Source organism: Gymnogyps californianus, chromosome 1 (genome assembly GCF_018139145.2).
Source record: "Gymnogyps californianus isolate 813 chromosome 1, ASM1813914v2, whole genome shotgun sequence".
NCBI classification, from domain to species: domain Eukaryota; kingdom Metazoa; phylum Chordata; class Aves; order Accipitriformes; family Cathartidae; genus Gymnogyps; species Gymnogyps californianus.
Window position 1 is genome coordinate 215,395,493 of NC_059471.1, and position 144,179 is coordinate 215,539,671.

A 144,179-nucleotide genomic window follows, 5' to 3' on the forward strand; every position below is an offset into this window, starting at 1 on the left:
AATAAATGTCTGACAAGGCTGTCTCCTCATTTCTCTACTATAGATTTAATATATCTTTAAGTACTACAGATTAATAACTCTAAGCCAATTTCTACCTCCTCCTCCAGTTAAATTTACTAAAATCAATTAAGGCTGAGAGAGAAAATTTCAGCCTTTGCCGTTAATAACTAAGGCCTTATTCTTCCACTGCAAAATGACCTTCCTCCTCCCTTTCACCAGTCTCGTGAGCCATGTGGCATAAGACCAAAGTTCCCTGCACACAGAGCTTGTAAGACAGAGAAAAAGCCGCTGGATTAATCCAATTTTTATTAAGGATGCTAAGAATATGAGTCAGACCTCAAAGTAACATCTAAAATGGGACTAACTCAGAAATAAAAAATTACCTTTTCCATTTTGGAGGAGGTTTTAATGCAGATCCCGTCTGCCTATTTCTAAAGCATCTGTCCTGCACCTGACTTCAAACACAGACTTGGTTTTTACACCCAAACACGGTGTTCTTCTTATCCGCCTTTCCATTTTGCAGCCTTTAGTGTGTACTCCTGACCCACCACCAAGAAGTTCTTCCAAATCCTGAAACCCACATTTTTTTTATGTTTTTAAGCAAACACAGATACTGTTATGCAACATAAGGGTTTCCAGGGGCAGATCCTGGACATTTTTTGTGTGACATCAGACCCTGTTGGGGAGCATGGATGGAGACAAGCATCTCTAGAGGCCAAATCATCCCAAGACACACCTGAATCGCCTTCAGAAGATGCCCCTCTCTCTCTCCACTAACAGCAGCTGGATTGAAGGACAACTCAGCTCCAACCTTAAACACCTTGGTTAAGTATCTGAACCTACATGGCATTACCTAGGGTCCTTCAGTGGGAGGAAAAAGCTCTTCTGCCCGCAACTGCAGAAGACCTGGCAACACCAGGACTCCCAATTTTCCCTTCCTCCGCAAGGCAGCTCATCCCAGATTGCCCAAACCGGGGCCCATTCCCTTTCTGCTGTCACCCAGCCCCAGCACTACTCCGAGACGCGGGACCTTGGACGTTACGCACAAGTCGAGCCATCCTGAAAGCCAACTCTTAACCTGGCATGTTGCCTTCCCGCAGCTGGTTTACTGCGGATGCACATCTAAAAGCAGGTGCTTCAGCAGCGCTGAATTCCCCTCGCCCAAAATAAAGGCTCATTCCCCTTCGTTACCCCTTCTGCTCCACGCTGGGCGTTGAGGCATTACACTGAGTTAATTTTAATGATGTCGTGCGCATTCTCCCTCTCTCCTTACAATATTTTGTCACCAAACTGTCACTGGCGTCTGCTGAGCGCTCCTGGCCTGCAGCCAAGCAAGCTGTGAGACGTACGTTAATTTACGGGACAGAAAAGGTGCCTGCAACATGCAGAGCAGTGTGCGCTGCAAAGATTTGCAAAGCAGCCGCATTTAGTGATGAGAAAAACTTCAGTGAGAAGACCTGGGACCCAATAAGCAAATGACCAATGGAGGATATTGGTGCCTTTGGGGTTTGGAGCAACTTCACTCCGTCTCTTGAAGGAGAGAGGGTTTTTTTCTCTTTAGCGTTGATGGGACATCCTGGCATTTGCCGGTTCCCAATGGCTTTCAGCAGTACTTCGTACCGAAGGCTGACTCTGAGACACACTATGGCTCAAGTCAAGTGAGTATGGGCATGCAATCCCCAAGAAGGTCACCCCAAATAACCCACCACAGAGCTTTGCACTCCCAGAAGGCAGTAACATTACTATTGGCATTTTCCAAGACTCCCCCAGGCACTCACTATTTCTAGCGCTATTTGCAATTCAAAGCCAGCAGCTAACTTGAAGCAGGCTCAGTCATCCTCGAAGGAACCTTTCCCTCTCCCTTGGCTGTGGAAGGAGGTGAGGGCACTGATACCCATCACCTGGAAGTTTAGCTAGAAGAAAAATACCACTGCATCAGCATGGCCCCAGGTGGCCACATTGTGAAGGGGTAGAAACGAGCAGTGCAAAGTCAGCAACTCCTCCTGAATCACAGCACAGAGTCGAGCTCCAAATTTACTAGGTGTCATGATAAAAGCCCTCTAAATGTGACTTGTGACTTCTCCCCTTGCAGCTTTCCTTAGGGAAAGCTGTTGTTGCATTGCAGCCCCCTGCTCACCAGACCTTCGTTGATGCTATTTGTACTGCAGCAGCCCCGGAGACCCCAACGGAGAGGATCTCCCCATCCCCGAACGCTCACCGCATGGTCTCTCCACCAAACAGCACATAGTCTAAGCAGACACATGCAAAATAGAGAGAGAAACTGTGGCACAGCCAGTCCTTTAAACAGCATTTCAGCTCTTCAGTTCATAGCATATCATATATGATTTTTCTACAATAGCAAGGAAGGTCATCTTTTTCTCCCCAGCTCTGTCTACCTTCTCGGACAGGGCTGTTTAGCTCAAAAGTAACATGTTTTTGGATATAGGCTAGTCCCAGTGCTTAGGCACCTCGAAACTGGAGCTGTGATATGGGCAGAGCACATCCCTCCTGCCTCCACCCAGTTTTAAGTGGATCTACATACGCCTCAAGGACCTCCAGAGCAAAACACGGGGAGGCTTCAGCCCAGGCTACAACAGAGAAATATGCAATTAGAGCCGTTAAAACCTGACAAAGCTCAGACGAACTGTCCCTGTCCCTCCCAAATAACAAAGAAGCAACAGAAGAAAGCACCTCGCCCTGGGGTGTGGGACACCATCACACCAGGCAGTTTGGGGAAAAAGACAGGGATTTTTTTTTGGCTAAGCCCCAATGGCACACGGAAAGGGTTTTGGGGAGATGGGTGGTGCATCCCCAAACCCCACCATGCAATAGGACCTGCAAGACCCCCGTGCAGAATCAGGCTCGAGCGTGGTTGTCTCACAAGCTGCAAGAGAAAGACTCTGTGGATTTGCTTGGCAATCCCAAGACAAAGGCACTACTCTCTGCAACGTGGACTATTCGGCGAAGCCCTGGGGGTTGCGGTGAACTGAGCGCGGGTGGCTGGAGAACAGCAAATGCCAGATGACTGTGTGTATCGTTTAGAATTAAACAAAAAGCAAGGTTTGGTCAGGAGCTCTCTGTGAAAGAAAGGGCAGGCATTGCAAGAATTCAGAAACAACATCCTTAGGTGGAGATTGGCCAGCAATGGAAGAAGCTGTGCACGTAAATAGGCTTTCGACAAGGAAGTTGGCAGAAGCATGTGAAAACGCTTCAGAGGGTTTGAGAGATTTCACATGCCTGCACACAGGGAATGGACCAAACCGGGCCGCCCGGATTCCTGCAAAGTTCAAACCCTCTTGTGACGTTTGGCTCTTGGCAGAGCTGAGGGTGGCCGTCTGTCACACAAGCGTGCTGTTGGGCTGGGAGCAAGACTGAAGGTGAGGTGGATACTCAGGCTCACAACCTGCACGTTTCTGCCTATGTGCCGCTCCCCATCAGCTCAGCAGCTGGGAGGAAGGAATTTCTCCGCACCCATGGGTGGGTTGTTTGCTACGCGCTTGGTCCTGCTACCGCTTGGACCACTGGAGATGTAGCTGCTGAAGGCACCTGGGCTTGGGGCTTGAGCCCCCTGTAGCACAGAGCAGCTCAGCTGGGTGTTATGGTGAGATCTCACCTCCCCAGAGCATCACCCTGTAAGGATGAAGCTCCACTTGCCGCATCCTCCCTGGCCCCGCAGAGCATCAAAGGGCTCTGGGTGCTGCGGTGGGTCCTTGGGGACAAGGCAAAGGGGCCACCCAGTCCAGCATCATGGAGAAGGGGGCAAAATTCGGGCAAATTCAGGGCAAATGCGAGCAGGTGGGATGGATGCGGTCCTGCACCTAAACCCCAACAGCTCCTCTCTGCTCTCGTATAGCAACGTAACGCCCAGAATAACATGGGGGCTATTGCACAGCCTGAGGGATCCTCGCTGACTATAATTAACCTCCATCAGTCCCCATGGCCTGAGCCCCAAAACACCCCAGAGCTCGTGTCGGCAGGCTTAGGTCTTTTAGAAGGTGCAGATGGGGAGAGAAAATGCATGATTTATAGGGCAAATAATAACCAAAATGCAACCCCAGCCTCCCTGCAAATGCTGAGAGCAGGTATTTCCAGCCAGTCTCCCGTCACCGCCAACATGAATGATCACCAGCCTCCTCGTCATAAGCCTTTAAAGCAACTCTCTGGAATTAAATCAGCATATTGCATGGTTCCAGCTCTTTTCATCCAAGGATCTTCAAGTGCTTTACAAACAATTCTTTAATTAAGCCTCCTAAACAGACCCACGGGGTATCGTTACTGTATCTGCTTTGCCACTGGGGAAGCAAAGGCATTGCGCTGCTAAAACGGCTTGCAAAAAGGTTGCAAAAATCTTATCGAAGTTCCTCCAACAAAAAATATGTAAGAAGACACGCTCCGCTTCAATGCTGATTTTAAATCTTTCTGGTTAACATTTTTTTTCTCCTCCTGTAGACATGGCCCCAATTGCCTGCTCCTGCCCATGTCAAGATTAGTATTCAATGGATAAAACGGACTTTAAAAAATGCACATCTTTGACAGCCTGTCTTGGACAAACACGAACTCCCAGTACCAGGAAGGCAGCACCAGGGAGCCAGTGCAGCTTTGGGAATGAAAAGGGGTGTTTTGGCAACAAGGATTTAAAACCCATCTATCTGTGGTTTGCTTTGAGCTGGGCAAAGGGTTGATCTCTGGTAAAACCCCTTCCTGCTTTTTTTGCCCCCAGGACAGGTTTGAGCAGTGGCTTTTTCTAATCATCTGAGGATAAAAAGTATTGTTTTTCTCTTCCTGATGCAGTTTTGCTATCATACTCCCTGTGGGACAGAAGATCTAATATGGGCAAAGAATAAATAAAATAAAATGTCCTGTGAACACGCTGTAATGGGTAACCCTGAGCCCCTCACAGGCTGGTTGAATTTAAAGACATTATTTGCCCGATATCACATTCGCTGCATCTCTTGTACACACTGGCTGTGCCTCGTCTGAGGCTGATTTTATTCTGATTTACAGCAGGGGAAATGAGGGGGGATCTCTGCAGAATCAGGGGGTTGGGATGATACAAACCTGGCAGCCAGTATTTCTAGTGAAATAGCCGTACCCAAAATAGCTGCTTTTAAAAACTTCAGCAACCTTGGGCTGATTCTGCTCTGCCCCATGCACGATGTTGTCACCTTCTTCCTCATGACACCCAAAAACATGCTCTGAAATCCCAACTCCCTGCTCGCCCACCCATTTCTCATCCAATTTACACAGAGCAAATCATGCGGGCTCCATCCCAATTACTACTTTTTAAGATACCAAAAATCTTACAGTTTCACTTACAAACCCAACTTCTTCCCATTTTAGGGGGGGAAAAAAGATGAATTTTAGGCTTTGAGTAACTCAGATGATTGCAGCAGATACCAGCCTTAGAGATAAGCAGTGCTGGGACTCCAAGCCCAAACACCCAGCAAAGACAGATGCCTATTTTGGCCCTAAGGAAGAAAATCCTGGTGCCAATACCCGGTGAGCAACATAAAAGCGCCTCTAAGGAGCTTATTTCAAAACTTAAGAGCAGCAACGAATAGCAGAAAACACTGTTTTGAAGGATTTAATCAAATAATTTCTGAGAAAAATGTAATAGGATCACTTGAAAGTGCTACAGAAACAGGTTCCCCCACCATCCTACCGCTAAAAGCCTGTTTTGTACCGATCCCAGCCTATTTATCACTCCGTTTTGAAAAACAACAAAAACTTCTGAGAAGGCAAAGTCAGCTAAACTCAGATAAATTCTGGCCGGCACAAGAAAAATTGCATTAACAGCTCCTACTTCATGCCAATATTAATGAGGCTAAGGCTTCTTGAGTTTTAACGGGAAGAGAAATCTTCTCTTTTAAAGCCCACGTTGGCATGAGGGGGAGATGGGGGCTTCACACCTGCTCGCCCACCAAGTGCCGGTGCTGCGAGTCCCGAGAGGAGCAGGAAAAAACCAGGCAGGCGGAGATTTCAGCCAGACCTCTGTGAATTCACCCCACAGTTAAACATCCAGGGCCCTGCCTCCACTTGTGCTTTTACCTCCGGAGCATCCCCAAGCTTTTGTTACCTTGAATAAAAGCACGTTCAGCTCAGCAGAGGCTCTGCTGGGAGACATGACCCAGAGGAAGATTTCACTTTCTCCTATTTTATTTATTTTATTTCATTTCATTTCACTTCTTTTTACTTTCCCCCTCCCTCATCTTCCCTGAATACAGGGAAGAAATACCCCGCTCCTCCCTACCTTTATTCACTTTTGAAATAATCAGTGCATTTCCTTTCCCCGCTACTTTTCGGTGCAGTTTATGACCATCTCGCCAACGAAACACCCCGCCAAAGAACGAGACCTCCCGCCGCGTCACCCACAGCCGTTTCCACAGCACCCTTAACCCCAGCACTATCGCAGGACCTGAGGCACTGTTTCCACTCCCACTCCCAAACCTCCCGGCGTGATGCATCCCGCACGGGTCCACGGATGCCCCACACAGCGAAGGGTCTCCAGAAGTTTATCCTTTTTCCAACTCCTCCATCGACTTCCATCAGGGAATTGCTGTCTCCCACCAGCTTTTTCCCCCCTCTTTTCCCAGGCCACCTGCACGAACCAGGGGCGAGGGCTCACGTTCAATACGTGCAGCACCTGGTGTGCTGGACCATTACAAGAGTGGCCGTACCAAACTGAACCAAAGGTCCCCCCTTGTTCGATGGGACCCCAAAAGAGGGGCGTAAGGCTCAGTGCTTTGCACATCGGTCTCGCAAGAGCCCAAAGCCCTGACCAGGGGCTTTGTGAAGCCGGATGAGGGAGTGAAGAAGCGGCGTGTTTACCTCATACCGTTGCATAAAGAAACAAGCGCTGCGGCTCTTGCACCCCAAGTTGAGCTGCTGCGGACGGTTTGATGTGCTTAGTTTCTAAATAAGAGGGTTAATCAGCCTGGATTCAGAAAGCGGGTGGGCCCTCAGCATCCCCTAGGTTTTTTTTTTTTCAGCCTTTCAGCCCAATTTGCTTCAAACTAGTAAAGAGAAAAAAAGGGGGGGAGGCGAAAAGGCGAGGGATGCTTGAAAGGGGGGAAAAAAGCAAGGCGAGGGCAAAAAGCGGGGCAGCTGAGGAGGTGGGGGGGGGAAGAGGCGTGCGGGGCCCCGGGAGGTGCCACTTACCGAGCAGCAGCAGCAGCAGCAGCGGGAGCAGCGGCAGCAGCAGCGGTGCCCGCATGGTGCCTCGGCGCTGCCGTCCCCGCCGCGGCTCCCGGCGCTCTCTCCCCGGCGGGGCGGGAGGGCGGCCGCTGCCCTCCCCGGTCCCGGCCCCGGCCCCGGCCCCGGTTCTTCCCCCCCCCCCCCCCCGCCCCGCTTCTCCCGCCGCCGGGGGAGGTGCACCACCGCCCCGGTCCGCCCCCGCCTCCGCCCCCTGGTTCGGAGGGGGGGAGACCCGCGGGGGGGGGGGGGGGGGGGGGATGCTGCGGATGGAGGGTGGCTACAAGGAAGGGCGGGGGAGGGGGTTTCCACCTGCGTGGGGGGATTTGGGGGTTTCGTCGGGATGGGGACGTGGGGGGGGGGGTTGGGGTTCCCGTCTGCATGGGGGGATTTGGGGTTTTTGTTGGGATGGGGGTTTGGAGGGGGGGTTGGGGTTCTCAACTGCATGGGGGGATATGGGGGTTTTCATTGGAGTGGGTTTTTTTTGGGGGGGGGGATTTGGGGTTCCCATCTGCATGGGGGGGATTTGGGGTTTTTGTTGGGATGGGGGTTTGGAGGGGGGGGTTGGAGTTCTCAACTGCATGGGGGGATATGGGGTTTTCATTGGAGTGGGTTTTTTTGGTGGGGGGATTTGGGGTTCTCAACTGCATGGGGGGATATGGGGGTTTTCACTGGAGTGGTTTTTTTGGGGGGGGGGATTTGGGGTTCTCAACTGCATGGGGGGATTTGGGGTTTTTGTTGGGATAGGGGTTTGGAGGGGGGGTTGGGGTTCTCAACTGCATGGGGGGATATGGGGGTTTTCATTGGAGTGGTGTTTTTGCGGGGGGGGATTTGGGGTTCTCAACTGCATGGGGGGATTTGGAGGTTTTGTTGGGTTTGGGGGTTGGGTTTGGGGTTTTCATCGGGATGGGGGCTTGAGGGGTGGTGGGATTCCTCCCTGCATGGAGGGAATTTGGGGTATTCATCAGGATGAAGGCTTGGGAGGGATTGGGGTTTTCTTCAGGATGGGGACTTGAGGGGGGATTTGGGACTCCTGCCTGGGTGGGGAGGATTTGGGGGTTTTGTCAGGGTGGGAGGTTTGGGGGGGATTTGGCATTCCCACCTACATGGGGGGATTTGGGGCTTTCATTGGAATTGGGAGGTTGGGGAGGATTTGGGGTTTTTGTTGGGATGGGGGTTTGGGGGGGATTTGGGGTTCTCACCTGCATGGGGGATTTGGGGTGTTCATTGGGATGGGGGCTTGGGGGGATTTGAGGCTTTTGTTGGGATGGGGGTTTGAGGGGCGATCTGGGACTCCCACCTGCATGGAGGGATTTGGGGTCATCATTGGAATGGGGGAGCAGGGATGATTTGGGATTCCCCCCTGCATGGGGGGGATTTGGGGGTTTCATTGGAGTTGGTGGTGGATTTCGAGTTTTCATCGGGGTGAGGGCTTGGGGGCAGTTGGGATTCCCACCTGCAAGTGGAGGGTTTTGGGGTGTTTATCGGGATGGCTGCTTGCAGGGGATTTGGGTTTTTCATCAGGGTGGGAGCTTGGGAGGGATTGGGAGTTTTCGTCTGGATGGGGATTTGTAGATTGATTTCAGATTCCCACCCACATGAGTAAGGATTTGGGATTGTCATCTGGATGGGGACTTGGGAACCCATCTGGGATTCCCACCTGCATGGGGGAAATCTGGGATTTTTATCAGGATGGGCACTTGCGGGTGGATTTGGGATTTTCATCTGGATGGGGGCTTGGGTTTTGATTTTGGATTCCCATCTGGGTGGGGGTTACTTGGGGATTTTCATCTAGATAGGGTTTGATTTGGGATTCTCACCATGGCTGGGCGTTGATTTGGGTTTCTGATCTGGAGGGGGGGGGGTTAATTTGAGATTGCTCTCTGCAGGTACACCCCCTCCACTGTCTGTGCTCCGATGGTACAAAATTCCCCAGATCCCTCCTCTTCCCCTCTAATGACACGGGAAGTCCCTGGAGCAGAAGATGGCGAAGACCCGGGGGTGCACATTGGGGGGGCTTGCTGGGGTGTCATTGCCCTGGTTGGGAGCAGCACCCCACCACTGCGGCAGCTACAGGCTCTCCTAGATCTAGAAACTGGGCACGGTGCTCACATCCAGGCTTCGGTCCCACACATTACCCCAGCACCCCCTCCGAAACTACGCTGCGCTTTCAAATATTATTTAAATAAATTAATGTACATTTGCATGAGAGGTTTTCTAAGAAAGGTTTGCGCCAGTTTGAGAATGTCTCGAAGGAAGCAACATGCCCAAAATACGAAGGACAAAATTATTATCAAATCTTTGCTTTTTTTGTGGCGAGAGGGAAGGGCGCTGAAAGTTTTTTATCTAGCGTTCAGGCAAGGAGCGTTCACTGCAGCTAGGAGGAGACTAAAAATAAGCTCAGAGCTTTGCACTGAATCCTCCCCCTTGCACTGGCAGATCCAACTAAACCGTGAACCTTCCCAGCGTGGACCCAGAGGTGGTAAAAATAACCTTCCCTCCAAAGATGACTCTTCAAATTTGGTTTTCTTGATGCCTTCAGTTAAAGGTGGACTTTCTTCTTGTTGCAAGGTCACCTTGAGAAGACTTGAGGAGAGGCTTGGGTTAGCTCATTCAGCCCTCCATACCTGCTTTGCATTTTGTCCCCAGAAAAGGCTCCTTGTCCTGATTTTAGCTTCTGGGCCAGTGCTGGAGCGAGACTTTCTGCGTCCCTCAGCCCAGCCTCACCGCCTCTTGCTACGACTCCGCATTACACAGTACCTAAAAGCCATGAAACGTGAGTTGCAATAAATGAATGAATGTGTTGATGCACATCATTAATCTTGCCAGTATTAGAGAGGCAATTCCTTCTTTCCCTGCAGAATTAGATTCCCCGGCCTCCTGAACACACACTCTCCCAGTCAGCGTATTTCGGTGTTAACTGCCGAGTCAAGACAGCCTAGGGAAAAACCTGAGCTGTATCAGTGTAACAGTGTCCCTGGGATGGAGAGGAGGGAAGTGATGCTGAGCTCCTCGAACTCTCTCTTTACCGCACCAGCACCCGTAATTAATACACTGCAAAAATATCCCGCGGCACATTGCTCTTGGGGTAACAGTGCCTGGGAGACTGGGGCTCCCCTGAGGTCTCTTGGGTCTCCACGGTGGGTGAGGGCTGTGGCAAGAACAGACGAGAGCAGAGCTCCCTTGGCAGCAACTAAAATATAGACCTAAGGAAAATAGAATGGCCTGAAATCCACTTGAAAATCAGGCTGGCTTCGACGGCCATTGGGTTTACGCTGCGATGATTGCATTGAGAGGTAGGAGGAGAAGAAATTCATGTGGCTGGTCTCACCAGCAGATCTGGGCTGTGCTGGTCCTTTGGCCTTGTGTAGGGGGGGAGGGAACCTCACCCCCTGAGCATTTGATGCCTAAGCCTTTCTAGATTGCTGGTCTGGGCTGTAGGTTTTCGCTTAAATTATCGGAACAGCCACCCTGCCACTTACGCAGGGAGTTTTGTCAGTTCTCAGCAGGGGCCTGCTCTCAGCATGCCTGTTGGACCTCCTTTTGCCTTAAGAGACAAGGAGAAGAGCGCAGCCACCGCAGGGGGAGGGTGGATGCTGTGCAGAAAGCTTCCTTTGGGGGTTTTGTGGTTATCGCTGGATACTCATATAATCGCTCTGCCATCTGTGCTGGATATTGCTTCTCACTCAGCAGGGCTGTCTCCAGAGGGTCTCCAGCCTCCCCTCCGGCTGCTCCCCACCGTATGGTCGTGCAGCTCCTCCCTTGCTGCGAGCCTTGGCTGCTGGCAATTGCCGTGGTGGCTGAAATAATGGCACGGTCTCCGCTTCTTGGGAAAACTGGTTCATCCAGAAACACGGTGCTAAAGTTCCTTTTCCAAGGGGGTAGCAGAAAGGACTCGCGTTATTTCTGCTGCTTCGCAGGGTACAGGCGCCTGCCTACTTGCGTCGGCTCAGAACCTGCCTCTCGTCTCTGCCGCAAAGGGGATAATTACTAAGAGGGTGTCAGATCAAGACTATGAATCATGAGCAGCTGAAGGAAAAAAGAAAGGAATATTTAGCATGACTGCTTCAAAAGCTGGATGTCTGTTAAAGCGTATCCCGCCCCGATGCCTAACCGTCAGCTGGGGGAAAAGGTCGGAAAAAGCCCTAACTTGGGAAACTGGGCGCTTCTAGGGGTTTCAAAAAGGCATCGGCGTTTCATAGAAAGAGGTAAACAGTCTTTTAGACCCAAAGACATGCAGCATTGCTAACTGGGAGCTTCCTCACGAGTGTCCCAGCTCTGGAGGTTTTCCTAAATACCAGCATCACGGGGTCAGGAAATTATGTAAAGGCTTTTGCTTTCAACTCCAAACATGAAAAGGCATGCCTTAGAGGTGCAGAGAAAGCCTTTGGAGAATGGTCAGCACATCTGCCTGAGAAAAGTGAGTAAAAAGATAAGAATTAACTCTAAAATTTACTATTAACATTATTATTATTTAAAATCTCATGGGCTTAAGTCAGTCAGGTGTCTTTTTTAAGCTTGATATTGATGTGATAACGCACACAGACTCACATATACCTGGTTCCTTGTGTCCCAGCTAAATATTTATCTAAGATTGTGAAAGAGCAAACAGGGAGCCAGTGGTTTTAAGGTAAAAATCCCAGGTACTCAGCTGGGATGAAACTATCCCAGGAGGCGGAAGACTTCACATGACGCAAGATTTCTTTGTTGGCGAAACCATAAGAGGCTTTCGTGGTTCCCCAAAGGCTATGGAAACCCCATTTCTTCTGCCATTTACAGGTAAACTGGACAAAGGAGAAGAAAATGTAACATAGGAGATGCTCTTGTGCCTCACAGCACTGGGATAAATTCCCAAAGAAAGCTTTTTCTTCTCTGTACCATCTAATTCCTTCTCAGCTGTGTTCAGATCCATCATAACATTTGACTGACGTCTCCAGTCATCCTTGCAATATTTACCTCTTTTCACAGAAAATGACCGAGGAAAGCCTATGTAGCATGAAAATCCTCAGGCTGAGATCCAGCTTAGGATCATTTAACTTGCCGGTAATCCGATTTTATTGAATGTCATCACCTATCTTCCTTGTGCGACGGGGCACAAAGTAATAATGTTTGGAATTCAAATTTGGGGTTAAGATAGGAAGATGAACGGCAGCGCACGGGGCTGATACCTCTGGCGTGAGTAACAGCATGAACAACAGCACGTGGGCTCCTGGGCTGAAGATCACCAGCGGCTATTTCAGGAAGGAAAGCAAAAAAAACCCCTCCCAAACTACCCTCCCTTCAGCAAGAGACAAAAATACCTATGGTCTGATGTCTGCCTGACAGATAGCCTCAAGGAAATGGGACCATTGATGGAGTGAAGCTTGGCAGCTAGATCTGAAGTGAGGAAAAGAGGCGGTTCGTGAGAAAAAAACAGGGAAAAAGTTTGTGGTGTGCACAGGATGGGGAATGAAGAAAATTTACATGTATTTCAAGAGGTGGTGAGTCAGAAGTGTCATGGGGGGGGTGTCTGTTCCTTAGGCTGGACCTGACCCAGCAGGAGGAACTGAAATGCAGCTTTCCTTGGGAGCAGGAATTGTCTCGAGAAAGCTAAGAACAGTCCAGGATACTGCTCACAAGGCTAGCTGTGGTTTCCCAAACTCCTGCGAGTGAAGAGTCAAAAACCCTTCTGGAGATGACATATTAGACAAAGACTTCTAAAATCTAGGTTCAGCCCTCAGCTCCGAAATAAGCTCCTGATCTCACCTGTGATCCTATTTTGAAGGACTTCTGTCCCTCCACTCTGCTTTGGACTTGGCCACTCAGACAACTACAATTTCTGATTCTCTCGGGTTTAATTTTTTAAGAGAAGGAAGTGAGGAATTTTGTTTTCAGTGAGCTGCTGACCCACCTGCAACACACGCGCTCCAGGAATCTCGGTCACCACCTTGACCACACACAGATGCACACATGTACCTGTCTGTGGGTGGATTCAGGTCCGGACCAAAACACCTACATTTGTGTGTCAGTGTCTCCGGGGTAGTTGTAAGTATCTCCATTTGAGGTGGTGTTGGAGCTGCCATTATTATCACTGGAAAAGGAGGACACTGTGCAGTTGCTTAAACATAGGTGCCTGGAGGCATCTCAGGTGCTAGAGGTGTCTTCACGGGGATGCACAAGGCTTCTGTGAAACCCAGGCCCTCCGGGGCAGCAGCTCTGGTCCAGCTGGCATTACACCAGTGTGCAAAATCACACCCCACAGCTTCTGTTTAAGCAACCAAATCCTGTCCCTACTCTGAAGAGCCTGGAGAGAAATTATCAGCCTGAAGGACACAAAGACATCACGTCAGCTGAATCGCTTTCTAAACCCCACTCACTGCCTTGACTCTGGGTTCAATTCAGTTGTCTAAAAATAGGCATCCTGCTTGGTAGGGGTCCTGCCCAACCTCCACCTGCCCATCCAGGGGTGCATAGTTGTCTCACGTGTCCATGTCACATCCACCAGCCCCAGGGGGATGTCTCAGACCACCTGGGGCACCTCAGGTGGCTGCAGAAGGTTTTGTCAGGCACCTGAATCTGTGCACCATACAGTGCACAGAGAAGCGTTGCTTTCAGATGGCTCGAGAACCAACCTAATCTCAGCAGAAGCCTGTGTTGCACACCAGATCACGTAACTGCATTGGCTGAGTGCCTCTTCCTTGAATCCTTTCCAAACCCTTCAATGAGCCCTGCACAAAAAGATCAAACCCATCCGCCTCCCCGGGCAGGGCCCCCTCTGCACTTGGAAGGCACCGAGCCCTGCCCGCACATCACCGCATCTTGTGGGGGAAGAGAAACGATTTTGACGAGCTCTCATCAAATGATCTCCTTTCTCCTCTGCTCTGCAGGCTGCACGGCAGCCCTGGTTAGACTATTGATGGGATGGGCTTGGAATGGATTAGACATAGGTGCCTGGAGGCATCTCAGGTACTGGAGGTGTCTTCATGGCAAGAAGCGTACCCCCAGAGAGATGTGGAGCTGCAGCACAGGATGTTAATGGCTGTTGTATGGCAGGTGCATCGGAAAGGGCAATGTGGAGAGGCTAAACTCTCCCCATTGGGGCTAAGGAGCGTTCATAAATACATCTAGAAATTTCATATTGTCTTGCATTGTCCTTCATACAGAGCTCGCCTAATGGTTTGTATTAAAAGGGAAGGCAGAGGGATGCAGGAAAGAAAAACAAACAGCCCTTTAGGAGGGACAGGCAAGCAGCTAGACACATTTTCCGCTGCTAGAAATAGGCACTGGTGGAAACCTGTCGCTCTGCATGTCTCCAGCTAAACAGAATAGAATAGACTATTTCAGTTGGAAGGGACCTACAATGATCATCTAGTTCAACTGCCTGACCAATTCAGGGCTGACCAAAAGCTAAAGCATGTTGTTAAGGGCATTGTCGAAATGCTTCTTAAACACTGACAGCCTTGGGGCATCGACCACATCTCTGGGAAGCCTGTTCCAGTGTTTGACCACCCTCTCGGTAAAGAAATGCTTCCTAATGTTCAGTCTAAACCCCCCCGGCGCAGCTTTGAACCATTCCCACATGTCCTGTCACTGGATACCAGGGAGAAGAGATCAGCACCTCCCTCTCCGCTTCCCCTCCTTGGGAAACTGTAGAGAGCAATATAGGGATCTCCTTTTTCAAGCCCAGAGTAAGGGGAGAATTGTATCACTCCTGCCCCAAAGTCCCTTCTGTTCATCCTCCCCACAAACTCCTGCAGAGGTCGGTGGGCTGGAAAGGACCAGTAAGAGACCTCTAAAATAGATTTGGGGTGGATTGCTCCCTTTTGCTAGACAATGGACCAGCATTATTTCCTTCTGGATGGAGCAGGGGAACTCCTTGGGGTCCCGACCTCCTGGATTCAGTGGGAATTTCCCAAGATGATCCTTTGGGCCTTGGCATTGGGTGCAGCGTGTCGCTCCAACCCAAATATCTTCCGTGCCTCCCACTTGGGTGCACACTGCTCTCCAAATACCAACTCCGCATCTCTTCCCATAGGCTTTGCCGCCTTCTCTTCCCTCTTTGACAAGGATTTGCCCCGAAACAGCCTGGGAGTTACCAAGGCAACCTGCAAAGGTCCAGCAGCCTGGATCATTGTTCGGGGCTGCAGCCACCCCGAGGAATTCTCTATTTGTTTTAGAGATAAAAGCTGCAACTTCCACACATTCTTCTTCAATTTCACTCTCCATTAACTGCATTGCCCTGTCATAACAAAGCTCATTGAATTATTAGAGATGAGGCAAATCATTCAAAGCCTGGACTGGGGAAAGGGATGGGGGAGAGCTGGTTGTACGTGATTTTTCTTTGTAGGCCCCCTCCATGAAGCATCCATTGGTAGCACAGTGGATTTAGAATGCGGTTAGGGCTGCGTTGGGGTGCATGGGGGACAGTGAGGGTTGCTGAGCGTTGCAGTGAGCTGGGAGTCAGGATGGGAGGGTTAATGGTCGGGTTGAGTCAGGTGGCCTTGGGCAAGTCCTGTTTGCTTGTCTCTCTGGTCCTGTCCTGGATTGCAAGCATTTCAGTTCACGTCCTCCTGCTTTCCCTTGTGCTTTTTTAGACATGGTGGAAAAATAAAGGGTAAAGAAGGGGTCAAATGGAAACCTCATGTCCCAGAATAGTGGTTGACCCCTCCATCTCCTTCAGTACCATCAAAAAACATACTCTCTCCCCTGCTCCAATGTTGACTATGGGGTTGATGCTCCCAGCTCATCTTGTGAGCTGTTTCGCTTATGTCTGGTGCAAACTGTGGGTTGCTGAGATATGAATCACTACAGCTGGCTGCTTTCCTCCCCCAAAACTCCTCTCTGGGATACCAGCATGGCAGAGCTGGTGTAAATCCTGTGTCACCCCAGCACTTCCGATCCTTACGCTGGCATTTGCTTGCAGTAGACTAAGGGGAGAAATATGCTTTGTGTAAGGGGAATTCGCTTCTTCAGTGGGAACCCAGGCTAGGCCAGATGAGTCACTTATTGCAGCCAGATGAGCTGAACCCCACTCCTAAGTCTCAGTTCTAATACTGATGCTGGGTTAGTTTTTAACAAGTGTTTTTCTCTTCCAGTGCCTCAGTTTCCCAATGGAAGCTGTAAATTGCATCCTGCATCTCAACCAGTTTAACAAGACAGTAGAGGACTGGGTCTATGAAAGGTTTTGAGATCTACAGAAAGAACATACAGTAGATATAATAAATGTTATTATTGCCAAGAACTAAAGCTTTTTACAGCTAAACTCATTTGCTCTTCTTCCTTAATAGTGGGGGGTTTTTTATATTTTATATGGAGCTCTCCTGTATGTAAAGACAAGACTAAAAACAAACTGGAAGCTAATTGAAACACTGCCTCGCTTTTATTTCCCTACTCCCATGTTTTCGTGAAGATTAATTTAAGGGACATTCATCCAGTTAGTGGAAATGCGTCATTCTCATCAGCAGTAATGGGAATTACAGAAGGACATCGGTTGCACAAAGAACCCCCTTAAATCCCTGTAGCCTAAGAAAGATAAGTACAAATCACAGCACGTTTCAGTTTTGTTTGGCATGTTTGATGGACAACAGAGCTAAACTGCATCAGTAAAACATGCTGGCTCACTCCTTGCCATGGATCTTAACAGTAGCTGGTGACTTCTGGCTGGGGCAGTGTCTTTCTGAGGAAAGAGAAGAAATTAAGTCTGTCTTAGATGAATGCAGCATCGCCAAAAGATTGATAAGGATGGAGATACAAGTCCTGCATTTCCCTGCTGGACAAGTGCAGAGGAGACAGGAAAATTCCTGCTTGCATCACAACATCTGGCCAAAATACTTACCTCTGCAGCAGAAGAGAGCTGAAGCTCTCTAGCTCTCTAGTTGCAAAAGAATCTACTGCAATAAACAGCTAGAGGTTCACTGAATTTAGCTTGCTTATGAGAATGGAGAAAATAGGAACTGATTGTACCTTGATACTGGTGTAGTCAGGAGTCCTTCTGCTGAGACCAGACCCTGTGTGACAGGCAAAGTCCTTCAAAGACCACTTGCACCAAGACACCCCATATATCGTCTTCTGGAAGCAACTTCTTCAGGTGCACTGTCTTCCAGACATGTGACACCGCTGAACATCCAGGTACTCAGCACCTCTCCCAGGGGCTGCCCAGCCCTGCTCAGGAGAGGAAGACTAACACAGTTAACATCACTTTTTTGGCCTGCTCCCCTTCTCCTGTAATGCAACCCAACCTAACTCTGTACCTCCCTGTGTCCCTGTCCCTTTGCTAGTGACAAATACAGGCAGAGTGGAACTACAGGCAGCACAGCCTCGCTCCCCTCCCTCCCCTCCTCTCTGATGGTTGCCCTGCACAGAGCAGAGCAGCTACGTACTTTGCCAAGTGCATTTGCAAGAAGGTGTGTGGTGGGGAAAAGGGGAAACAAGGTGAGGATAACAGGGGAAATCTCAATCCAGCCAGTCCCTCACCATACCTGCGGGTCCGTGCAGGTGCCCACATCGGCAATACCCCCAGCACGACAATTTTGCATGGTGTTTGCAAAACAAAAGACATCTCAGAGCCTTCCAAGCAGCTGGGAAAGAAAAGACCTTGAGGATGTGAGACCCTGTCATCATCTCTCCTCTGCGTGGTGCCAGGACACCCAGCAAAATGCTGACCTTGGTGCGCCTCGGGAAAGGTTTATGGTACGTTTCCCTGCTGCAGATATGTACTGGCAATCTGTGTTGGGTTTAACTGTCTCTCTGGTGCTCAGGTCTAGGACAGGTTAGGCAGCAGTTATTAACCCAGATCACCCCAAATGTGGAGTCACTGTTGATTCAGCTTAAGCCACTTCCAAATCTACTGCCCAGACACTGGGAACCTGTTGCCAGGAGACCTTGTGCAAACACTTCACCAGTCAGCCTGGCAGAGATCAAGCTAGCCTGGAGGGAGTCTGCCTACAGCCTTGTACCAATAAAAAGAAATTCTTCTTTTAGCCTGAGACATTGGCAATGAAATTGGACTTACCAGAGCTAAGGAATATTACTATTCATTCTTGCGTTTTGGATTGATCTAAGAAAGCTCAAATGGATTCAAAGCTGTCTTTTGCTAGATGCTGTGCAAACAAGCGTTGGAGAGCATCCCTCTCTCAGCACAGGATAAAGCCACATCCTCTTGGCTGGGTTAAGGATATTTTACATCAGATATCACCTTGTTATTTTACATCAGATACAACCCTGCTTTTCACAGCAGGTACCTCCGCCTCTGCTACCTGCAAGAGGAGAGATTCAGCTTGCAGATGCAGGCTGCGGTGTTGGGGGAGTTGCTTTGTCCTAAAAATGTCAGTTGTGCCTCTGAGGTTGAGAAGCCTGAAGGAGGGAGCTCTGCAAGTGCACCCTACACTTGCACCAGCCACATGCACGCACCCACTTACCCCCTGCTCTGCAGCGTGATGGACTGTAGCTGTACTAAGGTAAAGGGAGGAGAGTTAAAACCCAGGGTGGAGAGAAAAAAAAGAAAATTAACAAATAAGGCAATAAATGCCCAGTAATCTGTGGCATGTGGCCTGGTCTCCTCTCTCTGGGAGTCCTCGCAGCAGAGTCCTTGCAGTCCTTGAGGATTACAATATGGATCTAGCAACCTGGAAGGGTGCCCATCACATCCAACAGCCCCCCTTTGCCCTTTGTTGAAACGCAACCACTTCTGGGGCACAAGTTAGAGGGTGGAGTGTGATTCAAGTCGCCAGTTTTTTGGACATTCACCCACAGTGGCAGATGTCTCCCAGTAACCACAGGAGGAATGTGTCCTTTTGGAGCAGTAGCTGGAAGCCAAGGGGGATTCTCTGGGGCATCTCAAATGGACACTCTGTTTATTGAGGGGACCAGAGAGACATCCTGTGCTCCTGGAGGTAAAAGACGTGGCTGCTTTGTTGGTGTTTCTGCATTTGAGAGATATATTTATGCAAAGCAACCTGTGCAATGGTGCATGCACGCAGGAGGGCAGAAGATCTGAAGACACTGCAGAGAGACATGGAGGGTTTTGCAGGATTCAGCTCTGTGCCAAGTGCAAAGTAGGGCACAGCAAAGCAGAACTATTCTTCCTGAGTCCGTTAAAATAACAGTTAACCAAGGAGGCGGTTTGAATCTCTCCTTCCAAAGAAGGGAATAAACATCACAAAAAAGGGTTGCTGGTTAGAAGTCGAACGTCCAGAACACTCCAGCTGAGGTCTGTTTCACACTGTTGAGACGATTAACAATAAAAGGAAATTCTGGGAAGAACAGGGGGCTGGGCTGGACCTGCTCCAGCATACTCACTAGCTCTGCAACGAACATGGTGGGAATGCCTCCATTGTGGGGAGAGCTTTGTTGAAATTTATGGGACCAAAGGAAGCTGTCGTTATGTCGCTACATCCTGTCTCTGAGCGAGCTACAGTCCACTTAAGAGAACATCTGCAAAAGATGCAAAAGGACACGCAAGACTTTGGCCTCTCTGTAGCTGGTTGAGCATGATTGATTCCCCTGCTAACAAATGACATCTCCACCCAGAGAAAACCTGCAATTCCTTCCCAACAGGCTTGCAAACAGCCAGAGCTAAACCCACCACCGGCAGTGACCATGCCAGAGAGATTCCATGGCTCTGATGATTGATTAAGCTTATGGGTTTGGCAAATCAGGCAGCAGGGGAGGAAGAGGGGATGTTTTCTATGCTTTGGCTGATTGACCTACTCCGTGATTAGAACTAGATCCCAAATTTACCAAGAGCAGGGTGGAGCTGGAATCTATATTGCAGTCTCTTGGTCTCAATCAAAGGGAAAGCTTAGTCTCGGTCAACACCCAACTAGTAAGTGCTGCGCGTCCTACTGTAAAGTTCCTATAGGTCCTGGTTCACCAGCAGCTGGCCATTTTCAGGTGGGTATCTCCATTCAGGGTCTCTCCAGTTAGTGGAGATGGAGATGTTCCCCTGTATATGACTCACACCACCAGTCTTAGAAGTCTACATTGCGCTGGTGGGATGAACAGAGAGAGATTAGCATATATGTTTATTTTTTTGTGTGGCTTATGTTAGATAAGGCATAGTTATCCTCTCATGCCCCAGAAGGTAGTGGCATACTTTCTTGGTATTTGGAGATATTTGGGATCCTAAGTCAACAAAGAAAATGTAAGTCTGCTCTATTTCTATATTTCTAATCCCATGGACAATGGACTCAAGCATTGAGACGACCATGAATCTCTTTGGTGAAGGCAGGGTTGCCCATCCAACCTGTGTAGTGGCCACGCTGATGATATCGATACTCTGGAGCACCCAGTAGGAAGGGTGGAAGGAACAGGATGGGTTCACAAGGGTGAGAAGGGTGCTGCAGCACTGGGAAGAGTCAGGTAATGTTGCAAGAGCTTCCAGCCCTTTTGGCTCAAAGATCTTGAGAACAAAATTAATTTCTACCTAGACTCCAGGAACCCCTTTAGTTAATGTATAAAGCTTCATATGGACCAATGCAAACTGCCTGCTATGTAACGGGGAAAAACCTCTGTGAAACAAGGAATTTGAAAACAACTGCTGTCCCGTGAGAATCTTCCCTGGAGGAAGAGCCTCAGCTCCTTTAAAGCAACTGAAGTCACAGAGTAGATGACAAACCTAGATGTTGACTCTTAATGTTGTTTTTCAAGATGCTGGATTAAAGAAGAGGTTGATCCTGTAACATTATAGTTCACATGCTGAATCACAAAAAAACGTTTTCTCTGAAAAGAGTCTGCTTGTCCTCTTCAAACTCTGCTTTCTTTGCCTCTTTAATGTGTCTGCATGTGATGGCATTACAGAACAGCATTTAGTCCTGCAAAGTGCCCAGCCTGCACGTAGTCCTGGAAGGCAAACATGGAAAACAGGCTAGAAAACATTATTGCCCTTTTTCTACAGATGGCAAAACCAAATATGGGAGGCCTGATCTCACCCTCAAACTTGGGTGAGTGGGTTCCCAACTTAGTTGTCTTTTTTGAGTGCTTAACCTCAGATGAGTGAGAACCAGAGAACCAAGCCGCAGTAATGACTAGACCGAGCTGCGATCTCTTTACCTATTTTGATGTGACATCGCTGAGTCTGAATCATCTGCTTCCCTGGCTTCTACAGCACCAGGCAGGGTAGGACCAACAGTTCCTCATTAAATAGCACAGGGAATAATCACAGGAAATAATGAGAAAGAAAATGGAAGCCTGAAACCTCCTCTGGTGTATTAGCCACAGAGTTTCTCCTCTCCAGTGAGCTCTGATTTTGATATGAGACATTCATTTGTCAATGAATGAGAGAGACTCTCTGTGGATCTCACTACGCAGCACTTGTGCATCTTCTGAGCATGGCCAACAGAGAGACCAGCTGGCCCTTGCAAACCAGTCAAAAGCAGAAAGAGGAGTAGGGAAGGAGAGGTGCAGGAGGTGGTGAGGAGCTCCCTGTCTCCTTGAGATCACTCTTGGCAGGAGACAGAAGCACAAGACAGCACGTATTCAGGGATAAATGAAGTTCTTCCTGCCTCAGTTCCTTGGCTGTTGTCATCTCTTATTTACTAGCCAAAAGCCGAGCTATTGGCACGGCACATATTCCACTCCACCTAGCCGTGCTTAAGAGCAGCTCTCTCTATATTTAGCATTCACCATTTTCCATTGTGTTGCTGCAAACACATGTCCTGCCGGGTGCTCCATGGGCGCGCCGAGGTGGGGCTTGGCGATTTCAGATGGATGGTCCCTATTTTTAGCTATCAGATGGTGTGTGGATGCGTCAGCTCATCGTAATTCTTTCCATGCGACAGATCTGGACACAGTTTACTCCTCTCCATGATGCAAAATCCCGCACATTTTTCCCTCCTGGTGCCAGGTACATGAAGGAGGGGAGAAGGACTGGGAGCTGTGTCCTTCAGGTAGGCTGGGTGGGATAAGGCAAGATGACTCCTCCAAAGAGAATCAAACCAGGCAGAGCTCAGGGGACTATCTCAATGCTCGGGTCTTATGCTGTTAGGCACGTTCATCTTCTCATGGGATCAGGTGGATTACAGGAAGGCCTCTTGTGGGAACGCTCCCTCATGGCCACCAGAAAGATGTAGGTTGAACATCAAGAGTGAGGCCATCCTGCCACTGTGGGCTTTCTGGCCTCTTTTGCTGGGCTCTGTCAAAAATATGGGTGAGACGTCACATGGGTCAGATCCAATCTGACTGGACTGATCTAATTCCTGGGAAGACTATCCTATCATCGTTATTCACAAGCTGCAGTGAATTAATTAAATGTTCAAAGCTGGGGAACAAAGAACAGGAATGCATGGCTGATTTTCCCAGTAGAGACGTGATGCTGGTAGGCCCAGCCTCTTCTGGTCTTGTTCTGCTCAATCTTTTCAGGGGTGATCTGGCAAAGGAGGGTGAATAATGAAACCAGTAGAGATTTATGCAACTGAAAGCTCAGCATGAAAAACTGCAGAAGGATTTTCTAGTCTGCAGGAAGTGAGCAGGAAAAGGCACAGTCCACATTTGATGCTGAAAATTGTAAAAGACTGCATGTGGAAAAAAACCAGCCTAACCATACATGGGCCCCAAATTAGCCATTCCCAGGGCAACATCTTTGTGCCCCTGGAAAGAGCTGAGTGAAATGTCATCACTGCACTCAGCCAGAGTCAAAAAGGTCAAATAGAAGTTTAGAGTTTTTAAGAAAAGAATAATGCTAAAAAAAAAACCCCATGGCATTGAGTAAATCTCTGGGGCATTGACCTCTTGCATGGTGTATACAATGCTGATCCCCCCACCTCAACAAGATACAATAGGACTGGAAAAGGTAAAAGCACCAGGAACAATTATAGGCCCTGAACGACTTCTGTGTAAGCACTACCTAGGGAATAGACTGGGACTCCATTGTCTGCAGAAGAGAAAGCGGAGCAGGAGAACGGCCCCTGGGTCACAACATCCGGAGCGATATGGCGGCGAGCGGGAGGAGGCAGGAGCATTCGCTCCTTCCCGTAACTCCGGCAGCTGGGCGGCATCCCTCAGCCAAACAAAAGCCGGGCAGAGCTCAGGTGTGGCTCTCGCTGCCTCAGGATGCTGAGGACACCAGAAGCATAAATAAAGCTGAAAAAGGATTAGAAAAATTTGTGGAGGACAGGTATATCAGTGGTTGATGAACATGATGCTCTAGATAGACGTCCTCGTGCCAGCGCTCCCGGGGAGGTCACCTATCGCTGCAATTCTCATACTCCTCCCTAGGAACATTCTTCCATGCCCACTCTCCCTCTTTATCCTCCTCTAGTTATTCTGGGGACATGGTGGTGGCTTAGACCAGGCTTTGCTCTAACCCACAGTGGTTGCCATTATGCCCTGAGGAATGTGACCCGCTGGGATCTGACAGCGAAAGAAGCAGTGTAGCATCACGTCAAAAGAGGAGCCAGGGGAGCCCCATCAAACAGCAATTATAAAGCAAAACCAGACAAAAACCTGAAGGGATTGAGCCCCCAGGGATATAGGGAGAAGATCTGAACAGGGCTTTCCCGTGGGGATCAAAAGGAGTCAGTGTTATCAAGGGAGACGGCAGGGAGACCTCAGAGTTCCCTTGAGAGCTGTGTCTCCCTCAAAAAACCACCAAATTTGTAGGTTTTTTTTCTTGGAGGCTGACTAAGGAAAGGGATCAAAAGGCTCTCAGTTCTGCGAGCGCAATCCCTTCTCTGCTGGAGGGGGCAGGAGGCTTAATGCAGCTCTGCATCCCTCCCTTTCAGTTCAGCCCCCAGACACAAAGGCAGAAAAATGCCAGGAATTTCCCAGCGCCCTCCCCAAACCCGCTCCCATCTCATTTCCCCCCCCTTCGCCACCTCCTCCGGCTGGGAAGAAGGAATACTAATAAGAAAATAGGGAACTTTAATAGGCCCCTTGCCCAGTCACTTTGAGATTGAATGCTGAAAGGGATGGACGTGACCAACCATAAGGAATGAGGCTTCTTCCAGTCCTTGCATTTCTTGTTTTTGCTGCTTTGTTTTGTTTTCCCTTCCCCAATTTCTCCCCCCTTGCTACTCAGCGCTGAAAAAATTCCTCTCGGCCCCTCGCTTCTGTTTCTTTCTCTTGGAGTCAGGCTGCAACTCTAATCGCTGCTGGGTGATTAGCATGTGAAGGGAGAGGGGGAAAACAAAATCTTTATTAGTCGCTGGTGGAGCAGGAGCAGCTGTCTGGATGGATGCTGGCTCCCGTGTTATCCTCCCACCACCACTGATCTCTTTCATTGTGAATGTTTTCCTGTAAGAAGAGGCAATACACCAAGGAAAGGCAGAAAATGGGGTGGGGATGAAAAGTCAGAGCAGGTGGACTGGTTTTTGTGGGGGAAAAAAAAAAAAAAAAATTTTTCGGCGTTGAACTTGGAGAGCGTAGGGGGGGACAGGGACTTCTGCGCTGTGCTGAGGGGACGACAGCAGGAATGAAAGGATAATTTGTAGTGCCGACCTCAATAGGAGCAGGAGGCACAACACAGAGCCCTTTGATGAGATGAGGCTGGGGATGGAGGAGGTGGCTTGAGCTGGAGGCTGGGAGGGGAGAAAAGGCAAACGCCATGCGTTGGGTGGTGGTGGGGACAGTGGCGGGGATGACCATCCTTTGCAAGCCATCACTGTCCCCTGCGAGAGAAATCTTGGCCAGCAAAGATGAAGGGCTGGCAGGTAGATGGCATCTTTTTTGCTCATCCTCTCCAAGTCCCTCGACGACAGACGGCATCTGCAGAGCCTGGTGTGATAAGCGGCGTAAGGAGTCTGCAGGCAGCCTGGTGCTGGCGGATGGGCCGGCTCTTGCAGCAGTAATTACAGCTCGAGGCTGGACAGTGACTCCAAAGGGATGTGCTACTGGAATGGAAAACACTATCTATTTGTTATTTGTTATGAGACTGTGATGGGAACACCAGTGCCTCTGGGGCGGGTATTCCCTGCAAGCACCGGAGCTGGCTGTGCTCAACCCCTCCTCCCCTTACTCCAGGTGTTTCCTTTTCTGAGCTCAATAATGAAATCCGTGAGCCTGAGCCAGTTTATATTTAGTTTCCATCGCTGCTGGCAGGGGTCTGCTGCTGCCTAACAAACAGCAGCAAAACACCACTGGTGGGTACCCAGACCTTAAGGTTTAGGAGCTGCCTACATGGTGGGAGGAGGTGGGGTATGAGGGATGGGGACAGTGGCAGGATGGGGCTCAGCATACAGCTCGTCATGCCACTAGCCACTGCTTTGGACTAGCCCCCCACAAAGCTATGAGATCCAGATCAGTTTTGTTTTGGGAGCTGTCTCTGGCTATGCAAACTAATCCCATATAATGTCTGGTATTCCTGACCTGTCTCTGCTCCCTCTGTGAAGAAGCTCTTAGCCAGTGCAGGTAATCCTCCATCTTCCATGCCACTTGTTCCTCAAGCTGATCTTTATTTTGGACTACTGCCCATGCCACCCACAGTAGGTGGGATTCAGCTGCCTAATCATAGATTTATTGGGCCATCTGAGTTGTCTCTGTAAGGTATATGTGATACATCTGTAAGCTATCTATATCTCACATATCCGAGAGCATCTCAGCTGGTACTTGGTACAAATTTATACCCACTTATACGCCCCCTCTTTGCAAGGGGAACCTCTTGAGAAACTCAGAGGCAAGGACACAAAACCAGAATGAACTTTACATAGTCAATACGGCTGAAAAGTGGACCAAGGAGTGGAGTTTTGGGGTAGGCTGATGAAACAATAATCACAACAGCATGGCAAATAAAGCCAAGTGAGTTCAAAGTTCAGAGGAATCAAGGTATAACATTTTCTACACATATATAATATCCCCATGATTCAACACTCTGCATAAATGGTTGAGGAAAATATCCAGAAGGAACCACAAAGAGCTCTTCATGCTGCCAGAGAGCTGAGATCTTTCTACATGGGTTCCCTTTTCTCGTGTTGGCCACACAACCAAGGAGGGCCACAAAAAGGTGATGCATGGAGGTAGGCCACCATACGTTTCTGGGAAGGGGCATGTAAACTTCTGGGTTAACATCATATAAATGGCATGGGAATTAAAAATAGTGTGATCAGGCTGTGCCCAGGAGATGGGTGTGTATTTAGAATATCTAATGGTGAAGGTCTTGCAAAGGATGGCTGTGGTTTCACACGGAGCCAAGAAGATAGATAAGCTGGGCTCTCCTGTTGCGGGATCTGGTTGAGGCACATGTCCACCCTGGACTTCCCTTGTATGTAAATTAGGAACAGTGACGTTTAGTCTTGAGGTGACCAGAATGCTATCCAGTTTGCTGACCTGGAGTTGGAGAAGCACAGCAGACCTGCTACGTGTGGTTGTTATCTGTCCTCATTCATCAGATGACCGGAAAGGCCTCATGGAAGCAACCTGGAAAATGGGAGATGCCCATGTCTCTCAAACTGCCCTTTTAAGAGATGTGGGATCTGACAGACCTGTTGGATGGAGAAGTTCTGGGGAGGGGGACAAAGCCTGGGTAACCAGAAGAGCAAAGCATTGAGCAAGGGAGTGGACGTTGTGCAGCCAACTCACCAACATAAATGCATCCTCTCTTGCCTTTTCCCATAAGGATGTCCCATGCTGGGGGGCAGCAGGCAAACCCTTCTGCTGCTTCACACCTAAGGGTCTCCCCAGGAGTGGGAGAAACGGAGGATTTGAGGGCAAAAATTCAAGCCTGGCTAAAGGAGCTGCTGTGCTGCCCTGGCATGGGGGAGCTAGCTTTGTGCCAGTGGCTGCAGGAAGCTAAGAGGGTGTGATCCTGCATCGCCTTGCTCTGCCAAGCATCGTCGCCAAGCACTGCGGTGACCTGCCTGTTTACTGGAACGGGCTGTCAACTACCAGATGGGGAAAGCTGAGCCCAAGGGCCTTGGTACTTCTTTGTGACTAGTCATAAAGCACGTCCCACCTCATTATCTCTTTGCTAATGCGTGAGGCAGGCATTGGGTCTACACTGAGTGCAAGGTGGATGCTAAAAGCGACCAGGAGTCAGATTCAGAGCAAGAATCTGCACTTTGTTTGCACAAAGGTAAAGCAAATAGTCACTGATGTTATGCTTCTTCCAGGCAAATAGCACGCTGCCTCCGTGTCTCTCCCTGAGAGCCCTCCATCAGTCTAAGCAGGGAGTGAAAGTGGTAACAGACACTATCTTTTCCCAAACAGTTGACCATATCTTCTCCAGCAGTGCTGCAGACTCAGTTTTTCCTCCACAAGGGATTCATATTTTAAAACAGCTCAAACACTAAGTATGTATTCAGACTATTCGGTTTTCAAAACACACGGAGGAAGACTTGCCAGTGGTTTCTCGTGGCGATTCAAGGGTTGGGGACACGGATTGGTGGCACCAGCATGACATTCCTGCTCTCCAGATGGACTTGTGATGTAAAATTTGAACACAGATTTGTGAGTTTGATCCCAGAGCTCAGGCTTAGTTGCTTAAAAGTGTGTGTGGAGGTAACTAGGCCAGACACAAACTCTTTTAGGTGCACCTGGCTTTCTTCCTGAAGCGTTACCTGAAAATCACTTCATCTTTGCAGCTGGACCTGAGTCAGTTGGGATGTGAGAACTGGTCTAAGGTCCCTCTTGGAATACAGAGCAGACACGGCCAACAGCTCTTAAGCACTTGCACAATTTCCAGTGCATCTTAAGTGCGTGAAGGGAGTCAGCCCATGAGATTTGCTGGTTAGAAATAAAATCAGTAAGTAGAGTCAAATGGGAAATAAATTTGAAAGAAAGCAAGATATCTGCTGCTTGGGAGTTCAGTCAGTCTCTCCAGTTGGATCAAAGGCTCATCTTCATTTTCAAGGTCCTTCCCTGGAAGACCTTGGGGGTACCCTACGTGCAAGTGTGTCCATAGAGGGTCATCCACAGCAGACTGAGCACAGGGGTATGTCCCAGGAACTGAGGAGGAATTTCTGATTTCGCTGTTGATGCAGGGAAATGAGGTTGCCCATTTTCATAGATATTTGCCAAAAATACCTACCTAAATGTAGATGATTTCCATAACGACAGAGAAACAGTGGCCAATGGTTATCAGCTGGCAGTCTGCGTTGAATGGCAGAAAACCACAGTGTCAAAATGGGTGTTGTATCTTCATCTGGGGAGATTTTTTGGCCCAGAAGCTATACTCAGAAAATATAGTCAGTCAAAATCAAAACACTGATACTGGTTGAACCAAAATGAAATGCTTTCTTTTTTCTTTTTTTCCTTCACAGAAATAGAAAAGCAAGCAAAAATCATGTCAGGCTGAGTCATCACTTTGGTTTTGTCTTAAAATTAAACACTTCATATTAGAATCAGGTGGCTTTTTTGCTTATCCCTGCAAACTCTTAAGAAAGGTCAACTTAAATCACAGCCAGTTTTGCAATTTAACACCAAACTTTCAATTTGGAAATGAATAAAACAAATACTTTTTTAAACACCTCCACATTATTTATTTATTTATTTATTTTTAATTTATTTTTTGTCCTCTTTGAGAGTGTTTCTCTGAGCAATTCACAGCCAGATCTGTGGTACCCTCCAGTAGTACCCTCACCAGTACAACTCAGTCTGGAGGAGGATGTGTCTCTATGGTTAGATTGGACCATCTAGATCTGCCAGTCTTCAGATAAACCTATAACAAGAGCAGATTTTTGAGTCCTCTCCACATACAGGGTGACTTAGGCAACTGGAAAAAGGGAACCTGTCAGCATTCAAAGCCCAGACTCCAGGAGTCATGCCAATGAGCTGCCATTGCAATTTCAAATTAAAAAAAAGAAAAAAAAAAAAAGAAAAACAAAAAAGAAAAAAAGAAAAAAAGAAAAAAGACACATTTTTCGACATTGTGATAGCAGAGGAAAAAAGGACAAGGAAAATGGACAATTAGGTCTCCTATCAGTTGTGGGTGAACCCCAAAGTATTCTCTTTGGAAGCAAAAAAGGTTACTTTAGCCCATCTAACAGTTTTTTTGGGATGGGGAAGTGACCAGCTGAGAAATGCTGACCTTTATGGCCAGTCCTACTGCAATGAGAGGCCAAGAGAGCGAGAGGAGGTGGAGGGATGGCTTCCCGGGGGCTGCATCGTTCTGCTGCAAAGCAGAAACAAACCCGGGATGGGGATCCCACCTCAGAAGTGTGACCTGGCTCAGTGAAGTTCTCAAGGAGGTATGAAGACCCTGTTCAGCTGATAAGGCTCACACACTTTGCCAGGCAGAGGACTCAGTGTACGGATCTGAACAGAGCACTAAGCGTACTTATTTCTTTTGCACTGTCAGCCTACCTAGCTGCAAGGAAAGTGATCCTCCTCCCTCTTTCTTTTTATCAGTGCGCTGTTACTCTGTAGATTTGTAACTGTCTTGGATTTGCTTTCGTAATCCTGACGCAAGCCCATGAGATCTGTGGAGTGAATTATTACTTTAATTGGGACACTCTCCTTGGCTCTCCTTCCACAAGCTGATTCCAGTTATGGGAACAAGAGGAACACAAGTTTTGGGGGAAAAAAGCTACAGTTCTCTCTGTAGTGATGTCTATCTGTGTTGGCAGTGTCCTTCATGGTGTTATTCCAACCCATCTCAACCACTCACTTGAGGGCTGAGACAGCTCAAAAACAGCCACAGAGAAATCTTCAAAATTCGTCAGCATAAATGAATGTGTAGATAGTTATGGGACAGAGATGAAGGAATAGCCAGGACCTAGCTCTCTGCTAGCAGAAGCCAGCAGTTAGGTCTACACCATTTGCTGGACATCCAGCCCAGCCTTGTCTATCACACAATCTTTGATGATCCACGTGTGGTAGCCAGTGTTTGGCATGGCCAAAGAGGGGCTCTGCGAGGCAGTTGTGTGGGATGGAGATGGGTCACACCGTGTGCACATCTTACGTTCAGAGCAGCACCGATACGGACCTGCTGGCAGGTGTTTGGTCCCTGTTGGGCAATACTTTTCTGAACACTGAGCCTCTTTCTTCTAATGAAGGCAATAAGAGATTTTCAAGACAGATCTGCCATGAAGACTTCTGTTAAATCTGTAAATTACATCTTTGTAGGTTAAGTGCACTGCAAATAGACTATCCAGCCATCTAAGACACACATAGACATCGAATTGCTTGCACTGGGAATCTCTCAGATGCAGGCACTGGGGAGGAACGCCATGGGAGGGAGCTGGAGAAATTACCTGCATGCCAAGGAGCTGAGTCAATCTGGGACTGAGTTTACTTATCAGGGGGAACTGGTACATGGTGGAACATTGTTTAACTGTAAAATCCCATCTGTGTCAATGAAGCAGAAAGTAAATTATGGGGAATAGAGGGAGGGGAGGGAGACTGGCATGTGGGAAGGCAGAGAAATGAAAGGCAGATTTCACTTTGAATTTAGACCAGAGCCCCAAGAGGAGAGGGCTGAATTTAAGGCAGAAGCACTGGGGCTGGGTGAAAGGAGGGAGCTCAGCACTGTGGAAAGAGGAACAGACTAAAAATGTACCTATGTTCTTCTTAGTATTGGCCCACAATAGTAGTGGAGCCCAAGAGCTCCAGATGTGGTTCTCTGAGCAAACATGGGTCAGTCCCAACCTTCCGACCCAACCCTGTGCAGACACAGAGCCAGGTTCTGCTTTGGGGTAAAAGATATGTCAGGAGGAAAGGCTGAGTTACACCAAAGTAAGAATCTGATCCTGCACAAAGGACAGACAGGACGGACTGCAGCAACACTCCTTCCTCTGCTCTTCCAGCTCAGCTTTCCAGGCAGTGTATGGTTGTTATACACTGGGTTTTAATCCTGAAGCATGGGGTAAATGGTAACTGATGGATGAGACTGTTTGACCTGCAGCAGTGAAGAAGAGATTGCTCTTCCCCTTGCCCCCCACTCAGCAATATCAACGCTGGCTGGCCTGTTGGTAGGGCTCTCAATAAACACAGCTCTGCTAACTCTCTGACATCTGTGGGAAAGGTTAGTATTTACTGAGTGTGCAGCCTTGCACAATATGTTGAGAAAAACAGCTTTAGCTCCAAAACAAGCAGCTGATATCGTCATCAGATATTCCTTCACTCTGTTCTAATGATGATGATATTGCACAGAAAAGCTAAAAGTGAGTGTCTCTGATTGAAACTGCTCCAGGAAAAGGACATAGAGGCAGCTGCTTTCTCCATTGCACAAAACTGTGTAGGACTATTTGTATGGAAATAACTGAGGTAGGTAGTGCTTTCTTTGCCTCAGTATTTACTGGCAAGTTCTTCTCTCAGACTTCCCAGATCTACCTGCCTTGTAGCAGGGAAAAAGAGATACTACCCAGAGTAGAGGAGGATTAAGTTAGGGACTATGACAGTAAGCTAGGCATGTACAAGTCCATGAGACAGAAGAGAACACGTTCAAGGGGGATGAGGGAGCTGGCCAAGGTCATTGTGAGGTTTTTTGAATGTCTCTGGCAACTCCAGGAGTTTCCTGGTGGAAAAAGGCGAACATCACACTCAGCTTCAAAGGGACAAGTAAAAGGGTCCAAGGAACTTAAATCTGATCAACTTTTCTTCAGTCTTCGGGAAAATAATGGAGCAAGTCCCCCTGCAAGCCATTTCCAGGCATGTGAAGGACAAGAAGGTGACTGTGAACATTCAGCATGATTTACTGAGAACAGACTGTGCTTGGACAACTTCTTTCTTTGACTTCTGTGATGATCTGATTGGCTCTACAGACAGGCAAGAGCAGCTGACATCATTTACCTCTACTTAAGCAAGACTTTTGACATGGTCTCACATAGTGTCTTTATATCCAAATTGGAGAGATGTGGACTGGATGAGTAGACTATGAGGCTTATGCAGAAGATGGAGATGGACTTTGCTCAGAGAAGACAATTCTCAAAGGTGAGCAGTGAGATGGCAAGAGACAAGTAAAAAGTTGCAGAAAAGGAAATTCTGGCTGGATTTAACGTGCAATTCTTCACCATGAACATGACTGACTATTGCAACAGCTGCAGAATCTCCTTCTTACAAATGTTCAAAGTTTGACTAGATGAGATCTTGCACAACCGAATCTAACTTTGAAATTAACCCTGCTTGCAGCAGAAAGTTGGACCAGAGACCTTCAGAGCTTCTTTCCAGGCTATGATTGAATGATGGTCTGTAGATATGCCTCAGTGTACTCTTATCAATGACTGTCAGAGACCAGTGCTTTTTCTGCTCCCTACTAGAGGTATAAAAATGGTTAAAAAAAAGCTATGCAAAGAATGGCGTGATATAGGAGGAATCACAGGATTTTATTTCCTTGTTCCTGAAGTCTGTGAATTCCAGCAGCTTCCAAAGGCAACCTACACTGTACTGTGATAGTGAATATAATGTACATAAGCTCAAATACTTGCAAGAGAGAAAAAGATAAAAGAGCCCACTAATGAAACTTTATGTCCAAAAGGGGTTTATCTTAGTCAAAACGGGGAAGCTTTCAAAAAGAAAACAATAAGAAATGGCAAAAGGTGCAAAATGCCTATAGACAGCACAGCAAATACTTTGAAGGCAACAAACTGGAGACTCAGAGGATAAACGTATACCATGTATTAAAAAGATTTTGAAAAAGACTAGACCTAGATAAATAAGTCAAGTGGTTAGTAAAAGACTAAAAGTGATTGAAGCAAAAAGACAATCTTTAGAAATATTTAAATGAGAAATGAGGAATAGAAAAGAGCTTAATGTCTGGAAGTTTAACATAAAATATCAATAAAGCATGCTGAAAAGATTTTGAGAACCATTTTACTAAAGGAATGAAATAGTAATAAAACCTTTCTCCAACTTATTGGTGCAAGAATCTGCCAGGGACTCTATGGGACTTAGACATAACTGGAGTAAAAGAGATGTGCAAGGAAGACATGCCCACTATGTACAGCAGAAAGGCTTGATAAATTCTTCCAACCACGTTAACTATGGAGTAGTTTAAGATGATTCCTACATCAGCATTTGTCTTGGGGAGGAAGAGAGAGCAGGTCAATCAAAGGAATGATTCCTAACAGAAGGGTTAGTAAAATAAGTTTTAAAAAATCAATGGAAAAATTTAAAATTTAATTTTGATTTAACAAATCAAAAAGGAAACATGATTCAAGAGTTCTAGGGGAACAGAGATACAAAACTACTGTATTATTAATTGTGGTATGCAACTTGTCACTTCAATCAGACTGAGCTGCAAGGGAATATAAAATAGCAATTGTATTGTGAATTTTTGAGAAGGGCACCATGACGGATCTGGGAAACTGTGGTTCAGTAATGCTGACGTCTGTGTTAAACTCACTGGTAGGGTCTACAAGGAGGAACAGCATCCATAGTCTTAGGGCTAAATGCAACGTATTGAGGAAGAGGCAACACTGCTTTTAGAGAAATTATTCCCCACAAATCAAACTGTTTTGAAGGACTTTGTGAACATGCGGTAGAATGATCCAGCTGCTGTAGTGGAAATGGAAGAGTTCTCAGCAAGGTCTTTCAACAGAGGATTAAAAAAATGAAATTGTTGTGGGATAGATTACTCTTGTGGATTATTAATTGATTAAAAGGTAAGAAACAACGAATTGCTTGGTTTTGATAAGGTAAAGCATTGCCAGGAGAGTCCTGCAGGGTTTTCCACTGGGAGCTGTGTTCTTGAACACACTTGTAAATGATTTGGAAAAGATTGACAGTAAAGAAGTGATAAAATTTGCTGATGACACAGAATTATTCATGATAATTGAAACTAATATTCCCATCAGGAGTTGTAGGAGTGTCTCAAACTCTTGAGACACCAGGCAACAAAGAGACAGGTGAAACTGAGTGTTAGTAAATGCAAAGTAATGCACATGTGGGAAATGCAGCCTGAACCATTTATACACAGTGATGGTCTCTAGAGTAGCTATTTCCACTCAGAAAAGAGATCTTAGCATCAGAGCTCAGGGGAACTGAATGTTAGGAATTACTGGAAGGGAATAATGAACAAAACAGAAAGTAACAGCATGGAGCTGCTTAAATCTGCAGTCTATCTGCATTTTTTGTATGCCATTATTCTAGTTTCTTTTCTAAAACCACATTTTAAAACTATGAACAGTGGATGCAGAACGGAGGTGAGTAGGAAATGATTACTCACTATTATTCATAACACAGGAATAAGGAAGCGTCAAATAAAATGACCAGGAGTCAGACTGGAAGACAAATGAAAGGAAATACTTCATCACACATGCCCATATTAATGCAATTCCTTCTCTCTGAGTCACTAGGGTGGGATTCATCTGACCTCACTTTAAGAGTGGATTCGCTCCACTTGAACTGGGCATCTTTTGTGCTGGAGGCCACTTCTCAGCTGGGGACTGAGGCTCCAGTTATAGTCAACAGATAGTCAGGAATGGTAGGCATGTGATTCACCTCACCCACTACAGACATTTGTATTAGCAGAGGATGCATCATACCTCGCTGTCCACTGACTGTATTGGCCAGCTCCCTAGTGTGTACATAGAACCGTGGAATCATAGAAAGATTTGGGTTGGAAGGGACCTTTAAAGACCATCTAGTTCAACCCCACTGCCACTTGCAAGGACATCTTTCACTAGGTCAGGTTGCTTAAAGCCCCGTCCAACCTGACCTTGAACACTTCTAGGGATGGGGCATCCACAGCTTCTCTGGGCAACCTGTTCCAGTGTCTCACCACCTTCATTGTAAAAAATTTCTTCCTTTTATTCAATCTAAATCTACCCTTTTTCAGTTTAAAACCGTTGTCCCCTGTCCTGTCACTACAGGCCTTGGTAAAAAGTCTTTCTCCATCTTTCTTAAAAGCTCCCTTTATATACTGAAAAACTGGAGCCTTCTTTTCTCCAGGCTGAACAAACCCAATGCTCTTAGCTTTCCTTCATAGGAGAGGTGTTCCAGACCTCTGATCACTTTTGTGGCCCTCTGGGCTTACTTTAACATGTCCATGTCTTTCTGGTGCTGGGGACCCCAGAGCTGGATGCAGTACTCCAGGTGGGGTCTCATGAGAGTGGAGTAGAGGGAGAGAATCACCTTCCTTGACCTGCTGGCCACGCTTCTTTTGATGTAGCCCAGGGCTGCAAGTGCACATTGGTCATGTCCAGTTTTTCTTCCACCAGTATCCTCAAGTCCTTCTCTTCAGGGCACAAAAGGACCCTAGTGTGGCTAGTTCAGCTGTACACTCATTATGGACATCAGCTTTTAGACAGCTGAACCCCAGCAAGTGTTGCACTGGCACAGCAGCTGAGTGGGTTTGCCTGCAAACGGAGCTCAAACGCTTGGGATAGGTGCTCCAAGAGGAGGATAAAAGGCAGGCAGAAGTCCCATTCCCCAGTGATTGCCATGATGACAGGCATGTCCAACACCCCTAAGCTGCTAGGAAAAAACCCAAGCTTAAAAATGCTGCTGCTTCTCCTTTTTTTTCAGCAGGTTGACCTTAAAGGGCAACATGCTCCACTCTGTCTGGTTTACAGGCAGATAAGAGCCACATCCTGACTCTGGGTGGATGAAGGGGAAGATAAGTTGCTTTCATGGATGTGTCTGGGAAAAGGATAAATTATCTCCTTTATGGGCTCTTTGTTGCTCCTTGCCCAATTCAGGGCTGTATCTCTGGCAGAGCAAACGCATACTTGTAACAGAATGAAACGCTGTACATCACAGCGGGCCATTGCTCTTCTGACTGGACTGCACACTCTGTACTCACGGCAAATGTCAAGAGAAAATGGATGGAGCTGGGAAACACAGAAAAAGAGGGTCAGTGGTTTTGTGCTGCTTTTGATATTGGTGGTAGAAGGGGAGGTAAATAATTATGCTCATAGAACAGAAGCGTCAATGAGATAAGGAAACCTGGTACTCGTGCAAACAGGTGTCCTTCCTAAAAATCACATCTGTCTATTTTTGCATTGTGCTAGTCCTTCCTTTCCTCCAGCTTTTCATTCTGTCAGCCAGAGCAGGCAAGAGAACAAAGCAACAGGCTGCCAGGAAACTTGGGTTCATCTCCTACCTCTACCAATTGTCTACTGTCTACGCCTGGGTGTGTCATTGTTTTCTTTTTAATCCTTCTTCTGTCTTCTCAATATGAACAATAATTTTTCTAAGTCTCTAAAGCTTTCTGGGAGCAAGCTTTGCTTTTATTATGCTTTCACATACAATGAAAACATACTCTCTTTTGCGCTACTATGCACTCCAGCCTTATGAATAGTATTAGTTAGACAAGAAAGGCACAATAAAGTAGCAAAGCCCAGTTCAAATGGCTCCCAGAGCTTCCTTCTTCAGACTTGCTCAGCCTGCAACCTAAATCTTCTTTTCCTAGAGCCTCTCTTTCACCTCCCATGTATCTGGGTCACGCAGAGGATCATGAGTTTCTGTAAGTCACAGCTCAGCAGTCTTTTACCAATGCAGCAGTGACAGAAGGCATGCTAGCCTTGTACTCTTCACTATCTCAATTTCTTCTATGCCCACATACCCACAGCGGTGAGAGGTCACTGATGAAGCTCAGCAGTTACGGTTTTGTATGTGCAGCTATGTTGGCACTGGTTGTATCTCAAGTAGCTGAGCCCTCAGCAGTCTGTTGTGATGCCTCAACACAGACCATTCCTCTGTGCATATTAGTAATGGTATTAACCCAGGAAGTGCAGATTGCAGTTAAAATTGAGAGTGCCTTCATGCCTGGTACAGTATATCCATACTGATCAGGTGTGGGTAGTGCATATGACTGCACATCCCTGATGAGCTTTCTCGCTCAAAGGAATTCTCCAGATGTCTTAGGTTGACAGGTACACACAGGGTCTAAAGTGACTGAGGAACCATGGCTTAGAAAGCTATAACCCATCAGCTGAGCCCCCAGTAACTGCTCATATGAGTGGTCTGAGCCAGCGCTGCCACAGATATAGTACAGGCTGATGCACTTTGGCAATCCGTATGTGTTAAGGCCACAAATACGGGTAGTTAGTTACTTCAGATCACATGACGGGTTAATGAAAAAGGTTTTACTCATTTATAACATCAGAGCTTGTAATAGTGACCCCACCCTTCCTAGTATTTTTGGGGGGGAAATGACTTCCTCCAAGAATAAAGCATTCCTGAACACAGGTCCTCCCAGTAGCTCTGGGAAGGATGTGTCCCTATTAAAGCAGATGATGATTCACCCTAGTGAAGGCTCTTTGTCCTCTACATAGATCTTTCTGAGCCTTAAGAGTGCTTTTAACCAGCTCCTGACAAAACGTCAGCTGAGAGTGAGGGCAATTTATGCCAATGGGCTTGTGGCTTGACCTCCCCATCCAATCTGCTGAACAAGTGCTTTTATAATACCAACTGGGATAAACTTTTTTTTAATGGAAAATATTTAAAACTGAAGAAATATTCTGCCTTGTTCTCCCTGACAGGTATCTCCAAGGGTTGCACTACAACAGACTTGAAAGTTCTTCTTAGGAGGCAAATGAGCTTTTAGTCTTGGCAGGACAATGGCAAGGGGTTTGCTTTCACTAACTTCAGGCTCCTCCATCTGATCTGGTCATCTGTGCTGCCTTAATATTTAAAGGAGAGGAACAGACACTTTTAGGGATGAGTTCACCCACCCAGGTTTGGCTATCTGTTGTAGTGTGAGATGAATTGCACTCTGGAGTTGCCCATTTTGCTCTGTGCAGGGAGCCTAGCTGATTGCCTTGTTGGCCAGGTAAAATCCCATTTTAGGTTATAAGCAGTTTTAGGGACAGTATTGGGAGAAGCAGATCTGTGAAGTGCAAGACAGTTTGCTCTTGGCTCGAGCTTTGCTGGGAGTCAGCTCACAGGACCACAGACTAAAAGCTGAGAGGGACCTCATGGTGTCTCTCTGTTCCTTGTGGCACGATTATCTCTAGAGGTCGCTTAGAAAATAGAAGCACTGACAATGGGCTGAGCTTCCTGAAAAAGGGACATCTTGAATTAGTCTATTAAGTACAAAGGCAGCAAAGACTGGCATGCAAGGTCACCACTTTTTTTTGAAGGTGATCTTCATGTTTACCAACGGCCAGCAGGAGAAACACTCACACCACCAGGAGCTAATGACTTTAGAAGAAAGGACAACACATCACCTACTAAGAATACAAAGTGGAGGTCCACTGGCATGTTTTAGCCAGCACTTTCTGAGGCTTATTCTTACTGCAGCCAATGGGAACTAAAAGCCTGATGTTGTCTCTGGGAAGAGATTGGGAAATTTCTGTCAGCTTTCTCTCTGGCTAGCCTAGCACGGATACTTTTCAAGAGTAGATGCTGACAGCTTTGTCTACATTGAGAGGAATAGACTTTGTCTATACAGCCATGGAAATAGGCTTAAACATGTCAACCCCCATGGTCTCTTTGCTTTCCACCAGCAACAGCTATTGTTGGCCTGGTGGCAGTTCAGATTCAAATGTTCTCTTAGGAACAGAGTGGAGGAGTGGAGGTCACTCAGCTCAGTCCAGGTTGGGTCTAGCGAGAGCGCACACACCCTGAACAGAATGATGTGCTCATTACAGCAAGTGGTAATATCTCTGCTGAGCTTCCTATACTCCTATGAGCCACAGAGAGGTATTTAGGAGGGTATCTATCCAGCCCAGAAGTAATTTTATCTGCCAGTTAAACTGTTTTGCAGGGGTACCATCCTCCAGGAGGAGAAAAATGTGGTGTCCTGGCAATGACACCTGGGTCAGCACTGAGTTGTGAGCAGGGGCAGAAGAAGCTGAGATATTCAGGCTGTGTTTGCTGCCCAGACAGCTGCCTGCTTGCCCCAGGAAAAGATGCCAAGACAGGTTTGAATATCCGTGCATTTGCACGCATGGGTTCAGTTTGCATGTGTATGTGTGTGTGTATGTAGACCACTCTGAATGACCTTAAGGTTTTCTACAACTTGGGAACTGCTGAGCTAAGCCCTTTCAGTGGCCCCAGTCCCTGGAATATCCGTGCAGCTGCCAAGGAAAATCAATGGAAATAAATAGCCAAGTGATGGAGCCAGACTTCTGCTTGAAATGGGTTTTTGCCACCGGGACTTGAGGCTGAAAAAGGCTTTAAGTATTGAATGTGTCATGCTCATGATAAAAGGTCTGTCTTCAGAAGGGGCCACTTTCTTGGAGCCTGACTCCATTTCCTCTGGGTATTTGTTCTTTAACCAGTCCCCTTGATCAGAAACACTCTGCTTGGGAGCTCTCAGGCATCTTCTGATCTGCTTTGTCCCACCGGAGGAGGAGCTGTGATCCATAAGATGGAGTTTGGTCTTTATGTAGCAGGGATGGAAACCATTATTTCCTTTGAAAATGATGACTCTGCCTTTCAATTGGCATTGGAAATGGACTGTCCCTGACTTCAAAAGACTCAGAAGATCTCTTATCAAATATCTTCAAAAGCTGTGAAAGGAAGACTGGGAAATGCCAGCCAGTTTCCTCTGTTTTTATAGTAACTTGTTTATGTTTTTCGAGTTCTACTCTGGAAAAGTAGTTGGCTTGAATTAATATGCAGCGCGTTTGGTTTTTGCTGTTCATGTGTATGTGCACTTTATTTGATTCCCGGAGGTTGCCTCAGACTTGTTTTCTCAGAAAGGATTGAATTGTTTATTGATCTTTGCTATTGTTCTGCATTAGTGTGCTCGTCTGATGCAAGTTCTCATTTCTCGCTTTGCTGCAAATGAGAGCTCAATTAAAAAAAAAAGAAAAGCAAACCCACCCCTTGTATTACCCATTTTGAAGAAAAGCAACAGCACTGAGTCAGAACTGAAGAGAAAACTGAGGATGGTTGTGATATAACAAGGTAGGGTTTACCTGGAGGTGTGATGGAGGAAGGGATCTGTGTACCTCGACTCATGCCTATGTTGCGTTGGGTTGCAGGAATATTGCCCCCACAAACACCCTTACATCATGTCAGCCTTCAGTTCAAACTGGTTGGCTCATTGTACTTGCAGAGAGGGGAGGATGAGGCTGGTAGAGGATGAGACTCTGCGCATCCATCTTGCCTACATCTGCACCTCAGCGTGACAGTGGAGATGTCTCTAACTTGGTGGCCCCAATCCCTTTTCTTGGTGGTACAACTCTTCTCTGGAGAGGGTCATCAAGGGTGGGCTAAGGATGGGCAGGATCAGGTTTTCCAAGGGAAGGAAGGAAGGAACAGATAGCCACAATCCTCCTGTCCTCTGTTAATAGCACACACTTCTTGCCAAGTCTTGGGGAAGAGGTTGTGTCACTGACATGTCCCTTCTGACCCAAGGACCAGCTGCACCCAGGGGAAGGGTGAGGGGTGGGAGGCCAGATCTCCTTGCTGGGCTAACTAAAGGGGAGTTACAAAGGAAAAGAGAAATGCAGCTGGTAGGTGTGGGTACATGGCTCTTCACCGCCTCATGGCTGAGAAGCAAGCCCTGAAGAATGCAGGTGTTGGAGGCTGGGCTCGTCCTCTAGGAGACATTGGTGGGACACCAAAATATTGGTGTGAGTCTCTGCACAGCAAGACCTGCCAACCAGATCAGGCTGTTTAGGCACTAAAAGAGATGAATAATAAATGAGACAACAAACTAGAGAAATGGGAATAATGAAGGAGTGAAGAGAAAGGAGGGAACAGGGAATAAAGAGAGAGGTGCTAGAAATACCTCTGACAAAAAAACTGCTTTTCAGCATCTATGAGTACTCGAGGTCTTCCACTTCCTGATGAGGGTGTAGAGGGCTTCTTTCTTCTCTTATCACTGCCCTTCCCCCATGTTTTTAGTTCCCAAAAGGATAACTTTTGTAGCTTTTCACCTTTTATCCTAATTCAGGTTGCTATGTATGGAGACTTCATCAATCACAACCGACCCAGAACGGTTACTGCCTCTTAGCCTCTGCCTTAGCTTTCTGGGCCAACCAGCCCTGCGAATGGCACTGTAGTGGTATCAGGCCTTCAGAGTGGTGCAACAAAGTGACATAGAAAGAAGTGTTTCCCACTCCTTATCACCAGCCTCATCCCACAGCCTTTCCCAATAGTTTCTTCATCCAGGATCAAGTGTCCCTGTGAAGCTGTTAGGGTGGGCTGCTCTCCTTCTTTGGATTTTGTGCTATCCTCCATTTAGGGGATGAAAGAGAGGACCCAACCACAGAACTGAGGCTCAGAAACCCCATGTGGAAGTCCTCAGTCCAGTTTGATGAGCCAAACAGGCCGAGGTGATGGAGAAGGGAATCCTCCAAGAACATTCCTTGAGTTTTATTGTTGGACAAGTGGGTCATCCTTGCCCCCCAAAAGGGCATATGAACAATCCTTGTGAAGCCACACATCTGAAGACAGCACTGCTTCACCTGGCTGGACACTGTGCACACATTCAGACCAATTCTTTCCTCCTCATGACCCAGGACAGCTTAATCACACTTGGTAAAAGTATTTGCACTAGTCTGAATTGCGTGCTGTATAAACAACAGTATTTCTTCTCTCGGTGAGGCAAGAAAAGAAGAAAATGCCTCCAAATTAAGGTATTCCACCTAGCACATGGTTCACCCTGTGTGTCAGAGGGCAGTGCTGGATCTGTGGTCACCTGCCATGTACTGTGAGGACCAAGATCTCCAGGAGCATGGCTGGGATAGGCTTTGAGGCTGCTGTTTCTAAAACACTGAATTGCCACCCAAATTTCCACTGGCTGTTGGGACATTAAGATTCGTGAGGATACGTGTGGTAACCTACTTCACAGGCTGTGTCTGCAGTAGCCTGTTAAACTGGCAGGTCACGGGCCTAGCATGGGAAATTAAAAAGTTGGATAGTGCCTCACCCTGTCTGCTGGCCACCAAACAGCCTTGTGAAATGTTTGGTTTGGTTTAGTTGTAGTTATGGGGGTGTGGTTGGTAGCTCACTCATACACACACATGCTCACACATATACACACACTCACATCAGTATATGTATTGCATAGAATCACAGAATCATAGAATCAATCACAGAATCATTGAATCATAGAACCATAGAATCATAGAACAGTTTGGGTTGGAAGGGACCTTTAAAGGTCATCTAGTACAACCCCCCTCCCATGAGCAGGGACATCTTCAACTAGGTCAGGTTGCTCAAAGCCCCGTCCAGCCTGACCTTGAATGTTTCCGGGGATGGGGCATCTACAACTTCTCTGGGCAACCTGTGCCAGTGTTTCATCACCCTCATTGTAAAAAATTTCTTCCTCATATCTAGTCTGAATCTACCCTCTTTTAGTTTAAAACCATTACCCCTTGTCCTATTGCTACAGGCCCTACTAAAAAGTCTGTCCCCAACTTTGCACACAAACACTTCACCACAACCACAGCTTTCCATTTTTTATTTTTTTTTACTTTTTAATTTTTTTTTCCCTCCAGAAATTTTCTCCCTAAACCTTTCAGTTAGAGAATTCAGCTTTTTTGGTGAAAAACATCTTTTTTTTTTTTCCCTTCTGGGGCTTTTGTAAAGCAAGCAAACAACCAAAAACATACAGAACACATAGAAAAACCTGTAACCTACACTATAACAAAACACTTTCACCAACAGAACAAACAAACAAACAAAAATTTGGTCACTTGAAAAAACATCCACGCATATTCCAAGGAAAACATCACTTAAAACACTGGTTTGCTTTTGACAAAATTTTAGGAAGAAGAAAAAAATCAACTCCCTGACTAGTGCTGTCCAAGCTCAAAATACAAGAGGCTGAAAGCCCACAGGAAACCTTCAGAGGTAAAGGTCACCCAGACCCCCCATGAAGGGAATCAAATTTCAAGTAGGTATAAGATTTATGGTGCTCTGCAGTCTTGCAAGGATTTAGTAAATGTCTTTCTCAGTCTGCTCCATAGCTTACACCGTTCTCTGCAGACTACCCATGTTTTTGTACCATACATTCCCACGCAATTTTCGAACTCCAAACTTAAACTGCATTTCTTGAGATTGGTAACGAAGGAACCATTTAATTTTATTGGGAAAAAAAACCTCTGCAGAAGATGAGCACAGGATCTGCTTATGGACATCCCGGGGCCTGTGAACCAGCACCAACTGGTACCTACTAACCTTGTGGGAATGCATGTGTAAGGGCTGGTTTATTTGCTTTCCTCGCAGCCATTTCAAGGACAGCTTTCTGATCTCCAACAGAGCAGCAGTGGCCTTCTGGTACCTCAGACTGAGCAATGCTGCTTTGATATATCACTGTTAACACAGCGGCCTTTTGGCGTGGTGAAGCGTGGCAGAAGGGCAAGTTCAGTAAGAGCTGCATGGAAGAAAATATGGGTGAGGGTAGATCCTAGGGCCCTGATGAGACACAAGGTTTGTGAGGAGCAAAGAAGTTCAGGATAGGGGTTGAGAGAAGGAATTACCAGCAAAATAGGGGAGAGTGCTGCATCTTTCTAAAACACTTTAGAGGGTGCCCTGCCTAACTCACAGCCAGGGATATTTTAGCTATCACTGAGCTGTATAAGTGGACTCAAAGTTATATTTAATCACCTAGGTGTATTAGACCACAGCCAGCCAGAAAGCACTCTAGAGGGTGCTTATATTGGGAAAAAAGCTCCTGCCGGGCATACGGGCATTTTCACAAGATAGTTTGCAGCATCCTCTGACCCATGTCCTTTCTGCAGTGCATCAAATGAGCCAGGCTGCAACCGCTCTTCCAGAGCTTCTTCTTGAGGTCCTGATTGCTCTTTTCCTTCACCTTTTTATTTATACCTTCCTCCTCCAAGGCCTCAGCAAATCACAGGATCTCCTTGTCAGCCTCAGCCTTGGCAAGGGAGCAAACCAAGGTGGGAGATCCCAGCAATGACAGGGACAGTTTCTGTTCCCTTGTCCTGGCAGGATTCCACCCAGAGGACGATTTGGCAGCCTACCAGCTCCTTGGACACCTTCAGGAACATCTGGGCTTTAAACATTCATTTTTTTTCAGATTTTTCCCCTCTTCTTCTAGCTTTTCCCCATCTTAGAGAGGTCTGTTTGGCTTTGGTAGGGCAGCCTGATGCTGTCTGTAAGAGGAAAGCCAACAGAAGAGTGGCTGCAAGCAGACCCCAAGGGAAGGTTCCAAGCAGGGCGAGCACATGTAATACCCCCCTCCAGATATTCTCCGGCTTCCAGTTATTTTCAGCGGTTTGTCTAGCTAGTAGTCCCCAAGGGTTCTCTCTTTTCAATACTTGTCTTCTAAGGTATGAGACCAGACGTCTCAAGCGGAGACACAACCTCTTAAGCGTTCATATTTAATAACACTTATTTTTTAACTCCATTAAAGTATGCTGGAAGGTGGATTCTCTTTACCAAACAGGGGGGAAGAGGTTTAATTGGGGCAGACTCCAGGAGGATGACCGTTAGGCAGAGATCTGAGCTGTGTTGACATGTTTATGTTACAGCTTCATCTTTAACCTCTGTCCTCACGGAGCCAGCTGGGAGATGAGGCTGGAATTAACCTTTCCCCACTGCAGGACGCCCACAGCTATCTGCTTACTGGAAAGTTTTCTTTTTCTTTTTCTTTTTTTTTTTTTTTTAATTATAGTGATTTTGTGCAGCTGTTGGCATCTTCCTGCTCCTCCTGTTAACACAAGATTCGTAAGGAGGGTCTCTTTTCAGGAAGGCAGCTATTTTTCCTCATTCCTTTACTTAATTAAGATGTGAGCTTCTACTACAAAAGATGTCAGAAGTCACACTGGGCTCTCCACGTTGAGGAGTCATCTGAATTAGAGGTCTACAAGGCAAAAAAGTGATGCTTAGATCCTGCTCAACAGCCAGGATTTGCATGGTGCAGCCAGCTAGTGTTGTTGGATATTGCAGCAGTTTATTACACACAGAGAGAGGTGTTATTTGCCATTTTATCTGCATTCACAGAGGTGGCTGTGACATTGGCTTGGGCACTTACGATCCCTGGAGGTAAGCACTCAAAGCAAAAGCTGAATCTAATCATCCCCATAGACATGCAGTCGATATCTGAGCGTGAACCTGGAGCAATGGACAATAAAACCAGACAAATAAAGCTATGAGATGAGATTCTTCTTCCATTTTAAAATCATGTAAACTCTTCCTATTGTCTTCTGCATTAGTGCCTGTGAGGCTGCAGCTCTTCAGATCTTGCTGGACCCCTTAGGACCCCATTTGTAAGAGAACAGCGACAGCAGCAACAAGGAAAGCTACCCCTTCAAGGCTGTATCCCCTTTTACAGACAGCTGAAAAATACAAGCACAGGACTGATGCAGAGGCAATGTCTGGACCATATTTTAAACTCAAAATGTACCCTGAGCTTAAGGAAAAATTCATGTTGTGGTGCCCATTGGGGCAAGCGGGAGCAGAACATGCTCCATGCCACCGGACAGTTGCAGGTCAGAAACTTTAGATGGTGTATCATGAAAGCTGAGAAAGGGGGACCTGAGGTAGCAATCCCAGGGGAGATGTTTCCAGCAAATTCTGATGCACTTTGTTAGTGTTTGTTGTTCATCCTCAGCCACTGGGACTGCTGTATGAGGTTCTTGGGTTTTGTTTGTAAAGAATTGAGAATTTCTAGGAAAAAAACCCATTGAAACGAATGTAACATTAGCTTCTAAACCCCAGTGAAGTCAAAGTTTTACTTATTTTAAATGCTGACTATTCTGAGCAGAAAACACTCCTGAATTTTCAACATTCAATGGTTTCAGAACCAGCCCGTACTTTTACCTGTTATCTCCTAATTGTGCTGAGAACTGAGATGGAGGACGTGTGGGAAAAGAGGAGAAAAACTGGTCTTCACTGAGCTTCTTTGACATGGCCCGCACCCCACCTTTCTTTTGGACATACTTGCGTTCCTGGTGCTCTTTTTCATCTGGGGCTTCACTGTCCTTCAGGGCATTTGCTGCTGGGGTCCATATTTACCCTGGAGTCGTGGTGCTCCACCAGCTCCAATACAGGAGGTGTATTCCCAGTCGTGTGACACAGCCATAGCCCCAGTTCATGTTGCTGTGCTCTTTCCCATGCGCACATGGCCTTTGGAAACAGTCTTGTTGACACATTTTAGCTGTACTTTTAGTGACTGTGCTTCTGAAAATTGTTCCCATCATGAAAGAAGAGGTTAGTTTTAGAAACATGGAGCCCATTATTGTCATTGTGTGAAGAAGCACCTGACCGCTTCTGAAAAGTGGTCAGTGGGAGCTGTGCTTTGAAGCTGAAAACAGACTGTGAAGGTCTGGATTTCCATGCAAGCAAACAAAGTGCTACATCGAGCAGCTTTTCTCTGTAAAGACCCGGGCAGGAAGGTGATAGCTCTCTGCAGTCAGCTCTGCACCTCTCAATTTGCCAGTGCTCCATCTCTGTCAGTGGAAAAGGCTTTGCTGGGAAGGAAAGCACATTTCCTTAGGGAACAATCTCAAAGGATGATTAGATAATGCCTACAGGCAGGCGGGCAAGCTCAGGGTCATGATTTGTGGAGGTCCTTGGGGTGGATCCAGACTGCAAATAGCCTGATGTCAGAGAGTCACAGCAGGGAGTCACTCATATGACAGCATTCCCTGGGGAGCAATGTGGAGTGTCAAGCTCAGGATCTCTGTCATGGTCTACTAGGTGCAAAGGCTTGGACTTGCGAGGCTTGCAGGATGTCGCTGCAATGGCAATTAACGGGGATTTTTCCTTGCAGGCCATTTTGCCAGAACCAGACCTGCTGTGCAGGGCACTGTGGGTCCTGTGGGGCTGTTACACCTGACATGTCTGGTGTGCAGAAGGACAGGAGCTGGATAACCATCTAGCAGGGACTTCCTTGGATGGTGGGACAGAGGCCACCTCTAGGACAGTTATTGCCCCTTTTTGCTCACTAGAAGCTCATGGCCTCGTTCCTCTACAGATCCCCAGCCAAACTTCCCAAACTGCCAAAATCAAGGAACAAATGCATGTGCCATGTCCTCCAGGGGAGAAGTGTGGGAATGATTCACACCACTTAATAAATGACAGGAAGATCTCTGACACTATGCAATGGAGATAACACCCAGTGGAGCTAAGGCGGACAGATACACTGGTTTCCTTCTGTGCATGGCTTCTGGCACCTTTATTTTCTTTAAGGCTGATACAAGTATGAGTACCCACAAAGGATGGTTTGGAAGCTGGGATCATCCCTTTAACAGAGGACTTGCTCAGGAGGAAATGACTGCAAACTCCTCCAGATCTCCCCTTTTAATGCAATTGGTTTTCAAAAGCTCTCCTCCTCCTCACACAGTCTGATGGGGTTAAACACCTCCGAGGAAGCTGAAGGGAGGAATGTTTTTAATCCCATTGATTTATTAAAATCGTCTAAAGATAGCCAGCTGCAACAGATAAAACTGCTGCCCTCTGCACTTCAGAAAGGTCCTCCCTGAGCCAGCTCTGCACGGAAAACATTGGCAATGGCTTAGCAACCTCCGGGACATGGTGGTACCTGCCTGACAATTGCTGGCCAAATCCATCCCTGGCCAGCTTTCCAGCTGGGCTGCCTTCTGCCAGCTCTTGCATCTCCACTGGATTTTAGGGTTCATGGAAGGAGGTGTCATGGGGGCAGTGGAGGTAGGCACCGAGCTCGCTGGGAAAACTGCTCCCAAAAGGATTTCAAGCCTTGGCTGATAGCAGCAAGAGGAAGAAACAAAAAAAGGTCCTGGCAAAGTGAGACAGAGAGATTTTTGTTCTTCCCTGAAGGGATTTATTTTGGGTATTTCTCTGTGTGTGTGTGTGTGTGTGTGTGTGTGTGTGTGTGTGTGCGTGCATGTACACACTCTTTTGGGGTCTCTACCTGAGATTTGATGATCTGGAAGACAAAAAGGATATTCACGAAGATTTTTCTGTCCTTCAAATCCCTGCTATGATCGGATCTTAATCATGCTTTGCTCTTCCCCTCCCAGCAGTGCTCCCTGGACCACCAGAAGAGCTTTGGCCAATGCAGTGCTGCAAAACCTCATCCTTCAAGATTAGTGTTCGAGGCTGGGGGATGAGGCAAAAGAGGCATCTGAATTTCTACCCCACACCTCTCCTGCCCATAACAAATGGTTGCAACAAGGCAGAGTTCAGAGATCTCTGCACTCCAGGCCAAACCAGGGCTCTGCAGGACGTGACAGCTTTGATTTGTGCTTGTCCAGGGCCCACCAGAGACAAAAGACAGTGTCAAGAGTAATTGAATGAGCGTGGCAGGCAGACCCAGCAGTGCTCTTATCAGCTGGGGGAGGCAGAGCAGATTCAAGGAGCAGAGCAGACCAGGTACCAGGAACCAGATCTTAAGGTTACATTCCTCACATACGTGGGATTTCCTGTGGTCTCCCCTAAGCTTTCTTTGTAAATTGAAAATCTAAAATCTGCAAGGAAAAAAAGAAGTCGTACTGAAAAAAAGGTAATTAATTTCCTGCGCTGTATTAATCTATAAAGTAATATAGTATAAAGAAACCCTTAGCCCAGGCTAGAGGGAGTGTATTGTTTAAACCCCAAGAGAAGCAATATTTAATTTAATTTCACAGGTAGCTATTTTGCAAAGTCTCTGAGGGAGGAAACTCTTCCAATACCATCACTCCAAGAATTTGACACAATATAATTTATATTGCCATTGTACTGAGAGACCTCGGTATGTTGCACACACATGCGGGCACCCACGCACGCCCACAGAGAAACCCTCCTGTAAACTTCCAATGTAATGACACAAAAGGCAGCGGGAAAAATGGAGAAGAGCAGTGGAGTTAGCCAAAGTCTCAACACAAGTCTGTGGTGAGCCAAGAGCAGGATTCCTCGCATCCCATGACCCTGTCCTGGCTGTTCCCTTGGGATCGCAGTGCCCTGCTGCCTGCCTTTATTTTTACAAGGGTTAGGAGACAAACAGTGTCTACAGGAATGCTGTTTTTTAATATCTTTTCAGTGAGAGTAAGCCTACACAGAAAGCATATACTTGCTCTTGGTGGCCTGACTGAATGGCACAATCATGCCAAGACTGCACAACCTCTTCCCAGTGCTAATGCCACGAAAAGGTGCTGCTCTGCAGGGTAAGCGAGGGGACCTCCAGGTACCATTTGCTCTCATTTTGGCTTCTTATCCATTCCAAACTTGATGGAGGTTGCAGTGAATAGCAAGAGTTTGCATGGACAGAAAGTACTGATAACCTCACAGGCAGCCTAAAACTATAATCCAAGCCCCAAGGGCTGTAGTGGTTCAGTGGTTTCTGGCAGCAGTTTAATTTCATTAACTCCCCTGGGGTCTGATCTAGCCTTATCCTAAAGCGAGAAGAGCCTTTTTCCCATGTTATTCCCATCAGTCATTGATCAGACCTGCCATCTCTCATGCATGGAGTGATGGACTTACAGAACTGACTCCCTCCTTCTCTCCTGCTGTTATTGCATGCCTTTCCCTCCAACAGCCCACCAGCTCGACTCAGCAGGCTGGGGTGAGCCATGATTTCCAGCCCATTTGCATGTTATGATGACGATGACTGAGAAGGGGCGAGACTATAGCACGCCATCAGCTAGCATGCCATCTAACTACATCCCAGTCTCAGGTAGCCCCAGGAAAAGACACACTTCTCAGGCACAATCTGGTCCTGCAGCCTGGGGTCAAGAGACCAGCCACTGCCCTCCGCTGTTACATAGCCCCGTGACGTGCTTTTCAGCTTTCACAGGAGCTTCTTGCCAAGATCCGTGCTATGATCCTGCTGGCTAATTTGGATCAGGGTGGGACAGCCTAGCCCACATCAGTCACTCCTCTGGAGAAGAGATACCCAAGGGACCAGGGGTTTATGGCTCAAGGACATCCACTTAGCTCCGCTAATCCCTTTTCAGTTCAACAGCTGTCCCATGGCACTTTGCCACCCATGAGCTTTTTGAGTGTGAAAGTCTCTTGCTTCACAGCTAGCTTTGCAAAATCTATGTTATTAGAATTTCAAAAAGTTGTTCCTGGTCCAAGATAAACAGAGAAACCCAAGCAGCCTGTGAGACCAATCTCCTGAAGGGACAGACTTGAGAGGGCAGATTAGAACATAAAAGGAGAAAGAAATGTATAAGTCTTGGCCAAACTATGACTAAGGCGAAGATAGGATAACGACTTTCAGTTCTTTGAAGAACATAAACACCACAATGTGAGAGCAGATACAGTTCAACGGGACGGATGAGGCTGAGCAGAGAAAAATATTTGCTGTGGGTCAGGAGATGATTTGAGGCCACTGTGGAGGTTATGAATTATTCAGAGGGAGGAGCAGAAGCCCTGTGGCTGTTGTCCATTTAACATGGACAAGCCTACGTATAGGGGGCATGCCTGGATGGCGTGGCGGTGGCAGGCTGACCTGAAATCAGATGGCAGCAGCCTGTGAAAGGAGAGAGTTGTTCCTCTGTTTTTTGTGTGGTTTCTGAGAGCAGGGCTTCGTTTGCTTATTACACCCACGTAACCCCATATCCTGGGCTGCATCAAAAGAAGCGTGGCCAGCAGATCGAGGGAGGTGATTCTGCCCCTCTACTCCACTCTGGTGAGACCCCCCCTGCAGTCCTGCGTTCAGCTCTGGGGCCCCCAACATAAGAAGGACATGGACCTGTTGGAGTGAGTCCAGAGGAGGGCCACGAAGATGATCAGAGGGCTGGAGCATCTCTCCTGTGAGGACAGGCTGAGAGAGTTGGGGTTGTTCAGCCTGGAGAAGCGAAAGCTCCGGGGAGACCTTATTGCAGCCTTTCAGTACTTAAAGGGGGCTTATAAGAAAGATGGGGACTGACTTTAGTAGGGCCTGTAGGGATAGGACAAGGGGTAATGGTTTTAAACTAAAGGACTGTAGATTCAGACTAGATATAAGGAAGAAATTTTTTACAATGAGTGAGGTGAGACACTGGCACAGGTTGCCCAGAGAGGTGGTAGGTGCCCCATCCCTGGAAACATTGAAGGTCAGGTTGGACGGGGCTTTGAGCAACCTGATCTAGTTGAAGATGTCCCTGCTCATGGGAGGGGGGTTGGACTAGATGACCTTTAAAGATCCCTTCCAACCCAAACTATTCTATGATTCTATGATTCTATGATTTAACCCTTCTGCAAGCACAGCTTGCAGCTTGCCTAGCACACCTGAGATGCAAACAGTGCCACAGGGCTGAGAGATGAAGAAGGGGTACGAAACCCCTTCTGCAAATGAAATACATCTACATTTAAAAGAACCTGGTCCCAAATGCCTGCGGTCTCTGAATGCCCAGGGTGTAACCGGTGCAGCCAGCCCTGCAAAACAGTGATTATGTTACAAAACAATCCCCAAACTTTAATTAGTTCTTAATTAAGAGGTGCCTCAGAACTAAAAGAACACATTGCATTTAAATCCTTTGGGGCATTGCACCAAGAAATCATCCTCCTGTCTGCAGTCCCTGGAAACCACATCTTTCCAAGGGGGCAGATGTGTATTTCTCAAGCAGTACCAAGGCCAACGTGACACTACATTTAAATAACATGGTTAAAATAGAGCCACAGAGAGATCTAGTTTTTGCTTTTCAGCCTACCAAATCAAATAAAGTGAACTTGACACAGAAAAAAAACCCCAGGATTTCCAAGCTCTAAAGAAAATCACCTGGGAGCATTCGTGAAACCTGGCTTCACAGCCAAATCTGTATTCTAAGCTCAGGCATCTGGGAGCAGTTTCACTGGTAGAATATTGCGGTGAAAATTGTTTCAGCAAGAAAGTCAATGTAATACTGTAGGAAATAGAAGAAATGGTATTGCTAAGTCTTTCAATTTGATCATGAGTATGCGTTTTTGAGGTAAAGTCCCAGCTGCTGCAATAATGGTGTGTTGCGGGATTCCCAGAATTACATTGCAGTTGTAGCACACTTGATTGCAAAGAAAAACAGCAAAATATGACAGCTTCACCATCAGAAGGCAAATAAATGTCTTGGGCATGGTCTCAGCAGGCTCCTTAAAATAGGCAGTGGCAAAACTTAAACTGGGGTAGAGGAGATGCTGTCCCTGAGGAGGGAAACACTGCAGATGGGGATCAACACCAAGATAACAAAGTGTCATCTCAAACCCTGGCCAGAGGGTTTTCCACCAGCCATCAGTCTGGGCATAAAGATTTGCTTGCCAATTGCCAACCTCTTTAATCTTAGAGGAAAACCAGAGTAAATTATCCATGGTGGAAGGAGAGAGGATGGAGAACTCCAAGGTATTTGGGAAGCTGGACTTTCTCTGTGCAGTGTCCACCTTCACCTGAGGGCTATTCCTTTTAGGAGCACGAAGCAGAGCTATTAGTAACCTTTCAGCAAGGCATGCAGAGAGAGGTGGAAGCAAAGTTTATTGAAACAGAAGATTTGGGGAGACCATAGTAGGGCAAAGTGTGTGGGACAAGGCAACTGAATAAGGGACATCCCAGATTAGCCTCGGATAGGGACACAAAAGAAGTAACATTTTATTTTCACTTCTCACCATCAGATTGCAGGGAACAGGGCTCTGCGCCTTGAGAGAGCAAGAGCTGGGACCACTTCTGCTGCCAGACAGATCCTGGCAGAGCCATATCCTCTCCTAGATGCTGACAGGGTTGTGAATTAGGGACTGTGTGTTGATGTGAGGCAAAGACAGCCTAGAATACATTTTTTCCTCACTGCAAAGGTATTAGCAAATTGTTTCTGCTTGCTCAGTCTGGGAAAAGAGCTGCAGCAAATGCCCTGCCTGAAAGCAGAGCAGTTCTCTGTAGCTTGGGGTAATGCAATGTGATTCAGACAGCGTGGGAAAATCCTCTGAGTTACCCCAGAGAGACGAGAAGTAGATAGCTGGGGGAGGATGTGGGCCTTCCTTTACGGGAGGTCTTTAAGGGCAGGTTACACAAACATCTGTTAGTGGGGCCATAGGAGAGCTGATCCTGCCTTGTGGGGATGTAATGGACTACATGACCTTTTCAGGTCTCTTCCCACCCTCTGAGGCTGCGGGCAGAGGGGGGTGTGTGGAATAAATCCTTTCTGGCTATAGGGAGCGATATGGGGTGTGCGTACGGCTGTACTTGCCCACGTACAGGCAGCACCATCACAGATGCTACAGAGCGGGCTGAGACCTGATTTGGGTGCAGTTCTTTGGGACTCATCGGTGCCTGCAGCCCTGTTTAGCTGCCTTTTGTGCTTGCCCATCTCTTCTTTGCTGCATTAACCATGGATTTAGATTTGGAGAGGGTGGGCTGAGACGTTCACAGAGGGAGAATTGAGGCAAGGAGATCTTAATCTGCAGACAGGCAACTGGAGACCACTGCAGCTTTCCTGGGGGCTGTGCTGTCTGCTACCTTCCCGTGATGGGCTGGGGATCACTTGTGGGTGCCTTCATCTGAACAGAGAGCCAGAGCAGGACCAGAACAAAATGCAGAGCAGGAAATTGGGAAAAGCTTCCTACAGTTTAGGTGCTGCCACCAAGACTTGACCAAGGTCATGCACAGGGTCTCTTTAGCAGAGTCGTGATGCGAACCCAAGTGTCTTGTGACCAAGGCTCTTTCCCTAACCACCAGATCTTTTTAAAAGGCTCCGCAAATGCTACAGAAGCATTGATCAAAAATTGCCAAGGGTCTTAGAAACCCTTGGGACACGTGGCTGGGATGTGTTATGTCTCTAGGAGCACCTGTAGCAACTACAGGAGAAACTTCTGCTGATTTCATGAAACAAAGATTTCCTTTCATTACAGAGAATGATGATAGCTGTGAGCGGCAGCCTTTCCTCTATGATGTGAGCTGGGAGCAGCTCTCACGCAGGCTCCACGCAGGAGTTAGCTGAGGATGTCCCCTCAGATGGACGGCATCTGGGCTGTGCATGTGCCCTCATGGGGAAGGAATTCGGGGTGGAGCCCAGGGAAACAATCCCATCTTCGTAGCGGTGATTAAAATGGCCGTTAGATTACAGCACCAGATCAGGTCAGATTAAACAATGAGGTCAGATGACGGAAAGGAGCCATCTGTGCACTGCAGAGGGCTGGGATCGCTCCAGGGACAGAGTGTGACCCGACATCCCACAGCCTGTCGTTGTCGCCTAGGCCATCGCTTCCTTCTCGCTGCATCAGCTATCACTGCAACCTCCAGCAACCCCCTCCCCACCGTGGCTGCAAGGAGTGCTCTGGAAAGAAGCACTCTGCCCCAATCTAATCAGCTTCAGATAGGAAAATACCCCCCACTGTGGAAGGGGAGGTCCTGTCCCCGGTCCCCTTCCTTGTTTCTGCTTCACCTTTCCCCTATGGGAGTCAGGGATGTGAGGACTGATGGGATGAAGGTCTGGCTTTCTCAGGCCACTGGGCTGTAGGGGTGGGAATTTCACCATGGCCAAGGCATTTGGGGATGGACAGGAGGGGCTTTGGGAGGGTCCATCCTCCCGTGTTCACAGTGAGAGTGGGAAGCACAAAGAGTTGCAGAGGTGGGAGAAGCGTCTTCTCCAGAAACTCCTGCTGCAGTTCCAGCTGCACTTCTCACCTTTTATCTCCACTGTTTCTATGAGATGCTCCCTGGAGTCATGAAGTCTTTTCATTGCCATCTCCCAGCCCTGAGCACGCATCCTGGAGAAAGATGCTTGATTTTAGAGGATTCTTGCTGCCTCCAGGGCTCTCGCTTGGCCTCCCGCATCCCCAGGCTCAGCTCTAGTGGACAGTGGGAAGACGTTTCAGGGAGCGGGAGGACTCTTTGCTCTGTATCTCCTTCCACTTCCCTCAGCTTGAATTTATGGCTGTGTTTATCCATCATCCCTGGCCCTTTTCATTTGTTCTCCCTCATTTGGTTCTCCAGTTTCTGTGCCCCAGGAAGAGCTGCAAGGACTTGACCAAGCTACCTGAACACAGCTGTCTGATGCCACTGGAGGTGTCCCAGGGTACCTGCGATGTTCACACAGGGCTAGCAGATGTGACTCAAGACCCATGGGAGACCTGCATCCTTTGGGGTAGCAGTTGGGTACCTGGCAGGACCCTGGGCATCTCCAGGGGCGCGAGGCATGTCTTTCTTAGAAAGTTAATTATTTAATTCCTTTTGATATTAAAATTATTAATTTTTTTAAATTATTTTTGTTATTTCTTTTTCATTTCTTTTCAGGATGGATTTAGGCCACCCCAGGAGGAACTGTGGAGAGCGTCAGAACCTGCAGATGCAGATATTGTACAACCGTCATCTTCCTCCCCCATCCCTCCCATGGTCTAACGTTGATTTCTAAATGTTAGTGACAGCTTAATTCTTCATGTCTACAATTGGCAGTTTTCTTCTGTCATTAATCATAACGACTCTCGGCTGCTGGCAAGAGCTGATAGAGTGAGGCTGGAGTTTCCCAAGAAGCATCACAGGGGTCCCAAAAGCTTTGAATTAGCAAAGACAGCAAAAACACTTCTCTAGAGGACAGCCCGGCTTGCAGAAGGTGGGTGGAGGGGATCAGTCAGGACTTTCCCTTAGTGACGGCCACGATTATCTCTGCAGTAGCAAAGACTTTGTTTCCTGAAGAAATAACAAGTAAACAGAGTTAAACACAAACCGTCCCCTGCCCCATCCCCCTGCCCCACTGGTCTTTCCCATTTTCTGCACGGGGAACACGTGCGGCTGTTTGTAACCCAGAGTTCTGTTGCTGTGGGGATTATCGACTGCGAGGTGGACTGGAAAAAGCCCTAATCTCTTTCCTGCCAAACTTTGTGCTTATCTGCAAACCAAAAAGGCCATGTTGGGTTGTTGGTGTTTGTTTTTTTTTTTTTTCTCTTTCAGGACTTTGGTGATTTATGAGTTCACAGAGTTACAGCTTTTTTCTTTCTTCATTTGCCACCTCCTTTGGCATGGAGTGTGAGCCAGCTTCTCCTAAAAGGAGGATATCTCACTTGAGGTCTGTTTAGCTTCAAGGTGTCTTTGGGTCTATCAAAATGATATAGAGGTGTTTTAGATGCTTCCAAAAGCAGTACAGAGCCAGGGGCCTTCTCCTTCCAGCCTGCATCTGGCCAAGGTGCCAGTATGGGGAAGAGAAGGATGTTGGCTATAGGAGAAGAAGAATGAACAACTTCTCTTCTTTGGTGTCAGGAGACGAGGGACAAGGGAGACCTTGGCTTGCTTGAAATAAAACCATGGAAATGTTTGAGTCTCCATCCTTCAGCACGCACAGGCATGAGAAGGCAGAGCTGGGAATGGCTTCAGTCCACCAGAGAACAGAAACGGGCCCTTCCTGACCCTGTCCCACCATGCCAACATCAGCAGCATCCTCCAGTTATCCCTTCCCAGGTGGTGGAAGGTGTTGGGGGAATGCCCATGCCACCCAAGTCCTGTAGCTTCCTGGTGAAACTGCCTCCTTGCAAGTATCTCCCCACTTCCATAGTGCAGGTATCATGGTGGATTTTGGCTGGAGGTTAACCCATCCCTGACAGCAATTCCTTGGGCACCAGAGGTATGGAGAACATGACACAAGACCGTGTTTGCCTTCATTGCTGTTCCCTCACTGCCCTGATACCTTGCAAAATGCACTCTTTCTTTTTCCTCCGTCTCTCAACTTTTGACACATCACCTGTGAATAAAACCTTACGGCCATTTTACAGGCTGCTTCTTGCTCCAGTGCTTGGACGCTTGGGGATTGAAAGGCTAAGAGCTTAAAATGCTGCAGATTCTCTCCCCTGTGTCAAAACAGGTTTGTCCTGGCTGTTTGTTGATCAAATGCTAAACTTTTGCTCTGCCTTAGCCTACATTTCTCTGAACATCAATGTTTATTTAGTTTTTCTTCACTTTTGAGTGAAGCAGTGCTTTGCCCTGGTGAACGTGACACCGTGATTAATTGTGCTAGGCAGAAATGTGAACTGAGCTGATCTCGGCTGCTGGGAACTACCTGCTGGAAGAAAAAGAGGCTGAACGCATCTCGCTCTGGCCAGCAGGCACCATAGGATGTGCCTTAGACGCGCCTTTCATCACAAAACGAAAAGGCACTCCAAGGGGATGTGCTCTGCTCGCTGCTGCGAGGTAGCCACCTTTGCACGGAGGACAGCTTTTGAACTGCATCAGCCAATGTCACCCTCTCGTGCAAGGGATTTAGTGCTCTTGTGAGAGCACCTTCAAGGTGCTACATGTGTATATGTAGTATACGTAGTGACCCCAAAGCTTTCAATTAGACAGTCATGTCAGACAAAGCATGGAGGAAGGGAAATGGCTGGAGAAAGGTGGACAGAATTTGTTCAAGATCATTGTTCAGAGCTGGAAAAAGAAAACAGCTGGTTGCCAATCCTCTCTGGTCATGCCCTCTGCTTTCCAAGGCATCACATCTCAGCAGTTGCTCTATACTCGGCTGTCCCTGCCTCCCCCTTATATACATCTTACAAGCACTGAATGCAGGAGAAAACCCCTGGTGAAGCAGGAGTAGCTCAGACCTTTCAGATCACCGTGAGTTGAGAGGAAGGTCTAAAGCACAGGGCAGCTTGGTTTGAACTTGCTGGTGTCTTGTCCAACTCAACTGTGCTCCTTCAAAGCAGCTGATATTGCAAAGGCTTTGAGACACCTTTCATCGAGGCCCTCATGCTGCTTGACATCCCCCCCCGTAAAGAATATTAACCTCTGAGCAAGCTTTAGGTTATTTTGTCCCCTAAATCGAGAGTAGCACAGAGAGCTGCTATGAAGGACTCCTGCGTCCTTTTTGGCAGAGGACGCTTCTGCATCGACTCTCAGAGCACTACAAGAAATTTCCCATCATGACACTGTAGGCTGAAAGCAGTCCCCAGCAGTGTCTCAGACTTGAAGGGACAGCATAAAGAAAAGGGCAGAAGATTAAAGAAGACATCTAGAAGCTGCTCTGTTGGGCAGGTTGATGAATTGTCCTCTATGTCCTTCATGCTGGTGATAGAGCAACCCATGACTTCGCTTTTTTTCCCTGTGACTCTAAATTTGCCTGCTCGCTGGAGGGGTAGATCTATCCCAACTTCATAATCTAGTCAACATGGTGCAGCTTCTGTGAACACAGCTAAGTCTCAAGTGAGCTTCAGAAAAGAGAGACAACAAAGACTTTTGAAATGCTGGCTGTGTCCAGAAAACCCCCAGATATTTCCTCTGGTGTCCCTCCACCACTGCACACGTTCTGTTTTTGTATTGCACTGAGATTTTCTTTTTTCTCCTCAAAGAAAAATCATTATGGTCATATTATCAGACTGATTTTCTATAGGATCAATAGTAATGCTTCTACACAAAAGCTAATACACACCTGCTGTGTGTTTGCAGGAGAGCTCATATAACATGAGTGGCCATTTCCCAGCCTAAAAGGAGGCACCCATAGGGAGAAATTTACTTCCATAATGCTGAAACAAAGGTGCAGCGCTTACCTCAGACTGATAAATGTCCTCCCATACAGACAATGGGTAGGTAAGGTGAGAGCCAGGGTGTCATCCCTCTCATTTTAGGGCACAGACTGGATCAAAGGAAATGCCAATAATCAACTCTCCATCGCTCAGCCTTCACTCCCACCCTGGAGATCTCTCCATGTTGTGGGCTCCTCCGGTTTTAACCTGGCTAAGCCCTGAAGATGGCAGGTAGGAGAGACTTTCACAGCTATTCTTTCAGTCTGCACAAACCATTCCTGGGGTGGCCTGACGCTGATCTGCTTTCAGCCCATGCACCATTTTCCCTCAGTGTGGTGCCAGGATGAGATGACGAATCTCTCTGCAATAAACTGCCAATTCTTCTTTTGCATGTTTATCTATCTGTGGGAGTTGCCTGATGATTTCTTTCTTATTTGGACGGATCAGCACCACAATAAACCACACCCAGTTATCTTTGGGTTTGCAGCGACTGGATGCACCCCTTTTCCCCCTCCTTCTTGCCAACGAATTAAAACCACACCATCTCCTGATCCACAAATTGCTCTGTCAGATATAATGATTTTTATTCCAGCTCTTAATTTGCTTAACATGTTAAGGCTGGTGCCAGATTCACTACTGCTCTGATACTCAGCCAACTGCTCATGCTCAAGCAAAGTGGGTGTAAATTGATAATCTTCCTGATTAACTTGCTGGGACAGTCTGCAGATCTGAGGCACTGGGGAATCGGGCTCAAGGCTTGATTTTCTGCACCTATTCAGCTCCTACACACTGTCAAATGACGCAGCCAGGACCGTGATGATAGTTCATCAGGTTGGGCTCTGGTCTTTTTGGCAAATCTGCTGTGTATGGGTTGCGGCAAGCACGGGAAGATGCTGTGCGCTTTGGTAGATGAAGGCTCAGTTCATGGGAAAAAAACCTTTCTCTCTCGAGAGGTGAAGGAAGATTTCTTCCAGAGGCTAATCGTATACACAGAGCTTAAGCATAACACTTCATCAAATTCTTTAAAGGCACCCTAGGGAGAAATCTGGGACCAGTCTTTGAGGAGCGTTCATAGAAACCAGTTTACTTAATGATATTCACTGCTATTCCTTCTCTCTCCAGCGATTTTGACTGCAAGGCTGGCATCCTCGCTCAAGGCTGCCAGCTGGGACACATCAGGGTTGTAGCAGTGCTATGACCACTGAAAGAAACCACTCTGGCTCTTTCTGCTGATCTCTGCTCCATGAAGGCAGGTCTTTTACTTCCGCTGGGATGAGAATGCACAAATCAAGGGTCCAGGGAACAGCAGAGAAGGACACTAGCCAGGGCAAATATTTAACCCATGTGTGTAATTCAACCCCTTTGGCGAGATGTTGTCTCCCCATCCAGTGGTGACTCCATCAAACAGCAGCTGATAAATCTGCTGCAACTTCTGGGCAGCAAAATCGGCTTTTATTTATCTGCTGTAGGTAGTGGCTCTTGGTGTAAGAGCCGGAAGAATCTGGTTTGTGCCTGTTGGAGATGACTTGCTCAGGAACACAGCATTACACACACTATTACTTAGCAGTCATAACATTAATTCTGTTTGTATTAGCCAGACACTTTCAGTGTTCACAATTTGAGATGTGGGAATACTGTTAACACCATCCTTAAGCAATATTCCTATAGCTCCAGGCATCCTTTTTGAAGACCTGTGACAACATTTTTTATAATGGGGCCATATTTGTACATCTCTTGTTAAAAATCAGCCAGCAGTCAGTACCACTAGAGCAATATTATGACCAAAGGACTTCAAACAAACTAAAGAGCCTTTTATCCTGGATTTGGGAGGTCGAAGGGGGATTTTTAACATGGGAAGGTGGAAGAGGCTGCCCTCGCGTGGTAGTTTTAACGAAACATCCCTTTCTAACATCTGGCTTTCCCAAGCTTAGGGAATTCCCAGGGAAAGATAAACTCTGGAGGGGGGTGCCCTGGGTCACATTTGCATTCAGACCAGAGGCACTGGGGATTGAAGAGATGAATGAAGGGATATCCGTTTCCCAAACTTCACACAGTTGCTTTCTAGGAAAGAAACACATCTCCAAGTTAGCGTTAGTCAAATAAAAAAACCCAAACCAACAAACCACAAAACAAAACATTGGAGGAGTTTCACAAAGCAAAGCAAGATCGCGTCTCAGCAGGTGCCTCAGATGGGGAAACTTGTTCAGGTCACAGATACCACCTCGTCTTCCCAAAGATAGTGAACCTTCTGTGCAACCTCTGCCTTTGCTGTTATCTTGTTATGTCCTGGTGTACCAGGTGTCCAGCCTGGCTCAGGTTTGTCAGCAGGCTGTTGTAGGAACTGTCAGGGCTCTGGTACCGTTTCATCCTCTCTCCCTGGAACGACTCTCCAGCTGTAGGACTTGCTTTCAGGAGTTATTCTTTCTTCCTGCATCCCCTAAGAAATGTTAAACTGCATTTCCGTCCATTCCAATAGCAGGTGCAACATGGAGCAGGGCTGCGTGAAGGCATTGCCTTCCTTTGCTCTCTAATTCTATCCGTCGGTGCCTGTGCTCTCTGCATTTGACCACATCTGGGTGGGTGGTGGGGGAGGACTCCCCATGGTGCTGATGGAGTTTGCTGGTGTCAGCTTCTCCCCGCTTGCATTGCTGAGGGCAGACTGCAGTCTTGAAAATAGACACGGGAAAAACCTCCAGAAATGCTCCCACAGAGCCCTGGTTTGGAGAAAGCTTAGCTGTGATTCCCCTCTGCAGAAGCCCAGGCCAGAGAGAGAGCTGAGGCTTGGGCTGGTCCCAAATGGACCATCCAGGTGGCTGCAATGTTGGCTTTCAGGCATCTTTAGCTGCCTCCATGTCTGATAATACCTCCTGGGAGCATGACCAAGCAGTTTGGACAGCAGAGAAGCCAGGCCAGATTCCCTCTCCACATCCACAGTGACCCTCTCCCCACCCACCTCCAGTGGCAAACATCTGGCCACCGCAGGTGCTGCTGACAGTATGACTGAGAAGCTCTCTCGCCCCACCATGAAGATGCTCGCGGCATCCCCAAGCAGCACTTTGACAGCTTGCTTATCGAAGTGGAGCACCTTTTGTTCCCCTCCTTAGCAGCCCCCTCCTGCCACGCTTTCCCTGGGGACATCTACTTTAAATCTTCTCCTTCACCTCCAGCTCTGAGATCTCCAGAACAGCAGTTCGTTACCACTGGTGGTGGTGTCAGAGGAGCTGTTGGCACCAGGGACATGGTTGCAGGCAAACCGATGGCAGCCATTCCTGCCTATAACCCACAGCTCCTTGCATACTGATACATTGTTCTCTCCACGGTTACAGTGCCGGATTGAGAAGATGTAAGGAGGGATCTCAGCTACTTCTTACGCAGCAACATACCTGCTTTCCTTAGCAGAGATGCCTGGTGGAGGGGTAGACAGGATGAACCGGCAACACAGCTAAATGCATGGACCCCCTGAGACTTGGTTGCACTGACTAGGCTGCTGTTACTAGCTCAGTAGCAGGACTCTTCTGTGGCTGAACTAGCTGAGGTCTATGTAGGAGGTAAAAGTTCTCCTCTGCAGAAATGGGGAATCAGCCTGGGCATGAGCCTCTATCCATCGCACATCTGGAGAAGGCGAAGGCGTGAGAGTTCTTAGAAATGACAGACATTCAGGAACAGACCCTTCTGTTCTTCCTGAGACACCTCTTTTGGGACAAGAAGAGCTGTGCCCTACAGCCACCTCTCTTGGACTATGAAGAGAGCCTCAAGTGCAACACAGTTGCCCTTACATTGGTGTTTTTGAGATGCCATAAACTGTCTTTTTTAAATCTCCAGCTTACATTTCAGAAGCATGCAAGGCTCCTGTAGGTCCTGCGTTACATCCACTAGACCCAAGGAAATGCTTTGGATATACTAGGGCATCTCAAAGGATACCAGAGAGTTGATTCAGTTGCCTAAACAATGTTTAGAGCCTGTGGTTGAGATTCAGCTCAACCTCAGCAAGAGGGCAGCCAGCAGGTTGAGGAAAGTGATTCTTCCTTTCTCTTTAGCGTTTGTGAAACTGCATCTGGATACCGTGGCCAGTTTGGGCTCCCCAGTGCAAGAAAAGCACTGATGACCTGGAGTAAGTAAGTCCAGCAGGAGCCACCAAGATATTCAGGGACCTGGAACACATGACATATGAGGAGAGGCTGAAAGCGGGGTCTGCTAATCCTGCAGAGGAGAAGGCACAGGGGAGACCTTATTGCCATCTGCAGATACCTAATGGGACCCTGTAGAGAAGATGAAGGAGGATTTTCCTTCAGGACGCACAGCTACAGGACAAGAGGGAATGAAGACAAGTTGGAACATGGGAAATTCTGATGAGGTATTAGGAAAAATAAATTCAAAATAAGGGTGCTCAGACCCTGGCTTGGGGGCCCAGGTTGCTTATGGAAACTCCATTCTTGAAGATATTCAAAACTTGACTGTAAGTCAAGCACTGAGCAAGCCAGTGTACCTTTTAAAGCTGTCCCTGCTTTGAGCCAGAGACCTTGAGAGGTTCTTTCCAACCTATATTGTCCTAGGAATACATTATTTTATGCATGTCCCAAATTCTAGGAGCCCTTACCAAGTAGTGGCTTCAGCACAACTGGGGTGTAGTGTGACTGTTTTCTCAGCCAGTATGACCCGAGGCAGGCAGAGGAATGCCCACACCAACACACCTGAAGGTCTGATGGGAGCTTCTCATGACCCAGAACACCAGGAGCAGCAGCCAGAGGCTGTAACTTTGAGCAACCATTTGTAATTTCATCTCTGTATCCCAAAAGTCTTTCCTGCAACCCCTCCCAGGCAAACATGGAGACTTGTGCTGTGCTTCTCCAGCTAATGAAGGGGTCTGGTCTCTACTGGTTACCCAGGTACGCTGATAAGAGCAACATAATAACGTCTTCATTTCACAGGTGAGGGAAACTGAGGCATGGGGGAAAGGCTTGCCCCAAGAGCTGGGAGGAAAACAAATGAACCCGGAGGTGGTTGTTTGAAGATGTTGTAATTATTGATATTGATTCTTGACTTTGTTGAGTTTATTGGGTTCCTTTCACTAAACAATCCATGCAAAGCTTTATTGGGAAAAGCTAAGTTAGCAAGTTTTCTAAACAACCCAGCATGGCAGAACCCACATGAAAGATACCTCCATTTTCGTGGGGAACTGCTCCAAAAAGCCTACCTTTAAGACACTTTTTAATCACTAAACTAATTTACATGTGGACCCACAACCAGCCTGGGGGGACCATGTCCTCTCAGTTCCGTGTCATCATAGTGACACTAAATCAGAGCATTGCTGTAAATGTATTCATGTCTGAGTAATATTGTAATGCCAGAGTAACTCACCTCATTAAATATTATGTTTTGTGGAAGGACTTTTCCCCTTCCACTTGCCCATGAGTTAACCCCACACAGTTTAGTACCCCATGTTCTGGGAGCCCACACTACACAACCACCCTCGTCAAGGGTAAAACACTCTTTCTTCTCTGTCTACCATCAAAGTTTTACAGATCAGACCTCTGTCTTGTAAGTTCTTTCCATGTTTCCAATGCTTTCCCTGCTAACTGTAAAACTGCAATTAAGAGTTAACACAGATCATCATGGAGAGCCCCTCGCTGAGCCCCAGCTCAGCCTTTCTGCAGTCTCATGCTCCCAGCACTAGCTGCGTCTCCGTTAATCAAGGTCAGAGAGCGGGACTGCATCAAACGGTCCTCGAGCGTTGCTGAGGTGAAGGCTCCTCTTCCATTCAAACGGAGCTGACTTTGAGACTCGGTGTGATTTTGCAAACTGGGCACTTTGCATTGCGGTGTGCAGCCGGCTGAGGGCAGGAGAAGCCCGTGCATTAGGCGAATGTGTGTGCATGTATTAGTGACTGTGAAGGAGGAGGGGGAGATGGGGGAAGGAAGAAAGCAGGACTGCCTTGAGCATGCCTCCCGCAGCAATTCCTCCTATTTTAAAGCTCCACGACTGAGACCGGTCCCAAAAGAGGGGCCTCAGGGGCTGGGATGGGAGGTGGTGGTGTTGGACACCCCAGAGCAAGAATGATAGAAGAGAAGGGGTGCTGAGATTTTGCACTACACCAGTCCCAGGCATGAAGAGCAGTCCCCATGAGCCTCAAGAGTCACTCTCCAAAGACCAGCATTCATCCTCTCTGATTTTACTCACCTAAAAGTTAAGCAGCTAAATTTTAACTGACTACAAAATTTGCTTCAGAGGTGTGAATTGAATTTTTGGGTAGATTGGTACACACCAGCCCTCCTATTACCTAGTAAGGTTGAAGTGATGTTTGTTATTGGCTAGAAAAAACAGTTGTGATATCTTCATGTTAGAACACTTGGTTATGTATGATGAATTGGTTTTGGGTTTGAATCAAATGCAAAGGCAAACTGCAATACTAATATAACCATAGCAACGCAATAATATGCGCTTGAAATGATCTGTGTGGTCAAAAAGAGCAGAATAACTGAATGTCTTAGCCAGCAGAGCTAAGAAATGACTATGACAAAATAAGATATGAAGAACCACGTTTAAGAAGAGGTGGCTGTTGAGAGCTGTCTGGGATGATGTTTCTGGATGCCCGGAGGATAAAACCTCAATGGAAAAAACCTCCACATATTCTAATCCTTGACCTCAACAGAGGCAACCCCATGGTTTTCTGTGATGAATTGTAGCATGACTGGCCCAAGCCACAGCTGGAACAAGATGTGCTGATCAGATCCTTTTAACACTTCCCTGTGTCTGATGGACAGCATCCCACCCAACAGCCAAGCTGCTGAACACTGGAGTACTTCTGAGCTCTCCTCATCAGTCAGGCTTGGAAATCTCCCCGCATTCTGCAACAGAGATTTTTTTCCCCAAATCTCTTTGTCTTTGCCTGCACCAAGACCCGGTGTTTCAGGGTATGTCCCACCAGGCTGCCGGCAGCCCTGGGAGGTCACAGGGCTCTGCCCAAGTGACCTCAGCCCCGTTCCATCTTATGATGCCCAATGGACAAACCTGGTGCCAGAACTTTCCGTGTAAAATGATCCTGCAAAACTCAAGTGGTGGCTGCCTCCTGCTGACCCAGCAGATCAGCACAGCCCAGTGTCCAGAGCCATCTCCTCAAAACCCCTCTGCCAGCCAGCACCCAGGGCTGTCCGTCCACAGGAACAGCGTGTGCACGTGCAATCCAGTGCAACAGGTAGCACTTGTAACACAGACCCAAATACCTATGAAGAGCAGCCAAACCATGGCTCCAGAGCTGCTTGCCACCATTTCAAGCATGGCTTGCACCAAGCCTGAATCCTGGGTGGTGTACAGGCAGGGGGAAGGACATGTGCATAATCTGAATGTGCTTGATTAGTTAAATCACCTCTAGGAAATAATTTGCCTTCTCTGCTAGTACAACACAGCTAACTCTCCCCTCCTTGCTCCAGGGAGTCAGCCAGCAGTGTCTGTTAGTGATACAAGACTGGTCCCCAGTCCTGGAAATTGCGCACTTCAATAAAGAATTCAGTCTAATCACTGCAGAATGGGTTAAAAAGCGACTTCATTCCTCTCTGCAAGTCTCTTTGAGAATGCAGGGAAGTGATTTCTTAGAGCAGAGAGCTCGGTCATTCAGCAAGCAAAAGTGTAATAAGATCCGTGCAGCTGGCATCCACAGCAAAAGGAGAAACACGTGTAAGTGTTTAAAATAGGGGCAATTACTCTTTCAAACAATTTACCGATGGAGGGCAGAGGAGAAAGGAAAGAATAGGGACCAGGTGGATTCTACTCTTGGGAAAGAAAGCCTGGATATCTTTCTTACACAGATCCTCTTGTCCCAACCCGGGCTCTGGGCTTAACATGGGATGCTCAAGGTGAAGCCATCGGGACATGCAAAGTGGGAGGTCAGAGAGCATGGTCTGAATACGGGCAGGGGTTTGAGGGCTGAGCCTGCAGGCAAAGGGCAAACTGCTCAGATTAGAAACAAAGGACAAATATTTTTTCTTTTTTGGATTCACTTTAAAAAATTGAATTAAAAAGAAAAAAGTAGAAGAACAAAAGAGCAAGGAAAGAATGCCTGAAATACAACATACAAGTCTGCCTCTGTTTAGGGCCTGGCTGGAGATGAAACCCAAATGTTTCTGAATTAGAATAAAACCAACAAACTGAAGGACATTGTGTTTTGATGGGTTTCATTTTATCCTTTGATAATTTTTCATTTGTATCCCGCAATGGCATTTCATTCAAGTCTCTGCCTGACTGCACATTTTATTCTGGAGCTTGATTTCACGTTATTACTGCATACATCAGTGGCTCCCGAGATTCAGTAACTTGGTCCTGCTCCTTAGCAAATAGACATGTCTGTGGTGCGCTTTGCTGTAGATACTTTTACAAGCCATTTCCCCATTGTGCAGGCTCATAAGTATTCCTCCGGCATGGCCTTTTCTTCTATAGGAAAAAACAACAGCAGTTAAACTGAGAGTCAGTAACAACTAACCAATTTGTCAGTGGCATCTTTGGACAATTAAAAAATGCTGCATCTCTCCCTGTTTTTTCTAACCTCAAGAAGAATAGAGAAAACCAAAGACGAGAGGAAAAGTACCTACTGCTCATCTAACTTAATTAAAATCCAGGAACAGGGGAAAAAAATGCAGAAGAATTGAGGGCTTTAAACACTGGGGCTTTTTAAAAAGAAAAAAACAATGGATACTGATGTTAGCTGGGAACACCAGGAGTATAGAGGGTCTTGGCTTTGAGTAGAGGGAACGGTTTAGGTGATCTTGCCAAGTCCCTTTAAGCTCTGTTGTTTGCTGATCCTATTTGTTGCTGAGGTTTGGATAGAGGGTGAAGCTGTCTCAGACCATGAATTAAGTGCTCTGTGTCTCAGTTAACCCACCAGAAAAATGAAGATGCTCCTTCTTTGTGACACAAGGAGTCAGTCAGGGTTCAAAAACCCATGCCCTTTTTCCAAGAGGAGATGCTGAAAAGGGTGTGTTTGATGCACAGCACCGGTTGTACAGTGAGTGTACACAAGAAGAGGCAAAGATTCGCAGGAGATGCTTTCTGTTCTCGCAGCTTTCCCTTTCTACAGCGGCCCAGGAGCTCTCTTACATTATTATCAGGATGCCATTCAGAGGAAGCTATTTCTTCAGCTTCTCTGGCCTGTTCTACGGTATGGAGAACTTCTAAGGTTGTAGATCCAACAGCAACCTCCATGGCCCAGCCCAAGAGTTATACTGTCCTGAGGCTCAGCATACTGCCTCAGCTCTGGAAACATCACTTCTGAGGGATGTAGAGGGTTGCGAAACACATCTCCTTGGGGAGATTTCTCTACACAGCAGGCTATCTGCTGTGTTACGGCATTCAGAGCCAAGAAGGGGAGAAAATGTTAGTGGGAGAGGAGCAAAGCAGATAAATAACACATGGGAAAGAGCTGTCCCTCCCCGCTAATGCAAATGTTTCCTTCAGCGTGTCCCATAGTGTTTGGCCTCCCTGAAGTTGAAAATATCTCCAGGAACAGCTGCTTCCAGCATTTCCCTTTGAAAACAGTCATGTATCCCAGAGACTGTTTAGGGAGCTTTTCCCAGCCGCCTAATATTTTCACTCCACACTGTTGCCCATTAACCTATTAACCCCTTTCGTGTTTTCCTAAGTAGTCCCCATTCCTCCATCCAGCTCACACCCATCTCATGCTCAGCTGCCATCGTGATGTTCCCTTGGTCATCACCATTTGGCCAAAGCACATTGCTTGGTTCTGCAGGGATGGAAAGCTGGTTTGAATTCAGGATTTGTCGCTTCAAACTCTCTCCCTTTTCTACTAAAATTGATCCCAACTGAGTCTTTGCTTGAGCTCATAATTTCTATTTCCAACCTGAAGAACAGATTCTGTGCTAAAAGCATGTTCCTCCTTTAGATACCACGATTGTGCTCCTTCAGAAAAGAGCCCTCCCTACAAATAGTTCAGCCATCCCAGTAACAAACAGTGTGATCGCAGTCACAAATGGCTAATGCCAAAAAGTGAAATTTCTTTTGGCTGAAATTATAAAGGATGGTGGCTGTGGGCCACGGAGGGTTGTGTTATGCTCCTGTAGTTCAGTTGATGCTATTCATTGTGGCTGTGATTTACAGCCTGCTGATGGGTGTAGCATGGGTACTTGGTGGTGTACTCTCCCCAGAAAGGCAATCTGCGCCCCAAAGAAATGACCATCTAAATAGAGCAGCTAATCAGGAAAGAGGGGAATCATTTACCCATTTTGTAAAAATTAATCCCCTGGAGTTCTGTAATTAATAGATGCAAAATATGCTATGAGCCTGTAGCCAAGCAGGGATCTGAACGCAGGTCCCAGCCCAGCGCTGCAATCACAAAGCCGCCTTTCCTCTATTCGCAGTGCCTTAGGAAAAGGTCTTCGTGACCTAGAATGATCTTTAAATGACTCACTTTTCAATCTTTCAGTGTTCTCTTTGAGGGGAGGAGGGATGGGGAGAAAGGCAGAGCTTTGGTTATTGTTGTTTTCCATCTTTTTAATTTGCGGCTACATTGCTTGTTAGTCTAAAAGCAAATTGAGACAAGGCTGAAGTAACCATCTCAGCAATAAAAGCTCTCTGCCGAGACAGACCAAACACTCTATGAAAGTGCAAGCAAGAGTGAAAAATCGGCTGCTTGAGCTAAACAGCTGCTCAGGTTGACTTTCAAAGACAGTCGAGTCTCATGCCCTGAGTGGGATGGGGACACACACACACAAGCATGTCCCCTACCTCCCCCTTCCCACCTACATTTAGAGCCTCTTTCCTGCTCTGGGACTCCGTGTTGGACACAGCTGGGGGACTAGACCCATGTTGTACTAGCAGCAATGTTTTGCCAGGTATTTTGTCTAGGGTGGGACAAGGATGCTGGGCTGCTGTGTCAAAGATGCTGATCAAAGAAGCCCTAATGCTTCCAGGCAGGCAATTTCCTTGTTACGGGGCCTGAGGGAGCGGATCCTGCATCGCCTGAGCAGTGCCTTGGCCGGGAACCCCTTCGTGGGAGTGGGCCTGTAGTCTCACTTGTGGGAGGGAAGGAACCGACGGAAGCACCGTGATTTTGGTGAAAGCAGCCACTCTGCAGGATCTATGGCTAAAGGAGAGGAAGCGCTCAGCATCCTCTCCTCCAGAACCCAACAAACTATCAGTGCTTAATAACCTTTAATACATAAATGTTGACATTTCCAGCCTTTCACCATAACCACAAGAACCAAAAACTTTAAAAGAAATACAGAAAATCTGAAAGTCTGAAAATATTCACATGACTCCAGAAGCAGAGACCTTCAGAAAGCCACAAGAGGCATCAACCAGCAGAGCTGGTAGCGTTGCCTCTAAACTCAAGTGTCTCAGGAAATGTGACCCCAGAGATGATGCTCTGGTAGGAACTAGCGTGGTGTTTTACTTGGAGCTCTCCATAGGGAAGTAGTGAATATTCAAGTGAGAGGGTGAAAGGAAGACCCCATGAAACCTGTCGCAGCTCAGCCAGAAATGCTCACTTCCCTGCAGAGCCATGGGATGGTACCAGACCCACTTCTGTGCTGGTGTCAGGATCTGCTCTTCGGTTAGAGGCTTTTGTTCAACAGCTGTCTCCTGAACATAGGTTGCATGTCATTAATGTATTTGAGCTTTTCCAGACTTATCTGTATTGAACCTCTCAAGGCTCCCTCACTAAAACCCTTCTGTCTAATGAAGTAATTGGATTAATAGGTAAACAGCAAATCAGTATGCTTAATTGGTGTTCCCAGGTAAATCAGCACAGGTAGTGCTTATGTTTAAGGGCTGTTTCTGAAGGAAAAGCAGAACTGAATTAAATCCTTTTTGCAGCTTTCTTACGATGTCTGAGACTGATGTGAAAGGTTATGATTTTCTCCCCATTTGCCTTTTGCATTAGAAATAATTTTGATCTCTCCTGTGCTGTTTGTGTGTGTCTCATACTCCTGGAAGATACCATGGATGACTGGAAAACTGATGGGGCTGCAATATTGAACACTGAGAAGTGTGAAAGGACTAATATTTAGGGATGGAGAATTTTTTCTTAGCCCTGGTTTAATTTGCACTCTTCATTTACCTGCATGTAGCTGAAATGCCTGTTAAATGATTGGGAGGAGAAGCACTTTCACTACAAACCCAGTATGCTGGCTCTTTGAGTTAAGGGCTATGCAGGCATCAAGAGCTTCTGCCTTTGGCCTTCCACAGGAACATTTTGCAAGCTTCATGCCATCCTACTCTTCCTCAGGATTAAAAAAGCAAGGAAAAAAATCACAGATATGAAAATATAGCTGTTAAAAGGAGAAACAAATATTCCAGGCTTTTCTGATTTCCTTTCCAGCTCACTGGTACAAACATGGCACTGCTGTGCCTGGTCCAAAGGTCTTTTAAATCAGGGGACTTCATGATGCATTGCTCTTTCAGGGACTCTGGATTCCACCACGGTAGCTGGACCATTGTGCTCCACCACAGACACTGTCCTCAGAGGGAGGGATAGTGATGAACAGGAGAGGACAGTGGCGAAGAGGACCAAACGTGTGCGAGTGGCCTGGAGGAACTGGTTTATGAGCTGAGATCAGCGAGAGCTAAGCAGGGCAGAGCAAGGACAGAGGAAGGTCTGGGAAAGCTCTTCCTCACAGGGATTTCCCCCTCCCCAAGGACAGGGCAAGACTGTTTGGAGAAACAGTGGGATACCAGAGGAGTCTCTACCTAGAGGTTTCTACTGGACTGTGGGACAGTCTCCATTGCTTCTTGGGACATTGTAAACAAGTCAGGGTGGCTCAGAGCCTGCGTTATGGAGGAGACAGGCAAAACTGATTGGCAGACCTTTCTCTCTGCACTCCTTTGTATTTAGAGCAAGGTTCTTCTTGCAGCCCCTCGCCTGCTTCTGCAAGACCCCATGAGTGAAGTGAAGTGCTGACCCCGTCCCTGCTCCGGGGAATCATTTAGCACCTTCGCACAGGTCTCTTGGTGCCTCTGTTCCCTGCATACAGTCTCTGCCTCTGAACTCACGATGGCAGCAACGTGCTGCAGCAGAGCACAGCGAGGCACAAGGTGGTGGCTTCCCCCACCGAGAAATTCAGCCTCTTCCTGAACGATCCTGACCCTTCCCTGGGGCACATCGACTGGCAACGCTCGGGAGGCAACTGAACCTGTCCCAGGGACTGCACTACAAAGCTGGGGTGAGGAGAAAGCCAGCACTGGACAGAAGATGGGACCTTGCTTCCTTGCTTCAAGCAAAGGCTTCAACAAGCAGAGCTTTTCGCAGGGGACTTCCCCGTTTTTCAGGTTGTACCCAAGGGGTTCCTGTTGCTCGGCCCCTGCTTTTTGCCAGCTGCTAAGCGTAAGGCAGTGAGTGGCTTTGTGTGGAGCAGGCCATGGAGAAATGTCACATTTGGGAGCTCCACAGCTAAGGGAGATCTATGTCTGGGACCAAGACCCTGCTCCACCTGCACATTTGCTTTGGCAAGGAGAAAGGTGGGTGCTTGCTTGCAGCAGGGGAGGGCAGCAACACCCTCTGTCTTTGGTCTAACTTCAGTATGTACTCACAGTTGAACACAGGTTCCTGAAGGTTTATGCTCTGCACTGTCCATGGGTAGCAGCTCTCTTTTGGGTAGCAGCATTGGGCCAGACCCCATAGAGCGTCTTCTTCCACCATCCTACTGCACACACCTGTGGGCTAGCACAGCGATGGCACCTGATGTCAGCCTGCTTTGGGAGGAGGACAAGGACGTTGGGGACACAGGAGACTTGGTTTCTGGCCCTGCATTTACCATTAGCTTTTTACCTGGCCATACATGTGCTGTAAAACCTTTCCCAGTATGATCTGTGAAGGCTGTGAGCTCCCTTGGAGAGCTGGGGCTGGAGTTTGGGAAGGGTTTGGGCAGCATTTAGCACAAGGCAGGAGGGGCTGCGTGGGGACTCCAGGCAGCACTGGAACAGAACTACATGAAATCAAAAAAATGTGTCTACAGATTGAGTTCCCTCTGATCTGGTGTGGATGTTTGCCTGGCCCTGTGCTGAACCAGTTCAAGACATTAATCTGCTAGAAAGCCAGTTTTTTCTTGGTTGGGTTGATTTTATTCCTCTTTAGAGAGCTGAACTGGCACACTGAGGTGTTGCACAAGAGCCAGGCTGACACCAAGGACGTGGTATGAGTGAGGAAGGGGCAAGGTCAAAACGTTTTTAGATCAGTTCTTCTCGTTTTGTGAAACCACACTTTCATGGGGCCAGGATGCTGCTGCCTGGGGTCAGCTCCAAGGGTTTGCTTGTCCCTGCATGCTCAAGGGCAAAGACAACCCCACAACTCCATCAGACGTGAGCTGAGCTGGTTAGTGGAAAGCCAGCCCTTCCCCTCCAAATAATGGTATCACAAGCCATCAGTGACCTCCCATGCATCAGACCTCTCTCCCAAAAGACATGCAGAAGTTTTCCGAATCCTCTTTGTGAAGGAGCCTTAAATCACAGCCAGCAGTTGTCACAAACGGCCCATTGATTTCTTGCAGCTTGCGAATGTGGCAAGTGGCACAGAGTTGATACTGCAGATCCATAATTAATGCTTTGTGATCCCAGATCTGAAGGCCCTTTCACAGGCAGAGGGACTGCTAAACTGCTCCTGAAGATGAGGGGTAGAGTCGTGGAAGGGATTAACAGCCAAGCCAGTAATGAGCTCAGAAAAACACAAGCACAGGAGATGAAAAAAATAATCCAAACTCAAGTGAAAAACATTCATTTATGAAGTGCTTTTTTTGCAGAAGATGGGTGCTTCTGAAGCCACCTAAAGAGCTGATATTCTTGGTGCTTGCTTGCCTGTGAAACCCTGAGTCAGACAGACAGTTTGGAGCCTAGACTTCCCAAGATGTGGTTCAGCCAGATCAAGCTGGGAGAAGGTTTGGGGACTGACAGTCTCTGTCCAGATGGCAGAGCAGTGACACTGGTCTCCAGACTAGTGGATCTATCATTGGGATTCTCTTGCTAAGGAGGTCCCAGTGAATTTTCTTACGTGCGTTGACAGATGCGTGGATGGCTTTGGCTGGACAGTGGGAGAAGAGAGTAAAAGGAACTAGTGCAAGGAGCTGAATGAGGACCAAGCACTTTGAGTTGCAGGAAGGGCCCTTAGCCAGCCGCTTCCTCCGGATAACTCCATGCCCAGCACAGACTTGGGTAACAGCTTGCCTGCTGGGAAGGTCTGTCTAGAAGAGCTGTTCCCTAACAATTCTCTTTCAAAGTGCTGTTCCAAAATGCTGCACTGGGAACCCACCCTGTGGTGTTGGCACCCACTGTGAACCCACCCACTGTGGTGTTGGTGCCCATACTGAAGTGGCAGATGGGTCATTTTAGGTGCCCACTCCTTACCAAGAAGGACGGAGCTTGGTAGTGTGAGGGCTTTTCAGACCTGGTGATGGATATTCACTGGGACTTAAGCAGAAAATATAGACACATATATATGTGTGTATATAGATACATGATTATATACAGGCAACAATGCCAATAGTCTCATATGTGCTGGGGTAAAAAAAAAAACCCAGTGAGAGCCAGGGGAGAGGTCTCGAGGACAGATGCAGGCTGTCTCCCGCTTAAGGATATTGGCTGTCTACACATCTTGAAAAAGAGGGATTTAAATCAGCTGGAACCTATAGGTAGATAAAGAGCCCACTTCAACAGGAAAATGAAGCCATTATCCGTAGCACAGTTAGCTTATGAGAATGAAAAAAGAGCATTTGGAGAAAATATCTGCCCATTAAATATGAAGTTAAGAGCTTGGCTTAGGTTCAGAAGAGAAAAAAAGGCTTTTGATTAACCAATAAAGCCAATGGTGATGCTGAGATTATTCAGGGCTTATTGCTTTTATGAAAAGAAAAAAAAGGAAAGGAAAAAAGTGAAAACAAAAAAGAAAAAAAGAAGAAAGAAAAGAAAAGACGGTCTGTTTTACATTTGTTGGGACTGCAGTAGATTGCTCTTGCCAGGGTAATAAACGGTAGCTTGGATGCATCATGCAAGGCTGGTTACAAAGATGAAAATATATATCTCTTTGGGTTTTAAAATGGTTAGAAGCATTTTAGATGACAGCACAACCTTCTGATGCCTCCATGGAGGGAAGATTGACTACAACAGCCTTGTTTGTGGTTACTTAATCTCAATGCAATTCTTCTACGCGATGGAGCAATGGGAGGCCTTCAGCTTAATTATGACATTTAGGTGGGACCATTAGAAAGAATCGAGAGGAGAGTGATGCCAGGGCTCCCCCTCCATGAGGAAAGGTGGAAGAAGTAGGAGTGTTTTGTCCACTGAGGAGGGAGCATGACACCACGTTTCAATCTGTAGAAGGCTAGCACAGAGGGGAAAGGAATATGCTTTTCTCCATGGGGTAAGACATGAAGCTCTACAGTAAAATTGGGGGAGGTTCAGATGAAGAACTGGGAGACATTTCCTAATGTGACACTGGGCTAGATGGTCTGGGAGGGACTGGAGGAATCTCACAGCAGATTAGATGCACATCAATCTGGAACTGCCCAGGCAGGGTTGAGGCTTGGCACTGCATGGTAACACATCTCAAGGTTCCTCTAAGACTTAATTATCGTAATCAAAGCTGTAGATCGCATAAAATTTGGGGAATCATACCTTCAAATGGACAAACGAATAGGATACAACACTGCCATGTATCCTGCTCATGCTCCTCTTACAGCCGGTCACTAAAGCAAAGTCGTGGTTTCCTGGAAAGTGGACATAGACAAATGCAAATGAGAAATAAAGGGAAATAATTTTAAAGACTCATTTTGAGACTAACTGTTGGAATAACCTGCAAAAAGAGTCACTAAATTCCTCACCCCAAAGGGACAGTGGATTTTCCCCTATTCAAAAATAGATGTAGAATAAAGTTCTGGAGAGTTCAACACAGTTTATGCAAGTAGCACTGACTACGATTTCCTGCGATGGGTGACGTAGGAGCTCAGAATGATCTGAAAGGTCCTTTCTAGCCTTGAATTATTTCCCTGTTCCACTGAGTCCATCATCTCTTGTGTCTAAGTCTGCCTCAGCCAGGGGCTGTCCTCATTTTGAAGACATCCATCACACAGAACTGGACTCTGGCCATGCCCCCTTTGCAGACAGGACTTGGCTTTCTCTGGCAGACACCCATAACAATCAGAGTCTGTTACGAAGAAGGATTCCCTTGTCTAGTCCTTTGGCTGAAACCTGATGGGATTTCAGCTCTGAGTTCCCTCATTTCAGCAGTTTTTTTGTCTGAGGCTGGAAATGCATTAGGCCTCTGCTGAAGTGACTTTCTGTGAGCATCCTATGAGACCCCAGTAGGACCTTAATTAAAGCTTTAGGAACCAGGACACATTAAATGAGAAACAATCACTGCAGAAATCCAGCTTGCCTTTCCTGAGTAACAGGTAAGAGGGAAGAGAACGGCCCCATTTTACTTGTTTTTCACCTGTCATCCTGAGAAGACAGTTCCCTACCAGAGGTTCCTGGCTGTTTCTCTCAGAGCTCCACAGTACGTGTGCCCTTGGGTGTTTTGGAGGTCCATGATGTTCCTGAAAACAGACACATGATTTCCATAAGAAAGCTCACACAGGACACCATCAAAAAGGGGTGGTCCGTTGCTCAGCTCAGTCCTCTTGGCTCCTTATGTCCCAGGCCTCAGCATTCAAGAGCCTCCATTTACTGGTGTGTGACTGGTGGGATGTGGAACTGATCCATAACCCTGCAGGAGAGGCTCGACTGCCTGCTGCCACCATCGCAGCCTCATCCGCCACATGGTGGGAGAAACTCACAACCCTTCAGTGAGCAATCAAGACCTCCGGGCAGATTGGGGTAGACCCAGGGCAAGATCCTCCTGTTCCCAGCACGACTGTTCACTCCCAGCCCTCCACCCAATGCAGCTGAGGGATTTCAGGCTTGACCTGGTGAGCTGGCTGCTGCATCCCGTTCCCATTGCCCACAGTCTCTCTCTAATCTCTGTCTGCCTTCCCAGTGGTTCCCTCCAGTCATCAGCAAAAGCAGGGGCTGCGTGTGCTGCTAGGATAATTAGAGTGCTGCAGGGTGCTTAGTATGCAGGCGGTGGCTGTGCTATTGCTCAGGAAAAAAAAAAAAGAAAAAAGAAAAAAAAAGCAACTGAAAAAAGCCCATTTGCCCAAGCAAGAAAAAACACTTTTTACCACTTGTTTCTCTGCTTCCCCAGGAAAATCAAACCTCTGCACAGAAGCACTTCTCCTGGCTGCCATGGGGGAGAGCTGTCTGCGGAGGGATTACCAGGCATTGTTTGGCCCCGCAATATGGCAGTGCTATCTGCTGCTGGCTGCACAGAGAACGGCTCTACCCCTTGCCTTCTGCAATGGAGAAGACTGCAGAGCCGCAGTGGAGCAGGGGTGGCAGGTTCTGTGCTCCCTTCAAAAGCAAGGGCTGTGTTGAGGTCTGATGGAGCTGAGATGTTCTAAGTCTGCATGTTCAGGTCCTGTTTCGCAATGCAGATATGATGCCCTCTTGGTGTCCTCCATCCTACATGTGATAGGAACCAGCTCTGACATCTTTGGCATGGGAAGAAGAGTTGAAGCAGGATCCAGACACAGTACCAGGGGTGCATAAGGGAGCAGCTACTCCCTGTGGCCTCATTCCTCTTCAGGAAATATCAAGGGAAATAATCTCTGGTTCACTCTGCTCCATGCCTCCATGATGAGAGGGGAGAGAAAAGCAGGAGAGGCCACTCACCAGGGAGCATTTCCACAGCAGATGGGAAGCACAAGGCTGGAAGCTGTGTGGACGCTCTTGTTTAGGCAGGGAACAGAGACCTGATCCTTGGCCAGCACGGAGCAATTACCACCTGCCTACTTACCTACCACCCACCTTCAGTTTGCAATGCCCATAGTCCTCCTCTGTTCCCATCAGACACTCCAACGTAAAACCTGGAACTTTCCACTAAAGGTGGCTACTTTTCAGGTGGGGGTGGAAGGGTTAAACATTTGCCTTCACCTAAACCACATGCACAAGGCAATAATAGTAACGGCAGAGATTACAGCAGCACTTCTAGAGTTTCAGGCAAGACTGAAGCACCTGGCACACAAAGGCAGCAGGAAGCATTCCCCACCTGAAAACCCCACGATCTGTGGGGGCAAGAGAAGGGGATGAGAAAAGGGACACCCTCCTTCCTATTTCACAGGGAGGGAGCTGAGGCACAGAGGGGTCCAGCGACGTGGCCCATGAGCAGGCTGTGGCAGAGCTGGTTTCACACCAGGGCCAGGTAAGACCCGCAACCGCAGGGCTGTTATCCGAAGTGCTCTGCTGCAGACCTACTGTTTCTCTCTAGCTCAATGCATCCAGTGTGAATCAAGCCTGGGTACAGTTATGGGAAGACACTGAGATGTCTAGTGCTGTTCTCACAGTCCCAGCAGATCCTGGAGGATCTCAGGGTCCTTGGGTATCCTCAAGAAACCAGAGGATCCAGATAACACAGGCCAGGAAGACCTTATCCCACTGCCTCGTACCATGCACCCACTGGAGCTCTCCCCAGATGACCTACCAGCTCTGTTGCTGTGGTGAAAATACTGCTACTGGGGATGCTTTGCCATTTTGGGTAGCCCTCCAGTTTTCTGGCCATCCACCAGCCTGGGCAGAGCAGAATGTGGCTGATATCCAGAAATCCCAGATGAATGTCACCATGACTCCACATGTTTGCCTACGCATGTGAGATAGGGTCCACTGAATTAATAGTGGTGGCTGTGCAGATGTTAGCAGATATGCTAATCTGCCCCAGTACAAAAGATGCTACTGTTTTCCCAAGAGCCTCCTCCAGTGTTTCACAGCCTGGATGTGAGGACGATTTTCCTAATGTCAGCAACCCTTGCTGGAAATTAAACTAACTAAGCAACTTAACTTTCTTGGACAGCTTCAGGGACAAATGAACAGAACTGTCCTCCTTCTAGCTGCACCAAGTACCCTTGCTAAGAAATACTGAGATGTTCTCCTTTGTACCTCCCAAACCAAATTTGCTTTTACATTACTGAGCTTCAACCTTTGCGTGCTCTTCATTCATGCCCCTAATTCTCTTTTCCAAATTTCTGCCTATCCTGTCACTTCCCATTTTCAGATATCCACTTCTCTTTCATAAGTTTAGCCGCTGGCACTGGCAATGAGGTGGCAAAAAATCGGTGAGCTGTTGCCCTGGAAGAGGAAAGGACACGCTGTGCTACTTGATGAATGCCATGTTGAGTCTGCTTGGAGGACAGTGTATGTAAGCAAAGCACAGAGAAGGGTGTGGATCTAAACAGAGAAAATGCATGTAAGGAGCCTGGGCAGACCCAGCTTCAGGTGAAAGGCTAGAGAAAGCTTGGAGATAAGGAAATGGAGCCGTAATGGATTTCCTATCTTTCCATTCCAGGTAAGGATTTATAAAGTGCATTAAGGCAGCAAAGATGGTGCTAGTGTGGAACAACCAAATCTTGACTTTCAAGAAAGTTTCCTATGAAATTTCTATATGCAGAAGGGGTAGAGACTTCATCAGAGAGACAAGTTGTCAAGAGGTGAATTAAAACGCTTCCTTCAGCATTGAAGAGAGGATCTCCTCCACTTTGTAAGACGTGAGAACATTTCCAGTAGGCAATGGCTGAAACATAAAATAAGAGGTCGATACCCCTGGGCTGGCCTGGCACTGCACACAGCAGTGTTGTTTTGGATATTTATTGGTGCTCAGTACCGTTCTTTCACTGCTGTTTTTTTTGTGCTTCTTCACTTCAGCCACTGAAGCGATCAGTAATTATCTCACTAGGCAAAATTCAAAGCAAGTGGAAGGAGTGAGGGAGGGAAATGCCTTTTCTTGAATAAACTGTGTTTTCCTGAACAGAACATCCCCAAGTGTCTGGAAATGTCGACTGAATCCAGCTAGATTTGCCTAACTGGAGATGGAGCAGCGGGCTATGTGTGTTTCAGAATGGCAGATGGATGACGAAAATAGCTAGCTCTTTTGCAGACTTACTAATACCTAATATTCTGAGACAAAAAGTTCCTCTGGTGAATCTGGGACTTTGTGAAAAAGGCCTCCCTTGCCTTGAGTTATGCTGACGGTCTGACTGTTTCACTGGGAACCTCTTAGTTCTTGCATGGTGGGGTCAACTTTTATTTCAGCCCGCCCCACCAGACAAGCCTTTAGAAACGTTCAGATGTTTCTTTCCTACACTGGACAACCCTGTGCTACACAACCCAACTCAATTCACTCTGCAGACCTTCCCTTTGTGGGGCTGCGGCTGATTTCTCACCTGTTTCCAGCAGTTTGGTCTCAGCCTTCTTCCCTCACAACAAGGTACTGCTTTGGGCTGTAGACTTGCTGTCCACCGAAGTCCTTGATCTTGGGGAAGCAGAAGCTTTTCCAGTCTAATAACTCCTCCAAACACCCTCATAAATGCTCCCTTAACAGCAACCAGCTTCTCCCATGCTTTGCTGCAGAAATTGGCTTAATTCATGTCAGCTGCTGAGAGGTTGATTTTGGGTGTCTGGCTCTGTCTCGGAGAGGGGCATGTTAACTCCTTCTTTGTGGAGACCTCAAAGCACCCTGCCACGCATGCTCGTGGGAGGCATTGGAAGGGAGAAGGGCTGTCCTCCATGGGAAGGAGGTACAGGCTGTCGGAGATGATGGGCTGGCAAAACCAACCTGGATTGCAGCTGTGGATAATAACACTGAGGAGTGCCTTGCCCTCCTCCTGAGGATCCTGAGGACAGGAAGCACAAGGTCCCTGTTGTGCCCAAGCCAGCCATGATGTCCTGGGCTATGGGGACCGGCAACCAGCTACCCTAGATGAACACCAGGAGATGCTTATGCACACTGGTTACATCCAGCCTAGACCTGAATGGTAGATTCCTTGGTACAACTCCTGATATTGATGTGTCCCGGGAAGCAAGCTGGACTCAGACTGCTTCTGATCCCACTATTTCTTATGCAAACAACCTCTGGGCTCTCCTTAAGAAGGACCTAGGGTTGTCTTCTCTGTAGACCATATGATATCACTGCAAGACGGGTTGGAGGGGGCTCTCTGCCAAGCCTCAAATGGAGGGGAGCAAGTGAGGCTCTACAGATTCAAAATTCCCTTGAAAGCTAGATCCATCTGTCACCCCCTGGAAGCCGGATGTCCCCAGAGATGACCCCAAGGAAACTCCTTCAGGCAAGTGTTGTGGATGGCAGGAGAGCTTGTCCTCATGCCCTGCACAGCCCTGCTTCAGAGCCCCAGCCCATCAGATGGGCAGCTATCAGGATTCATGCTGGCATGGTACTGGGGGCTTTGATGAAACCTAATGGAGAGGAAATCCTAAGGGACCTAAAAATAAACCCCCTGAGGAATATGATGTACCTGTTCTAGGACCCAAAGACAGCTGTGCCAGCAGCTCCTGTGCTGGAGCAGAGCAGGTGATACCCATGCACGTCTTTGCTCAGACAAAGGGAGCATGGGCAGACTGATCCCACCCTACAGCTGACTGTGAAGAGTGACTGCAAAATCTTTTCAATCATCAAGTTTTCCTCCCTCTCCTCTCCACCAAGTATTGAGTCATCGTGAGTCATTTAGCAGTATGGGTAGCTGTGGTATTTAAGTCACTCAGCACATTTTCAATGGGTTTTCCTCAAGCTGAATGCTTTATGGGACATGTGGCACAATGGATAAGGCTGTGAATGGGGAATTAGGAGACTTTGGGATCCTTCTTCTTGTGCCTCTGTTTCTTCCTCAGCTCAAGATGATTTAACATCTACGGCACCCCAGTAGTCATGATAGCTGTGATGAGGGCTTGGGCTCCGGCCCTGCTTCATTCCTGGTGTCAGAGCCTGTGTTTGGGTGTGTAAGTCCCGGTGTCCTTGCTGCCTTGATCAGTGGGGTGAGGTGATCTGGGTGGAAACTGGTGCTGAGAGGTCTGTCACAGGGTGGGTTTTGATGGAAAGGCAGAGACTGATTTTTCTGGTGAAAGCAAGAAGATTTGGGAGTGCCGGATTTGGGCAGTTCTCAAAGGGAGAGGCCCTTGTCAGCTGTTGAAAAGAAAAATTACTAGTTTGAGCAAGTTGTCTAGGCTCCCTGGAGAAGGTAGTGGAGAGTACAAATGCATTTTCAGGGAAGATTTTTGTCCTACCTCTCTCCAGCTGGGCTAATAACCTTCTGGAAGTGTCTGTCTCTATCCATCTGCTATCAGGGGACCCCAGGTGACTGTTCAGCCTGGACACCTACCTTGCTAAATGCTAGCATTAGGTGACATTACTGGATCTTAGGAGAATAGGCATTCCTCCAGTGACGAGAGGGGTCACTTCAGTGCTTGGAGACCTGCAAGACAATGGGGAACTTTTTTAGGTGTTAACTCTGGAACCTACTAAGGAAGATGGCAGTCATCCAATTGGTCAGAACATGAGATTCTGAGCAAATTTCCTTCCTCTTTCCTTTTCAATCTTATTCATACCTTCTTATACAGCAAAACTCAAGGTAGCTGGTTGCCCTTCCTGAAAATGGCTGGTGTGATTGAAATGAGAACACAGTCAGCTTTAGGGCTTCATATTCTTCTTTTCCGCTGCTCCTCCCAGTCCCTCTTGCAGCAGAGAGTTGTTTGAAATCTGTGCTGAAAAACTCCTTTCTCTTCTGGCACCCTAACCCACCTCAGCAACTCTAAGAGGCACGGGCACACACACACACACACACACACACACACAGAGAGAGCATAAAAAGCTACAATGATCTTTGTTGCTGTTGCTGTTGTTTTGATGCTGAACAAAAGGCCTGGCTCCTACCCCCCTCCTTGCTGTATCACCTTCAGGATTGTGTGTCAGGAATCAATGCTACAGATGTTGACTTAGCCACAATGCTAGCAGGAGACTTTTAATACATTTCAGATACAACAACAAAGAACAGATGCCAATTCATAGGGAGGGAAGAGAGATGTTTTGATCTGGGTTTTTGGAAATGAATTTTCATGCAGCCTTTATTTCCAATTTTATAGTTTTTTCTTTTCCCTGGAATGCATATTAAATGCTGATAGCCTGTTATCCTTGACCTTTAGAGCCTGTGAATTTGAAAATCCAATTCCCTGTGAAAAGCAATGCATACAATATGGACTTTGAAGAAAATGCCAACAAGTGTGTTATTTTCTTTTTGGCCCTGCAAGGGCCTACTACCAACAGAAAAAAGGCGAGAGCACAACTTGGGTGGAAAACAGTCAACAAGAAGAGAGGTTTCTCTAACTCCTTGCAGGCCGTGGGTTTTGTTCACCCAGTGGGAAGGAAGGAACGTTAAGCTGTTAGGAGAGATAATTCATTTTCCCCTTTCTCAGCACTCCAGCTATAGTGCTTTTTAACTCCTCTAGTGCTGCCAGATGGGCTCTGAGCATCTTGGTAGAACATGTCTCCAGATGTGCCACTGTGTCCTGGCGGGATTTTCTTTAAACACTGCTAGATGATGCTGGGAACATCATGATCACCTTTTCCTTCTGATGTACTGAAAGCATTCTGGTGATCTCCAGTTGTGTTGGGGGCATCCCTTGGAAGCTGCCTTCCAGATGTGCTGGAGATACCCCAAGGGAGTTCTCTCCCAGCTGTGCTGGGAACATCGCTGGGGAGTTTTCTTCCAGGTGATGTGGAGATAGGTCAGGAGACTATTCGTGCAACTGTGCTGGTGGACATCTACAATCCAGTAAGCCCACTGCAGTGCTCAATTTGCCAGATATTTCCCTTCTCTTTTCCTCAGCCAGTCACCACCTTTTTAAAACTGCGTTTACTTGGGCAGAGATGCACTGATGCTTACACAGTCTGCTTATAACAGGCAACAGCACAATTCCCCCCACTCTCTAGCTTCTGGCCAGCAATGATGGTTACCTTGTTTTTGCTTTTAATATGTCCTGGGTTTCTTTATGGAAAAAGGCTGAGGACTGTGTTCAAGAACTGTGTTAAACCCATGAGTATGTTTACCAAAGGCTGTTGGATGGCTGTGGGGTCGGTAAGGTGGGAAATCCAGCTATTTTAAGAACAAAATAAGATATTTCTCAAGTAAATATCATTCGCTCATTAGCAGCAATCCCCACAGACTTGCTGTCTTCTCTGGGCATCAGAAGAGCATACCAACACCAAGGAGCAAAAGTTGGAGTTTCCAGGCACAATCCCATTGCTTTTCAAGCTATAGGCCCTTAGCAGATACACAGGACCTCTGCAGCCTGCACATTTGAAAAGCTGATCTCTCTTATTCTCCATGAACAGTAAGACAGGCAGTGTGGCCCTCCACCATTTGTTCGGCCATCACCTAGCACCATGGGACTTGGATGCTTTCATGGTGTCACTGAGAAAGGGCTGCAGGAGGAATTACCCCTGTGTGCAGGCACTGTAGCCCAGGACCAAGGCAAAACACAGATTCTTTGGGATTGGGTTTTCTGATTTTTATGAGGAAGCCAAACTTTATATGAAATCCAAAGGCTGGAAAGTCACGTGGACCTAAGCTCCCCGAAGTCAGGAGCTTTCTGAATCATTTTGCTGGCAGCTAAACTCTGTCTCAAACAAGACGCAACTCCTAAGTCCCTTTGTGCATCTGGACCTTTCTGCCACACCCCGGCTCAGGCAGGGAGTCTGCGGTAGAGCAGGACTCCGTCAAACTCCAGGATGGGTCTGTGATTGCTAGACATCTCGCCCCTGGCTGTGCTGCCTGTGAGTGGCATGAAATGAATCTTCAAAGGGCTATGCGGATCCCCTGCCCTCTCTCATCCCCGTGGTGGCCAGCCCCTCAGTCTTTGCTCGCAGACAATGAAACTGCAGGGTGGTTGGTGCACAGATATGCTGTGCCACGCTTGGATTTTCTAATTTTTTTCTTCCCCTTCTTATTTTTTTTCCACTCTTCCTTCTAATTTAGAGCTCTAGATTAAATTCAACTTAATTAGAATGATTATACATCTTATAAATTTAATATTTAATATGCAAGCATAGGCTTTTATTAAAGGTGTCCTAGGAGGAATGGTAATGAGTTATTGCACAATAAATAGTTGGATGGAAATGAGTGTGATAAAGGGCTGGAACTTCTGGAGCAAGGGAGGGGGAAAGGATGTGAATGCTTGGGAAACGTCTCCAGTGACTGCTCAGAGTGCTGCTGTCATCTCTTTGCTGCTCACACAGCGACTGATCCAAAAGCAAGAGGAATTTTCCTTCAGCATAGGCAGGAGAAAAGATTTGAGAGGCTAGGGAGGACAGTGGGGAGAGAAGGACATGAGGAAGGTCAGGAACTAAAGATCCTTGCAAAGAGAAGAAACTCTGATGTAGGGTCCTCTCTGAAAGCCACGTATAGGAGTTGTGAACAGCTCACTCACTGCCTCCGTAACTGTTGGAGGGGACAGCTTGTGTGTGGTCAGGGGTCTTTATTGCAGTGCCCATCCATGCCTCCTTCTGCCCTCAGGAGCAAAAGCCAGGGCCCAGCTGTGATGTGCAATTTGTCAAGAAGACCCTGCTTTTGTGCTGCCCCTTTGAACTGAGAGCTAAGGTGGAATTCATCTCTTCAAGTGTCTACAACGTGGGCGTCTTGCAAGCTGGCGTCTATGTTCCCATCGTAGACAACGGAGATCTAATTAATACCATCAGCAGGATTTAGGGTGTGAGTCATTGGGCCATGCGTAGGTGTTTGTTTTAGGATGAGGCAACTTGCACTGTAAATTCTGCACGCTGCACAGGCGAGGTCTCCAGTGACTGTAAGGGATCAAAGACTATGTTTGTGCTGGTAAATAAAATGGGCCAGAGATTGCTCTTCAGCCTTGAGGGCAAATGGAACAGTCTGATTCACGCTTGGTATTTTCTGCGAGAGTGCTAACAGGTCCCTTCATCTGTGTCAGGATGCTTAACAATGAAATAACGTGGACACAGTGGGCTAGTGCTTGCTACCGTGCCCAGTCCCAGTTTCGTTCCTAGGACAGAGAAACCACTGCCCAAACACCATTGTCTACACTGAAGGCACTGAGATGAATCTTTCCCCTCCTGTTGAATGATCTGTTGCAGAAGGGGATCATTTTGCCATCCTGGCAGCATCCCAGCCTGGTTAAAGCTGTGTGGCTTAGATGGCCAGTGTCCCCACAGCAGCTCCTGGCAGCCAGTGGTTGTTGCCAATCAGCTGATGGATGGTAACTAGCTCTTCTGGTAGCAAAACCATAGTATCATGAGGAGTAGTGCATCCTGTCTGGGTGCCAAAGCAGAGCTAAGTCAAGGCACATCTGGGAAAATGGGGCTGGGAAGGTGCTGTAGTCCATCAGTGAATAACCTTAGGGAGTGTCTGGTATCAGGGTGGGGAAAGAAGATACCAGCATGCAATTGGGGTCCCCGTGTGAGGCTATGGGGAGCACTGGGAAAAGGCTGGAAGTATGTGGTGGAAGGATGGGAGTTGGGTGATGGAGGAATGGGTTTCTGGTGTATCTCCATGCAGCGTGGTACAGAACTGGGCCCATCATGGTCCGTGGGGTAACTGAGATGGGGAAGCATCTGACAAGTGGTTTTGTAACTGACAGACCATCTGGGGCCAACACTCTGCCGTGGTCTTAAAAGGCCAGTGAGAGCAGGAGGCATCTCCTCCTGGAAGTGAATTCAACCCAAGGCTTTGGGGAGTCGGAGCATCCCATTAGGGTGGTCCTGTTGCACTTCACATCTATGCTTTCAGAGGCCATCCTCTTACCGTGCCAAGTCCTTTCCCTCCCACTCAGCCAAGATTTTCTCAGCTGGTTTTACCCAGCCAGACTAAATCATCTCCAGCACTGCCTATGTGTATTTCTGAATGGGAAACGGCCCTCTGGAGGATGTACCTGAATTCAGGTCTCCTTGCCCACCCTCAGGATTCATCTCAACTCCCAATCAATGCATGTGTTTTTCTTTGGCTCCAAGGGATGCACAGGATGTAGACAAAGCTGCCACCCATGGGACTGGCAAACCAGACTTCAGGGCTCATGCAAAGAAACACCTTTTTGTTTCAAGCCAAGGCAGGGAAACTGCCCTTGACAAGACGGGAGTTAAGGCGCCATGTAAATATACAATCTGAGGCCTTTTGGATTTATGCAATGGAGCTGGCAAATAGCTGGAGCCATCTCTGGTTGCTCTGGTCAGCAAACAGGGCAGTTGTTATCTCCACAGATGGCCCCCGTGGCCTCCCATGCCTGATATTTGTAATTACAAGCAGGGATTATGCAGGAAGGAGGTGGAATCAACTATGAAAACCCAGCAGACAGCAGGGGAGCTTAGGCACCGGCTGGTTCCTCGCCGATGAAGGCAGAGATAGTACCGAGATATGTGAGCAGGCTTGGGGTGCATATGTCAACCCTATGGGGATCCTGAAAGAGGGATTAAAACTGAGGGGAGGAGAAGGGGGGAAACATCTGATTAACATTTTTGATGCATGCCCAGGGCTAACAGAGTGTGCTAATGAATACTGGTGTAGTAGCAAAGCTTTCTTGGTGCCCTCTGCCCTGGACAGCCTCACAGTAAAGCTAGACATGGAAGGGATTTAACTCCTACCTTTTAAGGACCCTTTGGAGCACAGGTTGGAAGGAGGGGTGCTTTTGCTAGGGCAGGAGTGTTGCAGCAGGATGGAGGAAGGAAAGCTCCGATCCTCGTGTCTTTTCTCCCATGCATTGTGATGATAAGATAAGAAGAGCACCTGGCACCCCAAGTTGGATATTTGGTGGCAGTGGATGTCTATGCGGCTGGTATGTTGTCAAGCAATTCCAGGAGCCTTGCCATTTCCCTGTAAAAGGACCCATGCTGCAGTGCCTGGGGATGCTGGGCACTGAGCACATGAAGCTGCTGGGGAGGTAGGATGAGGGAGACATCGGGGCTGGGAGCTGTGCAGAGACATTGGGGTGGGAAAGGTGCAGGGACCTTGGGGAGACACAGCCTACAACCTCCCCATGTCCTTGGGAAGGTGGGATGGTGGAGTCAGCAAAGAATCTTTCCAGAGACCAATGCCAGCCACCAGCTTCCAGCTTTGGGACAAACTTTATCTTCTTCATCCCCTCGAGGAGTGCAGTGGGGATATCAGTCCTTACTCATACCCTGAGGGTAAAACAAGGACAAATCCCTAGGGCAGCTGTAAGCTGTTCCTGCAAATAGCCAGGAGTCCTTGAACTACCTCAGGGTTAGCAGGGCTGGTAGGAAAAGGGACATCCAAACCTTTCCACAGGATATCTGCCATGACTGATGAGGTTATTATGGTCACCTAAAAGAACAGGACCCTGTGGGACCAGGCACTGCACAAACACAGAACAGGAAGACGCTCCTTTCTCTTCAGGCAAGAAGACATTCCCTTAGGATGAAGACACCTGGGGAGTTGCAGTCTTGGCAGGGGATGAATTCAGCAACTTGTCTGAGGAGATGAACCCGTCGTGGAGAGCTACAGCAGGTAATGCCCCTTGTTGGGCTCCAACACACCTCACAGGGCTGCCTTGCCCTACAGACAGCAGCAAATTCCCTTTTTCCTTCCTTCTTTCTGTTCCCTGTGCAGAGGACTGGGAATTCCTGCTTGACTGGGAATCAGAACAGACAGAAAATATGGGTGATGACTCTCTGCTACCTCTTTGTATCAGGAGAGGGAAAATGTACGGTGAAAGAAAAAGGAGGAGAGAGGGGGAAGACACTCTTTGGGTCCAAACTGTGTTTGCAGTTTTCTGCATCATCTCTTTTTATGAAAGCATCCAAACAAGACAACAGGAACTAATGATTCAATAACACACAGGGCTGGGAGACAATGAGGGGAAGAAAAACAACAAAGTGAAGAGGGTTTTAATAACCGTTCATTGAGGCTGTAATTAAATCTTGGTTTCTGTTTGGAAAACAAGAATCTCATTTTGTGCGTGCGCCTCGTCTCCCCACCACATCTGCACCCATGTTTTCTTGTGGGCAATTACCGAGCATGCTGTGAGCTGATTAGCAAATACAGGTGTGGTAGGCGCTCTCTCCTGCAAGGGAAAAGGGAGGAGGAGAAGAGAGGATGAGGAGCTTATTGCTAAGCCTGGCACCAGCCCTGCACAGGTGGGAAGCAGGAACCTGCAAACAAGTTGTGGAGCCAGCCTGGCGCTTCTTCGGTGCTCGATAGAGGTGAAGAAAGGGTGTAGAGAGGGCAGGAGCGTGGGGCTGCCCACCTGGTCTCAGTGATTGCCAGCCAGTATGATTTGGCTTGGAGGAGGGATTCAGTCCCTGTGAAAAGGCAAAATGCTGCTGAGCATCAGCCTGGGAATTGTGGCACCAAGTGTGTTGCAGTCTGTATACTTTCCGTGTGGGCTAAAGAAACTTTTCATAGGCGTGGCTATGTGTGTAATGAAACATAAAAGAGCACATGCTCTGAGGCTGAGGGCAAGTAATACAGTTATTTATGTCCATAGATCTCCCTTTCCTCTCCTCCGTCATGTGGCCTAACGGGCTCAGGCAGTGTACATGTTAGCTCCTCAACCCTGCCAGGGCATTGCCTGTTAGGGTGCTGGTGGCATTGGCCAAAGCTCTGCCAGGGACTGTGCTAGCAACTGTTTCCCTGGCCCTGGTTCAGGTGCTTTTAGAGGCTTAACCTCAGAGGTGGATGCTTTTGTAGGGGGATGAAGAGCACACCAGAAGCACAGCCTCCTGCTCACACAGAGAACCGTGTCCACAGTGGGCTAACACACAGCTGTGGCCAGGCAACAGGAGACAGAAACGTGCACGTGCTCTCCAGCTCACTGTCCATCTTAGAGAGGAGAATACAGTATTTCACTTGGAGTTGCTGTTTTCCAGCAGCTATCTTTCCTTGTCTGCTCTCTCAGCCTGATGAAATTCAAGGAATGACTGAGGAAAACTCTACCCCAGCTGGGCCAGGCTTTCTGTGGGAGTGAACCAGCATTTCGTCCTCTCACGATCTGCCTACAGGGCTCATCATTGCCTAATTTCTGCCTGTTCATTAGAAAGCACGGCAGTAATGCTGCTGTGGTCACTGCCTCAGAGCCCATCACCTCCTTGCATTAGTTCTGCCTGCTAATTGCCAGGAGCTGAGTGGAGGCACTGCTCCTGGTCTCTGCCAGAGTTTGCCTGGGTAGAAGGGCTGCATTCGACCTTCATTTATATTCCAGAAGCACCACTCTCTTAGCAGTATCTCCTGCCATCAATAAACCAATGCAAACAGAGATAAGCCAGATAAAGCGAAAGTAGGTCACTTCTGCAGCACAATGACATCCAGCACGGTTATTCCTTACGCAGCCCTAAAAGTTAACTCTCTCTCCCATCATGGCATTTCTTTTCTCTTCCTCCTTTTTGCTTAAAGTTGCTAGGGATCTGGGGCAAGGTGATTAGGCAGATATGAAACCCTCCTCACAGCTCTACCATGCACCGGACTGACGGCATCTGGAGATTGTTCTGCAGCTGTGCAGTGGATGGGCAGATGGAGGGTTTGGTGTCATTCACAGATTCTCTAAACTCTGTGTTGCTCTTCTGCCAAGTAAAGTCCTGGAAAGGTGCTTCATGCTGGTGGCTGGGGGCAGTTGGCTTTGCTCCTCTCAAGGACCCATATTCTTTATGTGTAGGTCCCATATTCCCTGCTGTGTCTCTGGAAAGAACGTCACCACTGCAAATTCTTTCCTTAGTATCGGCTCATCTTCAAGCCTTGATGTTGACTTAAAGTCATAAACTGCCTCTGGCAGTGAGATAAGATTTAATTCCCAGTTTCCTATTATATCATTAACTTCTTCTCTGAGAACCCTAAGAGCTGGTTAGCGTCCCATAAAATGTCACTTTTGTATCATGAGATGGCAATGGCTTCCTGTTGATGTTACCTGAGACCAAGTTTGGGCTGGTAGCATGTAGGTGAAAAGCTTAGTGACCTAGACACAGTCACCTGAGCCATCCAGGGACCTAGGTTATGTGTGATTTTATTATCAAAGAATATCAGTGCTATTTATTGGTCAATACATAGATTTCAAGTGCTGTTATGAAAGCATAAGAACCTCTGGAGATGCTTCTAAGACATTCTAGCACTGCAAAGAAACAAGCATTAGCTCAGTCTTGGATGATCTCCAGAAAACAAGACAAGTGGGGATGATTCAGTGCTCTTTTTTGGAGATTTCTGTAAATGCTGTCTTCATTAGCATAAATGCTTGTGGGAAATACATTTTAAAACTTCTTATTTAAGTGTTCATTCTTACAAAAAGAGGTCCTAAAAGTGGCCCTCATCCATCCAAGAAAACAGAAATGACAACGTAGAAGTTATACGTTTGGTGTATCACCAGCTTGAATGGCAAATCGTCTCTTCTTTGTGCTACCTCCACAGCAGGACAGAAATTCACTGCAAAATAAATTGATAAAATAAATAAATCTCAGAAAACAACAGCCTCCTGCCAGATATTCAACAAGAGGGAAATACGGCAGCATCCAATAAATAAGTTGTTCTGGAGTGAACAATCCGCCTAGCTCCAAATTGCTGCTGGTAAGCAAGACACAAGCCACTGTACTGAGCACCCAGATCCCAGCCACCTCCAGGCACGTGGCTGTCAGGGATCATCAGCATGTCTGTAGCATGGGTACACAAAACCTGGCAAACAACACTTCTTTCCTTAACCATGTCCGTCCAGTCGAAGCTGTCACCACGCAACTACTATCTCTGCTGGTGTGTTTGCCCATAATGGGCCCCATTCCCTGACAGACTGGTTTTTACATTGTGCTGGGCTCCAGTGGGAGAACGCTAGCACAGACAAGCAGACTGTGCCTGTGCAGGAAAGGTTTAATTGTATTAATGAGCGAGAGCAGGATAAATCCCCTTCCACTTAAGATTTCTTTGTGCTCTTCTTAGCCATCTGGGTTGATCTCTTGGCCAAAACAAGACTTTGCCTTTCCCACTTGCTCTTAATGCAAGGTCCTTATTTCTGTGCCTGGCACCTGACACATGGTCTCATGGCTGTGTGATCATGAGTGTGGTGCCCATGAGTGGTTTGGCACCAAAGCGTGTCCCTGGATGCCCTCTCTCTCTTCCTTCTTCCTGCAACCTCCTCTGGGCATTGCTGCTGCTGACCAGGTAATGCAGGCAGCAGACAACACTCTCGCTGGCTGGTGGAGGCTGAGAAAGCTGAGGAGGGGATGAGAAGCAGAGAGCACCTCCTCAGTCCTTTTGCAGCACTTTCAGAGCACGTAGTGCTGCCTCTGCTTCACTTGGGCTGTAGGAGCTGCGTGAAGAGCAGAGAGAGGTGGTGAGGTGTGGGGAGATGGCCTGGAGACAGCTAGCACCGTTCATTCCCTGTTATGCCCTGCCCCTTGCAGCATCTTCTTCTGCTTCAAGTCACCATCCCTAGGGAGCAGTGACAGCCGGAGGATGCTGCGAGGGAAAGGGGCTGAGGGGACAAGTGACCGTGGTGGCTCTCAGCTCCCCATCACCTCCCATGTCCTCCCGCCGCTGCCTTGGCTGGGGTTAAGGGGTGCTTGGAAGCAGCCAGAAAAAGCCACAAGGGCTGAGCTGGAGGGATCAGGGGCATCAGGAGCTGATAGCCGTATGTGCCCTAAGCCCTCTGCAGTCCTCATTTTTAGCAATTTGTTCTAAGTAAAAATTCTCCCCTTTTGCTGTGTCAGTCATTGGCTCTACTGGCTTTGTCCATCTAGCCAGGGCTCTACTCCTAAAGAGCTGGCAGGCTTTTAGATCTGGCTGATAGCAAGCTGGAATAAAATTATTTTTGCCAAACCAACCTACAGGACATTTTTTTTCTTAATTTTTCTTTTTTTTTTTAAATGTATTTGTGAAGAAAGTGTGGAGGAGAGGGCTGGCTACTTAGCTTACCTACCCAGCCCACCTCACCTGCAGGAATTGCATCACCATAAGGTGAGGGGAAAGAAGACGACAAGGTTCTTTGAGATGGGGTGAGCATGGCATGGAAAGCCCTAAGGCTGCTGCCTGAGAGGATGCCCTATTCGTGGAGGGGCTGTCCTTGCAGCACAGAGGATGAACCGGCAAACTACGGCTGTCGGTGCTGCGGCAGAGGCATCAATCCACGGCGTGCAGCGAGCGCTTTCCTCTCTCCTCCAGCTGCTGCAGACCCTGCGAGCAGTTCCCGCTGCATGTGAGCTGAATGCCAAATGCCCAGGGCCACGGAGCAGGCCAGAGCCTGCACAGTCCCAGCGACAGAGCCGAGGTGTCCCGCAAACCCAGTTACGAAGTGCTTTCCCCAGCTGCAGTTTTAAGTCTCCTGCACAACACCATCATGCATCCCAGTAGATGAGACGGGTGGGTGGGGAGGAAGGGCTGTTAAGGATAGTTACCCATCATCTGTGTTTCAAAGGCAGAAGAGGAGCAGGGAGGCTCTGGTTCTTGCCTCGGAGGGGTAGCATGGGATTTTCTCCCCCATTTTCAAGCAGACATGGGGACTGGCACTCCCCACAGGTGAGTGCCTGCAGGACAGGGTTGATCTCAGCACGGATGAACTTTCTATGTTGGCCTGTTAGCCCCTTAGAGGAGCCATCCTCTTTTCTGTATCAGTTGTATTTGTTCTGTAACTGCTTATCTTCCCATTGCATTTGGCTCTCCTAACAGCCCATCCGGCATCCGTGAGAATTTGTGAAAATCAAGACACCTTTCCCTTGTATGTAAGATCTCTCCTCCACCCAGGTGGGCTCCTGGGCCAGCAGAAATGCTATGCAAGCGTGTCTGTAGCCAAAGGCATAGGAGAGAGAGGATGCGTGTGGCTTTGCATCCCATCCCCTCTGCTTCCTTGGCTTCATGGCTAGGTAACCGCCTGCATAGGAATTAATCAGATGACCTTCTGTCTGAAGCCTCTGTTGAAGCACCAGACCTGTTTACCAGCAGAAGTCAAGTGACTTGTATAGGGAGCTGAGACAAGAACCCTTGACGTTGCGTGCCAGATCCTATCCGTCCACTCAAATCTCTGCCACTGGTCCTTTGTCCAAGCCTGCTGCTCCCACCATGTTTGCCATTAGTAAACGCCCCAGGAGGCAGCACGGAACCTTGTCCTGCCACGTCCCAGATTTTGCACTGTGTCATCCCTGCATCTGGGTCATCTGTTCCTGTCGTCTCCAATACTGTTTGGAAATCAGGCTTTGCCGGCAGCACGCAGCATGGCACGTTCCCAGTCTGGCAATAAAGCCTCCTCCGGAAGCTCTCCCATTTTCCTTGTATGTTAATATGACCCTAATGGCCTCATTAGTTTTAATTTGTTTGGCCACCAGATTTAGATGAGTATTCCAGTTATAACTCGAGACCTGGAGAGAGTAAGCAGTGACTAATTAATGCAGTTAAACTTACTGCCTAGGGTGGCTGTTGAGGAGGAGGACGGTGCTGGAAGGCAGATTTTCATGCACCTGGATACTACTGGCCACAGCCACTGATTCACAGCTTTTGTCCTGCAGAGGCTCAGAGCTGGTAAACAGCATCTGCAGTCTGAGCTGGGGGAGGTGAAAGAAACTTCCCAGAAATCCCTGACGCAGGAGCAACACCTCAACTGGCACGGTAAGTACAGAACCGCAGGGATCGATCCAAGGGGCGCTGATAGAGGTGAAATGCCTCACTGCCCAGTTTCACTGGGGTTCAGGCAAGTCAGTTTAATGGGCTCTGAGGGCAACAGCCTACATAAGCTGGTGCTAGACAGCATTCTTCGTGTCAGCACAAACAGAAGGAATTTGCACCTTCAGGTGCAAATGTGGGTGTGGATGAAGGCGTCCCAAGAGGATGGGGTGGCGGCCAATGCATATTTTTAACATTAAGAGATATTCCCCGTGGAAAAATAGCTTCAAATGCTTCCTCCTTTGCATACCTCTGCTCTGTCACAGTCCCCAGGGTACTTTGCTTGGAGTCCTCTGATAAAAGTGGGGAAAATAGAGCACAGAGTAGATGTACTGCAGGCCTTTGTGGGGTAAAGAAAGGAGAGGTCTCTCAGAAATACTGACGGTCTGTCCTGGATTGTGTTCTTCTGATAGAGAAAGTAAACATCCTTCACTCCTTCCTCCCCTCTGGGTAGCAGCTTCCTCAGGAGTGGGTGAAATCATTGCAGCTCTCGGCCGGACACTGTGGTCCCTCCTGCCCAGTACAGAGTTTCCTGGTCCAGACCTTGCCCACGGCCACAGTATTTCCTGGCTCTCCTCTAATCTGAACCTTCTTCTTCCTTTTCTTCCATATTTGCCCTGCCATTTCACATTCGTGTCCCCGCTTCTGCCTGAAACAAGAGATGCAAAATAAAACAGGGGACTAGCACAGCTGCAACTTGGCTGATTTATCTTGGATTTTATTGAACCTGAGAAAGATTCAGTCACCAGCATTGGTTTGCTTTTATTGAGGGCTGTCTTGAAACTTCAGCCAAGTTCTGGGACAAAGGGACTCGAGCCCTTCTTCAGCTCCTGCTGTGTAAATAATTTTTTTGTCCAAATGGATGAGTGACTCCTATAAGAACAGCGATGCTTAAAAAAAGTAAGTGTACATGAGACCTCCTTCCTCATGCTATCTGTTCCTGAAACACTGAGATTGCGGCAAGCCTTAACCATATCACAAAACATCATCTCACCCTTGGTCCCACTCCTATGCTTCTATTCACTGATTTAATCTGATGTTAAATGTTGCTTTGCTTTTGCAAGCAGAGAACAAGCCTCTGTGAGGCATTTCAGGGAAAATCCTTTCCTCTCCAGGAAGCAACAGCCTCGAGTGCCAGGCGAGCAGCAGTGCACTTGTCTGTGCATGTGTGTGCATTTCAACCATGTTTCCTGCATTGCCTTGTTCATGGCTGGTTGCAAGAGCAATAAACGATGTATATTTAGCGTAGCTCATGCTCATTTGACAAGGGCAGCTCTGAGCAGAAGCAAGAAGGGGTTGAATGCTACTGATCAGAGGTTTGCCTCCACGTTGCTCCTGGAGATGGGGAAAAGATAGACTTCATGCCGATCCTGTTCTCCACTGATAGGATGAGGATCTCGTCTTTGTGACAAAGGCACCTGGAAAGTGGAAGTGTGGGAGTGCGACAGCCAGAGTGCAGAGGAGATGTGAATGGCTGCAAGTCTTTGACTGTGAGAACCATCAAGTACAGACTCAGCTGGGCTCAGACTCTCCCTGTGGTTTTAAACTGGGGAAGGCTGAGGTAGTCACTAACCAATGGCATCATGAAACCTGGGATTGCCCCCAGAGCCAAATCCCATGATCCTGCTTGCAGCACAGATCCTGCTGTAGTTGACTCTCCCTTTAAATTCATTTGTATCAAACCAGAGATGCTAGCAGCAAGTAATATGTCAAGAATACGTCTTCTCTATTAATTAAGTACAGGTCAGAGCCCTTTTGCAGGCTCAGGCTCAGTACTGTTATGGACTAGCATGCATTTAGACACAGATGCTGCCTGAGCTCTTGAAACACATGAAGGAATGAGTGCACACATGAATGTGCAAGCATTTGTGCGGGTCCAAGCTCTTCGTCTTGTGCCCTGGATGTATTAGGTGTGGGCATGGTGGGCAGCTCTCAGTCCAGTTCATCAGCACATATGTTAGCTGCAGTTCTTCAACTGCATGTCTGGAAAGCCCCGTAGATGCATGCTGTGGTGTCCTGTTCTCTGCATCATCCAGACTGGGGAGCTGACCAGAGCACATGGTAGTTTGCTTCCAACACTTGAGCCCCCTTGCACACCTGGAGCTCCTTCCAAAGGTTGTCTGTGCAGGTGTTTATGGTCAGCACGATGCTGCATGGCTGGGACGCTGCATGCTCTAAGGAGATGTTCCCCAGCATACACTCAGCTCTGGGACTCTGGATTTCCTCCTGCTTCCCAGTTTGAGCCCTGACTTTGGCAAGGCTGAGAGTCAGCACTGTCAGGAAAAGCAGACAGAGCACAAGCAGGATTCTCAACATTTTGCAGGTCGAACATACCCTTAAGTTACCTGTGCTCTCTGACATCTCTTCTGCACTGTTTGAGCAGGATCCTCACCATCTGGGCAGTATAAAAATACCCCCAAAGGTACCCATGTCCAGTACCCAAGTGTAGCTGCCTAGCCTGGTACCTTTACGCTCCTTCTCCCACCTCCTCTGAAGGGCAGAAATGAGATTTGCTTTTTCAGGAGACAACAGCAGCCCTTGCTCTCATTAGGTCATACTTATCATCATTAGCTGTCTGAAACACAGCATGGGCCAAAGTACAGATTAGCTAAACCAGGCCTGAGAAAATTGCTGGAGGGTTCATTACAGCCAATGATCCTGGGGAGACAAGCACCTAAAAAGACATTGAGGTTGAATTCATGTGAGCTGGTTGTCTAGACTCCTGCTTTAGTTGGAGAAAAACAGGTGCTTCCAGAGTGTGATTAATCTCATTCTAAAGTAGACATCTCAAATAGGTCAGATGACTCACGTCCTGGCAGTGCTTATTTCTCTCTGCAGACTATAAAGAGAGCTGAAGGTGACTAGCTTAGCTGCAGACGATCAACGTGGTAGACATCTAACATTAGGTAAGATGAATCCCATCCCGCAAGACAAATCAAAGCAGTGGACTTTGCACGCTACAAGAAAGAGGTTAAAATTGTCTGGCCGGTCAAAGCCACTGAAAAGAGTTGTTGAGGGAGGTGAATTTAAAGAGCTGTGGTATCAGGCCAAAGGACAAAATCTTCTTGTGTACATGTTGTCTGGCAATTATTGTCCCAGGAATTGTATTTTCAGCAAAGAAGGAAGGAAAACTGAGGAACAGGGTAAAGCAGAGTCAGCCATGCTGGAGGCTGTGCAGAGAGCTCTTAAGAGGACAGGCACTTTACATCTCCACCGTGACCATCAAAGGCGCACAAGGGTAGGGACTGAACTGCAGATGGCCCTTTGAGAAGACACAGATAGACTAAGGGCAGTACTCATCCTGTATACCCCTCACCATAGCCCAGTGAGGTGAGGGGTACGCAGGATGGAACTACTCAGGGGTTGCAAATCCAGCCTCCTCCTCCACGTTCAGTGCTTCTGTTGTCCTTCAACACCAGCCTATGCATGATATGGGGCTATACTAGGACACAAGAAAGGAGGGATGACGACCTGCCACTCTTGTCCTGTTTAATGAGTAGGCTCACCACTCCTCCTAGGGATGCAAACCTAGGCCTTGAGGTCTGGGACAGCAAAAAGTACTGCCCATGCTGGTTGTCTCTGCAAGTGCACAGGACTGAGTGCATTTGGCAGCTTGGATGCATCTCCTTTTCACAGCTTTGCTGGAGGAAGGAGGGTCACCAGAAGGCCTCACAACGTCCATACTCTCCCTGTGCTCCTGAGTCTTCTCCACATGAGAAGCCTTCCTATCTGCTGGACAATTGACCTGTGTGCAACCAAACCAGCTCGCAGTTCACCTCCAGGTCTACCGACGAGCTCCGGTGCGGGCATCCGCTCTTCCTGGGCTGCTCTGCAGCAGGACCATGGCTCAGCTGCGCTTGGCATGCAGGAGGGAGGCGAGATGTTTTGGGCCAGGTTTGTTCCAACTGCGTACCATGGCTGCTGCCAGGAAATCGGCTCCAGCAGCTTATATGACCATATGGGAACCTTCTGGGGTGTCTCTGAGGGACATCTTTGGACTCTTGGCTTCAGAGGATTGCAATTCCCTCCATCCTGTGGCCTGCAGTGAAAGCTTGCAGGAAGGGGGCTGAGGGGCAACCCTTGTGTATATTTAAGACTGGAGAACTCGTGGGATTAAAACCCAAAACATGCACCACCAAAATCAGAGGTTTCACACACCTTTTTTTTTTTTAAATTTTTTTTTAATCCAAATTCCTTCCAGCTCCCATTAGATTTTAGCATCTGGTTCCCCCAGTGTGCAGAAAGGATATGGGGAGACCTTCCCTGTTAGCCTGTGGGTTATTGAGTGGGATGGCTCTGGTCCAGGAGTACTCCTGTTTCTCTTAGCGCTTGGCAAAGGAACAAGTAAAAATATCCTCTCTGTTTAACACCTGAGCATCCTTCCTTACAAAAGCCCAGTCCTGCTGTTGTCTGGGCACACGTCCCTTTTGGAAGAGGAGCTATTAGTTTCTCAGGAGCCTCTTTCTCCCAGGAGGAGGCCCGGCCCTGTAAGCAGAATTGTTGGTTAGTTAAAGCCGCCTATTTGACAAGTTTAAATGCATTGTACTTGGACGGTAATTGCAATTCATACCGAGCAATCACCGTGTCAGCTGTCACAATAACAAACTGCTTAATAGATGTACACTGATGGGCCGTCGCTGGAGCTCCAGAGAGAGAAAGACTTTGGCTCAAAGGGAGATGTCATTCCTTGCTTGACAAGATCTAAGTAGTCACAGGGGCTGCTGATCCTGACATGCAAGTATGCCCAGGACTTCCCTCAGGCCTTTGTCTGCTCTTTCCTGACGTCTGACCCAAGTTACAATTTTGTCTGACACGCTCATCACAAATCCTGCTCTGCTCCTTTTCCTCCAACATTTCCACCCCATCCCATCCCTGTCTTGCTGCTCCTTCTTGCAGGTTCACTCTACGTCTGCAGGTGAAGGTGAACACAAATGCCAGGCGCTACAAGCGTGTGCCAAGAAGCAGATGCTTGCTGATCCCAGGCTGACATGACCAGCCCATGGTACAAGGAAGAGGATGTTCTTGTCCTTGTTGTGCAGACAGGTCCAAGGACAGACAAATCAGACTTGTGATGACGGGGTATTGCTTGGATTGCAGCACTGCCTGGATCCTTCTGCTGAGAGGAAATAGAGGACAGAAAGACACTGACAGTCTGACTGAGACAGGAGGTGGTGGATGTTACTTGCATGGCAAAGCAGCAGCATGGAGTTGAACTTCCCTGTCTACCCTCCCCGGTGTGAGGGATGCTGGAAACAACTCTTCCTCTGGGAGAGGCTGTCATGGAAAAGGAGGAAACTCAGGATTTGGGAGCGTTCAAGTAATTTTAGGAGTTCAGCACTGCAGATAAGACCTTGCCTGGAGAGGCTGAAAGGTTAAATACACAGAAAATTAACTTCTAATGGAAGTGTTATGTACAAATTAGAAAGGAAAGCTTGCTGCTGTGGCCAAGGACGTGCCCACCCTGTGTGCTGCAGTGGGAAGCAGAGTTCCCTCATTCAAAGTGGCTCTAAAGCAGACATGGGGTAAATTTGGTGGAGATGAGCTCCAGTCTCCACTGTCAAGACCACTCCTTATGCCCAGAGTATCTCCGAACAGGCTGCTCAGCATCTCTCTGCCACCCTACTCTGCACCGGGTGGAATGGCAATGCAGAAGGTCTTACCTGGAAACCTGTGGGGTGTGTAACTTAGAAGTACCAGGGCAGATATCTCAAAGGCTGACATAGCTCACCACTGTATTTTGACCAACATGGTGAATGCAGGAGATCTTGGAGGTTTTGTACTGAGTGGCTACAGAACCAGAGAGATCTCAGTAGAGATGTGAGGTTTGTGGCCAGGTGAGAAGGATCTGCCCAACCCTCATCTGCAGCATCCGAACTGCACAGCAACATGCAGAAGGGACCCAAAAAATTGTTGCCTCCAGAGCTTGTGAGCACCCTGGTCAGGAGTCCAGTCCACACCCTGCACAAACACTGCCTGACCTTTAATCCAGGTGCTGTGCAAAGGGAAGGATGTCTGAGCATGTCAGAGGGAAATGACAATTGGAGGTCTGGGGACTATGCTGAGCCCACAAAAGCCATAGCCGACCATTGCAGGGAAAAGGTTTGAAACACTGGAGCTTTCTAGGAAGTCTCTGTGCACACAGACTCTGTTATTGCAATGCTGTAAGGGATTTTTGCTAAAGAAGAATCAGACCCTGAGGGTCTTTAGCAGGACAAGGACCAAGGCCTTTGAAATGTCTGTTGGCTACAGTATGCAAGAACCATAATCCATATCCTGGGTGTTACTGGGATTAGCTGTACTGGGAAGAGAAGTGAACCATGTTGGGGGAATTGGGAAGGAAAGAGAAGGAAAAATGGGAGGAGACAGGGATATTTGGCTCCTTTCTACAGGATCTAGGATGTGCTGTTTTCAAGCAAGCCATCTGAATGCTGCTGTCCCACCACAGCCTTACCTGTGGCCACTGAGCTGCTCTGGCAGGAGATGCAAGTCCCTTCAGCATCTCCTCTATTAAGATGTGGTCCTGGGGCTTGAGTGCTTCTGACAGGTCTCCATGCCGGTAACGCGGAGCAGCTGCCTGGTTCTGCCTGGCTGCACACTGGAGATGGACGGAGGAGGAGAGTGGAGATGTTCCCTTTCACACCTGAAGGGACACGCTGGGCACTGCACACTTCTTCTGACAGCTGCTTCCCCTGCCTCTCCCACTGCTCTCCCCTTTCCCCCTTCTTTCCATGGGGAAAAGCTTTGCAAGGTATGGGATGCCATGCTGTGGAAGATGACATTTGCTGGCCTTAAACAGGTTGTCACATCAACAGGGCATGGGAGAAAGGAGCCTGCACCTTCCAAGCAGGGCTGCCCTCTTCAGCATCTTGAAAGGCCTCCTTTCTGGGGGATTGGTCTGCAAAGGTCAACAGGGAAGCAAAAAGGAGGAGAGCTTATTGGTACTGCAATGTTGGTTGCTTTTCCCAAATACTTCAGTTAATGAAGTCATTGTCTTGTTTTATTTGGAAATGGGGCTTGGGGAGGCTGCTTTCTGCAGTATCACCAGACAGTGCATTGCAAGTGTTAGTGTGAATTTTATTGGGTATCTTCACCCCTTCCTCCTTACCATGTACAGGAGACAATTTCTCAGAGAAGAGTTTATTTTCACTTTGTAGAGGAAGTTCAGGCTTATCCCTACTTTTAGTACTAAGGACTTAACTCATACCTGATTGCTGCCTAAACGTTGTTCTGGGGAACAGATAATTTAGAGCTGTCACCTGCAGGTGACACCTCCCCATTTGAACCCAGAAGCATGATACCCTAGTGAAAAGCCACCATCCACAAAGCTCACCTTCTCTCCAAAGGATGCTGAAGGCTGGGGATGCCTGCGAGAGAGTGCCTCTGTTGAGGGCTGCCGCTCAGGTTTCAGCGACAAGCAGATGCTGCCCTCCCTCTGCAGCTGGGAAGCTGGGATGTGCAAGTAAAGTGACTTTACCCAAGTTTCAGAGTAGAGTCAGGAATAGAAGTGGTGTCCCTTGGCCCTTTTTGGGATGAATCATCCTTGTAAATCCGCTTGCCTTGACTGATCTGGTAAATATAGGGTGTGAGAAAGGGTGATTAAGTGACTTATCTGAAGTCACATGTGGCATTTATGGGATTTGGACACAATCCTAAACCGGCTCCACTGCTTTAACCACTATGCTTTCCCTGCTGTAGCTGTGACCCTGAAAGCATGCAAACACCATCATGTATTACAGCAGCAAAGAATAAATTCACAGCCAGCCTGGAAAATCAGCTCCCTAAGGAAATACAAGATTAATCCCGTACGGGAGAAGATGCAATCTAAAGCAGGCTGTTAATTAATTATTATTATCTTAACCAAGCCAAGTATGGAGTCAGGGACGCAAGTAAGGTTACAGTTTTTGACAGATGCAGATTGATTTCTTAGAGCATCCACACCAGGCAGAGCAGCTAATCCCTTTCACAAAGGTGCAAACTGTTAATCTGATTTGCATGCTTGGCTGGCTGCTTTTGTCCCACCGATGGGCAACAAACAGGAGGAGCTGGAAGCCATTGTGCAGCAGGAAAACTATGACATAGTTGCCATCACGGAAACATGGTGGGATGACTCGCAGAACCGGAGTGCTGCAATGGATGGCTATAAACTCTTCAGAAGAGATAGGCAAGGAAGGAGAGGTGGTGCGGTAGCCCTGTATGGTAGGGAGTGTTTTAATTGTCTAGAGCTTAATGATGGTGACAATAGGGTTGAATGTTTATGGGTAAGAATCAGGGGGAAGGCCAACAAGGCAGATATCATGGTGGGAGTCTGTTATAGACCACCCAACCAGGTTGAAGAGGCAGACGAAATATTCTATAAGCAGCTGGGAGAAGTCTCACAATCGCTAGCCCTTGTTCTTGTGGGGGATGTCAATTTACCAGATGTCTGCTGGAAATACAACACAGCAGAGAGGAAACAGTCTAGGAGGTTCCTGGAGTGCGTGGAAGAGAACTTCCTGACACAGCTGGTGAGTGAACCAACTAGGGAAGGTGCCCCGCTGGACCTGTTGTTTGTGAACAGAGAAGAACTTGTGGGTGATGTGATGGTTGGAGGCCATCTTGGGCATAGTGATCACGAAATGATAGAGTTTTTGATTCTTGGAGAAGTAAGGAGGGGGGTCAGCAGAACTGCTAGCTTGGAGTGCCTGAGGGCAGACTTTGGCCTGTTTAGGAGACTGGTTGACAGAGTCCCTTGGGAGGCAGTCCTGAAGGGTAAAGGAGTCCAGGAAGGCTGGACATTCTTCAAGAAGGAAATCTTAAAGGTGCAGGAGCAGGCTGTCTCCATGTGCCGAAAGATGAGCTGGCAGGGAAGAAGACCGGCCTGGCTGAACAGAGAGCTTTGGCTAGAACTCAGGAAAAAAAGGAGAGTTTATGAGCTTTGGAAGAAGGAGCAGGCCACTCAGGAGGACTACAAGGATGTCGTGAGGTTATGCAGGGAGAAAATTAGAATGGCCAAAGCCCAACTAGAACTTAATCTGGCTACTGCTGTAAAAGACAATAAAAAATGTTTCTACAAACACATTAGCAACAAAAGGAGGGCTAAGGAGATCTCCATCCTTTATTGGATGTGGGGGGAAACATAGTGACAAAGGCTGAGGAAAAGGCTGAGGTACTTAATGCCTTCTTCACCTCAGTCCTTAATAGTAAGACCAGTTGTTCTCCAGGTACCCAGCCCCCTGAGCTGGAAGACAGGGATGGGGAGCAGAATGAAGCCCCCATAATCCAAACGGAAATGGTTAGGGACCTGCTACACCACTTAGACACACACAAGTCTATGGGGCCAGATGGGAACCACCCAAGGGTACTGAGGGAGCTGGTGGAAGTGCTCACCAAGGCACTTCCAATCATTTATCAGCAGTGCTGGCTAACCGGGGAGGTCCTGGTTGACTGGAGGTTTGCAAATGTGATGCCCATCTACAAGAAGGGCCAGAAGGAGGATCCGGGGAACTACAGGCCTGTCAGTCTGACTTCGGTGCCAGGGAAGGTTATGGAGCAGATCATCTTGAGTGCCATCATGTAGCATGTACAGGACAACCAGGTGATCAGGCCCAGTCAGCATGGGTTTATGAAAGGCAGGTCCTGCTTGACTAACCTGATCTTTTTCTATGACAAGGTGACCCACTTAGTGGATGAGGGAAAGGCTGTGGATGTTGTCTACCTAGACTTTAGTAAAGCCTTGGACACTGTTTCCCACAGCATTCTCCTGGAGAAACTGGCTGCTCATGGCGTGGATGGGTGTACTGTTTGCTGGGTAAAAAACTGGCTGGATGGCCGAGCCCAAAGAGTGGTGGTGAAAGGAGTTAAATCCAGCTGATGGCCGGTCACAAGTGGTGTTCCCCAGGCCTCAGTATTGGGGCCAGTTCTGTTTAATATCTTTATCAATGATCTGGACGAGGAGATCAAATGCACCCTCAGCAAATTTGCAGATGACACCAAGTTGGGCGGGAGTGTTGATCTCCTTGAGGGTAGGAAGTCTCTACAGAGGGATCTGGACAGGCTGGATCGATGGGCTGAGGCCAATTGCATGAGGTTCAACAAGGCTAATCACCAGGTCACAAGAATCCCATGCAACGCCACAGGCTTGGGGAAGAGTGGCTGGAAAGCTGCCCAGCGGAAAAGGACCTGGGGGTGCTGGTCGCCAGCCGGCTGAATATGAGCCGGCAGTGTGCCTGGGTGGCCAAGAAGGCCAAGAGCATCCTGGCTTGTACCAGAAATAGTGTGGCCAGCAGGACTAGGGAAGTGATTGTCCCCCTGTACTCGGCCCTGGTGAGGCCACACCTCGAACACTGTGTTCAGTTTTGGGCCCCTCACTACAAGAAAGACCTTGAGGTGCTGGAGCGTGTCCAAAGAAGGGCAACGAAGCTGGTGAAGGGTCTAGAGCACAAGCCTTATGAGGAGTGGCTGAAGGAACTGGGGTTGTTTAGCCCGGAGAAAAGGAGGCTCAGGGGAGACCTTCTCGCTCTCTACAACTACCTGAAAGGAGGTTGTAGCGAGGTGGGTGTTGGTCTCTTCTCCCAAGTAACAAGCAATACTACAAAAGGAAATGGCCTTAAGTTGTGCCAGGGGGGTTTAGGTTGGATATTAGGAAAAATTTCTTCACTGAAAGGGTTGTCAAGCATTAGACCAGGCTTGGACCCACCAGGGAAGTGGTTGGGTCACCGTCCCTGGAGGTATTTAAAAGACGCGTAGATGTGACACTTAGGGACATGGTTTAGAGGTGGACTTGGCAGTGCTAGGTTAACAGTTGGACTTCATGATCTTAATGGTCTTTTCCAACCTAAACAATTCTATGATTCTGTGATTAGTTTAGAAGTCACTAGCCATTGATGAATAAATAAGAATTTGTGACTGGGCTCCCTCCTGAAATTAATTTCTGATTGACTTTGGAAGGCATCTCCCTGGGGCTGGTTTCTGTTTTCTGAAACAGTGCAAACCAAAAAGGGAGGACGAAGGTAGGTGGGGCTGGGGAGAGGAGGAATGAAATTAAACAAAGGGCAGCTCTTAATTAAGGCCTGGGAGCACATCTGAAGACACTGCCAGGTGGTAGCTGGCTTTAGTACCTTGCAAGTCAACTCATTAAACACCAGCCTCTGCCTGCATTTTTAATATCTGCGAAGAGGGTGGTTGAGTCTCTTCTCTGAGGAGAGCAGATCTGTTTAGTGTTATATTATATTTAAAGCACACAGCAGTGCCAAAATTGGGACTGGAGCCCCAGTCCTGTTAAGCCAAAAGGCACAGTTCGGTCTGATAAATGATGCTGTGACTTAGAATGAACTATACTCTTTTCTCTTAGGGTCTTTCCTGTTGCTGATGAAAGTTGGTCTCTCTTATTTTATCTTTGAGTCTCAGGCAAGTTGTATGTGAGGAGTTATTGAGTCTCAGACTGTCTTCTAAAATTGCTGAATTCATAGGGGAGGACAAGTCATCTGAGCCCAATTGTGGGCTTGCAATTCAGCATTCAGATGAAGGTATCTGATTGTCTACACAGGGGTCTTTCCTTGGGAAATGGTGTCGGAGCTCCTGCTACAATTAATGCCATCACAGTCAGGCTCCACTGACTGCATCAACCAGATCTCCAGTGGCTACCCCAAGAGCTCAAACAGGCAGCTCACACAGAGACACCTACAGAGAGACACCTAAATGTGGCTGTCTCCATCTGTGAGCCAAGTCTTAGCCCTAGATATCGAAACTGCAGATGCTTACTGTGGGAAAATAACGGAAGAATTGTGAGGAGGATTGTAAACACGCTCAAGTGACTTGCAGCTGGGGTGTAGAAAAACATATATCATACTAATCGTTGTTTAGTCTTGTGTGGTTGACAAGTAGAACATCTGTGTTTAGATAACATAGGCCTGTGATAGACTCAGAGGCACCCTATCGAACATGCTTGAGATTCCTGCCTTGCTGTGGGAAAGATCAAAGCACAGTGGTAAACTACGCCTGCGTGAATCCCTGAAATACAGGCGAAAACAGCAGGTTCAGTGATCCTCTAGCAAGGACCGAGCTCCATGGTGCCTGCGTTCCTGCTTGTGTGCCTCTGCCTGGGTACTGCTTCAGGGATCCCCCGGTTCACGAGGTAATGAAAATAAATTTACTCTTTGCATTTCATCTGTGGTTTTGTGGTTGTTCCTGCGTCCTGCCTGTGTTGGCTCACACACTTACAAATGAGCTTTTCCCCTCGGGCTCCTTCAATAACCGGTCAGATGTGACTTTCTGCTTTCTGGAGTTAATTCCTACTGGGTTTTTTTGGGTGATCTGAACCCAGCTGGTGATAAAGGGATCTAAAGGAAACAGATCTGTGAAGCTAGTCTCTTGTGGCTCCCTTGTCAGTGGTGCAGACAGCTCAGGAAAGCTGACCAAGACCTGACGTGAGTAGGGTTTTGATGCTGTATCCAGACAGCTGGAATGCTTGTGCCAGTACTTCTGCTTTCCTGCATGCTTTTAGCTCCTGGAGAAGAGTGTTACACTCGAAGAGTTGCCAGCCAGCCACTGAAGTATTTCACTCCAGAGCAAGTGTTTGGTCTGGTCTTGCAGGACTGTGTGTGGTATCTCAGTGGTCATTTTCTCTTCGACACAATTTGTGTTAAATTCTCCTCTGTGATTCATTCCATCCCCAGGTTGTCAAGGCAGAGGATATTTGGCAGCTATTTGGTGGATATCTGCCCATTCATCCATTTTTCTACCTTTCTGTGACTTATCTCCTGGTTCATCCTGTCTCCTTTTGCTTTACTTAGGGTCTTGCTGTCTTTCCATCTCTCTGTCTTTGCCTAGCTTTTTTAATGCTCCTGGTGCTGCTGAATCTGAGCATCTCCCAAAGTATTTAACATCTTAGTTGTTCTTTCAAGCAGGTAAAAGCTACTGTCTGTATGTTATAGATGGACAGCTGTGACACGCAGTGCGTCTATTCTAGTAAATTTAACAGTTCTGGGCCATGCACCTCAGCACTAGAAATTTAAACTGTTGGCATAGGCCAAACACCATTTGCGACAGCCAGTTTGGATGAGGACACCTTGTTTTGGAAGCTAGGAGAGTAGCAGTATTAACATAGCCCCACAACTGTTCAGTTAGCATGAAGCTATGGCTTTGTCACCATGGTAGTCACAGAAGCATGGGAGGGCAGAGCAGAGCTAACCACTACTGTTAACAGGGTGGCCAGCATCAATTTGGCTGCAGTCTGTCCCTCAGGAGCTGTACACATGTGTAACTTCAGGCCAAGCTTCCCTGTGGACCGAGTTGCCAGTGGAGGGTTTGCACCCAGGTGGATTTGGGAGTAGGCAGTGACACACCAAAGTCTGGGTGAGCAAAGGCAGGCAGATCCTTTGGAAGCCAAAGCTCCATGAACTGGAGACACCTTCATGTCTACAGCACCTTTCAAACAGGGAGGAACCATGCAGACATCATGGAAGTGCATCCAGCTCTGGGGAGGAGCAGGGTGGCTCTTTAACAGGGTTAAATCACCTAACACCCAGGGCTTCAAGCTGCCCCAGTCCTCGTGCAGCCACAGTTGTGGCACTATGGAAAGGCACAAACATCTTAATTGATCTGCCCAAGGCTATGCTGGAGGTTGACTGCAGAGCTGAGAATTGAACCAAGTTAAAATCCCAAGCCATGGACTTTCCTTCTCTCCTAAGCAGGTCCAAAGGTGATGCCTTTGTGTGATAAAGTAATTAATCCTGTACGATGCCTGGCTACTGCAGCAAGTTTGATGGCTGCAGTTGGTGACACTTAGTTACTCAGAAGTGCTATCAGCTCTGTAACACAATTTGCAATAAGTCACCATTAATTAATGCTAAGTTATGAAGCACTTCTAGGGAAAGTGACACACCAAATCGACATCAGTGCAAGAAGAGTTCATTATGGCTAATGTTACGACAATAAAAGACAGAGGAATTAATGATGAAGTTCAATGCTAAGTATCACTTTTCGCATGCCTTAATGCATTGCCTCAGAGAGGAGGGGGCACTTGGAGAGGAACTGGAAAGGGACAGCATAATCATGGCTTGCAAAAAAAAAGCATATTCTTCAGCTTGTCCATATGTCTGTGTACACACTGTCTGAGCTCTGTCCTCTTTATACAGCCACTGTCACACACCCTGGGATGTGCACACACCCTACCGATCCCCAGCCTTGTAAACATATCCCAAAGTGGTCCCTCGCAGTTCATACACTCCGGGTACGCATCACACCTTTCCGCATGGAGGAGGTTTGACATTGATAGACCTTCCTCCAACTTACAGCCTTGCTTCAACAGCTTGACTAGTCACTGTTTACTCAAACACTGCTTGCACCCATCCTACCCCACCACAGACAGACCTGTCTTTCTCTCTGTTCCTCCGCTTTTCCCTCATGCCTTTTCCCCTCCAAAGTTTCTGCCAACTCTTTTGTGCCAAATTCTGGATTGATTGATTGTGAAGCTGTCTGCATGAGTGGAAAACTGAGAAAAAAAGGTGATGGTTTTAGGGGTTTTACTATTTTTTTCAAATCTGTTCTCAGTTGGGTTCTCAAGGCAGTGTTAACTCCCCCTGCTAAATCTCTCTTGATCAACACACATGCATGTCCAGTCCTCTCTTGATTCCTCTCTCTCTCCATACATATATGTGTAAAAACACATATACGCACCAACTCTTGAAACACACAGTATTTTCTGTCTCCATATATATGAATGTTTCTATACCTCTCCACCCAAATGTTCCTGGTGATGAACACATGTACAGCACATATATGAGCATATACACACAGAGCAACACAACTGCCCTACACAGCCATGCTTCTTACCCTCGTCTCAGGGATGACCTAGATGATTTCAAGCCCCTTTTCTATCATCAGGCCCTTACACAGTACAGAAAAGGATATTGTTTCTCCAGTTCTCGTCCCGCATGACTTGACCAAGTTGGTGGCAGTTCAGTGGTGCAGTTTGGTTACTGCTGAGCCCTGGAGCATCCCTGCTGTTCCTCAAAGACCACAGTCACAGAACACCAGACTTCAAATAAAACTCTCACTATGCCAGAGTAGCCACATGGGCTAGTTTGGAAAATATTAAAACCATGAACTCTCAGAAAAAAACCTCTCAAACTAACATTTTACTAGAGTAAGGCTGATACTGAACTCATGACAAGTTTACGTCTTCATGTCGTCTTAGAAAAAGAAATGAAACCACCTGAAGAGTTGAACATTGACTAACAAACTATTGCAAGATGCACATTCACAAATGACTACACTTAAAAACTCTGAAGCTTTCTTATGCCATCAAGAACTCCAGAAAAATTAGTCCTGGGGATTAAAACATCTCAAAATGATAAAGCCATGTGTTTTATTTTAAGGAGAGAGGTTTTGGGGATCTCCCATTTTAAATTCTGGCTAAACCGAGCTTACCTCTATCCCTACTCCCTCAAAATTGCAAACCTGCATGCAGCCATCATGTAGAAACTCTTCCACAATGGGCTACAAAGCCAAGCCAGAGCAATTCCCTCAGCTAATCAATATACAAAGTGCTGCTGTGGTTCTGATCTCAGTCAAAGCAACACGCGCTCCCCTCATCACAAAGGCCTGCGAGATCAAACCCAGAAATTCAATAAAAAACACACTCCACTCCTGCGTAGCTGCACTTCTGAGATGAAGCAACATTGATACTGAAGTGCTTGATGCTGGCAGCCCCACTGAGCAACAAATACACTTGTGTCCTGGGAGAAGGCCCTAAAAATAATAATAAAAATCCAATATGCGGGGTGCTGGGAAGATCAGATTGGAAACAAGAAGTTGGGTTGTAATGGATCAGTGCTCGCATGCTTCATTTCTGCAGGCTTTATCTCAACAGCAAAAAACATGACCTCTTCCTTCGTCTTCGCCCCAAGGACACACAACCAGAAACTTGGAGATGAATGACTGTAATGGTCTGTCTCTCAGGAGAAGAGCCTGAAAGAGAAAAATATTTTCCTCTGCATTGTTCCAAATCTGCTGAGATATGAAGAAAGCTCCTTTCTCAAATTATCTGAAAGAATAAGAGGGAACAAATAATCTCCAGATAAAAGAGAGAGGGAGAAAAAGAGTATTTTTTTGCAGAGTCGTCAGTGGTAGAAATAGCTGAATTCAAGACTGGAATCTCCGTCACTGAATTAGATGGGAGTGGTAGGGTTGGATGGCATCTGGACACCAGCGTTTGATTATATGACTTTGGACAAGCTTTCCTTTTTGGCCATCTGACTGATCAATTATGTTGCCTCTTTCCCTGATAGGTATTCTGGGCATCACACAGAGTGGCCCTAACCCCAAACGTCTCTCTCCCAAACTCTCAGAGGTGTTGTCCTCTGGCCCGCTCACTTATATCCCAACACCCTCCCATTCCTGTAAGATGCCTCCACAATCCATAGGTGAACCACCATCCCTGTCTCCAGTGATCATCTTGAAGATGCTGGACATTGCAATGGGTGACTGTCAGGCAGCCTCGCACAGCGATTTTCCTCCTGGTAAAACTGGTAGCTGGAAAGGAATTAAAGCTGGTAGTGATCTATACAGTGGTACTGGTGGGTACAGGAAAAGTATCATTCGGACACTATTAGGCATGAGACAATCCAGCCATGGGACTAAGCTCTGTAGGAAACCAAACTTTATGACTTCTGCTCACAGAAGTGCTTGTCAAACTGTATTAAGATTGGAAGCTCAATGACATATCAGGATAGTGATTTACCCAGGTGAATTTGGAAAAGTGGTATAAAAAAACTCTTTTCCTCCTTTAGTCCTATTTTTCCTCCTTTTCCTTGGTATTTGATATCCCCTTGCTTTTGTGTTAAGAAGTCAGGAGCACAAATAAATCCCATCTCCTGTCTTTCAATGCCATATGGCCCTGCACACCTGTACCCAGGCGTGTCCCTTGGGAGGATGGTCTGAAGCTCTGTTGTCCCTTCCAAGGAGCATGTTTGGTGTCTTTCTACACCAGCAGCCTCCTTGTCAGCTATGGTCTGTCACTGATTGACATCCCAGCTGACGATATGCCTAAATCTTTTGTTTTGTACCCACTCTGAGACCTCTTCACGCTCCTGTCATGTGAACACACTTCACCTCCTTTGGTGCACTTCTGACCTGTGTACTGCTCTCCTCTGCACATCGCTGTGTCTATGCAGACACCCATACCCACGCTTGCACACTGCTACAATGGCAATGAGATGGAGATTAAAGACACTAATTGCACACAAACAAGTGATTATGGGGACAATTGCAAAGCACACCCCACCCCACACTAATTCTTCATTCCCTGCATGGAGTAATGACCTTTTGTTTCCCTGGATAAGTTCCTAATGATGTTAGGGGGCATCCAAAGAACACGGTGGCACCAGGGTGAGCTCATTAATGAGATTAGCCGAGTCTTAATTTAGATGAAAAGCAGGCAAGGCAAGGAACAAGGCCTGTTATTATTTTGCATTACAAAAGATGGGTTTGGAAAGCAGAGAGGCGTGGAGGCAGCAGGCTGAGGGGTGGCTGGGGACCTTATGTAGGGAATGACAGCAGATGTCCTGATGAGTCATTCTCCTATAATCCTGTCCTAGCCTTGCTGACCATCAAGTGCTTATTCATACCTTCAGGTTGAGGTAAGATGGAGGGAAATTTCTACTTTATTTCTTTTGTGTAGAGCTGTGATTTGACTTAGCTTCCCCAAGAAGTTGCTAGGTGTTGGCGTGAAGCTGGTCTGTATGCCCAATGTGATGCTCATGTTTTTGGCCATTCATGGTTTTGACCTGAGGGAGTTACTGGGGGAGGTTTGTCTTCATGGGTGGGCAGTGACTACTTTCTGCCCCAGCCTTTTTGCTGCCAAGGCCCTAGTGGTAATCCTGATCCCAGTGGCTTGTCTGAAGTCGTCACTAGAAAGCTACCCTATGCTCTGTCACACCACTGTGTAACTTCTGTTTGCCTGTGCCACCATCTCCTTTGAAGGTCTTCTCAGAGTCCCGTCTAGACTGCATTGACTGCCTGATGAAATGTTATGGAGGAACCCAAATCCCTTCTGCTTCTTCAGCTGGGGCATAGGGTTTATGGTCCAGTCCTGTCTTTAGAGGATACCAGGTATTGCTTTGAGTGCCCATACTCAGCATGAATGGGGTGAATGGTGGGTTTGTTGGAACAGCAGGTGTAGGAAGGTGTGGAGGAGCTCTGAAGACCTCAACGAAATAGCCTCATCCGTGTATCCACCTGTGGATGTGCTCTTGTGTACGTTAGATCTCAGACACACAGGCTGAGTCACACGAATCCCAAAGGGAGGTGCATGAGACCCTGCCCATGATATCTTTAGTGTAAGCCCCACTCATGGTATGAGGAAGAATCTAGCCTGAGTCAGGCTGAGCAAGGGGGAACCACAGCTCTTCCTAAGCAGAGTGTGGGTGCTGTAAGCCTCTGGGCAAACTGAAAAAGATCATGGAGCTCGGTGTAGCTGAGCTCCCCTGTTCTTCACTACGACATAGTCATTGAGTATTTGATGGGAAATGGGATAAGGAAACATCTCAGCCTTTCCTGTGAGGCACAGCCCTGATTTGACCTGAAAACTTTAAAGGTCCCTATGTGAACCCAGAACCTTAAAAGACTGCAGCCTCTGGTGGAGTTCAGTGTGAGGGCCCAGTGGGGAGGAGCAGAGATGAGAAATAGAAATGATTGAAAATGTCTGGCAAATTTCTGAATCATCACCCATTTCTGGGGCTTGGTTGCAACCAACGCTAGTTTAGTTAGTAGAGCAGCAGGCTGAAGGGCATCTCAGCACGATGAGGAGGGAGTCTCAGCCTGTCTGCACAGTCATGCCAGAGAATCTGGAGTTAGTTGTTTTAGGCTCTACAACAGCTTCCTATTTCTGCTCCCATGAGAGAGACAACAGGGATGTGTGAAGCCCCCATTTGGAACAAAAAGGGTGAGGAGAGACCGCTCACTATACTCCGTACTTTGCATGCCCATTGACCTGCCTTATCCTGCCAAATCCCATTGATGCTTCGTGTTCTCTATTCTCCACACATAATCCCCCCCAAACCCCATTCATCACTTCCAGCTCTGCTTCTTAGTCCTCCTCTCTGACTTTCCTCTCTCCTTCCTAGTAGGAACACCTTCCTCTACCCCTGAAGCTGTTCCCTTCTCCTTACCAGCACTCCTGTTGAGATATTTGCTTTGGCTGCTGGAGGAGCCAGAAAGAGTGTTTGGATGGAGGGCTATAGCCTACAATAAATCATGTGGTTCTTCCAAGGTCCATGTTCAGAGAAAATCCCCATACAGGGTTTTAGGCAAGAGGTGATGGCTGGTGGCCCCAGGACCTTCCCAGCCCTGTGACCTGATGATGACAGACAGTGGTTTGCAAAACACAGAGGTGAGATAATGAACCATTGCCTCACTGTGAGTTTTGACTGAGCCAGAGCCTATTTCCCTAATACATCTAAACTTCTTCTCCTAAGCCAACACTGAGGAACATCTCCAGAAAGAGTCTCGATGCCAGATCAACAGAATCTGTCATATCTCCTGCTCTGAGTGAGGGTCTACCTCTGAAGTGCCTGTGGCCAGGGAAGTTGCATTTACCTGCAGCTTACTCACTCCAGGACCTCCATGCCAGCATATCTGAGGGATGCACTGGCCAGCCAAACCTGATGCATGGGGTCCTGGAGCAGGGAAGAAGCTGTGACCCTTCAGGACAGTATCTCCTTTCAGAAGCATTTCTTAAATGAAGAGGGCAGGACCATTTGCTTTCCTATCCCTGCTGAAACACAGCTCGACTTCCCCAAACAAACACTCATGACTCCTTTCCCAGCAGGGTTCGCTCTCTCCATGCCTGCCTCCTCATCAGCTGTGGGGACTTGTACCCTCACACAGATCTGGGATGGGTTGGTTAAATCACGTTGTCCCCTTTGCTTTGCAGCGCTGAGAGTTTGGACACTAAGGGAAAAGTCTAACGTCTGTCAAACTGTTCACATTTGACAGATTTCTGAGCAGCTCATGATACTTAAAGCAAAGCAAAAGCAATAAACACTTTGTAGGTGAAGAGTGGGACACTTGAGAGACCCACCAGAATCAAAACTCTTGGAAAATGCAGGAGAGACAGAGAGAGACTTGTTAAGCAGTACTTTGCCTGCACCTGCAAACCATGGATGCCAGCAGAAAAAGGAAGGCAGTCAGGAGGTGGCGTTATTTCTGTCAATTGCTGGTTGTGAATCACTTGGTACTTTTAATCATTTTCAGTTAGCTCAGGCAGAAGAGGCTAACTACAAAACATTGAGAGAGAAATCTGAAGAGCACTTCACTCTGTGCAAAATGAAACCTAGGAGGGAAAGATGAAGCATCGTCTCTTTTTTCTGCCATGAGAAGGGACGAAGAAGAAAAGGAAAGTGGGGAAAAGACAGTGATTTGCTCTAAAGAGGAACAGCTGATTTTGGGGGGATATCAATTAAACAGTGAAAGTATATTGCACAGGAATCTGAGACTAAAAAGACCCCTAGGAAGAGCCTCCTGAAAGATCCAGAATCACCCCAACAAAGCAGACAGAATTCACTGAGTAAAAGGGATTTTCGTGGTCCAAAATGGAGACTTTAGTTGATTTAAGTGCCTCTGAGACCAGGCAGCATGAAGCAGACCATCAGAGTCATGCTCAAATGGTTCTAGAGTCAATAAACCCCTAGTTTTGTACAAGCAGTAGTGCCTGTGAAAACAGGTAGTAGAGTGCCTAAGAAAGATGCATGCAGGATGATTGGTGACCACCTCCAACCCACCTTTGCTTGTGAGGTTTGGCAAGCCCAGAACTGATCACTTTCTTATAGGCAATAGCTGCCTCAGTCCCTGGTGCCAGTGGGATCATGTCCTTTTGCACCTGCTGGTTTCTGTGACCAACAATGGTGTTGGCAGCACATTCGTCCTGGAATTCACCCAATTCCTGCAGGCTGTCATAACCCAGAGGTCACCCAGGCCACGGGAGGACTTACAGTGGTCCAGTGTCTGGAACTAGACTATCACCAAAAAGGAAAACCTGTCCGTCCACAACGAGGCAAAGAAAATGCTGAAATCCCCTTACCCGCCGTGTCTTATGTATTCTCCACCTTCCAGCTCAGCTGCAAATCTCATGTACCAAGCTGTGGCAGCACTCGAGGTGGAGATCAGCTGGCAGCTCTGATACCCTTTGCAGTCAGATTAGCATCAGCAGCTGCTCTAATTACAACCCCTGCGTTCAGCCATGGGAAGACAATAAAGTCCTGCTAGTAGTTCTGTCCCCTTTGACTCCAAGAGGCTATAGGAACCACAGCATCGCTGCAATAAGTCTGAACTACAGAGACAGGAGAACCATCCTTTGGGGCTGACGTTAATTTTAAATAAGCCTCTGTCTCCTTCCTTCTCATCTTACAGACACATTGGTGTTTACAAACTTGATTTCTTTTCTTTTAGAGCTGTCTGTTTCACAGGAATAGGGCTATGGGAAGGACTATCCAGTTTACTGGGAGCTGTCTGTCTCTATTTGCAGGGAGCAGAGCAGGTTGTAAAGGGTGTGTCAGATAACGGGGGTCAGTGTGGATCTGGAGCTTAAAGGCATGAAGTGCACTGCATTGATTTTTGTGTCTGTGCTTGTTAATGGCACCTATATGAGCATGATGACTTTGGCCTTTGCTCATGCCATCTCTCTGATGATATAATATTGCTTGCCTGGAATAAGGAATGAAGATCCTCTGTGAGGTTAGTGGTATTGATGAAGAAATGAAGTCCCAAGGAGGTTCAGCAGTGTTTCTGATGACCCTTGAGATCACCACAAATCTCTGTGTTGATGTTGGTGGGAGCTGGGAAAAGCCATAAAGGATTTGTCTGTATTGATAGAAGAGATGGGAGTAGCACAAGGCCCATGTCTTAGCCCCCAAATCATCCATCTGCAGAATGGCAGGGGATAAACATAATTTGTAGCATGAGTTTCTTTCTCATCTGGAGACAGATCCATCCCCTCATGTAATGGAGACCTTCCTCTAGCAAAGCTGTTTAAATCTCAAACCAAATCTCAGCTGGAAAAAGTTTGCCAGTTCCTGTTTCTCTTCCTGTGGTAGCTGCTGCAGCTCCCAAATCAAATAAAAATCTTGAAGACATGTGCTTTTCACGTGTCAGGGCAGACTTGCTCTGAAAAGCATGTGAAAAGCAGGCTTGCTTTTCACCTCTCTGCAAATGGGATTTGGGAAGCGGAATGGAAAGCTGTGTGGACAAGAGTTTGGTGGGGCTAAATATCTGTTGGGATAAACAGCCTAGCACAAAGACATCCTGGGTTTTATGGCTTGAGGGTGATGCTTGATGACTATATTACCTGGAGCAAGGAAGGTTCCAACTCCCCCTAATTCTTGTGTCACTGTCTCTTGTGCCTGTGTGGTGGCTCATGCAGAATGGCTCATCTTCAGCAAAGGGAAGACAATTCCCTTGACTTTGATGAGCCTTGAACAGAGTGGATCTGACCACAGATGGACAAGCTAGAGTGGTTTAAGAGGACATAGCACCTGCTGTTGGAAGCAGCTGCCTCTCAGGTGAGATGAAGCCATGAAGTTGGCCTCAGTCTGTGGCAATGAGAAATAAAACAGGGTCACTGCAGCCCTGGAGAATCCTGGTTCACTTCTGATGGTGGTTAAAGCCATGTCGTGGAAGAGTGCCTGTATGCAGTTAGTTATTGTGTCTCATTTGGGTACATTTGTCTGAGCCACACTCGCTTCTTCAATGAACAAAACTTGGTCACTTACGAAGGTGCCCTACAACAGTGAAACAAACTAAGCTGAAAGCCAGCACAGCCATGTTAGGTTTTGAGACATACAATGTGTCCTGCTACAACTGATGTCAAGTCTCTCTTTGGCCTGGAGGCTTGGACTGGAGATATGATTCCCTGAAGAAAATCCTTTCATCGCTGGTGTGCCCCCTCTTCCAGCAATGTCAACACCATTCTCCACAAAGGTCTTGGCTTCTCTGATCTGGTTAGACCTCCACCCTGAAAGGCTCCTTCACCACCTCCCTCTGAGTGCAGAGGCTCTCTTAGAGACAGCCACAGGATTAAAGGTTTTCTCTAAGAAACTTCTTCCCAGTCCATGATTTTCCCCAGTGCTACATTTTGCAGCTCCTCTGAGACATGCCCCCAGCTGGAAGATATGACTAGCTGCAGGCTGGAGTAGATGTGAGACAACACCAGACTGCAGAGATGTCAGAAGAGCTCCCGAGACTTGATGTTGTCTGGATGTGAGGGCGGAACCAGAGCACAGAAAAAAAAACTTTGAGCATTAAATGGATTATGGAGGCGGATTGTGATGCGAGAGTAACTGGATTTCTCCCTAAAGCGATTATTGCCACAGTAACTTGTAGCACACGCTTTCTTTGAGACCTCATTTAGACATCTTTTATGGTTAAAGCCCTTTGACTGTCACTGTGCGATACAGACCCTTAGCAGAGGGAGATAACAGTGTTACTAACAGTGCTTTTATGGAGTGCTTACGTCGTAGTGAAACAGGCATCCTGCTATAGCTTTAGTCAAGCTGGGGAAATGATGACCTGCCCCTGGCAGCAGTGCAATTGCAGCAGGATGCTGGGTCTGAGTCCAGACTGGATCCAGTCCTGAGTGAGGCACTAAGTAGCACCTTCAGTGCCAGCACAAATCTTGGCCAAGTGGTGTTGCCCTAGGTACTTGATGGGATAAACCCTGGAGATTTGTAAGATTCCAGTTTTGAGGTGAGATAGAGATGGCTTCAGCAGAGTCATGTTTATTGGCTTGGCCACCACTCAGAGAGACCAGCAGGGATTGAAAAGGCCTGAAAGAGTCAGATGGACTTTTCCAAAACTCAGGGAGAACCTCAGCTTTGTTATCAGATGGATTAGCACCCATTCAACCTGACCAGCCAGTCCTGAAATACACGTCTTGGAAGCCAAAGATCTTTTGGATCATGCATGAAGGGGAAGAATAATGGGGACCACAGTGTGGTAGAAATCCTTGGAGAAATTCCCAGGGCAGTGATACCAACCTCTTCTTTATCCTGTGTCCTGTGATTGGGTGCTACTTCTAATGGGGGGCTGCTCTTCTCCCATGGAGGGCGTGCAAACGCCTAGCGTTGGGGACAGTGGGGCTGGTCCTGGTTCACAGGGGTGCATGGAGCGCCCGAGATGCTGGTTCTGCTCCCCAGGGAGATGAGTCTGGCACAGTGCTGCCAGGGGATGATGTGGGGAGCTGTGGTGGGTTGACCCTGGCCAGATGCCAGGTGCCCACCAAAGCCGCTCTATCACTCCCCTCCTCAACTGGACAGGGGGAGAAAATAAAACAAAAGGCTCGTAGGTCGAGATAAGGGCAGTTTAATAAAGCAGAAGCAAAGGTCGCACGCGAAAGCAAAGGAAAACAAAAGATTTTATTCTCTACTTCCCATCAGCAGGCGATGTTTGGCCACTTCCCGGGAAGCAGGGTTTCAGTACGCGTAGTGGTTGCTCCGGAAGACAAACGTAAACAAATGAATGCCCCCCCTTCCTCCTCCTCCCCCTAGCTTTTATACTGAGCAGACATCATACGGTATGGAATATCCCTTTGGTCAGTTTGGGTCAGCTGTCCTGGATCTGTCCCCTCCCAAGATCTTGCCCATCCCCAGCCCACTGGTGGGGGGCAATGTTGGAGAGACAGCCTTGATGCTGTGGGAGCACTGCTCAGCAGTAGCCAAAACACTGGTGTGTTATCAACACCGCTCTAGCTACCAATACAGAGCACAGCACGATGAGGGCTGCTGTGGGGAAAATTAACTCCATCTCAGCCAGACCCAATACAGGAGTGCTCATATCTACCTCACAGCATGCCGATGGCAATGGTGTAGGAGAGGAAACTGAAGCAAGGAGAAGAATCAGGCACATGTATCTATCAATACATGCTTGTTGTTGTCACTGATTTTCTTGTGAGTATTGCACGACTTGCTCTTTTATTCTGAAGTTTCCTGTGGTTCAGGGATAATCCTTGCATAAGAAGGAAACAAACAAGCAAAACCCCCCACCAAAATATTAAAATTGACAGAGATTTTTAGGATATCTCCATGATTCATGGCCTGCCCTGCCCAGTTTCTAGAAGCCAGAAAATATTTATCTTAGTGTAGCCTAATGGTGAAAACTCCGGATGCAAGTAAAACAAGCCCATGTTATCGCTTTGAATCTTTATTTAGCCAATTTTAAGCCAGTCTTTCGATGTTGAGGAATCTGACCTTTAGTTTAGGATGCTGGCGAGACTACTGACAGTGGAGGAGTTGGCAGTTGGCCTGTTTGCTCAGTTGGCAGCAGACTGACCTGTCACACCGGGTCACCAGGAAGAGCAAAACACGACCGGGCTGCCTGATGTCGTTTGAGAAAATGCAGTTTGTCTGGAGAGCACCAGTGGGATTTTAAGAGACAGAGAAAAAGGATAAAGACAGCACGGAGAAGATGCTTCTGTTGAAGATACCTACATAACAACTCTGCTTTAATAGCATTAATTGGTGTTTGACTTTAGTCAGACCAGAAAGATAGAGATAAATGAACAAGCTGTAGAAAGAATGATTCTCTCTGGAGCTGCCTGGTAGGGAGAGACAGGGAAAGCACGAAGGTTAAAAGTCTAATGACAAGCATCCTTAATGATTGCTCTTCCTGTATTCCCTCTGGGTAACATTTCCTGACTCTAAATTGTCTTAAAACCACTCTAACATGGCTGAAACATTTCTAAATATAATTCAGCTCAACTGATGTTAAAGAATATAATGGAATTTCAGGAAAGAAAATCAAGTGCAGTAACTTTTTTAACCATTACATGTCATTCAGAACAGGCCAAATGGTGCGTGAATTTGTGTAAACAAGGGAGACAAAACTGGCGTGTTAGCTGGAGTGGAAGTTCACCTGTCTGCAGCAGCGCATGGTTTCCCTGCAGACTGTATCTCCATAGACAGTGTGAACCTCTGCACTGTGACAATAATAGAAACTCCACCCACACTCCCGTGATAAAAATCAAGGCAGCTTCCTGAAACAAAATTAAGAGTTGTCACAGACAGTGATTTCTCAGTCCTGGGCACATAGATCTCTCCTTTGGTAGTCGCAGGTGTATGCTGGAGGCTTGCATTGCCTCTTCCACAGCAGCCTGAGCTCACCGGCTTCTCCAAAGTGACACAGAGCTTGGCTGCAGAAAATAGCTTAAAAGCACAATTAGCTTTCTGTAACAATAGCCTCTTTATTCTTCATTATGAAAAGGCCTGAAAGGGAATTTGTTTTCCAAGATAGATGTGAAATGAAGCTCTATCAGAACAAGTAACCTTGCAAACCAGACACAATAGCCGGTATCTACCCATCGCTTCCTCCCTTGCCCTCCCGAGGCAGTGCACAGCAGCTCATGAAAAGCGTGGTTTTGTCTGCTCCCTTGCTTATAAATTACACTCATTAATAATATTTTCATTTTTTGTGAAAGCAATAAAATAATAAATGTGCTTCCACAGTTCCTGCTTTGCTCGGGGCCAAGCTCCCTGCCTCTCTTGGGCAGGAAGGTCAGTGCAGTGGGCTGGATTCATGCCCGTTGTTTAGAGGCTTTTAGCTGCCACGCTCAGATAATGTCATTCTCTCCCTTCACTGACCTTCCTTGGTCGAGCCCCAAAGCTGATCCATAACTCGTTAAAGGAACTCTCCCAAATAGCACAGACTCAGGCTCCAAGTACAAAACCCACACGATGAACCTATTTGTGCGTTTACATCACCAGGCATTTGAGCAGTTAATGAAGCTAATGGCCAGGCTCATGCTTTGGCTCAATTTCCATGTAGCAGATGTGAGTGAGGACACCTGAGACAGCTTCTCCCGTCCTTGAGGGACTCCAGACCCATACTTGCCTGTGAGCATTGCTGCTCAGGTCTGTTTGCACTTTCCTCTCAACAAATGTGAGGATGACGCAGTTGCTTTTAGTACCAGGTAAATACTTTTCTTATTGCAGTCACCTTTGGAAAGTCTGGAAATATGAACAAAACTGGAATGAGAGGGATACACGCACAAGGTGCTGGAGAATAAGAATTGGAAGTGCTATATGGGTTTAGAACCAGGAAATAAAATTCACTGCAAAGATATGAAAAAACAAGAACAAATAGAAGCTAACCAATTCCCAAATAGTGTCCATCAGGAAAAACTGATCTGTTCTGGTAGCGGAAAGGTAGAGGAACCTTAGGCACAAAACCTAGTGGGGGAGTCTCTAGGCACCAAAGCTGGGTGCTAGGTGCTATTTGAAGAGTAACCAAAGACTTTGAGTGCATCAGGGAAAGGGTTATCTTAGCAATTAAGCTAGGCAAAGCCCGAGGAAAGGATTTGTTTTCCCAAGCTTTCTCAGAGAGTCAATAGCAGAACTGAGATGCGAACAGTGCTGGCAGCAGTGTGCAACACTCATCTCCCTGGGGAGCCGGAAGGAGTGGTGGCAGGTGACTCAACTCTTTGGACCTTCCAAGTAACAGGTTTAGTGGAATTCAAAGGGAAGGACATGGCTCCTTCCCCCTGGTAAAGATGCTGTGTTACTACATCCCAAATCGATCTGTGGAAAGGTTTTCAGGGAGCTTGTTGTTCTTTCAAGGCAGGAAAGGGTCACATCTTTTGACTGCAGTATAATAGGACCTGATGGCTGCTGACTCCCTGTTGTCCAAAGGCCTTTTAGAGATCTGACCTGAGTCAGGAGGTCAGTAAAAAATAAGGGTTGCTCAGATCCAGGGCTAGTCCCTCGAAGGGTGCTCACTCCCCCATAGAGAGTGGTGCTGTACTGAGAGGTGCAGATGGGTGTCCAAGCCAATCTGGGGGCACAACGGGAGCTCTGTGGCTGAGGAAAGCCCAAGGCTGGTGTAGCAAGGCTGGGGGCAGCCAGATGGGGATGGGCAGGAGAACAGGGCAGAGTTAGTGTACACTGAAGCTATTCCTATACCAGCCAACTAAACAGGGCCAGAGCACTGGTCCAAGCGCTGTTTACAATCATCCACAGGCTTTGCTAGTGTGCTCGTTGGCACTGGTTTTGACCAAGATCAACTAAGCACTGTCACAGTCAATGTCCAAGCATGGTTCAAGGGATAACACAGGCCAAGGGCATCCCAACAGTCAGGATGGGCAAGGCTGCCTGGTTCTGACGTGGGGAAAAGAATTTAGTTGTATGGAAGAGAGCTGTGCCCCCTGGACCAGGAGGTGATCTTTGGACTGCTTTATTTAGTAGCACAGACATAGCCTGATAATGTCTGTGCACTAGCCCTGGGAATCAGGGCATACAGTAATCAAGTCACACTGCCTGCGTGACTGCTCAGCTCAAATGACTGCTGGCATTACAGGGAGTGTATTCCTATGCCTAGGAGGAGTTATTAAATCCTTCCAAAGCCCATGGGTGCTGAGATCCATCTTCTACAGGCACAGAAATAAATCCCCATTCCCTTCTGCAGGTAATTACTTGGCTGCTCAGACTCCTTGTACATGCATGTGCATATGCAATTTGCATGTAGCAAAGGCTGTCTGTTTTCTCTGTGACTGTGCATGTAAAACCAGCCAGGAAGCACTGACTGTGGCTGTCCCAGGCTGGTTTCCTACTTCTCCAGAGGTAGGTGCTCTCTCAAGGCTCAGGAACAGCCTCAGGGCAAGAGGTGATGAATGCAAGAGGGTAGGACTGAGCTGGTGATCCCCAGCCAATAGGTAACAACATCTGCAGGAACTTAAATGGGAGGGGGGATCTCAGAGGATAGAGGGGAGGAGAGACAGGGCAGAGAAAGACAGGGATGAAGCATGGGGAACAGCAAGACTCATTCAGTAGAGGCTGCGGCAGGATTCAGGCAGGATTCTCACACATAGCCCTATCTAGGACCCCAGTCAGTGGACATTTGCAGTTTCTTCCCTGAATCTTCCTTAGACCTAAGCTAGACTAAATGGAAATAAAGGTGTGTGGATTTACCCAAGCTACATGCTGAGATGTTGGCATATACAAAAAATAATGACTCCTACTCCCCTTGTAAAGATCATGGTGGATCTTACAAATTGTAGTGACTACTGCAAACCAAGAGCCTTCACTACAGACAGCCCTGCAGGACCCCCATCCCTGCAAGGTGTGCATGGGGAAGCTGTCTTGGTTTCTAGGCTGGAGACTACGTATCTGAAGCAGGAAGGCCCCACCAACGTCTTTGCAATCTCCATCAAGGCAAGGAAAATTGTTGTCATATTCAAGCTGTCTTGGAGATAAGCTGAGTGGATTTATTATAAAACTCCTGGGTGACAGAAGTATTGCTGAAAGTGTCTCTCCTTGCTGAAGAACAGACACACATACCTTGTTGTGGCAGCTCTTCTCCCCAGGACCTTAAGGCTGCCATAGGTCTTCCCAGTGCTCCAGCATGAGCCTTATCCTGGCTGGTGGGAGATGTTCAGTCAGCAGCTTGTGAACATCCCACCTTCTGCATTTCTCTTTGCTGCTCCAAAGTGGGGTGACGTGCTCACTAGGCTGATCTTCCCCCACTTCATCATTTCTGTTTGCTGGCTCCAAAGTCAGTGCTCACCTAGCTTTGGGACCAATACCTCCAGGTTGTTTTCTTTGCTCTCCCACTATCTCCCAAGTGCCACCTCATTGGGAATGACCACAAAAGCTTTTGCTACTGTCAGATAACAAGCGTGAGCTGGAAGGGATCCTCCTGGGGACAGGGCAAAGAGGAATGAGCCTGAAGTTTGGAAGCAAAAGCATTCAAGACAAACGCAAGTTATCCCACCTGCTCCCACCACCACTCTGCAGAGCGTGGTGGTGATGTTTCTCGTAAGGTCACCCAGCCTGCAGTATAACAAGCACAATGAACAGACTCGCTGGGCTCCCTCCTGCTATAATAACATATGGTGGTGGGAGGGTGATTGACTGGTACAATGTGATTTTCAATAAAATGTCTTCAAGCCAGAAAAGTTCCAGGTGACTAGAAGTAAGCAATCATTGTGCCAATCTTTCAGCAAAAAAGGGTCATGTGTTGAGTATGGCAACTTGAGGGAATAAGGCAGCTTTTTATAGCGAGTAATATCTCTTCTGACAGTGCTAGTGAACTGCTGCAAACCACACTTGGCTGGGAATGTGCTAAGATAAATAGCTTTGTCTTTCAGTAAGTATTACCGGGAGCACTAGGAAGAATGAGAAATGGTCTGTAAAGTAAGCAATAGCTAAAAATCCTCTTCTCTCCTGACCTTATTGTAAAGAAACCCTTGCAATGTGGGGAGGAAAAAAAAAAAAGTGTGAGGACGTGCCCTGAGGAGGAAGAAAAATCCACCCTAAAGCGAAACCTGGAAGCTTTTATTAAGGAGTGTTAAGGATTAGGTGTGATGAGCTGGAGTATCACAGTCCACTCTGGCAGTAGCCTCATCATTCACTCCTGTTTACTTTAGTGTTACGGTGGTGGATTGAGACCTTGGCTGGGTCTGGGTGCATGGTGTGATAGGTGCTGTTTGTCCCTGTGGGAAGAGATAGCTGGAGACAACTGTCTAAATAAATAAGGCAGGTGCAGGGGGACTTCTATCCCTTTTTTTCCAGCCTGACCAAGGTTACACTGAGAAATTGGGGCCATGCGGGGAAGAGACCACAGATCTCCTGCACCTTCACAGTTCGACCCGTTTGCTGGTCATTGCATCTTATGAGAGTTCAGGACTGGGAGATGAGGAGGTTTTCCTGGTGAGGGCCTGGTCCTTCATAGCCTGGAGCTCAAACTAATGGACCACGTCTTCAGGCTTCCGAGGGAGTTGTGGGCTTCTTCACAGTTCTGGGGGACTGGAGGGAAAGGCATGTGAAAATGCTTGTTTAAATTGTGATGGTTTATTTCTGAGAAAGCTGCACTGTGGCTCATGTCCTCCAGATTTGATCCTGTAAGGACTGGAAATCGTGAAAGGACCTACCTTTACCCTCCCAAATGTCAAGCTCCCAGACTGGCACTTCTCATCAAATTAAGACTAGGAGCTGGGTTCCTCCGTGGCAGCCAGTCGTCTCGGTATGTGCCAAACCTGCCCCTTGCTCTAACTCAGCCCTAACACATACAGAATAATTAACATCCAAGTGAGTCACCACCTGTAACCAGCCCTCCACTTTGGAGAGCCATCAACCAGTACTCTTCCATAAAACCTTCCTTTTGTATATGGGTCTGAAAAGAGACCTCTTCTTTGCATTAAATTGTTTGTATACCCAGTATCTTTTGAGAGTTCTTCAAGAGAAAGCCCTCCTAGCTCACCTAGACATGCATTACTAATGCACAGTGTTTACTAATTATTATCTTTATGTAAACTGGATGACTCACCATGCCATGGCTCAGTCTGCTAATAGGGGAAAAATCTTCGGTGACGCTATTTTTCCGGATTAAGCAATAGGAAAAAAAGTGTGAGAGAGGAATTAGAGACACCCTCAGACAACAGTCGTGTGCCTCTTACTGGGGCTGTCTGAGCATATGGTCTTTTATGGGACTTCAAGCCCCGTCAACTCAGAAAGCAAATCTTTCCACTCTGTCTAGGCTGAGAGCGAGTCTGTTCATCTCTGACCCTGTCACTGAAGCATCTGGCAGGAATTATGAACTCTCTATCTTCTTGTGTTAAACCTGAGGTTATTGGTTGTTTTGGTTTTGTTATTATTAGTTTTTCCCTAGGGGGAAGAAAGCAGCAAGGATATAGCTAAAAGTAGCGATAATCAGATGTTTGGCATTTCCATTTCAGCTCAGGCTTTTCTCAGACGGAGCTTCCCCACTGATTTAATCAGAGAAATAGTCCCTTCCACCCCCATCTCCAAACCCAGCTTCATGTAGTTGTGGGTCTGCTTGCTTCCTTTTCTGCAAGTGCATCCCAGATGTGCCCTTGCTCTGCACACAGAGGCAGAAGATCTGTGCTGGAGTGAGGGAGGAAAAATGTCGAGGTTATGTGATTGTCTTAGATGCTGAGATCCTGTCACATACGTGGGGCAAGGGGCACCTTTGTGGGTCTGAGTTAGGGGCTGAAGGACCCAGGGGAGCAGGAATCACTCAGAGTTTCTCTTTTACCAAATCCCACTCGGGATGGAGCAGTAAGCTCTAAAAAGGTGGGTGAAACTCCATTTGGGGCAGCCAAGAAGTGGGGGAGGAACGTGAATGCTCACTGATCCTTGCTCCTTAGCTGGGCTCCCCATATGTTTCACCATAAACGGGTAGGTCAAACCTGATCAAGCAGATCACTTTTCCCCAATGCCTTTTTGTCAGGACAGCGAACGTAGGAGATGCTCTTCCTCTCCCAGCCCAGTGCTTGGATGATGATGGTAAAAGTGGCTGTCTGAAATCTAGAAACCAGGGCACGTTGCAGGTGTCAGGGGGATGTGCAGAGCTCCAGTCACGGTTATCGGCGCAGAAGGGCTCAGCCAGCATTCATGTCTCTGCACTTCCTCCTAGAAGACACTTCCCACAGACGTGTGGCCAAATGTCTTCAAGTCACTTCATGATTTTGGCCAGGGTTTGTCTCAAAGTAAGGCCTTTGTCAAAGGTTCAAACTGTCCCCTTTTTATCCTTGATTATCTGAATCACATGCCACCAAAATTTCCTCCAAGCTCCCAGTCTTATAAATTATTTCTACTCCATGTTAACAAAGTCTGGGTGGACATTTGAAGAGTTAATGGTGTATTTTTCTTTGGCATAACTGATGTTTATTCTTTTTTTAGTTTGAGATACAAAAGTGCCTAGAAGGCATAGGGGACTTTAAGATCTCCTTTATACCCTTAATTCCTGAAGATCATTACAATCAAGGAGACTTTAAATCCCCAGATAAGTCTCAGCAAAGGGATGATAAATAGATAAGAAGCAGCAGCAGTGTATTGCAATAATATTCGTCCAGAGATCTACCACGGTACTTATACTGAAGAGAAGAGCTTGCAAAACAAAAGTGAGGTGGGAAGAGGGGTGGACATTTGGCTAATACAAAAGTGTGAGCAGTACCGTGCGGATGAATCACACTTTTCTCATCAAAAACAAGTAGTCCCAGCAGAACCACATGACTTCATTTGGGGTGAACCAAACACTTTTTATCAGTCTCTCCTCTTCCTGATTGCTCCTTCTCCTTAAAACTTGTCTTTAAGATGCTTTGCATCTCAGTGATGTTTGGTTAAAATCAGCCAGTGGGTGTCATAGCTATTTGAAATGAAGATGCAGAGACAACTGAGCTCTTCTTCCTCAAGACATCAGAGAATCAAGGCTGCCTCTTTTTCACCCCCCTCCCTTTTTTCCCCCCTGTAACACTGACCTCCTACACTCAAAACACACCATTTTTTTGCACACAGTAATGGAGCTTTGCTTTTAAGACTACTGTTATGGGGTTGTGTTCTTAACATGCTTCCTGAGGCATACTTTCCTTATCACATCAGAGAGAAGGCAGTAGGCAAGATGGCCTATGGGTCTGACTCCATATGCCTGCTCTTGTGCTCTTGTACAATGCTCTGCCCGCTGTCCTGTACCCAGGAACACTGCTTGCCTTCCAGGAAGGATGAAAACAGGCAACACCCTTCAACCCAGGTATCTCACATTACGGTGTTAGGCATGTACTTGTTTCCTCTGGAGCTCTAGCATCATCCTGTGCAGGAGATCAGGACCAGGTCTGGAGGACTGCGTGTTATCTGTATGGTCTGATTTCCAGAGATGTTGCAGAATGGAGAACAAGAATATCTTCTTTATTCAGCCTCCTGGAGCTCTCAAACCCAGAAAGTGTGTTTGCAGCACCGAGAGGTGGGTCTCTCGGTTGTATCTTGCTTGGCCTTGTGAGGCTGGTCTTTAGGAAGAAAGGCTGAGTCTCCTGGGGACCATACAGCGCTGGCTAAAGTGACGTGCCAGCATATTTGTCTGATACAATCTGGGATTTCAGGCTCAAGAAAGTTGGTGCTGACCTATTGTTTTGTCTAATAAAATACTGGAGCCAGAAGGCAGCTAATTGCAAAATAAATCAGTAAGGAAACCCAACAGAAGAGTTTGGTTAATTGTGATTCCCTGTTTTTTTCCTGGTTTATAATGTGAAATCTGATTCTCCCAGGGGCAGAGAATGACTTGCCTCAGCAAAATTAGTATGATACTGTATATATAAAGTCCAAATCAACTCTATGTGTCTGTCTGTCTGTCTGTCTGTCTGTCTCTCTCTCATTAACACCTTTCACCACTGTTTTTGGTGAAGCAAAAATGACCTTTCAAATCAAACACTTCTGAAGCCTATTACAGAAAGCCTTCATATTTCAAAATTATTTCAGCTTCATAATAAAGACTTTTTTCCTTCCTCAATCTTCTGCTTCCTGCTTAGCACAAAAAGTAATGTTGTCTTGGCTTTCCACATCCTTTTTAAAATTGTTATTGCATTAGGTTTTTCTTTTCCATGTTTTTCCCCAAACTGCTTCCCATGTTGGAAATAATAGCTAAATAAACAAATGAACAAATAAACAAGAAAGTGAAATTGCAAGTCTGCTAATCTAGAACTTTCCAAAGATCAAGATGTTTAAAAATTTTAGAAGGTGTTGCAAAAGATAAAATGAAAGAGAGAACATGAAGAAAAATTAAAGCAAACAAACAAGATGCTTAAAGTGTTTGAAGTATTTTAAAAATAAAATGTTTCCCACTATCAACTCTGAAAACAATGGAAACAGGTCTGAACTTTTCTTCTGGTAATTACAGTCCCATCTTCAATGCGGGGCACTGAATAAATATTCTGGGACCTCCTGCCAGTATCTGGTCTATAATGGGAAACATGATACTCAAGCAAGTGGTCTGAATTCACCAAAACCTCCTGGATATACATCTGGAGGAACTGTGACAGTTAGCCATGCAATGTCTGTTCTTTCTCTTGCTTTTTTGAAAGCTTTGAGAGAAGAAAGGGAAAAGAATATTTAAGCTGAGAAGGGAAAGATTGTGATCCAGATACTGCAAAGACTAACTGTGAGTGTGGAGGCTGCTTACTTTCACCTGGATAAGACCTTCATCCTTATGTTTCCCAATCTTCCTGTGAATGTGTCTGCAAAGATGGCAAGCAATCTCTAAGAAAAGCTAAGAAAGCAAAGTAAAAAAAAAGGAGACCACTGGCATTGATGAACATGTGTGCTGTTACCACACTGTAATTTATAATTTACAGAATTTTGTGAATTTGACGTGGTTCTAGAAATGTTGCTGTAAGCTAGAAGGAGAGAAAATGGCTGAATCCAAAATGAAATAATTATTTGTAGGAGACAGAAAACGAGTGTGTCAGTTGTTTGAAGAGGGTATCAGAAGCATGAAATATAGATCACCAGTGCTCCGTAGCTGTGAGCAATTTGTCCCTTCAGTGTATGTCAGACTGTTTGAGAATACATTTGAAATCTTTTCTTTCCAAAAGGCAACAAAAGTTCAAATCTTTTACTTGCACATTCAGTCTCAAGATGCAAACCTTTGCCTCCTTCAGCGACGAAGCCGTTTCTGTCAAGGAGCAAGCTGCGTCAGGGAGCAAGTCAGGGCCAGAGGTAGGGACTGTACAGCAGCAGCTGACCACTACATAGGAGAGCACGCAGTTGGCTTGGAGTGCAGGTGTGCATGGAAAGCCCAGGACATAACATTCAACCTTTGATCTTCCTATTGTCTGAATAGAAGAGCAGCTTAGTCCCCCTCACTTTAGCCCTCCACCCTTCAAACAGCACAGAAAGCAGGCATAGGTTTGTGACCAGGGCACATTACTACCATCAATCACATTTCCAGGTAATTGAGTTGCTTTAATGCTACCTGGGCATTTGCATAAAATTTAGCCATCTAAATTTGTAGGATCGTTGACTTCTTACACTGAGCTAAGAGATGCCATTCTGGTGAGTGATGGACTGGAAACCAAACATGGGTGGATGAGCTTTACAAGTCTTGTCTGAGAGCACTATCCTTAATGCTTCTACTGGAGACACGAGTCATCTTCACAGCAGCTGACCTTAAAAGTGGGTGCCTTGCTGAGGATCTTGCAACTTTAGTTAGTCACTGGCAATAACATAAATGTCATGGCATGGACTGATGGTTTTCAACAATGATGATAGGAAGTATCTGTAGGTGACACTTTTCCCAGTGAAAGGAGGGTGCTGCATGTTCTGTCTGGTTCCCTATGTCCTGGCCACTGATCACAGGGTCTGGTTTCTGAAGGGCTCTTACATGAGGATTCATTGCTCTATACTCAAATGCATATTTAGGTCAGTCTTCTGCTAATACACCGGAAAGATTTTTTGTTTCCTAGCTGTTAATTTCTTTAATGGAAAAGGTAACACCAGCAAACAGCACTGAATGAAGAGGTGACATATACATTCCTTCAGGCTAGTTTGGAGGGATTTGGTCACTGGATTTGATGGAGCCAAAATATTTCACCCAAGAACTTAAGGGAATAGAAGAAGCTTCCCAGACACTGCACCTTTTCTCCTGACATGACTGCTGATTCAGAATGGAGAGAAAAGCTTTAACCATTGTGGGCCATGGGCCGTTGGCCTTTCTGCTGTGCCTGTTAAAGAGCTGCCTGTGCTGATGCCTTTTATTCCTACAAATTCCTACCCATCCCAGTTGCTGTTTCATTTTCTAGAGGATCTCTGAAACGAAACATATCTTCCAGTCATTACCAGGGAGAGATGCTCTCAAGCTACAAACTTAAAAGCAAGAGAGAAGGACTCCATAACACAAACCCACAAGCCATTGATTTCTGCAAGAGTTATCACAGAAGAATCCCAGCACTTAAACAGATCAGGAACTAATGAGGGGGGAAAAAAAATCAATCACACTGCAAGTCAAAACATGTTACTTTCGTTTTCCAAAGAACTGAAAATAAGATTAACTTTCCAGCAGAACTTTCTTTGAGTCTAAGGATAGCTTTTGACCCAAATGTCTATTGACGTCTTCCTTTCTGTTGGCAAAACAGAGGTCATCACTTTAGGGAGCCTGTGCTGTTGAAATGAATATAACAAATTACCATTAAATCAAATGAGGTCTCTCAATGGCTTTGGACAGCAAACTGCTGGGTCTTGATCTTAAACCTCAATAATGTTTCCAAAATGAGTTTTCATTGCGGAGTTCTGTCAGCGGGGCTGCAGCTGTAGAGAGCTGGGGAATGACTTAATCACCAAGAAGAGATTCAAAGAGCCACCAGGAGCAGGGCGGCATGGGGATATTTGTCTCCTGGGTTGGTACAGGCGGTCTCGCAGTGAGCACCTATTAGCAATGCAGCAAGACATTGCATGCTAATTACTTTGAGCCCTGCTGCAACACTATAAAGCAATGCTAAGTATTTGTGTGTGGCAGCACTTCTTTGTCAGAAGTCTTGCACATCACCTAAGAAATTAAGGGTTTCTCTTTCTGCTTTGTGCAAAGGGAGGTGAAACGAGCTTCTTTTGTGTTCGGTGGTCAAAACTGAAAAGTGGATATCCTGCTGTGAAATCATAGGAGATAGGTCAGACGTTGCATGTATGAGATGTTCTGACAAGTTCCCATGTGTCACGCAGGGGTGTACGAACCTACTGGACCAAATGTGTGTGAGAAAAGTCCTGGCTGAGACCATGGTAGCTGCTCTTCAGACACGTAGCAAAAGAGGAGTGCACCTCTAAGACTGAGTTAAATTGGTCAGGCAAAAAAAGTTTATGGGTGAAGAGGAAAGGAATATCACTTTCTTCTTTTTACTGATGGAGAGCTGAGGTCCAGCTTTCTAAGCCCTTAGTGAAACCTGAGGTTGGATTCTCAAAGCAGCTCAAACCACACCACACTTTGAGCCAAGCCTTCTCAGTTGTAAATATGGAGTTATTTGTAAAATTTTCCTTGAAATGATTTGTTCAAGGACAACGATATTTGTACAGCATCAAATCTTATGAATCCTTTTGCTTCTGTAGCTCTGTCCATACACCAAAGGAGGATGCCACGATCCATCCCACTGTCATCAGCAAGTAGTGTCAGAACTGCACACAGGGATCTGGGTTGCTAATTTAACATCATTAAATCCATCAACCTATTGCAAACCTATAAATTACAAGCCTCCCTTAGCTTCTGGTCATTTTCCAGGTACACCAGTCAGGCCAGATCTGGGCTGGAAATGGCATGTTCTGTAATTAATGGCTGGGTAAGGCATTGAATCCACCCGGGGAAAAGCAGCTGCTCTTTCTAAACCATGTACTAAACCCAACCCTAACCACAGACACAGCATTAAAGCTCCATTGCCCACAAGGAACAATGGCCAGCTTTTGCCCTTCAGCTGAGAAAAGACTTACGCTAGAATGGAGTTACAGGAGATGTACGAGACTGGCATGAGCATCACCTGATGGAGCTGAACCTCAGCCCACAGTGGGCATCTGGGGTTGACCTTTGTTGATCTGCAGTGCTATGATGGTCTAGCTGGTGGCTGCCTACCTTTATTTCCATTTATTGTGTTTTTCTAGCACAGGTTCAACTCCCGCTCCTGATAAGGAAAAAAATCATGGTCTAGCTCTGAGAACTTGCATGAGAGGTTGTAAAATTTTGCATTTCCTGATAAACTTTGAAAAACCTGTCAACCCCTGTCCTGTGCTCTTGTTTCAGTCTCCCACTCCACAATAAACGCAGGATGAAACAAGAGGAAACGGCAGTCCCTGGAGTGGTTTAGAAACCTTTAACCGAGAGGAAATGTTAACAGAGTAGAGTTAATGCAGTTGAGTTTATTCTTAATAGAAAAGAAGAGAGTTTGAGATAACTTGGCAGAAATCTTCACCCTTAGGAAGGAGAAGGATGATAGTGGATAGTTTTTGCTCTGATGTCATGGTTAATAAACTCAGGATATAATTTAAAATTGAGATTATGTGGGAGATGTGCCACATCAGGCAAAGGGAAGAAGATATAAGCAGTAAGTTACTAGTCAACTCAAGAGCTCGTACATACTAAGGATAACAGTCCTCTAGATTTTCTAGTTTTTTATCCGGCAAAATCCACACACACTGATCTTGATTCTTCACATAGTTGCATTAATATGTTGTTGAAGAAAGGCAGCTCTGTGAGTTATGCCAGAGGACACCTTTATGCAGGTAGGTGAGTACCTGGTACTCAAGATGGAAAAAGGTACTATATCTTAACATTTTTGGGGAAACACACTTTTACTTTTTCCTGTGGCTTAGCTTTTTCCCTTGGTAAACGGGGGAACGTGGTAAGCCTCAACACACAGACAGCGTCAGTTGTTGGTTCGTGAATATTTACTGAGAGCTCGGATGGGAGGGGCTGAATAGGCACAAAACATTTTTTCAACCTAGCTAATGAATTTGTAACTTCTGGCACCTTTTTTAATGTAACCCCCATTCAATCAATTTGCAATTAACTCTAGCCCTGACACTTATGGCTGTTTGAGCAAGCAATATATCTGTGTGCTAGAAACCAGCCTGCTTGATAGGATCTGTGTGAAAAATTGCTACTTGTTGAAAGATAATATGGGAGAATGTCTGCACCTCTTAATGAGTTGGAATGGGGTTTATTGTGCTGAAAGAAAATTGTGTTCTGTCTCAGGGACCTCATCACCTGAACATATACCCTCACGATCCCTCTTGCAGTTTGGTGGGGAAGCCTCCCAGTGAAGCGCATTAGTAGTTTCTTCGGCGCTTAATGTGAGCACTGTGGGTCTGAAGTAGGGTCTGGTGGTACCACTGTGCTTTAAGACACACTACTCACTAGGTGATCTCAAGAGATGACGCAAAGCTTTGAAAGTTAAATTAGCTCTTAATTAAGAGAACTTAAAGAAATGTAAGGGCTCTTAACTGCTCTTACCACTCAAGACATGATTAAAATCCTGTATCTAGGACTCAGTAACCCCGTGCAATGATGTGGGTTGGTGCCAGCTGGCTGGGAAGCAGCTTTACAGAAAAGGAGCTGGGGGTTTTGGCAGACAGCAGGTTGCACATGAGTCAGCAGTGCATTCTTGTGGCAAATTGCATACAGGGTAGTATTAGCCAGTAGGTCAAGGGAAGTGATTCTTCTCCTCTGACTAGCACTTGTGAGACCACTTCTGGAGTACTGTGTCCGGTTCTGGGTTTCCCAGAATGAGAAAGACAAGAGCATACTGGAGCGAGTCCTGTGAAGGGTCACCAAGATGTTCAAGATCCTGGAGCACATGACATAGGAGGAGAGGCTGAGAGCAGGGCCTGCTCAGGCTGCAGAAGAGAAGGCTTGGTGGCATCTTATTTCCATCTGCAAATACCTAGTGGGAGCCTGTAGAGAAGGTGGAGCCTGTCTTCTGAGAGGTGCACAGTGGAAGGATTAGAGGCAATGCACACCTTTTGGAACATGGGAAATTCTTATTAGATATAATGGCAAAACAAAATCATTATGCGACTGTTCAAACATTGGAAAGGGCTGCCCAGAGAGGTTGTGGGCTCTCCATCCTTGGAGGCATTCAAAACTGGGGTAGACAAGCTCTGAGCAACCTGATCTATTTGGCCCTGCTTGAGCATGAGTTCTTTTCCATCCTGTTATTGTATTCTATTATTCTATAAACCAGACTGTCCTCTCATAAAGACAGACTTTTCCTTTTATCAGCTGATGGAGCTCTCCAGTGAGGTTGTCCTAACCTGTATCAGTGAAATTGAATGGACTTAGGTTATAAGGTCTAACCAGCAGATCTTTACTAATAAAGTCTATTTTTGACTGCAACAAGTCAAGAAATGAGAAGATGGATTCTTTCTTGAGGTAGTAACCTCCAGCAGAGTGTGAATAAAGAAAATCTGGGGGAAGCGATCTCTGGATCTAGAAGATGACTATTCTCAACAGACTCAGATATTTAATTTGTTCTCACTCTCTGAAATCAGGCCAGCTATTGCCTGGGGCTCTTTTTGAGTCATAGCATACAAATTGCTTTGGGGGCAACCATACCATATAATTTCTGCCATAGAAAACACACAGAATGGTGATAAAGGCAGTGACTGAAGGCAGGGAGATTTTGAGTATATGGCTCCCAGGCTTTAAGCAAGGTCTCAAAGCTTGCAGCAGCCTGCCATTGCAGAAGAAGCAGACAGACATTTAGCTATCATATTTAACACTGTGTTGCTCCATGAACCATATGAGCATAAGATGGGCTGTAGAGGGTCAGACAAAGCTTTCTGCCTCTAAAAGTGGCTAACAGCAGATGCCTAGGGAACAGTGTAAGCACGTGGCAGCATACAGTGATACTTCTCCAATATGTTCTCCCAGCCTCCAGCGGGAGGATAAGGGGGTTGAGCAATAACTGTTATCTTTGTGTTTAGAAGCCCTTGATTGACTTTTCCTTTGTGAGTTGTTTTTTGCAGTTCCTAGGAGTACCTCAATTTAGCTACATGCTATATGGATGCCCTTTGCTTCTGGTCAGCCCGATAATGTCACTGGAAACCCCCTGGTTTTGGTATTATGAGAGCTCATGAGCTATTGTTTTCTCTTCATCTTCTTCGTGCTGGTCCAGCAATACTCAGGAGATTGTATTGACTGGACTTTGATCCCAGGACCAGTACTAAACTGGAGGTATATAAACAAAAGCTAGATATAAACAGCCAAAGCATTCTGGGACCAATGGATGAATGCAGGAAACTCCAAAATTTATCCCTTGAGGCTGGTCAAAGCTGATAGCTGTGCCCCTGTATTAGCTCCTTATTGAGTAGCTCCTTGTTATCTCTGGTGGAATGGCTGTTCCAGGCTCCTGTTTCTCTGATGCTCAGAAACTGCTCATTTTTGTCCTGTGTTTATTCTTCTGCTGAGTCTACAACACTCGAGGCCCTTCCTTTGGTGGTTCTTACAGACCTCCCAGAGCTTTACATCATTTCTTCCTCAGCTTATCCATTGTGGCACTGACCAGACTGGGTTTGCTCCAGTGCTTGATTTGAAGCGATTATTTCCTCCCTGACAAATATTAACACTTCTTTTTCCTTCTTTTTGTTATCTTTGGTTTCTGTGCTCTCCAGTGTTGATATCTACCCAGTGCTGGTGCTGCCTCAAGGGACATTTGGAAATGGTACTCAGAGGCAACTGCATTTGGCTGTTGTGCTGGTCAGAAGATAGGGATGTGTGTGATGCTATGAGGAGCTATCGTAGATGCAGGAACAGAAAGGGCAGAAAGGTTCATGAAAGTTCATCTGAGGTTTGCTTGTGAGCACAGCCAGGAGGCTAGGAGTTCGTCTCAACACCATTTCTAGCTATGACACAGCCTGGGGGCTGAGATAAATTGCAAATCACACAGGGAACAAGTGAAAGTGAAGTGTCAAGAGGTGCTAAAATCTGGGATGACATCAGCCCTTCTGTGGCTAAGATACCATCCCCCATGGAGAAGAAATTAGGGAACGTCAGGCTGGAAGAGGTCCTGGAGGCTGGACCTGACTTCACTGCTGAATAATAGGCCACTGCCACAGCTGTGGTTATTCCTCTCAGCCTTTTTTGCCCCTGCTGATGTTTAAAATGCATGGAAAGGGACTTGCCAGCTCCTGTTCCCAGTGTGAGTAAATGCATTTGCTGACTGATTCCTGCATGCTGTGCATCCCGTGTTTTCAAAGAGAGTGCATAATGATGGGCCACCGTTCAGCTCATTGAGAATTTGTTATATAGTTGGAGCCATTACCATGAAATTACCAAATAAAACATACATTTTCATTCCCCATGGTAATAAAAATTATCAAAGTACCTCTCCCAGGACAATTACAATGAGATAATACAGAACTCCTGACTGATTCCAGTGGCTGTAAAAAAAAAAAGCAAAGAGCATTCAACAAGACATTAGTGTATGCCTTGGCTCCAGTCACTTCCCTGTCTCATGGGATAATGAAGTTATCAAATTAGTTTTAAAAAGGTGAAACTTCCATTTTTCAACCCATCTGACAGGTTCTCCCCTGAATAATGTCTTTACGATGAGGTGCACAGGACAGCATGAGCATTTATTGCTTTTGGTCTAGACACTACAGGACATTAAGAAATTTTGCCCTCTTGTCTCTGCAGTGTAATGTTTATACTCCAAGTGTCCAGGCCAATCAAATGATAAAGAACAGGGGTTTTGATTTTGTTTTTTTTTTCCTTCTGCACACCCAAAACATAAATACAACCATATGTTCAAGCCTGCATTTGCAGGAATGTAGCATAAATGGCCTATTGGGTTATATAGCTCATCTGTTTCCCATTACTGCTCTGCAGAAAATTACATTCTTTCCAAAGAGCGATGCCGGTATGGACAGCCTAACAAACAGCCTTGTTTCCCGGGGATCCAGGATGGAGGTCAAGAAACATATTCTGAACTTCTCTAAGGCCCAGTTTTTCAGACTGACATTAGCAAAAACCCTGCCTTGGGATGCCTCCGGTGACATTGAAGAGAGCCAAGCGCTATGAGAAGATGTTTCAACCCACCTCTGAAAGCATGTCCCCCCCACTTCTTCATTGAACATTAAGGGTAACAGGACATCAGTGCTCCTAATTCAGGCATTTCAGTCAAGTTAGGGCTTTGCCCAAGGGCTGATGCCTCCCACGGTTTGAGTCATAGGGATATTTTTCATTTTGCAAGCATTACCATGCTTCCGTTTGCTGGGAAGTGAACCCCAAACTTTCAGGAGCAAGAGCATTAGCTCCCGCGGTTCCAAACTAAACGGCTCAGTACTCTTCTTGAGAGCAATAGCAAAACCCTCCTCCTGCGCAGGTCAGGCACAGCAGGGCATTAATTAACATATCCATGGAGTGGCAACCAGAGCCACTCAGTGGTTTTCACATACGTTGGCTGTTTCAGGCGCAGGGATGGTCTCACTGCCTGGCCAGATCTGACTGTGATAACCCAGGTAACACTCCCCTCTCTGAAAAATGGAAATGGGGAGCAAAACAGCAACCTGCATCCTCCCAAACGACCTGTCAATACATCAGAACTGGACACCCTCCCACCGTGATCGAGATTTCAGCCACAGAGCTGTCTAATTTCCTTTGTACAAGAGCCCCACAGGCAACACACTCACACACAGAGCAACTTCTGTATTTACCTTGACACTACATGAGCCACAGCCCTCGTCTCTTGCAGAGCAGTTGTATATATTATCATCTCTTTGGCATCTTGGTTGCTGCTTTCTCCGATTCTCCTTCTGTTCATCAGAGCAGATAGGTTGTTTAGGGTCCCCCCTCAGCCCCCCAATGCCTGCACTCCTCCTCTGAAAGTCATTACCCAGAATGCCTGCTTTCCTTGAAGTAGCACTGAACAAGCTGTGCTATGTTTTTCCCCCTCCAGGCTTTTTTTACAGCAGTTCTTGCAGGAAGAAGTAATTTATCCAGAATTAAAACATCTGGTTATCGTGCTCCTCGGGTAAGTTAGCATTAAAATAAGAGGAAAACATACTGCCTGGCTGTCTCCATCAAGTGAGAGGGGGAACATGCCCCGTGGCTCCACACAGTCACAAGGTGAAAGCTCTCCCCAACAGTCGGCTGCGTGGGCTGTGCGGAGTGGCCAGGTTTTTGGAGCGGAGGCAAGAGACACACACAGCTTGCTGGGGCTAAAGGTGGAAGGGGAAAGTGTTAATTTTATCTTGCACCTTGCTTCTCTTTAGTTCAGCATTATAGGCTGGTAACACAGGTGTACAGAGGTCTCCTCCACTCAAGTCCTGGTGCACAGCGAGAACAATTTCTGTGTTACGAATCCACCAGTGTATCTCTCTGTCTACCCACAGGCTTTATTTCTGTAATTCAGCTGCATGGACAGAGTATCTGGAGAAAGTGGCTTTGCATAATGCCAAGACATTGATGGGGGGGTGGATTTTACAGTTAAGTCCCTTTTCCAAGTCTCCCCAGATCCTGTTTCTCCCCTTTTGTCAGAAACCCAGACATGTAGCAAGCCAGCACCGCCTCATTGTCCCCTCCTGAGGATTTTCCAGCTTCAGTCAGGGGGGACAGGAGGAAACACCACTTCCTAGTGACAGCAGTTGCTTTTGCACCGATCTTCATTTACAGGTGATGAACAACTGTTTCCATGCCTTTGCACAACTGTTGTCACTATTGCAGAATAGCCTCTCCTGGAGGATGTAGTGGAAAAGCCATGACTTGGGAGACTGGACAGAGGAATAAGAGGAGCTCTGGTGAACGTAGTCATTGAAGTACAGCCTACTCAGTTTCCTGCTAGACACCTCTCAATAAGATCTTTTGCTATGTAGAGATTTTCTATGCTGCCTTATTAATGAGCGAGAAGCCATGAGCCTTGCTGCAAACCTACTGTACTATCATTGTTACTAATGGTGCAGTAGCTACAAATATGCTTGAGTCGCCCAGGAATGGCTTTTGTTACGGATACAACAGCCATCCCAACCAGGCAGCCATGAGGAAGGGCAGAGATTCAGTGATGACATACATGGGTGATGATCAGGTGCTATGGTTGAATGTTTGCTACTGACCTCCAAGGCACCCCTAGATTTGGTAGTTGCTGTGCTGGGAATGGCTATGTGGACAGTGGGACTCCTGGGACCACCGTCAGCCATCTCCTAAGTTCTCCCTGTGCTCCATCTGTCTTTCCTGGTGCTCTGTTCCCTCTTTCTCTGCTTTCCTCCTCTCCTTGAGAGCTCTCACACTTTTCCTAACATCACAGGTAAACACTCATCTGACCACAAATCTTGCGCACACCCTGTGAATGAAGTTCCAAGTTCAAACTTCGCTATCACAGTGTACTGCAGAGCCACTGTGACTCGGTCTGGACCAGGAAACTGTCCTGAGCAAGACAAGCTCTCTGGTAAATGACACAGAGAAAGCTGGAACCCAAGCTCTGTAGAAGGCTAAGTGTTTAGGTCTCAAAATGGTGCTGTCTTCATTAACAACTGCCTTGCATATGGGTGGTTGTGACAAAGCTCAAGCTGCTCCTTCTGCTGGCCCTGTGTGGTCTTTTTGTCAGGGACAAAGCAGGATGATATAGTACAGAAATAAATATACAAATAATATAACACAGTATCAAATGAGGAGGTGTGCTCCAGAGGTAGAAGTCAACACCTCCACCTACAATCCAAGAACTTGACCATTGGATATGTATCATACAGACTGGGACTGTGTTGTCACATGTACTGATGACCTGTGCAGTAACCTTGAGCAAATCACTCCACCCCTCCGCTCCTAACTCTCTCCTCCCAGCATTTGCTTTGACTATTTAGGCAAGAAACTTTCCATTCCAGTATGTGCACACAGTGTTTATCACGTCGGTGCATCCTCAGGCTACCAGCATACAAATAATAAAGAGCAATAATAACTGGTTGCCAATCAGCAGAGAATCAACTTTTCTGTTTCTAAATCAGTTGGAAATTGTTTTTCTCTTGCTTTGAATAATGTGCTGGGAATATGTAAAATGAAGTCTTGATTTTTTTTTTTTTTTTTTTTTTTGGCTAGCAGCAAAAATACCCTTTATCAGCATTCCAAAATATGATTAATGCTAATCTTGACCTTTCCAAAGTTCCATGCCAGGCAGTTGATGATGCTTCTGTGTTGTAAAGAATCAAACAGAAGGTGTTTCTATCCACAATGAAGTGTTCTTTATTAATGAATGATTTGCTTACCAGGAAATCCAAAAATTCCTTTGCACTCTCTTTTTACAAACCTGGGGGAGTTTAATCATTTGGAGTGGATAGAAGGCATGAATATATTTATGAATTTCTCATCTCTTTTCCCCCCTCTCTTTCTCTGAAGTTGCAACACAAACTCTATTAGCTTATTACTGTAGGTCAGAGATCATTTTTTACCTTCCCATGGCAAATGCCTGGGTTATCAAGAAAATTAATAACTCAAATCAATCAACATTTTGATGTCTAGCTTCAGCTGTTTCTGAGACCCTCCGCAACAAGAGAAGAATACATACCACAAAATGTGAAATAGTAAAGACAATAGTTGTCCAGCTTCCAAAAAGGAAAGTATAGAATAAGTGTCTAGGCTTCAGTCAGGTCTAGGGATCTGAACCTGGACCCTCCAGGATGGTGACAAACTTCTCATTCTCTTCTTCTGCGAGTAAAGCAGAAGACGACCCCCTATCAGTCTGAGTACTCATATACTAAACAACTTCAAAGATTCACATAAGTTTAGGGAGCTTTTAGGGTGCGATTCACATGGGGACACCCAGCACAAGGGCTGTGCTCCACTGTGATGTCAGTGTCCCTTTGCACAGGGACAAAGGGATAATCACTCTGATGGACTCCGACATACGTGATTTAGTACCAACACACAACAATAAAAGAGCAAAACCCTGAAGCATTCTACAGACCACATGTGCTTGTGTCTGCTAGTGGGGTTTCTACTCCAGTACCCTGGCAAGATTACTGCTGAAAGAGGAGAACTGAGAGATGGAGTTGTGTCCCAGTCTAAGAGCTCCTGACTTAGACTACAATAGGTCCAACACTGGACTTAACTGCTGTGCCACTCTATCCATGTGTAGGGAATCCAGTTACTGTGAATATACAACAGAGAATGTCCTCAAGCCATACTCTGAGCACCACCAGCAGCAGCACTCCTAGTGAAGTGGCTGGCTGCATGGAGCAGCGTCCTCTTCTTTCTCCCCAATGGTTGTTGGCAGTAAAAAAATCATGTAGGTGATAGTGAAGGGTGTGTCTATACTCTTAAGTGTCTTAAATACTGTTAATCACTCTCTGGAGAAACTTAGCTCTCTCAGTTGATGTTAGTAAGAACTTGGGCTAACTTCTGGAGATTTGAAGCTCATTTAACTTAATTGTCTGTTGTTGGCTAAAATAAGTGATGTGACCACACAGTACTGTGTGGTTTCTACTCCTTTGTAGGAGCCACACAGGACTGTGAAAGGCATTGCATAATCAGAGTGGAAACAGCAAGAGGAAAGCAATGCAAATTAGTGGGGAGATGGTCTCATTGGTGAGAACTGATAAAGAGAGGTTCACAGATCAAGAGACGTCTTTGTGTATGTAGGAACGGGAAGGATGGAAACCGTGGGTCAGTTTGCTGAATCATGGTCAACAGTATGAAAATGTTTGAACCATTGCTCTGAAAACCTGCTAGAACCTGAAGATTTGTCAGGTCCTTCAAGAAGTTTCAAGTCCAAGGTCAGAGAATAGTGGCATTTTCATCTGGAGATTATGGAGGGCACAGTGCTTAATAGACAGAAATTGAGGGACCATTGGACATTCTGCCTAATTCATCCACAAATGCAGCATTTTAAGGTTACCAAAATCTTCTGTCACCAAAGAGTTACATGGATTCTTTAAGTTCTCTGAGAGTCATAGATTGGGGGTATGAAAGAACTTTAAAATATATTTCTTATTTATCATTATTCCTACTTGCGAGTAATTCAGGCCACTTATCTCCAATCACATTTCTACTGACTACTTGCATTATCTGTGATGGAGATGTCTCAGGCCATTAGTGACTAACACTCTGAATAATTAGGCTGCGAAAATCTAACTGCAGGATTTATTATTATTATTATTATTAGCTATTTTCCATTCTGTTGCATTAATTCCATTTGGTATTGGTCTGTTTTCTTGGAGAACAATGATCATTCATATAAAATCATTTTTGTGCAAAATGTTTTTCATCATATGATTTAACAGACCATGAAACGTCGTACGTTGGTTTTTAGATTTTCAACCCAGTGTCAATGTTACGATAACATTAATACCTTCCTTGCATCACCCTTGGAATACTTATCTGAAGCCACTATATTATTCTTCTTTCCATTCCCTTTTCCACTGTCCTTTGTGTCCTTTCTTCATCTTCCTCCTGTTATGCATAACAATTCTTGCACTAGAAGTTTCAGTGATGGGCTGCTTCTACCTTAAATGCCACTCTTGGATATACGCTGGAGGTCACACCCCTAGAAGAGAAACCCTACTGCCTCCAAGAGAAACTCCTGGCTCCACCTCGCCCTGCATAAAGATGCTGGTTTCTCTTGCTGACTTTCCTGGCCTGACAGCAGTGCTGACCATTGGCTGGCCAGGACCCACACTGCCTTCTGCAGTCCTTTGCATTTCACTTAAAAACAGCTTGATTTCACTGTTGAAGGTAGTGAGTGCAGGATTTTGGGCTGATAGGACCATGCCCTGTTCCAGTGCTGGTGGAGCAGACAGTATGGTGCCACCCTCAACACCCACGCACAGCATCACATGGGACAGGGGACAAGGGGAGCAGGGGATTCCTGCTCAGGGAACGTATGCTGCTGTGGGACTGTCTTGCAGCTGTAAATGTGGCCAATGCTACAGTCATTGTAGTCCTCTTCAATCCAGGGCTCAGTCAAAGAGTATGATGTCTCAACAAGCCCCTCTGGAGAATGCTTTATGATGCCCATGTAACGCACCTACATGTCTCTGCCGAGTCAAATTGTCTTATGAAGCATCCCAGGGTCTTCCTTCTGAGCTATCAGCAAGCAGGATGCTGCTGATACGCAGGGCCAAGGCACAAGGCCAAGCACTGCCCGGCGATGGTCCATGTTGATGAACTGTTGGCATGGACCATGAAACTGCTTTGGTCCAGTCCAGCCAGTGCTCCCTCAGCAGCACTTGTTCATCATTCAGTGACTAGCCCAGACTGGGGACTGTGCCCAATAGGTGTAATGGATGAAACCACCACAGCTGAGCTGGGCCGCTTGCCTCAGGGCCAGCAGGGAGGCGAAAATCTGTTTTATTTGCTAGTGCAGACAGAGCCTGTGTGTCTGCTCCTCCCCTGTCAGAAAAAGGATATTTTTAGCCTGTCCTGCTAGCTCATAAGGTCCAGCTTAGACGGATTTGCTCTGCATCCATAGGACACATGGACTCCGGTGTTTGCAAGTATAACAAATAATACCAATAAAATGCTGTGCAGTGCTGTACAACGCTCTGGAGATGTGACGACCACACAGCCATTGTCTTTGGACAAAAGGCAGCTGAGTCCATTCCAGTTCTGTTTTGGACAAAATGCCCCAAGGGAAAGAGGTCAAGTGGTGATCTTCTGTCACACCCACCATGGGGTCCTGCCTCCAGCTCAGCCCTCTTCCACATGATCACTTACTGCCCTGCTCAGAATGTCCACAAGCCAAAAACCATCCCTGCGAGTGGGAGACACCAAGAAGGACAGTATGAAGCCAAACAGGAGAAAAGCTCCTGCAGGAGATGCTGAGACTGCGGATAGAACTAATATTTTTTGATGACATCTCATGCCAACAAGCTCACTCTTTCTTCAATCCTCGTGCCTTGCCTTGCGTTGCCTTGCCTTGCTTTGCTTTGCTTTGCCTTCCCATCCTATCCTATCCTATCCTATCCTATCCTATCCTATCCTATCCTATCCTATCCTAATCCTATCCTATGCTTTCTTCCTTCCTATCCTATCCTATCCTATGCTTGCCTTCCGTCCTATCCTATCCTATCCTATCCCATCCTATCCCATCCCATCCCATCCCATCCCATCCCTTCTGACTAACGGTAAAGGAGATGAAGATCATATTTGCTCTGTGGCTTTGTGGCTTAATTTTAAAAATGGTCACTTGCATTTGCCATTCACCTCACAAATCATTGACTTTCCATTGCCTTCCGCATTCCCTGCACTCCAGGAAACTCTGCTCATTTATCTGCAACTTGCTAAAAACCCATTTTTTCCCCACAACAAAATGCTGTTGTC